Here is a 144179-nt window from a genome sequence, read left to right on the forward strand (position 1 = left end):
GACACTTAGTGCTCTGGATTGAGACAAGTACACATATAGAGGGATATGCTTTGTTCATATTTTATGTCTGAGGTTTACAACCACTTTAAATGCTAAGTCTAGGGTTAGAGGAAGAGGATGTATCACTTACCTAATATCTCACTCTCTCCTCTGCTCTAGGGTATTGGCAGGCGCTCAGCCTCCATCACAAACAAGGCAGAACTATTGGTCCTGCTTTGTAGTTGATGAGACCGCTGGCCAGAGGGCCTTAACGAGGAGGCGGCGAAAGAGCGGTTGCACAGATAGAGACAGCCTGTCTAAATGAAGAGTAAGGCAAGTGTTATACATCATTCTTCTACCCCTAGACTTAACCAGCACTTACCTCTTGCAGTGTGATAGGCCCCACTGCAAGGGTATTTTTTCCTTGTGTCTGAGTTGAGCTTTTACGGTTTTATGGCTGAACTATAAACATAACAAAATGGGTCAAGGTATAGACACCGAGACCCTAAAAGGCTCCTGTGGCTTAAACCATATATCCACTCCAAATAAAAAATCATATATGTCCTTTATTTTACAAAAACCACAAATACAACAATTCTTCACAAATAAAATTGAATCCTAAAACCCTTCACCATTACCAATAATGAGACAATGTCTTGGTCACAAAGATTGTCCGGATGTCACAGTGGTCACTAGGTATGAGAATCACAACCTAGGGCTTTAATTTAATTTGTGATTCATTTTTATATTTGTGCAAAGGACATTTTATAAAAAATAAATAATATTTTGAGCCACAGGAGCCCCTCTAGGCATCTATGCCTTGACTCATTCTTTTTTTATAGGTATATATGACCATAGGGGCTATGCAAGGGGTAAAAAGCACACTTTGTCCCTTCTTTGTAGGAGCTGTAGAAGCTGAGATGTAGTATGTAACAGCAAGCACACCTCAAACTCTGTCCACTGATTTGCAAACAATATTTTAAATCAGAAACAAAGTTTATTGAACAAAACAGAAAATTCACAGGCTTCACACAACAAGCTCTCTTGCAAAGAGAGCATAAGCACTAAGCAGTCAAATATAAGAAACATAACATCCCCAGAAGAATGCATTCCCATCAAAACAGAGCACAGCTATGCACCCAGGCATGGTTACACAATAGAGCATACAATACCCTCCCCACATCCACAATCGAAACACAAAGGGCACTATTGCAATAAGCGATCCATGATGAGATCAGCAGGGGCCAGGCCCGGTTGTGCCAACCACCCAGCCCAGATTTTGTCATACCGTAGCGGGACACCTCTATGCTGATAAATTAGGCGTTCATATCGTAGAGTAGTGCCAACTGCCCTCACCCACATCTCCAGCGAGGGAGGGGACGGAGACGTCCAGTGCTGCAAAATAAGTTTCCGGGCCTGAAAAAAAGACCTTGACAACGCTAATCGCACGTTGACATCAGGCGAGTAGTCCTCCACCATGCCAAGGAGGCACGGCTTCGGATCCACCGGCACAGATAAGGAAAATGCAGCGTTAACAGTCTGGACCACCGCCGTCCAATACCTATGGAGCTTGGGGCAACGCCACAGAAGGTGAATGAGGTCTCCACAATCCCTACTACACCTGGTGCACAAGGAGTCAGTTCTAAGACCCATCCTATAAAGGCGGAGGGGGGTGCGGTGCACCCGGAGGAGTATGTAAAGTTGGGAGAGTCGCTGCGCAACACTAAGGGAGCATGTACGCACCGACTCCAAGGCCTCATCCCACTGATTATCGCTGATATCTCCAACATCCGCCTCCCAATGAGATTTAGCAGGGCTAGGAAATTTCTCCAAGTAGTCAGTCAGCAACATAGAATAGCATTCCGAAATAAACCCTTTAGTCGTAATGCAGCGCCTCATCATAGTAAAAACTGTAGTCGGGGACAGTTCCGGGCACAGCAAGGAAGGCTGAGCTTGGACTGCATGCCTCAGCTGTAAATATGAAAACAGAATGCTCGGAGGTAAGTCATAGTCTGCACTAAGCTGGGCAAAGTCCAGCAAGCGTCCCCGGAGGAACACCTGCACATGGCAGCTTGGCCAGCTCTGGATAGGTCAAGTTGTCCCAAAGTAAACTATATTCAGTAAAGCCAGTAGCCCCCTGCAACTGTTTTGCCTTCGTCCATATTTTGTGCATTAATCTATAGGTGGGAAATAGTTTGTTAGATTTCAGGAAGAGCTGTGACTCTAGGGCTTCCGGAACCCCACGCGCTGCAACCTCATGGAGCACAACCCGAACCGTTAAGTCCCCATCACCTTGGTCCCTCCCACGGAGGGCCCGCACTAAATGCTGCAACTGCGCTGCCAAATAATAGATCCAAGGGTTGGGAAAGGCCAGGCCCCCCCTATCCTTGGGCCTGTACAGTTGTTCAAGGCGTATTCTGGCGACACCCGACCTCCACAACAAGGAGACAACAAGGAGCGGAAGATGAAGTTCACCAAACGGAACAGCCTCAAAGGGATAACTACCGGGGAATTATGGAGGAAATACAAAAGTTGGGGCATTAAGATCATCTTCACCAGATTAGCTCTACCAGCCACCGAAAGCCAGAGTTTGGACCAAATGGCCACCCTGTCCCTGAATCTCGTCAAAAGTGGGAAGAGATTCAGGCGACAATAATCGGTGATGACAGCAGAGATCACCACCCCCAAGTATTTAAACTGCTGCACTACCTGCACCGGACAAAAATTAGGCAACTGGGGATCCACCCCCTGGTCCAGCGGCAACAAGGCCGACTTGGACCAGTTGATGGTCAGACCCGAGAAGCCGCCAAACTCTATAATGATGCGCATCACCGCTCGAAGGGACGGTCCCGTGTCACCCAGGAGCAGCAACATGTCATCAGCATACAAAAGTATCTTTTCCTGCAGATTGTAAGCTCTAACGAGCAGGGCCCTCTGATTCCTTTTGTTCCAAATTGTAGTGTAACTGTAATGTCTGCCCTCATTTTGTTAAGCGCTGCGCAAACTGTTGGCGCTATATAAATCCTGTATAATAATAATAATAATAATGTGTGTGACAGCCAGGGACTGTGGGCGCCTCTGTTTTGTGGACGGGGACGAATGACATCATGTTGACTCAGCACTTCATTGGCTGGAAGCACCTGTCTGTCCTGTGTGAGGCCTGCACAGTGAGTGACAGGCAGTCGATGGAGTCTTGGAGGATCGCGGTGCCGCGATAGCCGCGGCCGCCGCCGTGCCCTGCAAAACATGAATGATCCATCCATCCCGGCCAGCGGGCCGTGTTCAGGACCCTGGCGGGCCGGATGCGGCCCGCGGGCCATAGTTTGAGGACCCCTGCTCTAGAGGAATAGTGCTCGGTATAAAAGCAAACCATCTCTGCCATAACCTGCTCCGAAGAGTTAACCAGGGTGCCCGAAGGCAATTTAAGGGCCCCTATAGCAGGAACCGCAGGACGCACATTTACAAGTTTTGCCAGGAGACGGCCAGTCTGTTCCCCCTCTTCATAAAAAGTGACTTTGGAAAAAATGCTTGCGCTCCGCCCTATGTGAGATAAAACTAGTCAGCGCATCCTGGGCAGACAACCAAGCTGCCCGGGACGCCTCAGTTGGTTGGCCAATATACTCCTCCTCCCGATCCCTCACATGCGCAGTCAGGTGAGCCTCCCATTCTCTAGTAGAAGATTTAACCTTGTTAATGACATCGATAAACACCCCCCTCAGATAGCACTTAAACGCGTCCCATTGAACCAACACATCAGGGTACAGATCATTATCCAAAAGAAGCGGAACATAGCTCTAGGTAAATCACTATCAGGGGGAAAAAGTTTTAACCAGGAGGCATTGAGACGCCAAGGGACCCGAGACAGGGACGACTGAGGTCTCAACTCCAGCCAGCATATCAGGGGGGAATGGTCAGAAACACCCCTATGGGGCATACTGTATTTTAGATACCGTTGCCAAGGACAAAGGAATACCCACACACAAATCAATGCGGGACAAAGACCCATGCGTTTTAGAGTAACATGAAAACTGGGTAGCAGCAGGGTGCCGGATCCGCCACATATCCACCCAAGACATTTCTCCAAGAAAACGGGCCAATGGGGTACCACGGGTACCCGGCCCTACACTAGGAGGTGGGTGTCTATCTTTGGAAGGATCCAGCACCCCATTGAAGTCCCCCAGCACATAAAACGCACGGGGCTTGTCCAAAGTAAATCTCACCAGCTCCCTCAGCACATGAAGCGAAAAGGGAGGCGGGACATAAACCACAGCAATAACACAGGTACGGGAACATAGGGTACAGTACAAGAATATAAATCTACCCTCCGAGTCACACAGTTTGGAGATTTCCTGGTAGTCCACTGATCTATGAACCAAAATACACACCCCCCTAGAAAAGGAGGTATGCATGGAATGGTAGATCTGTTGGGCCCAAGCATACCGTACACAGCCGACCGTGTCCACAGTGAGATGCCTCTCCTGAAGGCCAACAATCGCCGGGTGATACTTGCGCAGAACAGAGCTCACCATAGCCCTCTTGAGGGGATCTCCCAAGCCCCGGACATTCCAGGACACTAGAGGAACACTAGACATATTCCATAGAGTGCATAAGTACAGAGTAAGGAAAACAATAAAAAAAAAAAAAAAGGCAGCAAGCACGGGTGCAGCGGGACCCAGCACCCCGGGTCTCTCGCAGAACAGGAAGCAGTCTCCCTCCAGAAGATGCCAGCAGAAAAACAAAAAGCGAAGCCTGTGTGAAAAATAAGGGTAGAAACTTGTCCCAGAGTCCAGACATCCGGGACCAGAAAAAAAACAAAAGAAAAACAAAACGGTGCCAACATGGCACAGGAGTTATCCACGGAGTAGGCAACGTGCAGACACACTCCGTCAGACGGAGGAGTGGGAGATGGAGTGCCAGCTTGCATGGAACAACACAGGCATGCTCACAGCAGCGCTGTTCCTGCGCTACTCACACGTCCAATCTGTTTATCAGCTGAGAGTGGAAGTAGTGTCAGAACGAGGGCCCTACTTCCAACTGTACGCAGACTGTGGCATGGGGTTTTCATAGGGAATAGTAAGTTAAAATTATTCACAAAAGCCTTGTCCTGACATCTCAATAGTTTCCAGCTTGTAAATCATGGGTGCGCAACCTGTTGCCCTCCAGCTGTTGCAGAACTACAAGTTCCATGAGGCATTGCAAGGCTGACAGTTACAAGCATGATTCCCATAGGCTAAGGCATGATGGGACTTGTAGTTCTGCAACAGCTGGAAGTCCACAGGTTGAGCAAACAGACATGGCATGTGTGAACAGGACAGGACAGAAACAGCCCTGCTGTGTTGTTCAGTAATGGTTCAGTAATGACATACCATTTTTTGGTAGGAAATTGGATGGTGCTTGGGGTGCACAGTCACATACTGGGTCTCAGCTTCTACAGCTCCTAAAAAGATGGGACAAAGTGCTATATGAACTTTTTATCCTAAGGGACTGGGACAACAAATATTGGGGACTGGGACAACAAATAATATATGAAATGATAGTTCTTTAGAATAAACACTGACTTAAGAAATGTAGCAGATCTGTGTGTGATTGGCCACAGCCGATCAGCTGACTTCAGCCAAAATGAATGGCTGAAACCAGCTGCCAAACTTGTGCTGTGTCCAATCACTGCACGGGTTGGCAAGAGGCATGCGCATGTGCGCCCTGAACCTGGAAGAAAGGCTGCAAGGTACAAGTACATTGCCTAGCCTGGAGCTGCCACCTGTTTGCAGTACAACTATTGTGGGCAAGTGCCAATTGGTTAAAGTACTCCAGTTTCAGCTTTTTCTGGGGGGAAAAAAATGACTTTTTGCTATGGATAATGCCTTTCATTTTTCACTGCAGTTTCCAAAGGCAGCTCTAGAATGTAGAGAGACCAAGTGGGGAGGCATTTAAATAGAAAAAGATCACCATTGTAAAAAAAAAAAAAGGTTTTATTTTTTTATAAACTTATATACATTTATATACTTTGTTTCCATATCATTTGTGAAAATATACATTTGAAATAATGTTTTTAAACCAGGTATTTACAATACAGTACATGTAAAACAGTAATGCCTTGTCAAAGTCAGCGGTTTGGTCTAGATCTAGAACATTGTCTCTCAACTTTGTAAATACTAGTGTTTATGAAGAACGCACTGGTGTGGGTCACTTTATCTCAGGTACTCCTGGTACATAGACAATAATGAACAGTACCCCCTATTTATGCATAGATCAGTTCTAAGCAATTTGTTATGTTTTTTTAAAACTAAAATATTGAGAGGGAGGGAAAAAAAAATAAAAAATAAAAACTTCACTTCATGCCCTTACCCTAACCAACCCTTGAATTGGCCCAAACACTTATTGTTTACCCCTAGGCTAAATATTCTGTTCGTTTTGGATCAGGAAGGGTTAGTCCCTCTGTTAAGTCTGTATTTTAGACTGTGTCCCCAATGGGGAGATTTATACCTATACTTATATTGGTGTCCACTGTCACCAAGAAGTAAAGAAAAAAGAACACATTCTGAGAGTTGTCTTCAATTCAAAAGGTAAGGGAAAATCTTTCAATGAGGACACTTGTTTCGGGGACAGGGGAATTCCTCTCACCCTGGGAAATTTCTTCTAATTTCCAGTTTTGTCTCCAGGACAGGAAGAGATGAGAAATCTCCGCAACAGAACACAAACAGCAAAAACAAAAATTGACAGGGGTTTTCGCCCTTCCCCTACTCTATTCAAAGCTAAAAACGTTTTGGCTATGAATGCTTGTCAACCCCCCTCCCCCCTTAACTTTCAATTCCAGTTTTGCTGAAGTTGCCAAGCAAAAACATAAAAAATGGTGGATTCAGTCAGCTTGAAGCAGATAGGTTTGAAATTGCCCTGGTTGAACCTGGCAGAAAAATCTGATTACTTTTTTGCAAAGTTGTTTTCACAACTGCAAAAAAAACACAGGACGATGCGACTTACCATAGACAAATTTTATTTGATCCACATAGACAAATGGATACTCACATGCAAGTTACAACATCAAGCAGCACAGATCTGCTCCAGCTGGAATGCAATACAATTCGTACTGGGAACAAATGGATGGATAGCTGATGCATTTCTGGGGTCATACCCTCTTCTTCAGAGCCCTAGGGGGGCATGACCCCCGAAACGGGTCAGTTGTCCAACCATTTGTTCCAAGGACGAATTGTATTGCGTTCCAGCTGGAGCAGATCTGTGTTGCTTGATGTTTAAACTTGCATGCGAGTATCCATTTGTCTATGTGGATCAAATAAAATTTGTCTATGGTAATGCACGAGGTGGTCGCTCCCTCCTGTGTGTTTTTTTGCAGTTGGTTCTAAGAATTTCCAGGTTGGAGGAGGGCTGCATCCTTGATGGACATTTTGGAAAGAAGTGCGATAGAAGAATATCCCTGGGTTTAGCGCTAAAGTGTTTTTGGACGTTTGGTATTTTTTTCACAATTTCATTCTTTCATAAAAAACTGTATGTGACTGATTTCTGGAGGTTGATCAAACTTGTGAGTTGAAGATTGGTTAGTTTCAGGCGATTTCTTGTGATCAATCCTTTGTGTGATTCCCAGTGGTTGAAATTGATTGAAAATCCCCAATTTTATGTCAGTCTGCCATTTATCTCTTATTGTCAACTAAACCCGGAAAATTAACCCCTAAAAATTAACCTTTAATGTGTAACTGCACTTTTGTGCTTGTACTCCAGATCCCTCCATAGATTAAATGAGAGCACCCGTGTGGGTTTCACTAGGAAGCCATTGTGCGATTAATCACTACCACGGCATCCTCTATATTTCCTTAGTACAGGTTTATTTTTAACCCTAAAAACACTTAAAGTGGAATTATAGGCAAAACTTTTTTTTTATTTTGGATAGAGTAAGGGAGGTTTATAATTCTTGTCAGATTTTTGTTTTCGCCTTCTGTGTCCCATTGCAGAGATTTCCCTTCCTGTCTCATAATGGAACAGGAAGTTAGAGGAAATCCCTGCAAATGGGAATTCCTTTGAGGACCCCCAGGTTACCAGAACTAGTGTCCCCACTGGAAAATTTACTCTCTATTACTTTTCTTGCGACAACCCAAAATTTGGGATTTTCTTTTACATTCACTTTCAGTGATAATGGTAAACAGGACAAATAGAGATGGTGACTCTCCCTAATGAGGGCACAGACAACAATAAAAACTCACAGGGGTTCTAATCCCTCTCCTCTCTACCCAAAATAAAAAAAAAAAATAAAAAAAATGTTGCTTTTAATTATACTGTAACTCCCTAAAAAACTGAACCTTACCCAACTTCTAAAACCTTACTAGTATCAATACTTTGTCAAGCCCAGTGGAACAAAATATATTATACAAATACTTGAGAGGAGCCATCCACTTGTAACCTCATGTAGGGACTCAGCTTCTCCATAAGGGCTTTTGGAGAAAAGGCCAAGCTTGCACAGCATACTGCAGCTGTGTTTTTTTTATCTTTATTTGGCAGCAACTTAATAATAGCATCATCCATTTTGATCAATAGCTTAAAGGCTAACTCCACATTTATATAGTTTGTTCTGGTCAAGCTGGCCCAAACAAACTATTCACTGCATTAACAGGTGCACTTGCTGGATGCAATGTATTATATTAATCTAAAATTAGGAAGGGGCAGATATAATCTCGGACTGTTCTGGTCCAATCCAAAACAACTGTATGTAGCCTCAGCTACATACAGTATACAATACTGTGTCCTGGCAATGGGACAAGGACTTCACGTTCCATTCGCAGAACAAAACAAAGTGGGGCTGATTGCTGCTCAGCCGTTCACTGAAGCTTTGCAGTCTATGAATGAATACAAGCCTTCCTCTAATTGGCTGAGCTGGAGATGTGGGTTGATGACCTCACAATCTCTGCCTCCTCCAGACAGAGGAAGCTTTGTATTCGTTCATAGAATACAAAGCTTCCAGTGAATGGCTGAGCAGCACTCAGCCTGACTCTGCCTTTCTCCGGGAGTGGGAATGGGAAGTTCTCATGCTGCTGCTGGAACACAGCACTGTATAAAGCCAAGGCTACATATAGTTTATACAGCTAGGTCCAAACAAACTATTTAAAAAAGGGACATAAAATGTGGTGTTAGGTTTTAAAAACAAAGGATGAAATATGTGAGGTCAAGTCAGCCATTCTGTGAGGCTAGTACATTTTTCTGTTCACAAAAAACTAAATGACACCATTAGAAAAAGGGGAACCGTGTACTATTACCAATTCTTAATGAACAGATTGTCAGCATTCAAATGAAATATCATCATCCACATTAGTATTCTTCTAGTGCAAGTTAGTAAATAATATAATCTGGTTTTCTGCTATGGTAACACTTTCTTTTCAAACTTATAGGAAGGCCAGTGACCACAAAGACCATTTAAATGTTATAAATCACAATCTTCTTCTGTATGACTCTGCAGTCACCTTTCCTTATAAGAGCAGTGTTCTGTATACTCATAGATGCATATGGTTCCATCTTTTCTTCCAGTCAGCAAGCAGTAAGGAATGTGGCTCCATCGTACAAGACACCAGGGTGCGTCTAAACTGGGGGGAAGTGTAACGCGGCAATGGCTTCTGGGTAAATCCCAGAGTGCTATGCTTCCACAGTTCAATACCGCAGCTGCCTTTTGTCTTTTAACATCCCCTTCAAGATATCTGGATTATTATGAAAAAAAAAAAAAAAACGTAATCAATAGGACTACCAGCTGTAGTAACATATGATACAACAAATAGCATTTTTTATTTGCTTAAGGCCTAACTCCATGTTTATTGTCTCTTTAAATAGTTTCTTTGGGTCAGGCTGGCCCAAACCATTTACTTCACCAACAGGAGTGCTTGCTGGGTGCGCTGCATTAAAGAGGATGTTCAGGCTCCTTCAGAAAAAAATTAAAGTCAGCAGCTACAAATACTGTAGCTGCTGACTTTTAATATTAGGACACTTACCTGTCCAAGAATCCAGTGGTGTCTTCACCCCAGACGATTTTTCCATCGGCTTTCAGGTGCTGCCGCCGCTATTGCTTGTTAGGGAACAGGCACTAAAGCCTTGCGACTTAACAGCCGATTCCCTACTGCATATGCAGGAAGCACGCGGCGCTTTGTGAATTGCCCGGCAGCGGGGGAAGGAGGAGGGGGGCCAAACTTCCGGGTGATCTCGCCACAGTGGGAGCGGGTACCTGTCAAAACAAGGTACCTGCTCCCCCCGCCCCCCGAAAGGTGCCAACTGTGGCACCGGAGGGGGGGAGGAGGCAGATAAGCGGATTGTCCCCTTTTGGGTGGAGCTACGCTTTATTTATACCTAGCCTCACCTATATAGAGTATACAGCGCTGTGTTATGACAATGAGATGGGAACTTCCCATCCCACTCCCAGAACAAAATCAAGAACGGCTGTGCCCTGCTTCGCGATTCACGGGAAGCTTTGTATTCTATGAATGAATACACATCTTCCTCTGATTGGCTGAGGCAGATTTTGTGACATCATCCGGCTATCTCTCAGCCTCAGTCAGAGGAACTTTGTATTCATTCATAGAATACAAAGCTTCCCATGAATAGCTGAGCAGCGCTCGGCCCGACTCCATTTTATTATGGGATTGGGACAGGAAGTTCTGGTCTCGCCGCTAGAACACAGAGCTGCATACTGTACATAGCTGAAGGTACGTACACAGTTAATACAAGCGCCCTCAGCAAGCGCACCTGTTAGAGCAGTGAATAGCTTGCTTGGGCCAGCCTGCCCCAAACAATACATTTAAAAGGGACATTACCCCTTTTGCTGCCAGAGCTATTTTTGCATTTTATAGCATACATGTTTACAAAATTATTTTAGCCCTGAAGGTTATGTAAAACCCCAAAACATTATTATTTTTTAAATAGCAGACATTCTAGAGTATAAAATAGTGGTAGTTCCAATTTTTTATGTTATTAGAGCAAAGGTCTAGGAAATGCAACATTTCAGTAGATAAAGTACACGAAAATGTATCTTTTTTGGTAAAACATAGAATATGAGGTTACACTGAGTACATAGATACCCAACATCTCAAACCTTAAAATTGCATGCGCCTGTGAAACGGTGCAACCCAATATTTTCCATAGGCAATGCTTTAAAATCCCCTACAGGTCATAAGTTTAGCGTTACACAAGAGCTTTGGTGTTAAAATTATTGTTCTCACTCTGGCATTCGTGGGATGTGTATTGCAATCAATGTTTTTTTGCTTAGGTGCTCCTGACACGTGCATTTACGTTCATATGTGTGGGGATGGAGCTCAACATTTTTTTGGGAGGGCATTTTATGTGCTTTGGTGTAACTATATTTTTTTTACAACTTTGATTTTTTTTTTTTTTTACTGTACAAGAAAGTCCTCTTTAATGAGACACTAGGTGTCTAAGAGAACCCTGATGTCTCACCTGTCCTCCAATGATTCTAATACAGTGCAGATCTCAGAGAAAGTGAAAGGGGGACGCGGAAGTGACGTCACATATGTCACTTCCAGGTTAGCAAGGAGAAGGGAAGGAGAGTGGATGTATGTCCGCTTGCCTTCTTCCCCTCTATTAGGTGGATCCCACCATACCGGTCCTGGGCCCTCAGATGGCCAAGCAGAGCCTGAGATACGTGGCGTGGGCACGGGTGCAGGGGGGGGGGGTCTGTTTGGAAGAGACTGGGCGGTTGCCCAGCTGCCGGACTGCTTCCATGTGATTGATACCTGGCAGTTGGCTTGTTAGGTATACACAAACACTCCTGGAGGCTGCAGCTACCCGGAGTGTGTGTAAAACCACCTGCTGTTAGGTCTGTAAGATGTGCGGACTTCGCAGTAAAAGGGTTAAAGTGGAGTTAGGCTTGAACTAGTGCCTATTTATTCTCTTGAAAATAACCCCCTTACCTTCTACTTGGTTTGTCCGGAATTACATAAGACATAATGAGAGTGCTAGCCCCTCCTCGCGGATTGGCGGCAATCAGCTTGAATATACAACCTCCTACATCCTCACAAGGTTTGCTGAACGGACTTGCGACAACCAAAAACAACAAACCCTGACAAAGAAGACGTACACAAAGTCAGCTTCAGAAACAAAGGGCACACGTTGACAGTTGTGTTAAATAATCATTATTGGAGAGAAAAATAGAAAAAAAAGGTGGCTCACAGAATCAGAGGTTGCGCTGAGACAGGTGAGGTCAGAGAAGTGGTCACCCACATAGATCGTACTCAAGAGGTGTCCAGAGACAGCATTCCTACAACACAAAATAGCCAACGCTGAAACATTGAACGACTAAGCAAGTCACCCCTTTTAGTAAAGCAAGAATCGTTCTAGGGTAATGATCTGCAATCATGAAAATATTTAAGTTTCTACAGCATTAAAACAACGAAGGAAGACTCCTGGTTGGTTGTTGCTGGTGGCTGCACGTTGCTCTTAGTCCAAATAAGCAATATAAATGGACTTCAAATGTTCATTATACATGGCGGCATTCTACATCTAAGGACTTACGCTACATCAGCATCCTGATACCCCACTCTCTTCCCCAAAAAATATGGGTTGCTCTATTAACAGCTTGTGCCCTTAATGCTCTCTTACCTCCCTATTGGTCCGTGAAGCTGACCAGCATATTTTGTGGTCAATAGGAAGGCAAGGGGAGTGGGGAGGCACAGGCCACAGCACAACGGATTTATTCTGGCTTTTCTGTTTCAAATTGTTTTTTTTTTATTAATTATTTTGAAAGAGAAAAGATTACTTAGCGGAGCAGCGAACAATCCTTGCATGCTCCATACATGTAAAAAAAGTGATACAGGTTGGGCTTTCCATGATGCCCCATGTAATCTGGCTTTTCTGAACAGCAGGTTTCTTTGCAGATAAACTAACTGTGTATGGGAACCTGAAGTTACTTGTATTACAGTCAAGTATCTGTATACTTATCTTTTTTGAGTCTGGTCCAATCACGTGATCCTTTAGCTCCATCTCCAGAGAGTGTTGAACCCCAACTTGGAATTCTGGGAGCCACGACGTCACCCATATGCCCCCATGGCCCAGCCATTGTTGGCGCAAACCTCCTCTCACCTGCAGCTGCTGCTCACTGACAAGGGGAGATGGAGCTGCAGGATCACATGACTGAACCAGAGTGGAATAAAAAAAGGTAAGCATAAAAAAAAAGTCCTCTTTACATAGAGTATGCAGGATAGGTAGGAGGAAAGGGAAGGAACATTTTTTAAAATAGTGCTAGGATTAAATACCAATAAGGTAAACTCATTTATTAATGCAGGTGGTCTGAGGGCACTGCAGATGTCTTGCTGATATGAAGACTTACCAAAAAGTAAGGGAAACACTATTGTAAGATACCAGTAAAAGAAGAAAGGTTGGGCTTACCAGACAACCACATAAGTATCCATGGTGGATCCAACCAAAGCATCCCTCTCTCCATCCACTTCACAGAAGGCCAGAACACTGTCTCTGGGGGGCACCAATGAAAGGGGTTCCATTGTACTGCAGAAAGACAAGTCCATACAGAATGTATTACAACACAGGAACATGTACTTAAACAGCTAATACATGCTTAAACAGTGCACAAACTGCGTGTGGGGGGGGGGGGGGGGTCTCAGGGATCCAAAGAATATGTTATCAAACTATCAAACCAGAAGTATGTACTGGCAAAACTGTCTTTTCCTCCTCTACAAAATGTGTGAGATTCATTTTAAATTAAAGCAGATCTAAATGCAAAACTTTTATTTTTGTTTTGGATAGAGTAAGTAAGTGAGGGGTATAACTCCTGTCAGTATTTGCATTCTGTGTCCCATTGGGGAAATTTCCCACTCACTTCCTGTCCCATAGCCAAAGCAGGAAGTGAGAGAACACCCCTCAATGTATGAAAATTCCTGGTTGTCACTAGAATTAGTGTCCCCATTGGAATATTTTCCCTCTATTACTGTTCTGGACACAACACAAATTTGGGTTGTGAAGGTTAAATGTTTTTTTTTACCTTAATGAATTCTCTGCATGAAGGTAAAAACCTTTAATGTGCAGCTCCCCCCTCACCCTCTCATATACTTACCTGAGCCCAATGTCAATCCAGTGCTGTGCCTAATTGCAGTGAAGATAAAGTCAATTGCGCTCACCAGATGGATGGGACCCAGATACCATATAGCATAAGGGTCAAACAGGCTAATAGGAATGTTAGTAGAATGTCCCAGCTGGATTCACCGACCTCAATGGATTCCATATGGATCAGCAACGAGTATGGACACCCCAGAGCTCAACTCCAACACGGTTGTAGATAAAACCAAAAAGGGGGACAGACATAGTGTAATACTGCTGGGTGCAATTTATTAAAAATAAAGCCGATACACTTACAAACATCCATAAGTGATATGCATGTCAGGTATACATAGCAGGGCTGACTATGGTCCTCAACGCGTTTCAGCATAGATGCCTCTCTCAAAAGATGCCTTTCTCATCTTTTGAGAAAGGCATCTATGCTAAAACGCGTTAAGAGGACCATAGTCAGCCCTGCTATGTATACCTGACATGCATATCACTTATGGATGTTTGTAAGTGTATCGGCTTTATTTTTAATAAATTGCACCCAGCAGTATTACACTATGTCTGTCCCCCTTTTTGGTTTTATCTACAACCGTGTTGGAGTTGAGCTCTGGGGTGTCCATACTCGTTGCTGATCCATATGGAATCCATTGAGGTCGGTGAATCCAGCTGGGACATTCTACTAACATTCCTAATAGCCTGTTTGACCCTTATGCTATATGGTATCTGGGTCCCATCCATCTGGTGAGCGCAATTCACTTTATCTTCACTGGTGTTGGGATTTGCTGCACATTAAGATCACAATATTCTTTGTTGGACCCATTTCATCATAATCATTCACTTGGGATTTTTTGATGGACTTTTTATGTTTGGACTCTCATGTATTATTTGTTTATACATATTAACCAATATCAGCGCTGCACATTTCTTTCCATTTGTTGTATTATTGGTCACTTTTTTGTCTAGTGATTGGTGCTAGCTGCTTTTTCACTCATTAGTTAGCGCAGTAATCTTTTTGTTTCCTCATTTACTGTGCCTAATTGCAGCAGCGCTGCTCTCGCTGATCACCATTGAGGTATTTGTAAATCACTATCATGTCACCTCTCAGGCATCTCTTCTACAGGGAGAATAAATCAAGAGCTTGCAAACGCTCCTCAAAATTAAGGCCCTCCAATCCCCTAATCAGTTTAGTTGCCCTTCTCTGGACTCTCTCCAGTTCCAACACATCCTTTCTGGGGATTGGCGACCAGAACTGGACAGAATACTCCAGATGTGGCCGGCCCATGGCTTTATAAAGTGGTAGGATTATAGCTTTATCTCTGGAATAAATCCCCTTCCTTATGCATGCTAATATTCTGCCAGCTTTGGCAGCTGCAGCTTGACATTGCATGCTATTGCTTAGTCTATCTTCTACTAAGACTCCCAGATCTTTCTCCATTCTTGATTCCCCAAGAGGTTCGCCCCCTAAAGTGTATTTTGCGTTTATGTTTTTAGTCCCCGAGTGCAATACCTTACATTTCTCCACATTAAACCTCATATGCCATGTAGCTGTCCACTCTGTTATTTTGTTCAGGTCATTCTGTAAGATTTCTATATCATGATGAGAAGTTATTGCTCTGCCTATTTTTGCGCCATCCGCAGAAATTGAGATTGAGCGAATGTTATTTATGAATAAATTGAACAAAACTGGTCCCAAGACTGAGCCTTGGGGACCCCACTTACCACTCCAGACCAGTCTGAGTATGCGTTATTTATCACCACCCTTTGGACACGCCCCTTTAACCAGTTTTCTATCCAAGAACAAACCTTGTGGTCGATGCCTGCAGACCTTAGTTTGTAGATTAAGTGTTTGTGGGAAACTGTATTGAATGCCTTAGCAAAATCCAGATATACCAAATCCACAGGTCTCCCCCTATCTAGCTCACAGCTCACCTCCACGTAAAATGGACAAGAACGTCCTTTTGAAAACCTGTGCTTATTACTACTGATGATACTGTAGTCTTTAGAAAATTCTTGAATGTAGTCCCTTATCATCCCTTCCAGTAATTGACATACTATTGACGCCAGGCTGACCAGCCTATAATTTCCCAGGATATGCCTCTGCCCTTTTTTGAATATTGGTATCACATTGGCTTTCCTCCAGACAGTGGTACAGCTCCTGTCAAAATACTATCTGCAAAGATCAGGAACAGCAGTCTAGATATAACTTTACTGAGTTCTTGGAGTACTCTCGGGTGCACACCATCCGGGCGTGGTGATTTATTTGTGTTAATGTTATCAAGCCTTTCCATGATTTCACCCTCTGTTAGCCATAGCGGCAAGTCCTGTGATGTGCTGCTAACCATACAGTCATGGTCAGTATACCCCTCCTTTTGCTGTGTAAAGACTGAGGAAAAGAAAGCATTTAGCACAGTTGCCTTCTCTGTGTCCTCTGTAACCATCCTCCCATCATCGTTCATTATGTGTGCAACATGCTCTGACCTCGCTTTTTTGCAATTAATATATTTAAAGAATTTCTTAGGGTTCTTTTTAGGCCTCATGTACACTGCACCTTGTAAACGGACGTTTTCGAGCAGTTGGGTGTTTTTTTCAGAAGCCCCTGAACCCACCTCAATGTTATCTTATCTGTCCAGGTACACTGGGTCGTTTACAGTCATTTAGAGGCAGTTGCGTTCAGTGTTGATTTTTGGAAAGCAATTATTTGCGTTCAGAACGTGTGTTTACCGGCGATTCAAACGCAAAAACGCGGCCGAACGCGATCACCCGCGTTTAGCGCTCGCGTTTTTCCATTTTAAAGGGGAATGATTTTTTGACGTCTAGAAACGGTTCTGAGTGCAAACGCCTGCTAAACGCCCGCTAAATGTGGCTGCAAACGTGACAAAACGGACGTTTTAAACGTCCTTTAAATTCCAGCGTTCAAGGGACTTTTTAAAACGTCCCGTGTACATGTAGCTTTCCTCTGCTATTTGCAGACTTGTATAAAGTACTCGAAATTTCTACTTGAGTAAAAGTACAAGTGCTCGATCAAAAAGTGACTTGAGTAGAAGTGGAAGTGCTCGCAGAAAAAGTTACTTAAGTAGAAGTACTAAAGTATTCAACATTTTTTTTACTTAAGTATTGCAAGTATTTTTTTCAAAAAATTTGCTACTTAAGTACTAAAAGTAAAAAGTACCAGTAGTTTTGAAAAAAAATTTCTACTCAAGTACTGAAAGTAGAAGTACAAGTAATGTGTTATGTAGTTATTAAAGAAAGAAGTCAAAAGTTTGAACATCATATTGGTTTTTATTATTTCAAATGATTTATTCAAATGATTAACCTGTGTTTGTTAGTAGTTTCTTGATGCACTTTAAGCGCTGTAGCACCATTTATTTGTTTGTTTCATATTTTCTTTTTATTGGAAAGATTTGGTATAGCAGCTTTTATTATACACAGCCTTTATTTTCGTATGCGCTGATTTACAAATGACATTATACACATTTTTTTGAGCTTTATGCAACCTGCCATCTACTGTTCTGGCAGTGGTAATTTTTTTAAAAGTAACGAGTAACTATGCAGCACAAAAAAAAAATACTTGAGTAGAAGTATCGAAATCATCGAAAAAATGTAGTGAAGTAAAAGTAGAAGTAGGAGAAAAAAATTCTACTCTAGGAAAGTACAGATGCCGCATTTCGGTACTTAAGTATAGTACTTAAGTAGTTCTACTTCGTTACTATACATCTCTGGCTATTTGTCTCTCGAAGTCAATTTTAGCCTTCTTGATTTCGTTTTTACATTTCTTATTAGATTCCTTGTATTTGTGTGGAATGTGTCAGATTTGGCTTTCTGTTTCTCCATTTTGTTGTGTCATACCAATACAAACAAAACAAATAAGAAGGAGAAAGCCTAAACATTTATAACTGCAACAATTTTCTGGGTGAAGGAGTGAATTATCCGACAGAAGAGGTGCCAATATTTTTGGCCATGACTGTACATTTCCATCTACTAACATTAGGTGATTTGTAAAGAGTTATGGACCCCTGCATTTTACATTTGTCCTTACCTTCCGCTCTCTGAAAGCTGCTGCATTTCCACCACTTGGCCATGTTGTCCACTGCCACTGCTGACCAGACGGTGCCTCGACAGACCCTGGGCAGTCTTCATGTGCCCACGTTTGACCAGTTGCTTTTCCCAGCCAAGCTTTTCAGGGGGAGAGAATAGAGCCCTGTGCCAAATGAGAAATCAAGACAACAATGGTACACTAGACAAGAAAGATACAATCTGATAATAAGGAGTATAAATGGACCACTTACTCTAACATTCAGGTAAGGTAGTATAATGGGCAAGGACATGCAGTATAATGTTGTGCAAGGTGCATGCATATCGGCGTAACACCACAGGACAGGCATCCAAATGAATGTAAAACTACTTTCAAAGTTATTTCCAAATCTTTCCAGTCACATCCCACACACACTACCTATAACAACTATTGTTATCTGAAAACATGTAAGAGGTTGTCCTTACCAGATCTCCACGATTTCGAGATTTCCTAAAGCAACACAAACAATATCCTTCTCTTGGGATAACGAAAGTATCTGAATAACAGGTATCTAGAATTAAAAAATATGTAGCCAGATTAGGAAAACAAATAAGCCAGGGAATTCCCCTAATTTTGTAGAGATCTCCTCTCGCTTCCTGTTGCATCTATGGGATAGGAGAATAAAGTCTCCCCTATGGGCCACAGACAGCAACAACAAAAAAATCAGATTGAAGGGGATGGTGACCTTTTCTTTGTCTATCTAAAACTGAAAAAGGGCTCTAGTCATATGATAATATAGCACATACACAATAAAGGAAATGTTTACCTTTACAAAAAAAATAATAAATGCACATTTTTTTTTGCAGGTAAAAAAATATACATTTATTATTATTTTTTTTTTTTGTTAGGAGCCTGTAAAGCATTGCGCCCATGATCAGCATATCGTGGGTGTAATGCAACAGTCCTGCAGACTGTCTGTGTATCTGTCTGCCCGTACCTTCGATATGAGCATGCAGTTACACTGTGACAGCGCCTGAGCAATACAGTGGTATTTCATTAAAGCTGAGTTCTGGCCTCAAAATCGACAAAATCGATTTTGGGCTATCTGCTTGCTGAGTGTCACCTGAAAAACAAATGGATAATTACGATTTTTTTTTTGTTTACTTACCTTGTTAATGAAGAAAAATATACTCATCTTTCTTCCACTTCCTCCCTCTGCGGCCCGCGCCGTCACTTCCTGCTTGCATTGATTCCTGGGAGCTGAACATCATCGCTCCCAGGAATCAATGTGCCTGCATTGGCCCCGCTCGTCAGTTCTGGTGCAGGCGCATCATTCTCTGCTAAACAGCTTCTGGGCATGCCCAGAAGCTTTGGAGGGATGACGCGCCTGCACCGGAAGTGACGAGCGGGGCCGATGCAGGCGCATTCTGGGAGAAGAGGACACGGAAGAGGACGCAGAAGAGGACGCGCTGGCTTCAGCTGCCCACATCCGAGATGGCAGCGCTAGAGAAGAAATTTTCAAGGTAAGTATTTCTTCTAAAATGTAAGTGCGACCCGGGACAGTTCAGAGGCTAGCCATTGTGGAATGTACTAGTCCTGACTGTCCCGGGGGTATTTTTATCTAAATTTCACCCCGAGGCCGGAAATCCGCTTTAAGAACTACAAGCCAACAGCCGCAAAGGCTGTTGGACCTTGTAGATTTCACAGAACACTGTGGATGACAAGGCTGGGTGGAACTCTGCATGGTCGGGTTTTTTTCAGATTAAGACAGCAAGCGGGGGGAGAAGGTCCCCTAGTAGCTGTCAAAACGAGGGATTGGGGGCCAGTGCATTTGTATCATGTTACACCCTGAATATGTGTGTAACATGTTACAAAAGGTGAACTTATCCTTTAAACACCTGGTAAATGAAACGTATGGTTATCAATGACTTACCTCTGTAAAGCTCCAAGTGTGAGCACAGTCCCAATTGCCTTCTGTCTGGGGTCTCCAAAGGCAAACAGAAGATTCACTCGCTGCTACAATGCAGAGTTCTGGCTTTCCAGAGAATTCCCACCAAACAGGGCACAGATCTACTACACAACCACCACTACAGCTGTCCTGAAAACACAACACAGAGCTTTGCATTAAAGCTTGATTCCAAAAACAGCTAAATACGTTTCTTAAATAAATATATGATATGCTTACTGTTTTACCTACTAAAGGATTTGTCTTTTGGCCTGCTATTTAGTATCTATCTTACCAAAAGGAGCAGAAGGCACTCTGCTACTTTCTGGTTGCTACTACATCTTCTAGAGCTCTCTCCTCACTGGACAGAGATGAAGATTCTTATTCTATATCCAATGTATCTGATGAACAGGCTGGAGAAGGAAAGGTAAAAACAGGCAACTGATGTGCAAAACCAGAAAGATGAATTGCTTAATTAGAAGCTACAGGTGTCGCCAATCTGGCTGTGCAGTGTGGAAAATGAGCGCAAAACACAATATCAGCTGCATAGAAAGCCAAATTCTTTGGTGGGTAAAACAGTAAACATACCTCTATTCTAATTGTGTTAGGTTTCAATATAATCTCCATAGTATATTACTTATACTAATAGATACTATACATAAACTGTCCTATTGAACATAATTTAAAGTTAATTCAATTGGTTACTAAGTCACATTTTTTTCTAAAATAATAAACATGTTACACTTACCAGCTCTGTGCAATGGTATTGCACAGGTAATGCAGTTTCTACCAGTTTCAAGAGTGCATTTCACTTTTTGGCCGAAGTTGCCCTTTTAATATAGTCCTAACCAACGGTGTGATCCTGGTGGCTAATAGAATTGGCTGTAATAGGCCAACAAAACTTTTGGTGTGCCAAGCTGGGATAGGATTTCCAGCATACTAACCTTTACTTCTGCAAGCAGATGTAGGTGACCCCCTGATCCAGTCTCTTCTTCTGTATCTTCATTATCAGCTATTTCCAATATAACCTGGGGGGAACACAGAGTAACATCCACCAATAACTAAAGTGGTTACAGTTTCTGACAAGATTTGTAAATCTATTCATATATACAGTGGGTACGGAAAGTATTCAGACCCCCTTAAATTTTTCACTCTTTGTTATATTGCAGCCATTTGCTAAAATCATTTAAGTTCATTCTTCTTCCTCATGAATGTACACATAGCACCCCATACGGACAGAAAAACACAGAATTGTTGACATTGTTGCAGATTTATTAAAAAAGAAAAACTGAAATATCACATGGTCCTAAGTATTCAGACCCTTTGCTCAGTATTTAGTAGAAGCCCTTTTGATCTAATACAGCCAGGAGTCTTTTTGGGAAAGATGCAACAAGTCTTTCACACCTGGATTTGGGGATCCTCTGCCATTCCTCCTTGCAGATCCTCTCCAGTTCTGTCAGGTTGGATGGTAAACGTTGGTGGACAGCCATTTTTAGGTCTCTCCAGAGATGCTCAATTGGGTTTAAGTCAGGGCTCTGGCTGGGCCATTCAAGAACAGTCACGGAGTTGTTGTGAAGCCACTCCTTCGTTATTTTAGCTGTGTGCTTAGGGTCATTGTCTTGTTGGAAGGTAAACCTTCAGCCCAGTCTGAGGTCCAGAGCACTCAGGAGAAGGTTTTTTAAATTTAAAAAAGTTTTGACCTTAGACCTGTGTATACTGATGTACTCCATTATCATCCAGTTCAGATCACAGAAAGCTCATATAAGTATATGATACTTATTGATACCTTTGCTATGATACCTTTGATACTGTTGACCAACCCCCTCCTTCTCAAAAAACTCAGTTTGCTCGGTCTGCGTGGCTGTGCTCTCCATTGGTTCGAATCTTACCCATCTTCCCGCACCTTCAGTGTCACTTACAATTCCACTTACTCCCCTGCAACTCTTACTGTTGGGGTCCCCCAAGGTTCTGTCCTTGGACCGCTACTATTCTCAATCTATACCTCCTCCCTGGGTCAGCTAATAGCCTCCCATAGCTTCCACTACCATTTCTATGCTGATGACACCCAAATCTACCTCTCTACCCCTCAGCTCACCCCATCAGTCTCCTCCCGCATCACTGATCTACTAACAGACATATCCGCCTGGATGTCACACCACTTCCTCAAACTGAATCTAAAACTGAGCTCATATTATTTCCTCCTCCACGTGCACCTTCCCCTGAATTCTCAAGATCAATGGAACAACTATTAGTCCTTCCACACATGCCAGGGTGCTAGGGGTAACCCTGGACTCTGCACTGTCCTTTCAGGCTCACCTCCAATCCCTGTCCAAATCATGCCGCCTCAACCTCCGCAACAACGCTAGAATACGGCCCTTTTTAACCAATAACACCACTAAGCTTTTAATTCACGCCCTGGTTATCTCTCGCCTCGACTACTGCAACTCCCTCCTCATTGGATTACCCTTACATAGATTATCCCCACTTCAATCCATAATGAATGCTGCTGCAAGACTTATCCACCTTACCAACCGTTCAATGTCCTCCACCCCTCTCTGCCAATCCCTTCACTGGCTTCCACTCACCCAACGAATAAAATTCAAAGTGCTAACAATAGTTTACAAAGCCATCCACAACTCTGCCCCCAGCTACATCACTAACCTGATCTCAAAATATCAACCAAGCCGCTCTCTTCGGTCCTCCCAAGACCTCCTGCTCTCTAGCTCCCTTCTCACCTCTTCCCATGCTCGCCTCCAGGATTTCTCCAGAGATTCTCCCATTCTTTGGAACTCTCTACCCCAATCTGTCCAACTGTCCCCTAATCTATCCATCTTTAGACGATCCCTGAAAACCATTCTCTTTAAAGAAGCCTATCCAACTACTAACTAGTACACTGTTTCACTTTCTCCATCAGCTCACCCCCCCCCCCCCCCACAGCTATTACCTTTTGTATCAATTAACCCTCCCTTTTAGATTGTAAGCTCTAACGAGCAGGGCCCTCTGATTCCTCTTGTTCCAAATTGTATTGTAACTGTAATGTCTGCCTTAATTTTGTTAAGGGCTGCGCAAACTGTTGGCGCTATATAAATCCTGTATAATATAATAATAAGGAAGATCACAATCACAAATTCTAGTGAGCTTCTAACTTCCTTTTATTTGTTACCAATACTTCCTCTGTGACACCAAAATCCCACGCAGTATTGTCTCCCCAGTTCTTCCCTGCTAAACTACTAAATTCCTATCCAATATGCCATTTTGTCCCTCTTCACATGCAGAAATGAATTTCTTTCCCAGTGCTGCTGCCTAGATTCCCAAGAATCTGCCCATACAGTGTGTGTAGGGAAAGGGTTCTTGGGAGATGGAGGTAGTTCAGGATTGCGTGTCTATGTAAATTGGAACTTAGGTGGGACGCACTACTGATCCCTCCTGCCCCTAACATTTTCAGATCCAGATTTTCAGTGACCACCCCAACATTTCACTTTATGATAGGTGTACTTTAAATATACAGTACATGTATTCAAAGATATAGATTTGCTATAACACAGGCTCTGCTCTCTGATTAGTAGTTAAAAACTTACTATTAATCTGCCAGGATTAACTAAATACAACAGACACCGAATGAAGTTACTCCACTAGCAAGGATATCGGACTGTTCTGTTAGAAAGACAGCTGCTACAGACAGAATCAACCAATCTGTATTCACCAGCAAGTATGTAAAAGTATTGCTTTAAAATTGTTAGTACATATTACCATATCTAAAAATGTGTACTCACCAAGATTTTACTTGTTTCCCTTAAGGCCCTTTTCACACTTGTAATAGTTGTCCTGAGATTTGGGACTGCAAAGTCGCATGACAAGTCGTACCCCATGATTTCCAATAAATACCATTCATATCTGTGTGATTTCATGTCACAGTGACTTCAAAGTAGTCCTTGCACTACTTTGGTCCGAATTTGATGCGACTTGAGGTCCATAGACCTCAAGATTAGACAAGCATTGCTTCAAGTCGCGTGACTTTCAGGTCGTACAAGTATGAAAGGGGTCTTAAACCCCAAATGAACTTTTATTATAAATCATCGATCATCTTTAAATCATCTAAATAAATAATCTGGGTGTATAGAAACAAAAGGTGTGCAAAGCCTTACCAATGGTATTCTCTACCCTCCCCACCCCCAGCCGATTGTAAAATGATAGCTGAGAGCACTATTATCTCTGGGGGATGTCATACGACCTCCTCCCACTTGCGCGCCTTGTGCACCCCCTAGGAAGCGCACAGAGGCACAATCTGTCACCCGATTTTTCTGCTGGGTCAACTGGGGGGTATTTGTACTGTCCTGGAATTTTAGGACCTCAAGAAATGAGATAAGGAGAAGCCGTCAGTGGATCAGGATAGATCAATTTTCAAATATATACAGTGTCTCACAAAAGGGAGTACACCTCTTAAATATTTGAAAATATTTTATTCTATCTTTTCACGTGACAACACTGAAGAAATGACACTTTGCTACAATGTAAAGTAGTGAGTGTACAGCTTGTATAACAGTGTAAATTTGCTGTCCCCTCAAAATAACTCAACACACAGCCATTTTGCCTTGTGGTCGTACTTCCCATTACAGCGTGCTGTATTGCATGCTAAACAGGTATGATGATGTGTACTACTTTCGCTGCCTCTCTGACATGGACATTGTGTAATATCTGTTTATTACAGATACTATTTCTATACGTTGTGACAGTATATCATAAATCGCATAAGTTATTGTAAACATATGTATGCTGATTTTGTATTGATTTCGTTTTTCCTTTTTTATTTTTTCCATCTTAGTCTGTTACTATATTTCTTTCATGACAAATATACCTATGTGATACCCTCAAAGATACCCCTGAAGAAGCGGCGGCAGTGCCGCGAAACATGTTGGGTTAATTGTTGTGGGCCACCACGTCTCCTGCACAAAGACCATCCATTGTGGATGCAACTGGGTATAAAGCATATACACCATCTACCCTTGTGTTAGGAGAGTATATATGTGGTTATATTTGTATGACACTATATGGCTGTTTACTGTGTATGCTTTTAATACAATTTAGTTTTGTACAGTATATTGTAATTCTTTCAACTACAGTATATTTTTTACTGTTGTTCACAATAAAGTTTGTTCTGCTTTTTTACTCAAAATAAATTTTCTTTATTTTTACTTTATATATCAATTAATATCTAAGCACCCCAATTGAAAAGTCCCCCTTGTGGCACCCCCAAGAAAACCTTTCATATTACACAGCCATTAATGTCTAAACCGTTTTAGGCCCAATTAGTCATTTTCCCCCCTCGGTGTCATGTGACTCGTTAGTGTTACAAGGTCTCAGGTGTGAATGGAGAGCAGGCGTGTTAAATTTGGTGTTATCGCTCTCACTCTCTCATACTGGTTACTGGAAGTTCAACATGGCACTTCATGGCAAAGAACTTTCTGGGGATCTGAAAAAAAGAATTGTTGCTCTACATAAAGATGGCCTAGGCCAGGGGTATTGAATTAAAATTTACGAAGGTCCAGTCAGTAAAATATTCTTCCAGCAGAGGTCCGAATTGCATGTTTGTGCAATGACCGCCCTGTATCCTCGCAACCAATCACCTGCTTGTTAACTTGGATAGCCCTTGCCCTCTGTCTATAGCTGTCCTGCCTCCAGCTGTTGGCTCTGTGAGACTGGCAGTGGTGATGGCTGTGGGCAGAACAACTCTAAAGGGTGGGCCTGCAGGGGTCCGGATGAGACATTAACTGGGTCCGGATCCGGACCGCGGTCCACCATTTAGTGATGCCTGGCCTAGGCTATAAGAAGATTGCCAAGACCCTGAAACGGAGCTGCAGTACATTGGCCAAGGCCATACAGCGGTTTAACAGGTTCCACTCAGAACAGGCCTCGCCATGGTCAACCAAAAAAGCTGAGTGCACATGTGCTCAGTGTCATATCCAGAAGTTGTCTTTGGGAAATAGACGTATGAGTGCTGCCAGCATTGCTGCGAAGGGTGAAGGGGTGGGGGGGTCAGCCTGTCAGTGCTCAGACCTTACGTCAAACACTGCTTTAAACTGGCTGTCATCCCAGAAGGAAGCCTCTTCTACAGAGGATTCACAAGAAAGCCTGCAAACAGTTTACTGAAGACAAGCAGACTAAGGACATGGATTACTGGAACCATGTCCTGTGGTCTGATGAGACCAAGATAAACTTATTTGGTTCAGATGGTGTTAAGCGTGTGTGGCGGCAACCAGGTGAGGAGTACAAAGACAAATGTGTCTTGCCTACAGTCAAGCATGGTGGTGGGAGTGTCATGGTCTGGGGCTGCATGAGTGCTGCCAGCACTGGGGAGCTACAGTTCATTGAGGGAACCATGAATGCCAACATGTACTGTGACATACTGAAGCAGAGCATGATCCCCTCCCTTCGGAGACTGGGCCACAGGGCAATATTCCAGCATGATAACGAACCCAAACACACCTCCAAGACGACCACTGCCTTGCTAAAGAAGCTGAGGGTGAAGGTGATGGACTGACCAAGCATGTCTCCAGACCTAAACCCTATTGAGCATCTGTGGGACATCCTCAAACAGAAAGTGGAGGAGTGCAAGGTCTCTAACATCCACCAGCTCCAAGATGTCGTCATGGAGGAGTGGAAGAGGACTCCAGTGGCAACCTGTGAAGCTCTGGTGAACTCCATGCCAAAGAGGGTCAAAGTAGTGCTGGAAAATAATGGTGGCCACACAAAATATTGGCACTTTGGGCCCAATTTGGACATTTTGTACTTAGTAATGTACTCACTTTTATTGCCAGCGGTTTAGACATTAATGGTGTGTGTTGAGGGGACAGCAAATTTTTAGTTATACAAGCTGTACACTCACTACTTTACATTGTAGCAAAGTGTAATTTCTTCAGTGTTGTCACATGAAAAGATATAATAAAATATTTACAAAAATGTGAGGGGTGTACTTTTTTGAGATACTGTAACTATGTCAAAATTTACCATACCCAGAATTCCTCTAACTGATCTATGGAGAAAAACCTTTACTTAACCACTTACCGACCACAATCAAGTTGACTGTACTGCGGCAAAGTGGCTCGTTATCGTCTGGCGACGTAGACCTACGTCACCAGACATTCCCCTCTCTTGGCGGCGCGCACGCGCCGCCGGAGGCTCGCTCCCGTTGTATTCAGTTACAGGGGGAGTCGGGCCAGGGGAGGAGCGGCAGTGATCGCCGCTGCTCTTCCCCGATCGTTGGGGATCTAGTGTGGAAATCCGCCCGCTTGTGTAAACAAAGCGGGCGGATCTCCTAAGTGACAGGCAGGGTCAGATTGCAGGGTTCAGCATAGCTGAACCTGCAATCTGTGCCTGTGTCACTCAGTCCCCTCCCCCCACACACGTTAGTAAGCACCAGGCATACATTAACCCCTCCCTCTCCAATAAAAATGAACCCCTTCCCTGCCAGTGTCATTTTTACAGTAACAGTGCATATTTATAGCACTGATTACTGTAGTAATGTCACTGGTACCCCCAAAAGTGTCAACAATGTCAGTCAAGGGTCCGATCTGTCCGCCGCAATGTCGCAGTCCCGCAAAAAAAAAAAAAAAAAAAAAAAATCGCAGATCGCCGCCATTAGGCGTTAAAAAAAAAAAAACACAAAAAATGACAGAAATCTTTCTCTTAGTTAGTAAACGCAATAACTTTTGCGCAAACCAATCAAAATATGCTTATTGCGATTTTTTTTACCAAAAATATGGAGCAGAAAAAAAATTGGCCTAAAATGCTAAAAAATTTTCATTTTTACATTTTTTTGGGGGGGAATTTCATATAAAAAATGTGAAAAATATTGTTATTTTTTCAAAATTGTCAATTTTTTTGTTTATAGTGCAAAAAGTAAAAATCGCACAGGTGATCAAATACCACCAAAAGAAAGCTCTATTTGTGGGGAAAAAAATTATATAAATTTAATTTGGGTACAGCGTTGCATGACCGCGCAATTGTCCGTTAAATTAACGCAGGGCCGAATCGCAAAATATGGCCTGGTCAGGAATGGGGTAAAACCTTCCGGTCATAAAGCGGTTAAAAATACGCTCATTGAGAATTTTTTTGTCAAAGACATGTAGCTAAATACATTTTGGCCTAAACATATGACAAAAATTGAATATATTGGATATTTTTTAACTGTCAAAGTAGAAAAATATTGTAATTTTTTCAAACTTTTTGCATATTTTTATTAATATCGCAAAAAATAAAAAGCGCAGAGGTGATCAAATACCACCAAAAGAAAGCTCTGTTTGTGGGAAAAAAAGGACATAAATTTTGTTTGGGTACGGCGTTGCATGACCGTGCAATTGTCAGTTAAAGTCGCAGAGTGCCGAATCGCAAAAAGTAGCCTGGACGTAAGACAGCAAAATCCTCCGGTGGTAAAGTGGTTAATAAAAAAAAAAAACGTAATTTTTCCCCATCTAATGATCGATAATGTTATTGGGGCTCATACAAATGCTTAAAAAGCAGCCAATAACTTGAGTGGAAAGCCTGTCCCCTGCCATCATGCTGCAAAGTGGGACCTATGCTCTCAGTGTGAAAGCAGTGGTCGCTTTGCAGAGGTCCACGTGCCTCCTGCTGAGTCAGAGCTAAAGCTCCCCCATCATTAGGCCACCCACAAACACAAATGGTAAAAACAACTTACATGAACAGTTCTGTCTTTGTCAGTCTGTGATAGTAGGTTGTCCTCTTGATGCTCTGGATATTCACAAGGACCTTCATTCACTGTGTTATTATCTTCTCCCAATACACTGTGACATTGTTTAGTGTCTTCTGTATCTCCAGTAGCACCCATACAACTCAGGGACATAAACTCAGGACCTTCTCCACCACAGATCTCTGGGAGAAGGACTTTCTCTTGTCCCTCATCTGCTGGACTGCAAGCAACAGATGTATTGCTGCCTTGCAGAGAAGAAAAGATTGCTGGAGTTGAACCTAAAAAAGGAAGCCCTGGTGTGCAGGATGAAGCCACAAAATCATTCATACTCTCTTGAGGGACGGAGCATAAAGATGTTGAGAAGAGGACACTACTGTTCAGTTCTTTTGAAGAAGAAAGTTTTCCAGATATCTTTGACTGTGTAGGGGAATTTGTGGGAACATCATCGGATTCTTTACTTCTTTGTGAGTCAAGATTTGTCCATAAACTCTCAGCATCTCCTGAAACTTCAGTAACTGCATTAAGAGCTTGTTCGCCGCCATCACTCAAAAAGCCGGTGGGATTAGGCAAAATGTTTTGGGGTATTTCATCATCAGGAAGGGGTCTTTCCGAAATACAGCTGGTGTGCCTAGCATTGTTATTATCAGAAAATGGGCCTACTGAAAAGTCTTTTTTAGGAGAATGGGATATTCTTTCTTTGGAGTCTAATACCTCCACAACAGGTGGTATAGCATTTGTTTGCTCACTTATAAGAGAGTGTGATGGTTCTGCTGCATCTGCGGATGGCTTTTTATTATTTTCCAAAGTGCTTTCTTTGTTGCAAGGAGGTGCATCAACATTCAAACAGTCTTCATTACTTTCTAATAGATTTAAGGTACTGTCTAATTTTTGAGAACAAGCTTCTAGATTTTCTTCCTGCAGCACTGCTTCGCAACCTGTAGGTGGCAATGTTTTGCTGTCAATCTTAGGGTGTTGGTTGCACTCTCTTCCTTCTCTGGGTGTATGTGGTGTGAATAATTCCAGGTGATTCACTGATTTCAGTTTTTCAAGCTTCAGAATGCCAAAGTCCTCATCTGGCAAATGGAAGTCTGTAATTTTCAAGTAGTGAGACAGAAGATCCAGATTGATCCTGTGATTGAAGACAGGCAATGGCGAGCCTATAGAAAAGACATCACAAACAGAAAAAAAAACAAAAAAAATTATTAGCTTCTAAAAATTTCTTAACACATTTTTTAAATAACCAATACTTCCACTTTGTTCTCCAGACTAATCCCAGTACCCCAACTGATTAAAGAAGAATTCCAGGCAAAACCTTCAGCTTTGAGGCAATGCCTTATAGAAGAACTGTAGGATTAAAGCGTACCTGTATATGAAACATGGGAGCCCATATGGAAACACCTGAATGATAATGTCAATTTTGCCAATAGCAACCAATGAAATTCCTAAGATTATCCAAAACTGGTTCATGAAAACCAAGACCTCATCGGTTTCTAAATAGTAAACTCTGTTATTCACGTTTTTAGGCTTTTCCAAATAAAGTCATCAGCACCAAAACATTTTTTTACATTGCAATCTAAGGATTCCAAACAGATAGCTATAAGACTTGTGCCTCGTTCACACGCAACGATTGTTGGCCGTGAATTTTCGGCCAACGTCCAATCGGCCGATTTTCGGCTTGTTAGTATGATGCTTTCGACAACCGACTCCGACTTTTCGGCCGAACAAAATCTGGTGTGCAGGCTATAAAATTTTTGTTGGCCGTCAACACAACGGCCGATTTTCAGTCAGTCAGTACAGATTTCGGCAGACAAAAATCTGATGAGCAAGACTGGGCATGCTCAGAGGAGAAAAAACACACGGAAAGTAAACCAGCACATGACATCACTTCTGAAGTTGGTTGTTGTTGGCCGAGAAAATTCGTGTGCAGTCTAGAGCACATTTCAACCAACTGGACAAAAGACAGCCGATCGGTCGGCCAACAATTGTTGCGTGTATACGTGGCATAGGTACTCACAGACATGCCAATCAAATACCAGAAACCTATATAATGTTTAGGGTGCTAGCATTTCCTAAGTCTTCCTGAAACATTTACAAATCTTTTTCAGTATACTACACACTTACTGAAAAGTAGGGCTGCACGATATTGAAAAAAATAAATCACATTGCGATATTTTTTTTCCCAACTATATATATATTGCAATATTTTTTTGCGGCGGATCCTCTTCGTCGCACATTTTTAGTAGTGATGAATGTTGTGAATGTTGGCTGTGACTGAGCGGTGAGCGCCATGAGCAGCGGCACAGCAAACCAATCACGTGTGCAGGCACGCGGAACGTGCAGCCTTCTGACCATACAGGGTTAATGTTAATGTAGGGCAGTACTGCAGCCCTTCTGATTGTGTACCATACAGGGTTAATGTTAATGTAGGGAAGTACTGCAGCCCTTCTGATTGTGTACCATACAGGGTTAATGTTAATGTAGGGAAGTACTGCAGCCTTCTGATTGTGTACCATACAGGGTTAATGTTAATGTAGGGAAGTACTGCAGCCTTCTGATTGTGTACCATACAGGGTTAATGTTAATATAGGGAAGTACTGCAGCCTTCTGATTGTGTGCCATACAGGGTTAATGTAGGGATTGGGAAGTATCACAGGTCAAGAAGACAGTGTGGATTCTGTGAAAGGCAGAGAAGTTGGGACTCACAGCGAGTAGAAGACCACAGCCTGACATCCGTCCCCTGACATGATCAGTCTGCCCCGGAGCTAGTTCTCCTGACTGAGCGGTGAGCGCCGTGAGCAGCGGACCAATCACGCGTGCCTGCGCCGTGAGCAGCGGCACAGCGAACCAATCACGCGTGCCTGTTCACTGCGCTTACCGCTAGCTCCAGGGCAGACTGAACATGTCAGGGGAGGGGACGATGTCAGGCTGTGTTCTTCTACTCACGGTGAGTCCCGACTTCTCTGCCTTCCACACTGTTCTTAACCTGTGATACTTCCCTACACCATCGCTGTTCCAGCGATGTGACTATCGCGCACGCTCACAGCGCAATGTCGATGTTAAAATCGAATATCGTTTAGCCCTACTGAAAAGGCAGATCAGTATCTGCCATCTACAGGACTGTGGGGAGTAGATAGCAGTTTATGCAGTTCAAAGTGATAAATACAGTATATACTGTAAATATACACCTGAAAGCAAATCTCATTCCCCTCTACTATGACTGAATACCAGCTGTCCTAAATTGACAAAGCACACACTTCTGGGTAGTGTCAGATCTTATCGGTCCTCTCCAATGCCTCCCAAACATTCCTACTGGTCTACTACTATAAAGGGCTGCCTCCTTGGCCAATGTGTGTAAGGTAGGAAATTATGGACAAGCTCTGTCATTAACAGGAAGCAAACTATATTTGCCATTTCAGAATGGCCTGTTCTGTTCATTAGCATGCCTAGCACCTGAACTGAACCTCCATGAGCACCTAGACGTATTGTACTATATTCCATTAACCTGGAAAGCAACTTCCATCTGTATTTTATTTTACAAGTAATGATCCATCCCCATATATGTACACACAAGATCTTTTATCATTCAAATTACCTGTCAGTTCATTGGCTTCGTTTGATCTCCTGGAATTACAAAGCTTGTCATCTTTATAGCCAGCTGATGTGCTTACATTGAAAACAGTGTCCTGAGATCTAAGACTGTATGCCTTCTTATCAGACAGCAAAGTCATAAATCTGTCCACTTCTTTTATCTGGGAACCATGCGTTATACTAGTATGACACTTGACAGCACGGTGTGACTCCTTGCTATCTGAGACCTCGTCACAGTTTTCTTTCTCACTCTGTGAGCCACTCGGTGTTGGGCTTTCCTCAGCACCAAACTTAAGCTGTACAGATACATCTTTTAGACCTGAGGAGAGTGCAGCAGGACAGGACTTCCGACCCCTTCCACGCCTAGATCGTGTAACCTTTCCACAACTGTTACTTACAGAAGGATGGCTTAGAGGAGTCAGAGAATTAGAATGTTTATCACTGGCGGTAACTGGTGTGGATAAAGATGTGCTGTTTCGCCGTGACCTTCCTCTTGATCCTTTCCTTTCTGTGAGAAGGTGGCTGCTTATTACTGCTTCAAGATCAACTTTCCTCTGGCAGCTGGTCATGCGGCGTGTTGTCCGGACATAATATTCCACTGGGAATAACAGCCCCTCCACCAGGGTGCAGGAACTGAGCGGATTATGGTCCTCCTCGACCACTGTACTTTCAGTGTGGACCTTAAGGTTTGGTGGAGGCTGGTTTTCAGAAGAGAGTGGAGGACTGACCTGTGAAGTTTTCTTTAGATCTGTGTGATTTTCAAATTCAAGAGCTTGTGGTGGTGTGTCCAAAAGGCCACAAGAGGAACTGCATGTCACTTCTACATCTAAAGATTGTGATGTGGGTAGTGGTCGCTCCTCTTTGGTTTTTGACTTAATGAATGCGTTTTCATCAAAATTATGTTCATTAAGTGTAGTGATGTCACAAACTGATTGCAGAGATTCATAATTACTCCTAACTTCACCCGGTGAGTTATCTGCTGTCCCCAGTCGTAACAACCCAGCACCAGAAAGACCAGCAATCTCATGTGAAATGTCTTTAGGCTTTAAATCCTCTGAACAATAGCTAGCAGTAGGATGGTCTGGTCTCGGAGAAGCACCATCTGTAGGATGCTTCTTGAACACTGGCGACAGGCTTTTATCAACAGTACTTTCCTTTCCATCCAGGACATTCACAATACTGCTGACACGACATACACTCGGAGATGGCGATTCAGAAAAACAGACTCTTCTTGCTGATCGGCTTAACCTCAGCCGACTTCTGGAAATTTGGCTAGATTGATGAGCTCTGTTTCCTTCAGCTTCCTGTCCACTGCTCTCACCGCCAGAGCAAGTAGGGGTCCTGCTGTCACTGTTGACAATTTCAGGCTCCAAATGAAAGGAGACACATGATTTTCTCTCCTTGTCTGCTGAGGGGGTTTCAAAAATTTTGTGTGTTTCTCTGAAGTCTCCTGAAGCATTGCTGGTACAGTTTTCTGGGCCTGCAAAATCACGTAAACAGTTAGATGCACAACCTACTACTTTGTTCATTGACTGCATTCTCTAATGCATTTAAACTGTCGCTTGAAAAAAAAAAATGGTACATGGTCAAAGCTGTAGATGGAACTTGGTCATAGTGAATAAAGGCCTACACAGATTCTGTCTAAAAGCACTCCTGCAAAGTGACAGGTTAGCTTTAAAGCCACCCTCCCCAGTAGAACATACTCACCTTTCCTTTGCTCCCCTTCTGTTCTTCTGTGCTCATTAAAATAGGAAATTAAGCCCTTGCATTATTTAGAGCTTACACTGTGCTGAAGACCCTCTCCCTGCCCCTATGTGGAAGCACTGGCAAATCACCAGCACTGTCACATGCAGGAAAGGGGAGTGGGTCTTTTGCTCCTTTATGTCCAGAAGTACCAGGTATTTTCTTCACTCATGGCAGCTGAATGCAGTGGAAAAACAGAGAATAAAATAAACAGCATGTACTGCTGGGGAAAAGGGGGATTAAAAGGATCCTGTTGCTTTATGCTAGAAAGGCAAAGCACACATTTGCTACAAAGTGACCTTCCAAAAGTTATGAACTTAGACAAAAGCATACCTATAAAGGGAAAAAACAAGTACATACTTACCTTTTATGTGGCCCAAGCTGCCAAACGCCACTCCAATCTTTAAAAGCCTTCTTTTTTTAAATCAGATAATTTTTATTTAGAAAACACTTTTCATTACAAACAACAGAAAAACAAAAAGAAAAAGAAACATCCATTACAATGAACTCCGGCCAGGTATCAATAGCACGTAACAGCAGACAGCAAGAGACATTGGAATAATAACAAGCATAAATTCTCCATTCCATAAAAAACATAAATGAATGAAGTAGGAATCATCCCTAAATTGGGGGTCCCCCCTAGGTTCAAGGAGAATGTACCAGTGCACATAACATTGTCGGCACTCTGATTCATGGCCAATCAAGGATCTTTGAAACCGGCCTCACAATATTGGAAAAGCATAATCGGGCATATAGAGAGAAAGAAAAAGATAGAGAGGAAAGATAGAAACACAGAATCAGAAAAAGGACAAAAAGATAGTAGTTTGGTGGTGCAACCTCCAGTCATAAGGGGGAAAATCACAGAGAATTCCCTCCCCTCTCCCCACCGACTTCCCCACCATCCCTCCAGGTAAAAAGGGAGTAAGTAGCCTGACCCTGTCCCCCCCCACCCACAAGACAGTTATCCAGGCCCAATCTAGAATAAGTAATGAAATCCACAACAGGTTCAAGGGGCTGAGGAAACTACCCCCCCCCAGGAATCTATTAGTGACCAGGTGCGGAGGGGCCAATCCTGGCACGTCCAACCATGGTCCCCAGATGCGTTCAAACTTCATGTGGCTGCCCCTATGTAAAAAAGTCAAATGTTCCCTGGATAACAGAGACTTAACCTCAGCCGTCCATTCCGCATGTGTGGGAGCAGATGGAGATATCCATTTCCTCGCTATCAATTTGCGGGCAAGAAATAGGGTCCTGAGGACCGCCTCAAACACCCCTGGGGTATACAATTCCTCGTCTAACCAGCCCAGAATACAAAGCTTCGGGTCCTGAGGGAGCTTCAGCCCCCATATAGTGTTAATGGAGCGAAGTACTTCAGTCCAGTAGCGGTGTAATTTTGGACATCTCCAAAGCATGTGGATTAGTGTTCCCTCCTGAGTCTTGCAGCGTGGACAGAACGGAGAATCCCTCCTGCCCCAGCTGTGCAGTCGCTGCGGAGTCCGGTATGTACGATGCAATATGAATAATTGCGTAAGGCGCTGTGAAGCCGACAGGGACACCTTGAGCACATTGTCAAGTATACCTGTCCACTCTTCCGACGCTAGTGATCCCAGTTCGTCCGCCCAGGCCGATCTGCACCTATATGTCATGGCCCTCGACACGTGTTCCATGAAGGAAGAGTATAAAGGAGGAAATTTGCCCCTTCTTCACTGTAGAGTTTACTAGGCTCATAAGTATAACCGGGTGGCATAGACCCCACTGGGACTCCCCGGTTTGTGCCGCGATGGCATGTCGCAATTGTAAGTATTGGTAGAATAATGTGTTAGGCAGCCCAAATTCAGCCCGAAGTGCCTGGAAGTCTTTGAGAGCATTTCCCCTATACAGTTGGAAAATGAATCGGATGCCATAGCTAGCCCAGTTCAGGGTATCCCGGAGTCTATCCAGCTCTGGGTAGTTGGCATTACGAAGTATGCGGGAAAACCTGGAGAACCCCCTATAAGTAAAGTGATCTCGGGCCCTGCGCCACACCTTGTCCATCAATAGCAGAGTCGGGTGCTGGGGAAACGTACCCAGCTCCCCACTCTCTAACGATTCCACCAGCGACTCCCCCCCCAGATAAGCCACAAGTATCCTGCGGATCGGGTCGCAGTCGTCAACCCGGGACCAGCCCGTGAGATGCTGTAGTTGGGAAGCCAAAAAATAGTACAATGGGTTGGGGACCGCTAGGCCTCCACTATCCTTAGCCTCCTGTAGCGTCCCCAGGCGGATCCTAGGGGACTGTTTTTTCCATATAAGTGCCCGGTAAATAGTGTCAAACTGTTTAAAAATGTGGATCGGTATCCATACGGGGGCATTATGTAGAGCATACAACAGTTGTGGATTCCAAATCATTTTGATAAGATTGCACCTACCAACCACTGACAGCGGTAGTCGGACCCAGCTGGACAGTTTCTCCTTGAACCTTCCTAGTAATGGGGTTACATTAAGTTTGACATACTGTCTCAAATCAGGATGCACAGTAATACCCAAATACCGAAATTCGGACACCACCTGGACCTGAGACGCCAGGGGCGGCAGAGCAGCCCCCAACGGGTCCAACGGTAGCAGCACCGACTTGTCCCAATTGATTCGGAAGCCCGAGAAGGATCCAAACTTAGCTATCATAGTCATCAGTTCTACCAAAGAGCCCGAGGTATCACCAAGGAACAACAAAGCATCATCAGCATATAATGCGATTTTCTCTTCCACCTCTCCCCTTCTGAACCCATGGATGGCGGGGTTGGCCCTAACTGCTGCCGCCAGGGGCTCCACCGCCAGGGCGAACAGCAAGGGCGACAATGGGCAGCCCTGCCGCGTGCCCCTGTGCAGCGGGAACACCGGAGACAGCATATTGTTGACCCTCACACATGCCGTAGGGGCGTTGTACAATAATTTGATCCATGCTATAAACCGAGGCCCAAACCCCAGTCTTTCCAAAACAACCCAGAGATACTGCCACTCAACACTATCAAAGCCCTGTTCCCACAGTTATCTGGAGGAATCTGCATATTCAAGTACAGCCTGCGTATGTTAGTCGCCGTGGAACGCCCTGGGATGAACCCAGATTGGTCCCCATGTACAATTTTAGAGATCACCTTAGAAAGGCGGTTGGCCAGTACCTTAGCAAAAAGTTTGAGATCCGACGTGAGGAGGGAAATGGGTCTATACGAATCAGGGCGCGTCGGATCCTTCCCGGGCTTCAATAGAACCACCACCACCGCCTCATACATAGAGGGGGGAAGCGACCCCAACTCCGATGAGAACTCAAGAGTGCGCAGGAGTTCCGGCAGCAGCACCCCACTAAAGGCCTTGTACAACTCAATAGGGAGCCCGTCCGCACCCGGTGCCCTCGAGTTAGGGTAACCCGCCAGCGCCTCCTGGAGTTCCTCCAACTTAATGGGGGGAGTCCAGGAGAGCCCTATCCGCTGCGGCAAGTTGCGGCAACTGGAGGTCATGTAGGAATGCCAATAAGTCACTCGGGTCGTAAGACACCTGGGAAGCGTAGAGATCCCTAAAGAATGTACTGAAGCCCTGCAGGATAGACGGAGTATCAGAAACCACATCCCCAGAGGGGAGCGTCAATCTGTGAATTATCGGGGGAGGTCTCTGCGCCCGTGAAATGGTTGCAAGCATATGCCCAGTCTTTTCCCCTTCCTCAAAGTATGCCTGTGACATGAAAAAACGTTTGTGTTCAGCTTGTTGCTGCTGGATGGAGCGAAAGAATCTCTGCGCCTCCAGCCAACAACCCTGATTATCCGCTGTGGGAGACGCCAGGAAAGCAGCCTCCGCCCGGAGCACCGCCTCACTGGCATCCCGAGCCCATTGCCTGCTCCGTGACTTAACCGACGAAATTTCTTTGATACAAATACCTCTAAGGAAGGCCTTCATGGTATCCCACACCATTCCCGGAGCTGCAGAGTGTCCGTTATCGGCAAAGAAATTAGTAAGAGGAGTGGCGATTTGAGCATGATCAGGGAAGAGTGGAAGCCAAAAGGGGTTCAGCTTCCACTGCCTAGGCAGACTGGGACCAGGCAACCTGAGACTCACCAACATCGGGGAGTGGTCAGAGAGCCCACGCGCCAGATAGCTCACCACGGGTGCGTAAGAGAACAGTAGGTCAGATCCCAGGGCCAAGTCAATACGGGACAATGTAGAGTGTGACAAGGAATGACAGGAAAAGCCCGCCTCTAAGGGGTGCTTGCTACGCCAGATATCCAGAAGTCCCAGCTCCCCCAGAAACCTAGCAAAGGGAGTGGGAGTCCTGGAACCATCCGGGCAGAACCGTTTAAGTATGTCAAGAGTTGGGTCAAGGACATTATTGAAATCCCCCACAGCCAACACCGGGAGTTGGGGGTGTGCGCCAAGAAACCGGGACAGACACTCCAGCACCTCGAACGCGAATGGGGGAGGAACATATATGTTAGCAATAATACACTTAAGAGTATCCCACACCCCCACAAGAAAAATAAATCTCCCCTGCGGATCAACCAGAGAGGCAAGAGTCTCAAATCTTGTTGAAGCTGATACTAGAATGGATACCCCCCTAGAGTACTGGGTATGAGAGGAATGATACTGCACCGGGTATTTAGAGGTGCTAATACAACCCATAGAGTCAGTAGTCAGATGGGTTTCTTGCAGGCAGACAATAGCAGGACTCTGGTGTGACAAAGAGGTCCATATGGCAGTACGCTTGCGAGGGTCCCCCAGGCCACGGACATTCCAGGATATCAAAGTGCCAAGTGGGCTAGCCACGATGGGTATCTAGCACTAGAGGAGTTGCCTGCGTTACATCAGCAGGCCAGGGGGAGATTTGCCAATAAGGAAATCCGGTGAGGGACAGCGACAAAGTCTCAAGGAGGTCCGTCAGAGACTCGGGTGAGTCGTGCTCAGCATATCCTAACAGTATAGGTCGTGGAGTTGCACCAAAACAGAAAAAAAATGATGAGGATAGGAACAACAAAAAAAAAAGAAGAAGCAAACAAAGTACAGACGATGAGAGAGCACACTTTAGGCGGAGAGCCCGAAGGGCGACTCCCATCCAGACCCCGCAGGGAAACGTCCGTTGGCCCACAGGGCCCAGGGGGGTGAAGTGAAGAGGGCCCAGACTCGCACAGTCCAGAACAGAAGGCCATTCCAAACAAAACTGCAGTCAGAACGGCAAACTTGAGAGTGCAAACTGTTGCAAACAAGGGGGAGACCGTTCAGCTCCCAACAGGGTGAGTATGGACCCCTACGCAAGGTATCGAAGCTCACGCCGTCGTGCATCATCAGGCCGCAGCCTCCCGCAGCTGGCGTTCGTGGCGGTCCAGCCAATTAACCGCCATGGTGGGATTTTCGAAGAAATGGACAGCACCGTTAGCCACTACTCGCAATTTGGCAGGATACAACATGGAGTACACCAACGGTATGGCACGCATTCGTTTTTTAACTTCCGTGAATCGTGCGCGTTGTTTCTGGAGTGCCGCAGAAAAATCAGGGTATATAGAGATCCGCGACCCTTGAATCTCCATACGAGGTTGTTGTCTGGCCAGTCTCAGGATAGTGTCTCTGTCCTTGTAGTGCAGAAGTTTCAGTAGAAATGGGCGGTCAGGGGCCCCTGGTGGTGGAGCCCTGAACGGCACCCTATGTGCCCTCTCCACCGAAAAGAAAGGAGAAAGGCTATCCTTTCCAAAGGTTGTTAGTAGCCATTGCTCTATGAACTCCACTGGCGTTTTGCCCTCTGCCTTTTCTGGTATGCCCACCAAGCGAAGGTTACTGCGGCGCAGCCGGTTTTTCATGTCCTCCAGCCTGGCCATAGCCTCAGAGACCCCAGAGGAGTTCATTCTGACATCTTGCATAAGGGGTTGCATTTCATCCTCCACCACACTAACCCTGCCTTCCAAGGCCGTGGCCCGCTCCCTGATTTTTTGCATATCCTGCCGCATGTGTAACAGTCCCTCTTTCATACTTTTCACCTCCACAGTCAGGTCAGCAAGGGATGCACCATAGGTGTGCACAGCCGTTAGCACATCTTGAATAGTGGGGGCAGGTGGGTCAGAGTCCCCAGGGATATCATCCTCCCTCCGGAGCCCCGCAGGAGTACTCACTGTGCCGGCAGTGGAAGCCATGGCTGCATCATCCCTCCCGGGAGAAGGCAGCTGCGGTGCAGGAGAGTGGCCGGGTTGCTTGCTCGTCGAAGCTGCGGTCTGCTGATGCTGCGCTCTCTGTGATGCCGGGACATGAGCGAACTGCTCCAGTCTAGAGAGCGCCGCAGGCACCTTGTCCTTGCCCGCCCGCTGTGGCAGCGTGGCGCCGCCATGTTGGATTTGTTTGGGCGCCGGCAGGCTCCCCTCCTTCTGCCTCGTCATGGCCACCGATGCGGTCCGGGACGCTGTGGACGGTGCCTCGGAAAGGCAGACACGACTGCGGAGCACTCGGGCGATGTTTCCGGTGGGTGAGGGTCCACTAACAGGATGATACAGTAGCAGGATATCGGAGCCAAGGAGAAACACGTCCTTCTACATGAGCCGGTAAGCCACGCCCCCCTTTAAAAGCCTTCTACTGAAGTCTACAACAAAACTGACACTTCCTGAAGCGCTGATCTCCTGGGTCACCTACCGCTCTCACTAGTTTCTTCCTCTGACCACCATGTCATTAGGGAACAGCCGTAATGTGAAGGTCAGAAATAAGAACTGTACAGTTCTGTGCATAAAAAATAGGTCATATAAAAAAAGACCACACCCCCTCTTGAAAAGGTTAACCAACACCCTATACTCTGCCCACCCCCCCTGGTCCCTGCTGTTCTTACCTCTGTGGGTGATGAGCTGTCTGTACCCATGCAGGTATACCTGTCCAGGGATAGGAAATCCCTGCTCTTTTCCCCCTTCTTTCTACAGTGCTTTCAGGATGGATGAGAGTAGTTCATTGTGCTGGCAATGACCAATCAGAATCTCTCTGATCAGTCCTGGAAGCCCCAAAGAAAAAAAAGAGGGAGTAGAGTGGGGATTTCCAACCCCCGGACTACTACTACTACTACTACTACTACTACTACTACTACTACTACTAGGCTGCACGGAAACTGACAACTCATCGTCCATGAAGGTAAGTATAGCAGGAACTGGGGAGGAACTGGGGTTGGGGGGGGGGGGGGTGGTGGTGGTCTGGCTCGATAGTATGCAAGGTGTTAGTTTACCTTTTAATTTTTTTTCTAAAAAGGTGAACTTACACTCAAGCTGCACATGTTAAAAACTAGAACAACATCCCTCAGTTCAGAATTCTTTACTGAAAATAGTCCTACAATCACTTGAATGGGATTCTAGGACAATATCCCCCCGGACATTATCCCCCCTGGACAACATCCCCCCGGACCATATCCTCCCTCTAACCCTAACCCTATGTCCAGGGGGATGTTTTCCGGGGGGATATTGTCCCGGGGGATATTGCCCGGGAGATGTTGTCCCGGGGGGAATATTCTCCGGAGGGATGCTGTCCAGGGGGGATTATGTCCAGGGGGATGTTTTCCGGGGGGATATTGTCCTGATACCCTTGAATGGGGATAACAGAGATCTGTTCATCAAATATAACATGTCAACTAAAAGTGGGGTTATGTTTTTGAGCTAATTTGCAGCGGGCTGTATTTATATCCATAGGGGTCAATTTACTAAAACTGGAAAATGCAATTTTTGAAACCTGGAAGCCGATTTCTATGCAGAGCTGCACCAGATTTTGCACTATTCAGTTTAAATAAATCAACCCCATAGTGTCAAAACTATGAATTGAACTGTAACCAGAGTGCGAAGGGAGTGTGAGTTTAAATCCAAAACCTTTAGATTAATGTAATGTATTTTGTTGACTAACAGCCAACATTATATAATTTAGTCCAACAAGTAGTGGCCTACCTGCTGACAGCAGCACACTATCCTGTCCGATGTATTCCTGACTCAGCAGTCGGTTCTGTTCTTCAATGGTTCTCTTGACATGAGTCTTCACCCTTTCAGCTCTCTCAGATTTCTGCCATGAGCACATAAATTCCAATTATTCATCTTAATAACAATATAAATTTAGCAAAGCGAGAAAATCTTTATTGGCCTTTAAATACAAATCACAAATTGGTTTGTGCATATGAGACTTGGATAATATTAGTGGATCAATATTTAAATGTTCGACATTATGAGAACTAACGTTTGTGTAAAGCTGAACTCCAGCAAATCAGTTCATAGGTGAAATGCATATGAAAATTATTTTACCTGCCTGAATATTTGCTATTATGTTCAGCCAAATATGTGATCTGAACACCTATGCCAGGCAGTATAAACAGATACCACTATTCAATACTGGATTATGTAACATAATCACAATGCTAAGGTCCTCCCTATGCTCATCATTCATGTTCATCATGCACCCTGAACACTCCCACCTCCAGCTCACAGGGCCTGAAATCATGTTAGCCTGATTAAGTAGATCTATACAATGCTGCCTGGCAGGCTTACAACGATATACCGCATACATCTGATTTCTGATTTCTGCTATACAGAGGATTGGGGAAAGATAAATAAAAAGGGAGATTTCAAGTTATTAAGATACTAGAGCTAAATTAAATATTATAAATCTGAACTCCAGAATTTTTTTTTAACATTTGCTGGTGTAAATATAAAATACTAGTATAAAGGGGGCAGGGTGCTTGTACAAGAGAAAAGTCCAGAGGTTTTCTCACTCTCTCCTTTTCTTTTTTACCCTCTTTGGGCTAAAGAATACAGGCCAAATCCTAGGCCCGCCCCCCCCCCCTTTCTTCCCTTTTCTTCCGTATCCACCCCCTTCCCCCCCCCCATATCTTGTGCCTTCTTTTCCCCTTTCCCCTCCCCTTTTTTTTCAACATCTGACCTAATGACACAGGGACCACGTGTCTTTCTCAGATATCCCCCTGAGGAAGACACGAGGTCCCTGTGTCGTCACGCGTAGGGGAGGGGCAAGGACGGACGGAACGCTGCACTGACTGAGCCTGAGATAGAGTGCCTGCCGGCTTGTGCAGCTCACCCAAGGCTGTTTGTTTCTCACCGCACCACCACGATATTTATCTGCCCATCATTGTCCATTGTAGATTGGTGCACTAAAGCACCTTTTAAATGTGAGTAGTACATTGTTTTTCATTTAATAAATTTGAAAAAAGATTTCAGCACTATCCAGCTTTCTTCCTTTCATACGTTACCAACATTGCACCAGAGGGAGTGATACTCCATAGAGGATCCCCACCCGGGGGGATCGAACAAATCTTATTCCAGCCCAGGGAGGCATTAAGCGCTTCTTGACTGAGCTTAATTGTGAGGTCACACGCATTAGGTGAGTGCCCACTCACAAGGGGTTGCACAGTTCTTTTGGGAGAGATTTTCACTGTGGCACCTTTGAAGCACTCTGTCACTTTGTGTGACTTCATTCCTGCATGTTTACAGCACTATTAGCACCTTTGAAGAATTTATTTTTTAGTGGCAACATTTCATACACTGGGACTTGTTTGCACAGTATGGAATTTTGAACACTATTTATATATTGGGACTTGTTTGCACATCATGGATTTTTGAATATTATTTATTTGTTTAATTTATTTATTTAGTCCATTTATTCTATTATTCACTATTTATGCTATTCATATTTTTGTCACTTTTTTTATATATACAGTCGTATGAGACACACATAATTTATAGTTTTATATAATTTCTTTGGTTATTTCATTATTAATTGCGCAGCATTTTTTGGATTTATAATCAAAGAACAGGTTGACCCTAAAGTGAAAGTAGAGCCTTCTATTGTTTTCAGCCAAGGAAGCTGCCATCTTGCCTCTGTGTAACCTTCAATTGCCATAATGCTGCACATGTGATCAGTTATGACACCAGCCATTGGATGATTTGACAGTTTGGTTGAGAGCGCAACCATTGTGACAGTTAGATATCCGGCAAGTGTCGGGAATGCAATTGTTTGTTTAAAACTGTTAAATCATTAGGTTTACTTGTGCTTTAAGGTGTTCCCTGGCAATCAACATATCAGATGAGGAAAATGTTTTTAATGTTCTGTAGCATCCTCCTAGTGTAGGATACTTGGCACATTTAGTTTTTGGCTCCTTCCGTAGTCAAGAGAGCAGTGATTGATTGTTTTGGGCTGTTCAGAGTTTCGCAGGCTAGAAGTTTGATTGCTTCCCCCTGCCTCTAGTAGAAGCTTCCAGAGCATATGGAGAGAGAAAGAGAGATTCAAATGACCAGCCAGAACATTTATCGTGCTCTGGCCAATCCCTGGGAGGGAGTATCCAGAAAGTGGCTGGGGATGTGATAAATAGTTTGGAGCCCTGTACAGTTTGTTCTTTCCTCGTCAAGGAAGGTCCCAAAGCCTCTGGGGCTGCTGCCCTAGGAGGCAGCCTGTGGACAGTGTTGCTGTTCTTTGAGGTTTTAGCTGTGGCAGAGCTGAGAACCTGAAGTGATCTTCTGAGGAGCTGTAGGACTTCACCATAAGGGATCTGGTCTGGAGAAGGATTGTCTCCCTCACTGGACAGTGTACGGAGGAGGCAGGAAGGTGAGCAGCTGTCCTGGAACTTTTGAGTACTGACCCTGAATTTTGATCCCTGGTGACTGTGCTTTTGGGATATAAGTGCCAGAGGTAGCTATGGACAGAAGGCTCTCATAGGGTCTCCGAGTACTGGCCATTCCCTTGTCCTCAGCAGAATCCTGGAGTGGGAGCTTAGAGAACATTGTCCCGTTACTGTAAGCATTTTGGAGTATCCCATGCCCTAATCCCCTCCTCCTATTAAACATTTTTTAAGCAATAAATATCAATAGGACATCCCCTAGACTGAGTTATTGGAGCCGGTGTGTATAGACTGGTGCTTGTGGGGACAGGCAGTCTCTACTATTTGGGAAGAAACAGCTTTTACCAGCAGCACCTACTGGGGCGGTGCTACACTTTTGTCTAACAGTCAAGCATTCAAAACTCTAGACAGCAATGTCTGATGTAACACTTAATAAACTCTATCAAATTCACTACTGTGACAAGTTTTCAGATGCACACATTAGTACATCACACGTACCTGTAAACGATTAACCGTTCTTTTGTATTCTTTTTTCAGCAAGGCAAGCCTTTCCTTAAGCTGCAACACAAAAATCATAAACTTAGGATTTTATTATAGAAAAAAATATTTAAACATTAAAAAAAATTACCAACCAGCTCCACAGTGGTGACAACATACTTAATTTCCTTCTCAAAATATATTAGTAGGCCATGGTCCCTGTCCAAGCAATCTGAAGAGGATCAGAAGAGCCACCACTGACAACTCCAATATTCTAATGGCTATTCACTTGCAAGATTTACAACCCTTAGACCTCATTCTCATGGGCATACCGATCCGTATGCCTTGTGAAGGGCCGTCTTCAGCCTCTTGGAATGCACAGGTGTTTTGTGCAGGGGTGTGCAGGCAGCCTATTGAAACCAATGATAGATGTCCAGAAGCACAGACCTTTACATGCATTCCAGGGTGCATACCTGTGCAGGTCCAATACACGGATCAGGATTCTAATCTGTTCATTGGGTCCACATGGATGTACCAAATGGGGATGCACATGGAGGTCCCTGCAGCCGGCTGCAAGTCAATGACTTTAACAGGCTGCCTGCACACCTGTACATCCTGGACAGCTGAAGACAGCCCTTCACATACATACAGTATGCCCGTGTGGATAATACCTTAAAGCAAAGGTGTCTTTGGACCAGGCAGGGCAAAGCAACAGGCTTATTTTAATTCCCATGTGTAAAGGCATAAGGTATTAAAACATGTCCAATACATCCTAATCTGGCCAAAAGCAAAAGACTGGAGGACATCTATGAACTTGGGCTGATTTTGTTTGCGATTTCCCATCTAATGTAAAAGCTAAGGCTCTGGGTAGTGTACAGCTTCCTTTACACTCTACACCACAACCTATGTATACTGCTTCAGGAGCAGACAGTAGATGCATTCCATCGAAGGTAATGCATGGCTTCCGATTCTAATACATTTAAAGGGAAAAGTTATCTTTTTTGAACCCCCCTCTCCCCCACAGTAGATTTCCAATGGGTAAATATTTAGCTATAACCAAACTCTGAGATTGCCACTGCGTAGCCCTTCAAGGTGCCATGCAGTATTTTCTTCACAACATTTCCTACCAGGCCCTGTGCCTGCTAAGCATTCACCACAATCCCTATTTAATTCTATGGATGGATCTGTACTCATAATACAAATGGAGTATAATGCCTCTATAAGTATAAGCGGGGGCTATGGGGCACATGCACAGCAGTCACAGGGCTCAGTTGGGACAGTTTTGAAAAAAAATCTGCGTAAGATCCAGTAATGTGCCACATAGACAATCTCAGGAGCAAGGCTGTAGCTATTTACCCATGGGGGGAGGGCTGAAAAGAACAACTTCACTAAAAAGGAAGCTACCCTTTGATGTGAAGCATCCCATCAGTGAATAAAGATGGTGCCACCCATGGATCTAGGCTGCTTTGCTTGCAATAATTATTAATGGATAGGTGTGTTGTAATACCTTTGCTTTGTCTTTCAGCGTGAGGCATTTCTCTTGCATGTTTTCCATCGCTTGCTGAAAACAAAGAGAAGAGGGAATAAGGTGACACAAGCACACAATGACAGGGACCAATTTATGTGCACAACATGAACTGAACATTATTCATATAGCTACACCACTCATTGTTTAGGCTGTCACTACTCACACTAAATCATGTGTGTAAAAGGAGCTGTGCTACATATGGTAAACTCAAAACACATAAATTCAATGTTAACCATGCATTGCCTATTCCACTACTCAATCCAATAAGTGATAAAGATCCTATGGGGTCTTGGTTGTCTGGTGAGTGTGCCTGTATGGTGGTGGGAAGAGCACATCAAAAATGTGGAGTTGTTTGTGAAAGCACAAGCAATAGTGGAACACCACATTATTTATAGACACTTGAAGGCAAGGTTCACACATGTCCGGTGTGAATTTCCCCCTCAGTTTTCACTGCAAATTTACAAAGCAGCTGTTCAACGGTTCAGCTGTGATTTAGATGCGGTTCAGATGCAAATTTTTGAGCCAGCGGCCACCGGCGTCTTAAACGTTAGCTGGTTGTTAAGGTGCGGGCCAGGAAGCTGGCCGTCAAATCCTTAACAACAGATGACACATCAACTGTCAGTGGGGTTTCCCGCTGACAGCTGAATGTAAAAAAATTTTTTTAAAAAAAATTGCAGGCAATAAAATTTTCTTTGGAAAAAAAGGCGTGGAGGGTCCCCATCCCCAATCCCTACAAGGCCCTTTCGGCTCTGGTATGGATTTTAGGAGGAACCTGCTGGGTCGGTGACTTCACAAGGGGGCGTTGCCATCATGTGATGTCGCCAGGTGGCCCCGCCCCTTAGCTATTCAAGAACTGTCAGACGGCGGGAGCCTTCGGCACGAGCAGAGTTTTTTTTTTCCCCAGGTCGGCGGTGGGTGTCGTGATTGACAAAGGATCTACACTGGGGGACATTGTTTTTTTAATAAAATAAATTGTTAAAAACTGTCTGTATTTCTTTTAGACACTTTTTTTGGTGAATGGGTAGGGGTACAGTGTACCTACATACTCATTTGCATTAAAGGAGGGTTTATGATTTCGATAAGCCCCCTGCCTGCATACCCCCACAACCACTGGCCAGGGTTGTGGGCAGGGCTCGCTTCCTTAAACTTTGATCTGAAAAGGATGGCGTTGCCTCATCCCCCCTCCTAAGATAACATCACAGATCCCAAGTAGATTACAGGACCAGTCTCCCTGTCCCATGCGATCTTATGCATGCACAGAGGGAAGCTGACTGTGATTCACTGGGAGGTCACAGCTGGCTCCTAAACCCAAGATGGTAGCAGTGGTGAGAAGAATCAGCACTGGACTCCATGGCCTGGTAGCGGTTTATTAGGGCGGCACAGTGGTGTAGTGGTTAGCACTTTCCCCTAGCAGCAAGAGGGTCGCTGGTTCGAATCCCAACCACTACACTACCTGCCTGGAGTTTGCATGTTCTCCCTGTGCCTGTGTGGGTTTCCTCCGGGTACTCCAGTTTCCTCCCACACTCCAAAGACATGCTGGTAGATTAATTGGATCCTGTAAAAAAAAATTGGCCCTACTGTGTATGTATAAATGTGAGTTAGGGACCTTAGATTGTAAGCTCCTTGAGGGCAGGGACTGATGTGAATGTACAATGTATATGTAAAGCGCTGCGTAAATTGACAGCGCTATACAAGTACCTGAAATAAATAAATAATTAGGGCCTCGTTCACATGGGGCGTACTACAACTTACACCAGTGTGAAGGGCGAGCTTACCTGCATGGGGATGCACAGGTGTTCCATGCATCCTCCTGCAGCCAGTCCCGTTGATGTCAAATTGGGAAACAGTGGCCGCACAGACACAGCTGCTGCTCCAAAGTTTCCATTGGAGGGGGGAGGGGGGTGGTGTCCTGGACACAGACAGTATCAAAGTGGGAGCTGCAGCTGTTTCCTAGGAGACCAGTTCCATGTGATGGAGAAGTGTCAAGTGGCATTCATGTCTTCTTCACAGGTAGGTGCCCTCCTGAAATACATGTGATGACAGGGGGGTCATGAAAGAGACAGGGTCTCTTTAACCTGTTCTGGACCGCCCCACCGGCAGGGTGGCCCTCCTGTGTGAAATTACCTGTACATCTTTTCATGCACTGGATCTGGGGGACGCGCGCACGCCACTGGCGACCTGTGTCCAATCAGCGGGTCCGATGTTCACCAACACCAACACCTATTCATGAGAGAGGCAGAACGGTGGTCTGCCCATCTCATGCAACTGGTCTCCTAGGAAACAGCTGCAGCTCCCACTTTGATATCTCTTTAACACTCTGTCTGTGTCCAGGACACCCCCCCCTTCCCCCTCCAATGGAAACTTTGGAGCAGCAGCTGTGTCTGTGCGGCCACTGTTTCCCAATTTGACATCAACGGGACTGGCTGCAGGAGGATGCATGGAACACCTGTGCATCCCCATGCAGGTAAGCTCGCCCTTCACACTGGTGTAAGTTGTAGTACGCCCCATGTGAACGAGGCCCTAATTATTTATTTATTTTATTATTTCAGGTACTTGTATAGCGCTGTCAATTTACATAGCGCTTTACATATACATTGTACATTCACATCAGTCCCTGCCCTCAAGGAGCTTACAATCTAAAGTCCCTAACTCACATTTATACATACACAGTAGGGCCAATTTTTTTTACAGGATCCAATTAACCTACCAGCATGTCTTTGGGGTGTGGGAGGAAACCGGAGTACCCAGAGGAAACCCACGCAGGCACAGGGAGAACATGCAAACTCCAGGCAGGTAGTGTCGTGGTTGGGATTCGAACTGGTGACCCTCTTGCTGCTAGGGGAAAGTGCTAACCACTACACCACTGTGCCGCCCTAATAAACAGGTACCAGCCCATGGAGTCCAGCGCTGTCTTCCCACAGCTGATTCTTCTCACCACTCATCGCCGTTCTGTGAGAGGGGAAGATGGAGATCTTGTGTTTCTGATAAGCAGGAACACGGATCTCTGTCCTCCCCCAGTCAAAGTATCCCCCACAGTTAGAAAGCACCCCCTAGGGAACACATTTAACCCTTTAATTACCCCTGATGTTACCCCCTTCCCTGCCAGTGTCATTAGTACAGTGATGGTGCATAATTTTTAGCACTGATCACTGTATTAGTGTCACTGGTCCCCAAAAAGTGTCAGGTATCCGATTGGTCCGCCGCAATGTCACAGTCCCGCTAAAAATCGCAGACTGCCGCCATTACTAGTAAAAAAATAAATTAAAAAATTCCATAAATCTATTCCATCATTTGTTGACGCAATAACTTTTGTGCAAACCAATCAATATACGCTTATTGGGATTTTTTTTTTTTTACCAAAAAAATGCAGCTGAATACAAATTGGCCTACATTTTATTTATGCTGAAATTTTATTTTTTACATTTTTTTTTATTTATTTAATATGTTTTATAGCAAAAGGTAAAAAATATTGTTTTTTTTTTCCAAAATTCTCGGTCTTTTGTTTAACCACTTTACGACCGCCAGTCATTATACTGCAGCAGGCAGCCGCTCCTACGCAAACCGCCCTAGATATACGTAGGTTGGGTGCTCGCCTGCAGATAGGGGTAGCTTGCAGCTCGTCAGCGGGGAAGCCGATGCACAGGCAGGTGGCTCTGATTGCCACCTGACACCCGCGATTGTTCCCCGCTGAAAGAGAAGAACGGTCAGCTGTTGTAAACACATCTGACCGTTCTTCTTCCTGGAATGATCACAGAGCACCTGTGATCCTTCTATATAGAATAACATGTCTCTATGATCATTTCACAAGTCACACCCTCCCACAGTTAGAAACACGCCCCTAGGTACACATTTAACCCTTTGATCACCCACACTGTTAACCCCTTCCCTGCCAGTGTCATTATTACAGTAACAGTGCATATTTTATTTTTTTATGTAGTAATGTTACTGGTCTCCCCAGAAGTGTCAAAAATGTCAGTCAGGCGTCCAATCTGTCCACCGCAATGTCGCAGTCCCGGAAAAAAAAAAAAACGCAGATCTCCGCCATTACTAGTGCAAAAAAAAAAAAACAATAAAAATGACATAAATCTTTCCCATAGATAGTAGACGTGGTAACTTTTGCGCAAACCAAAAATCAAAATACGCTTATTGGGATTTTTTTTTTAACAAAAATATGTAGCAAAAAACAATTTGGCCTAAAATGTTAAAAAAAAATTTGATTTTAAATTTTTTTTAGGGAAATATTATATAGCAGAATCTGAAAAATATTATTTTTTTTTTCAGAACTGTCGCTCTTTTTTTGTTTATAGCGCAAAAAAAAAAAACCTCAGAGGTGATCAAATACCACCAAAAGAAAGCTTTATTTGTAGGGTAAAAAGGACATCAATTGTATTTAGGCACATTGTCGCACGACCGCGCAATTGTCCGTTAAAATAACGCAGTGCCGTATCGCACTGGTCATAAAGAGGGGTAAAGTGGTTAAAGAACATCTAAACCCAAAAAGTAAAATCATTATATGGCAGCTTACCCTTTATGGTTGTTGATTGGTCTGCAGGCACGCCTGTCCTTTATTTGTACCTGGTGGTCCTGCCAGGAGACTTCACAGCAACTTGCTGTCCCAGGGTGACAACACTCACAGTGTCTATCCATGCAGGAGCAACGTTGTCACCCAAGGACGTACAATGCGGAGGAGGAGGAGGACCAGGGGCCTTGCTGCCTCCACTATAGAGGGGTCATGTTGAGCCGGCCATAAGAGACCAGAGAGCACAAACCAAAAGCAGAGGCGGCAACCTTCTGTTCTCTATACAGTGTGGAGGGGTGACACACTCTGTCGGGTTTTTATTTCCAGTCTGTGTCCCCGCTGGGGAGATTCATCCCTCTCCATTCATCCTGGTGACCACTGTCACTGGAACATAAACCAATAGTCATTCCAAAACTTTAGAACCGGAACAGGAGGAGAAAGGAAATTCTCTAACGGGGACACTTTGTCCTAAACAGGACACCTCTCACTTCAGGGGGATTTCCAGTCACTTCCTGTTGTGTCTCCAATACAGGAAGTGAAGAGGAATTCCCCCTAATGGGACACAGACACAAAAAGTAACACCTGACAGGGGTTGTAACCTTTTCCCGCTCCTCACACAACTAACAAACATTGGATATACTGTAAGTAATGCACTCATTCTACACACAGACGTCTATAGCAGAGCAGAGAGGCTCAGCTCTGTAGGAAAAAGTGACAGAAGACATTAAAGGTCAGAGAAGAAGATCTGCAGGGCTAACAGAACTTGTTGTACAACAACACAGGCTGCAAGGAGCTGCTGGGACTTGTAGTTCTCCAGCACAGGACACAGTACATACTTTCCAGGCGCCTCTCTCCAGGAGTCACGTGTTCTCGGTCCTCCTGCCCCGCCCACTACTCTCTGGTAGCATTCCGTCTCCGCCCACTTTCCCTCTGGTAGCCTTCGCTTTCCTCCGGACACGCCCACTCCTCCCTAGCAGCAGCTCACGTGACGCCTGGGCACGCCGGATGTGACGTCCCGCCCGGAGGAGCCATGGAGCTGAGTGAGCTGCTGTATAACAAGTCGGAGTATATAGAGACAGTGAGTGTGCTGGGGGCTGTGTGAGGTGTTGAGGGAGGGGCACACATGGAACTGGTACCTATAGGTTGTCTGTGTTTAATGGCCAGCCTTGTCACACCTGCATGCATTCACTGTGTGTGACAGCTCCCTGGCCTATGCAGAGGGCGCCTGTGTCACCCCAAATACTGTATATCCCTATATTCTGGCATGCTCTGCATGTACACATGGTGACCAGAGACCTGCCCCTGCTATAGGGCCTTGCTTGGTCTTTATAATCAGAGACTGATGGCAGCAGATCCATCTCTGTATAGGAAGGGATGATCAGGAATGGACTACAAGTAGGACTGTTATAAAATGCATTATCTCTGCTATCATAAGCCCAAGCCAGTGTAAACATTACATTGTATCACTTCACCGATATGTACCACAGTGTAGATCAGTGGTAGTCTCCTTCCTTGATGGGGTGGGCCTCACATGCAGCCCCCAATATCACCACAGGGCTGCTAATAAAAATCAGTGATTTATCGTTGTCAGAGACTGCAAACACACAACAGGGTATAGTGAAAGTCTAATGGCATGATACATGAGATGGTCAGAGACTGCGGCCATGATACAAGAGATGGTCGGAGACTGCAGACATGATACAAGAGATGGTCGGAGACTGCGGCCATGATACATGAGATGGTCAGAGACTGCAGACATGATACAAGGGATGGCCGGAGACTGCAGACCTGACACAAGGGATGGTTGAAGACTGCAGACATGATACAAGAGATGGTTGGAGACAGTGGGCATGATACAAGAGATGGTCAGAGACTGTGGGCATGATACAAGAGATGATTGGAGACTGTGGGCATAATACAAAAGATGATTGGATACTGTGGGCATGATACAAAAGATGATTGGATACTGTGGGCATGATACAAGAGATGGTCGGAGACTGTGGGCATGATACTAGGGATGGCCAGAGACTGTGGGCATGATACTAGGCATGGTCAGAGACTGTGGGCATGATACAAAAGATGATTGGATACTGTGGGCATGATACAAGAGATGGTCGGAGACTGTGGGCATGATACTAGGCATGGTCAGAGACTGTGGGCATGATACTAAGGATGGTCAGAGATAGGGATCCACCGAAATGAAAATTTTGGGCTGAAACCAAAAATGCAGGATGCCCTTGGCCGAAAACCGAAAATTACTTTTTCCCCCAAAAAATTTTAAAATGGATAGAACAGGGGCATACACCAAAAACAGGTAGTGACGTACACCTGTCGCTGCCACCCTGTCACAGTATATGTACTGTGATGGGTTGGCAAGAGGTTAATTTAATTACCAATGGTATTTGTATTATGAAGCATGAGGGGTTAATGTATTGTCACTGCTGGTCACTCATCTATTAGTGATCGACTAGTGGCAGGTAATTAACCCCTTTGTGCTGCATTAGTGCAATCAGTATCAGTGCAACCAGTGTTAATTAACACTGATACTGGTTGCACTAATGCAGCACAAAAGGGTTAATTACCTGCCACTGGTCGGTCACTAATAGATGAGTGACCAGCAGTGACAATACATTAACCCCTCATGCTTCATAATACTAATACCATTGGTAAGCTGCCTCAGCTCCCCCCACCCCCACTGCCTCAGCGTCCCCCTCCTCGGGTGTACTTCATTCAAAAGTCCCGCCTCTGGCCGGCGGCACCGCCTCTCAATGACGTCCCTACTACGATCTGTGCATTATGAATGGACATACCAGGCGGGGCGAGCGGCCGCTATAGATAGAACTAATGTGATCCTTCACTGTCAGCTCAGCACGACTATGTGTGAATGAGAACAGAACTGAGCTGACACCGGGGGGGGGGGGGGGCGCGGAGCGGCTGCTATTAGCTGTAACTATGTGAGAGCTTCACTTCCCTGTCAGCGGAGATACATGCCTGTCAGGGAAGTGAAGCGCTCACATGGTTACAGCTAATAGTGGCCGCTCCCTTTATTTTCGGCAATGTTAACCCATTATCGGCCGAAATGAGATAGGCTTATTTTCAGCCGATAATTTCGGTGGCCGAAATTTCGGTGCATCCCTAGTCAGAGACTGTGGGGAGGATGCTAGAGATGGTCAGAGACTGTGGGCATGATGCTAGAGATAGTCAGAGACCGTGGGCATGATACTAGAGATGGCCAGAGACTGTGGGCATGATGCTAGAGATGGTCAGAGACTGCAGACATGATACAAGGAATGGTCGAAGACTTCAGACATGATACATGAGATAGTCAGAGACTGCAGACATGATACAAGGGATGGTCGAAGACTATAGACATGATACAAGAGATGGTCGGAGACAGTGGGCATGATACAAGAGATGATTGGAGACTGTGGGCATGATACAAGAGATGATTGGAGACTGTGGGCATGATACAAGAGATGATTGGAGACTGTGGGCATGATACTAGGGATGGTCAGAGACTGTGGACATGATACTAGGGATGGTCAGAGACTGTGGGTATGATACCAGGGATGGTCAGAGACTGTGGGCATGATACTAGGGATGGTCAGAGACTGTGGGGAGGATGCTAGAGATGGTCAGAGACTGTGGGCATGATGCTAGAGATGGTCAGAGACCGTGGGCATGATACTAGAGATGGCCAGAGACTGTGGGCATGATGCTAGAGATGGTCAGAGACTGCAGACATGATACAAGGAATGGCCGAAGACTGCAGACATGATACATGAGATGGTCAGAGACTGCAGACATGATACAAGGGATGGTCGAAGACTATAGACATGATACAAGAGATGGTCCGAGACAGTGGGCTTGATACAAGAGATGATTGGAGACTGTGGGCTTGATACAAGAGATGATTGGAGACTGTGGGCATGATACAAGAGATGGTCGGAGACAGTGGACATGATACAAGAGATGGTCAGAGACTGTGGGCATGATACAAGAGATGGTCGGAGACAGTGGGCATGATATAAGAGAGGATTGGAGACTGTGGGCATGATACAAGAGATGATCGGAGACTGTGGGCATGATACAAGAGATGATTGGAGACTGTGGGCATGATACAAGAGATGATTGGAGACTGTGGGCATGATACTAGGGATGGTCAGAGACTGTGCGCATGATACTAGGGATGGTCAGAGACTGTGGGTATGATACTAAGGATAGTCAGAGACTGTGGGGAGGATGCTAGAGATGGTCAGAGACTGTGGGCATGATGCTAGAGATGGTCACAGACCGTAGGCATGATACTAGAGATGGCCAGAGACTGTGGACATGATACTAGAGATGGCCAGAGACTGTGGGCATGATACTAGAGATGGTCAGAGACTGTGGGCATGATACTAGAGATGGTCAGAGACAGTGGGCATGATACTAGAGATGGCTAGAGACTGTGGGCATAATCAGAGACTGTGAGCATGATACTAGAGATGGTCAGAGACTGTGGGCATGATGCTAGAGATGGTCAGAGACTGTGGGCATGATGCTAGAGATGGTCAGAGACTGTGGGCATGATACTAGAGATGGTCAGAGACTGTGGGCATAATAAGAGATGGTTAGAAACTGCAGGTATGACACCAGAGGTGATCAGAAACTGCAGGTATTACACAAGAGATGGTCAGAGACTGTGGGCATGATGCAAGAGACAGTCAGAGACTGTGGGCATGATTTAAGATACACTCAGAGACTGTGGGCATGATACAAGAGATGATTGGAGACTGTGGGCATGATACAAGAGATGATTGGAGACTGTGGGCATGATACAAGAGATGATTGGAGACTGTGGGCATGATACAAGAGATGATTGGAGACTGTGGGCATGATACTAGGGATGGTCAGAGACTGTGGACATGATACTAGGGATGGTCAGAGACTGTGGGGAGGATGCTAGAGATGGTCAGAGACTGTGGGCATGATGCTAGAGATGGTCAGAGACCGTGGGCATGATACTAGAGATGGCCAGAGACTGTGGGCATGATGCTAGAGATGGTCAGAGACTGCAGATATGATACAAGGAATGGCCGAAGACTGCAGACATGATACATGAGATGGTCAGAGACTGCAGACATGATACAAGGGATGGTCGAAGACTATAGGCATGATACAAGAGATGGTCCGAGACAGTGGGCTTGATACAAGAGATGATTGGAGACTGTGGGCTTGATACAAGAGATGATTGGAGACTGTGGGCATGATACAAGAGATGGTCGGAGACAGTGGGCATGATATAAGAGAGGATTGGAGACTGTGGGCATGATACAAGAGATGATTGGAGACTGTGGGCATGATACAAGAGATGATTGGAGACTGTGGGCATGATACTAGGGATGGTCAGAGACTGTGGGCATGATACCAGGGATGGTCAGAGACTGTGGGCATGATACTAGGGATGGTCAGAGACTGTGGGCATGATACTAGGGATGGTCAGAGACTGTGGGCATGATACTAGGGATGGTCAGAGACTGTGGGTATGATACTAAGGATAGTCAGAGACTGTGGGGAGGATGCTAGAGATGGTCAGAAACCGTGGGCATGATACTAGAGATGGCCAGAGACTGTGGGCATGATACTAGAGATGGCCAGAGACTGTGGGCATGATGCTAGAGATGGTCAGAGACTGTGGGCATGATACTAGAGATGGTCAGAGACTGTGGGCGTGATACTAGAGATGGTCAGAGACTGTGGGCATGATACTAGAGATGGTCAGAGACTGTGGGCATGATACTAGAGATGGTCAGAGACTGTGGGCATGATACTAGAGATGGTCAGAGACTGTGGGCATGATACTAGAGATGGTCAGAGACAGTGGGCATGATACTAGAGATGGCTAGAGACTGTGGGCATAATCAGAGACTGTGAGCATGATACTAGAGATGGTCAGAGACTGTGGGCATGATGCTAGAGATGGTCAGAGACTGTGGGCATGATGCTAGAGATGGTCAGAGACTGTGGGCATGATGCTAGAGATGGTCAGAGACTGTGGGCATGATACTAGAGATGGTCAGAGACTGTGGGCATAATAAGAGATGGTTAGAAACTGCAGGTATGACACCACAGGTGATCAGAAACTGCAGGTATTACACAAGAGATGGTCAGAGACTGTGGGCATGATTGAAGATACACTCAGAGACTGTGGGGGTGACACAAGAAATGGTCAGAGACTGTGGGGGTGACACAAGGAATGGTCAGAGACTGTGGGCGTGACACAAGAAATGGTCAGAGACTGTGGGGGTGACACAAGAAATGGTCAGAGACTGTGGGCCTGACACAAGAGATGGTCAGAGACTGTTGGCATGCTGCTGCAGGAGACTGTAAACATAATACAGGAGTTGTTGGGGACATACTTTATACAAGACTGTTTGAGATTACTGCTACAACAGAGCAATAGGGAAACACAGATTAGTGTCTGTAGGAGACCCAAGGGCCTCACAAAAAGTGCCAGAGGGCTGCATATTGGGCACCAAGGGTGCAGAGAGATGCATGTCTGCAGACAAGGATGACACCTGCTCCACACATGCCTTGCTTTTAGTTGATTTTGTTCTAGTGCTTTTCTCCCTAGGGATGCAAAGCACATGTTGGGGATTAGCACAGGCATGCACATATACTGTGAATACAAAATAAAAACATATACTGTACATGCCCCTTCTATGCAATAGGGGATTATGTCTTGGCCACTTATGATTGGACAAGTAAAGTGACAGCTTCCCAGGAGGATCGCTCTGGTGGGTTTAGACTAGGATTTAATAACGCCTGTGCTTAGGAGGTGAGGCAGCCATCTTCTTCAGTAGAATTTTATACTAGGGTCAGTTTTTTTAGACAAGATCCAGTTAAACATATCAGCATATGTTTGGAGTGTGGGAGGAAACTGGAGTATCTGGAGGAAACCAACACAAGCGAGAGAGAATGTAATCAACATGCAGTTTGGTGCTGGTCAAGGACCCCACTGCTGCATGGCAGAATTTTTAACCATTATGCCACCATGCTGCCCTTGGCTGATTTGTTGTCTTTCGTGCCTGGATTTGTACAGAATCATTCTACACTGCACTGTACCCATGTGATGACTGGAGATACAGATCACAGACTGCTGGAAGAAAGCAGGCTTGGAAATTGAGTTGGTTTCTCTGTGTAACTACATATCACTTATTGTAATTCCTGTTTATAGTCCTTTATAAACCACTTAAGCCCCGGAAGATTTTACTCCCTTCCTGACCAGGGCCTATTTTGCGATTCGGCACTGCGTGACTTTAACGGACAATTGCGCGGTCGTGCGGCACTGTACCTAAACAAATTTGGCGTCCTTTTTTTCCCCACAAACAGAGCTTTCTTTTGGTGGTATTTGATCACCTGTGCGATTTTTTTTTTTGATCATGCGCTATAAACAAAAAAGAGCGTCAATTTTGCAAAAATAACATTATTTTTCACATTTTTTTTATATGAAATTCCCAAAAAAAAAGTAAAAATCAAAATTTTTTAACATTTTAGGCCAATTTTTTTTTTTTACCATATGTTTGGTAAAAAAAAAAAAAAATCGCAAAAGCGTATTTTGATTGGTTTGCGCAAAAGTTATTGCGTTTACTAACTAAGGGAAAGATTTTTGTCATTTTTGTTGTTTTTTTTTTTAACGCGTAATGGCGGCGATCTGCGATTTTTTTTTTTTTTTTTTTTGCGGGACTGCGACATTGCGGCGGACAGATCGGACCCTTGACTGACATTTTTGACACTTTTGGGGTTACCAGTGACATTACTACAGTAATCAATGCTATACATATGCACTGTTACTGTAAAAATTACACTGGCAGGGAAGGGGTTAATTTTTATTGGAGAGGGAGGGGTTAATGTATGCCTGGTGCTTACTAACGTGTGTGGGGGGAGGTGACTGAGTGACACAGGGACAGATCGCAGGTTCAGCCTGACACAAACGGGCGGATTTCCACACTCGATCCCCGATGATCGGGGAAGAGCGGCGGTAATCACGGCCGCTCCTCCCCTGGCCCGACTCCCTCTGTAGCTGAATACAGCGGGAGCGAGCCTCCGGCGGCACGCACGCGCCGCCAAGAGAGGGGAATGTCTGGTGATGTAGGTCTACGTCGCCAGACGATAACAAGCCACTTTGCCGCAGTACAGTCAACGTGACTGGTCGGCAAGTGGTTAACAAACTTTGTTGCAAAAGATTCCTACCCTTTGTTATTCACAGGAAAGCATTGTTTGTTCCTCTGTGCTGAGTGGGTCTTATGGGAGTGGTTACATAATTATCAGCAGCTGATGAGCTCTAATGAAAAAAGCTGATGGGCCTGAATCCCTTTAGATGTGTTCCTATTGGAAGTATCTCACCAAAAATGAAATTTTTGTTGCAGGGGATGCCAGAAATCTGACTTGTATCTTAGGCAGACTTCTGGGAAAATTGTTGAGCCAATCACACAAGCAGGAAATTATGTTTCTGGGGTGTGGTCAGTATACATTCTGTGTACAGAAAAGCTCCAGGTAGCCATATTGCATTGCATTTTCAGAAAATGACAGCAGCTGCAGATTGAAAGGGAAAGGTCATTTTTAATAACATTCAATTACAATATGATTTGTGTTGCAATTGTATACGCTATATTGGTTTTCTTTATTTGCTGATTTTTTTCCCCACAAAAGTGAAGTTACCCTTTAATCTTATTCTTTTTTTCCTCCGGCAGCTGACTCTCTTCTCTCCAATGCTCTGGGTTGTGGGGAGACCTCCACCATCCTCACATACAGTGCAGGACTATTGAGCCTTCATTGTACATGATGATGTAAAGGTGTGGCCCGGAGCCCTGAAAAGTAACAATTTTAACCACTTGCCGACCGCCGCAAGTAGATTTACTGCAGCGGTCAGCCCCTCACAGGCAAAGTGACGTAAATATACGTCACTAGCCTGTGAGGCTCTGGGGAGCTAGCGCGCGCCGCCGGCGGTGCGCTCCCACGCGGTCATGGACCTCCCCGCGCGTGTGACCGGCGGACCCGATGTCCGCCGATCACTCTGCGATCGGCGGGGGAGAGAAAGTCAGGCAGCTTGTGTAAACAAGCTGCCTGTCATTCTCCCCTGTGTAGAGACACCGATCATACGGTTCTACTATGTAGGACCGTTGATCAGTGTAACTACAGCTCAACAGACAGCCAATCACAGTTAGAATCACGCCCCTAGGGACACACACAGCCCCTCCCTCTCAAATAATGTTTACCCCTTCACTGCCAGTGTATTTTTACAGTAACAGTGCATATATATAGCACTGATTACTGTAGAAATGTCACTGGTAACCCCAAAAGTGTCAAAAATGTCAGTCAAGGGTCCGATCTGTCCGCCGCAATGTCGCAGTACTGCAAAAAAAATCGCAGATCGCCGCCATTACGCGTTAAAAAAAAAAACAACAAAAATGACAAAAATCTTTCCCTTTGTTAGTAAACGCAATAACTTTTGCGCAAACCAATCAAAATACGCTTTTTGCGATTTTTTTTTACCAAACATAGGTAGCAGAAAACAAATTGGCCGAAAATGTTAAAAAATTTTGATTTTTACTTTTTTTTTTGAGGAATTTCATATAAAAAAATGTGAAAAATATTATTTTTGCAAAATTGACGCTCTTTTTTTGTTTATAGCGCATGATCAAAAAATAGCACAGGTGATCAAATACCACCAAAAGAAAGCTCTGTTTGTGGAAAAAAAAGGACGTCAAATTCGTTTAGGTACAGCGTCGCACGATCGCGCAATTGTCCGTTAAAGTCACACAGTGCCGAATCGCAAAATACCCCCTGGTCAGGAAGGGGGTAAAATCTTCCGGGGCTTAAGTGGTTAAGGGACTGATCACACAGTATGGAGGATCCCTGCTAGAGGGAGGAGAAAGGTTAGTATTATGGTTTCATCCTCTACCCCTTGACCCAGTGAGCATTTAACCCTTGCAATGCACGGGGGCCCCATAGAAGAGTATTTTTTTTGGTGCCAGAGTAGGGCTTTAAAAAATACAGAGGTCACCTCCCTACCTCAGCCTGCTGTCTGGACAATGAAGGCACCGTGGCGCTCTCCCCTCCTGTAAGCAAGCTTACAATGTTAGGCCCTTTTTACACGGGTGGACCAATCCGGTCCGCCTCTCAGGTTTTCATGCGGACTCGATTGGACCACCCTATGCTCTCTATGGAGCGGTGGATGCATCCGCCGACATCCGATTCTATCCACTAAAAACGGATGGATGGGGATTTGTTCTCCGTCCGTCTGGGAGATCGGATAACAGTTGGATGGAAACGCACAGGTGGTCCATTTCCATCCGACCACCCATAGAGGAAAGTGGTCTGTGTCTGTGCCCGTGCCCTTTTTGCATCAGCGGACACAGACCTGTCATTCATCTTCTCAGCAGAGAGATGGCCTGCTGAGCTGTCGGATCCACTGGCCGATTCTGCCAGGGTGAAAGGGGCCTTAGGCTAACAGTACATTGCAATTAAGAGCTGAAGGTCCCGGGAGCCATACATCAGAGCAAGACCTAATGTGTGTAGACAAGTGGCAGTTTGTCGGGACCCCCGCCACACATTTACTTTGTCCACTGGAGCTTACTCATGGGGATAGCCATGCCTGTGAGTAAGCTCCAGTGAGCGGAGTGAAATGCGTTTGGAGCGTGGCCTGGCGGGGATCCAGGCTGAGACTGCCACTTGTCTACACACAGCGGGTGGGTGTTTTGTCCTGATGTGCAGGTCCCAGGATCTTCTGCTCTTACCTGTCATTGTCTGGAGTGTGGGCGGCTCTATTCCAGCCAGCACTCCCAGCAGCAGGCACAGGACTACACTTCCTAGCAGCCTGAGCGCTCACACACATACAATGAGTACCTTGCATCTGCAAGAGAACTTTCAAAGGCTGATCCTGGTGGCCCTTTCTTTCAAGCTGAGTTTTGCTATTCTGTGGATTACAGGGAGCTAAAATAAAGACAGATTTGACATACTTATTCTGTCTACATACATAATGAGATTTATTAATTTTCCTTCGCTTTAGCTAAGAAAAATGTATGGCCATTAGTCTCAGACTAAAACTCAGTAATGTGTGTGTTTTTTTTTATTACTAGGCATCTGGAAACAAAGTCAGCAGGCAGTCTGTATTATGTGGAAGCCAGAACATTGTACTCAATGGCAAGGTTAGTAACATGACACATGTATATCGTGAGTATGGGGAACAGAAGCAAGCTTCATGAAAACAAAAGAGTACTTAGTGACATTTAGTGATTCTTTCATACCTTTTATATGGTTTTCATAACTTCTATATGGTTGTATTTCTCACTGTGTTTCTGTTAGAGATTTCTCCTCACTTCCTATCTTGAAAAAAAAAAACGTTGTCAGCAGAACAGGAAGTGAGTAGAAATCACCCACAGAGTCCCAGATATTAGTAAGGAGTTCTAACATTTCTCCACTCAATCAGGCCCCCCCCCCTTAAAAAAAATTACATACTTTTTAAATCAACTATTTTTCCAAGATGAGAAACCCTTATACAGTGTAAAATATCTCACGTAACTTTATCTCAAGGAAAACTTTATAAATGCATATGTTGAAAGATTAACATCTGATATGCGTCTGGGTGTTTCAGATGCGCAATCCTCTGCTTTGCGGGCTCTTCCACTGACCCTTACATCGCTAGTATGTCCTGTAGTGATCAGGGATGAGCTCAAGCGTGTTTAGATACTTGTCCGAACCCACCTGAACTATCCTTCCAGGAAGCTGTCACTGCGGACCGCTGACTGTAAGTGGCAGAGGCATTCCCCTCTACATGTATACAGGCCCTTTGTATGCATGGGGGAGGGGGGGGATGCATCTAGGGCTTATGATTGACTGAAGTGCCAGCTTCCCAAGAGGATAGTTCAGGCAGGTTTAGGCCAGTATCCAAACATGCCTAAGCTTATCCCCAGTAGTGATGAAGGCGAGGGTGGATGAAACTACAGAGCACAGTTGGGGACACTGGCATTTGAATCTCCTGGTATTGTCAGAACCACAACATCTTTTAAAAAGCTTCTGTTTTTATTTTTTTCTCAAATAAGTTTTATTGAGTTTTTACAAAAGAAAAATTAACATTTGCTACAGAAAGAGTTATGTAACAGTAAAAAGTGTGTGTGATAGAGTTAACAACAATCATATCAGATAAGTAGCGCCTGTTGCAAAATATTCTACCAAACAGTGGGGTGATATAGAGATTTTTGGAGATAGGTATATATATATATATATATATATATATATATATATACCTATCATGGTGATGACATTGTATTGCTGATTTGATCTAGTAAATCAATTAACAAGTACTTGTCATATAAGGTTTAGGAAGGGAACAACGTAGCTTTATAAGTGTGTATGACACAGAGAAAGAGTTGAGTATACATATTTAGATGAAAAAGGGGTGCTATACAAGAAAAAATTAACACAGCAATAACCGTTTTTGTCCCCACCTGTCCACAGCCTCTGCAGCACAGGTTGGAGTTGGTAGTAGAGAATTTTGCGACTGTAAGGAGTAAAATGCCATCTTAACATGAGTTTTTGTGCTAGTTCCCAGTAATTGGAGCATCAGGGAAAATTATAGTTATTTCCAATCGCTTTGAACCACTGTTGGTCAATAGAATGTTTTGCCAAGTTCGACTTCCCTAATAATTAGGGGTGTTGATTTGAAAAATGTAGTTTAAGAATGGAGTTTAGTGTTAATCAGTGATATTCCTTTTTTTGATTTAGTATCAATGGAATGCCAAAAATTCTAGATTTCTTTGATCGTTATATGGGTGTTCTTTGTGTGCCTGCAAAACGAGATATCTGATTATACGTTAAGGCCTCTTTTGGTGAGAGATGGAACTTATAGACTAATTCTGAGAATGTTAATATTTTGTTTTCCACTATAAGGTCACTGAGATTTAGAACGCCTTTCTCCAACCATTCGTCTATGGAGATGTTTGGAATTGCCCATTTAAGGGATTCCAAAGGGATGGGGATATCAAGAGTTTGAGATGTGTGTTTTCCAATTGTTCTCAAGTGCCTTCATGCTTGTATGGTTGCCTAGATAGTGGGGTGTTCTGCTAATGTTCGTTTAGGGATTAAGTCAGTTGCCATGAGAAAAGAAAGAGGAGTGCAACCAAGCCGATTCTAGTTGACTCCATGGTTTTTGGCTAGGACCTCTAAGCCAGTCCTTAAGTTGGTCCAATATTGCTGTCATGTAGTAGTCTTTCAATACAGGAATTCCCTTGCCTCCCACCATTTTGTTTCAATTGTATCTGATAGGAGCATCTTGCTTTACTGCCTGCCCATATGAAATGGGACATTTGTTTTTGCATATTTGTGAAGAAGGTGGAGGGCAAGGGAATTGGGAATGCCCTGAAGTATTATAGTATTTTCGGTAATATCAACCAGGAAAGTTAACATTTTTGGATTCTAGGCATCTCCTGTTGCATGCTAGACATACGTGGGGTAAAGTTAGTTTTTATATAGGTCGGCAAGTGGGGAGGTTAGTTGAATTCCTAGATAGTCTATTGAACCTGATGTCCAGGGATAAGGTAATTTATTTTTTAAGAAGGATTTAAGATTTTTGTTAATAGCTATACCTAAGGGTCCTTTCACACGGGCGGTCCATATGTCCGTTTTTCCTCCCATGCGTTTGCGGATGAAAAACAGACATAATGTATGTCTATGGGATTGCGGACATCAGCGGATGACTATCCGCTGACATCCGTATTGCATCCATTCCAGTTCAGTTTTTTGAGACGGAAGAGAACCCTTTTTTTCTTGCGCTTAAAAAGCAGAACGGACGCAAAAACGGATGTCAGCGGATGTCATCCGCTAACGTCCGCAATCCCATAGACATACCCGTGTTTCCCAGAAAATAAGACAGGGTCTTATATTAATTTTGGCTACAAAAATCATACTAGGGCTTATTTTTAGGGGATGTCTTATTTATTTACGGTATGTACAATGACGATCTTAAAGTGATTGCAACCCTAAAATAAATAAATATTATGATCCTTTAAAGCATGGTAGACAGCACAGTGCTTGTGCTGTGTCATTTAGCCCTCTCTATGTTCTAAAAACCCTGTAATAAAAAATTAAAATGTTAAAAAAAAATTCTCTCCCCATCTCAGCTCAGAAGTCAGCAATTATGACATTCTGTAATCCCTGAAATTAACCTTGAATAAAGTCATTGTAAAATTTTGTAATCGATTTTGTAAAAAGATTATGTAATGTGCAGTTTGTCTCCTTTTGTAATTTTATTGTGGAAAATACCTTATTTACAGCACTGCTGGGCACTCATGTGACCCTCCGAAGCTCTACTTTCCCTCTCAGAATTCTGCAGACGGAGGGGCTGAGATCAAGGTTTTTAATAGGGCTTATTTTCAGGGTAGGGCTTATATTGCAGCCATCTCTGAAAATCCTGCTAGGTCTTATTTTCGGTGTAGGGCTTATTTTCAGGGAAACAGGGTACATTATGTCCATTTTTCATCTGCAAACAGATGGATGAAAAACGGACATAACAAAACGGACCCTACTGAAGTGTCATCTGTGTCCGTTTAAAAAAAAAAAAGTCACTGAGCGGAACAAAAAACGTAGCTGACCATGTGAAAGGACCCTAAGGCTACATTCACACCTGAGCGTAGCGTTTTTTGCGCGTTTTTTACCGCGATTTTTGCGGCGTTTTTTACCGCGATTTTACCGCGATTTTTACCGCGATTTTTGTGCAGGCGTTTTTAGATTGAATAGAGATCAATGGAAAACGCCTGTAATCTGCCCAAAAAGAAGCTCATGTACTTTTTTGAGCGTTGGGCGTTTTGTATACAGCTTCAAAACGCTCAGATGTGAACAGGGGCCATTGAAATGAATAGGATTTGTCTTGTTGGGCGTTTTGAGAGCTGATCCTAGAGCAGAAAAACGCCCCAAAAACGCCCCAAAACGCCTAGATGTGAACGGAGCCTAAGATGTTAGATTTAGAAGTGTTGACCTTATAGTATGCTACTTTGTAAATTAAAGCAGTATCTCAGGGGCCTCTGGGAGAAAGCTGGCTGGGTCTGTTAAAGTTAAAATGACATCATCGGCAAATAGAGAGATCGTGTGTCGGTGGCCCTGTGAGGGTATGCTCTTGATGTTTGGATGAGATTGAATCCTCTCCGCTAATGGTTCCATAATTAGGGCAAAAATCAGAGGAGATAGGGGACAGCCCTGTCTCATCCCATTCGTGTTTTTGAAATTCTTGGAGAACATGCCTTCTGTGTGTGCAAAGGCTGAAGGGGATGAGTATAAGACTAGAATGGCTTTTTGTATTGTATCAAACCAAATTTTCCAGTACTCTATTTGGATATCCCCAGTGAACTCTATCAAAGGCCTTCTCCGCATCCAGTGTAAGGAGCAGAGAAGGCACTTTTAGATTTTTCGGTTAGGTGTATAAGGTTGACCATTCTAGTTGGGTCTGTAGGCTGGCAGCCTAGCACAAATCCCACTTGGTCATAGTTTATCAGGTTTGGTAAGATCTTTGCTAGTCGATTGGTAAGGATTTTGGCATACAGCCTAACATTGACTTTCAGTAGCAAGATTGGTCTAACGTTTTGAGGTGCATTCGGTTCTTTACCTGGTTTAGGAAGTGTTTTAATTGTAGCTGTGAGCATTTCTGACAGAAAACTAGCATTGAATATTGCGGCGTCAAAGACCTTTAAGAGGTATGGTGATAATGTGGAGGTAAATAATTGATAGTATTCTGGCGAGTAGCCATCAGGGCCAGGAGATTTATTGTGGGGTAAGTTTTTAATAGATTTCTCTATTTATGAAATCCTTGGTTCAGCAGAGACAGCTCTATTGTGAAGGTGTGGGTAGGGTTACTGATGTCAGAAATGTTGAAATTATTTCTTCTGAAGGTTGTTGGGTAGCAGGATCGTTTTTTAGATTATATAGTGATTCGTAGTAGTCACTGAAAGCATCCGCTATTTCTTTTGGGTTGGTGACTTTATTTCCGGTTTTGGGATTGTGTATATATGGGATTTTTTGTTTAGTGTTTTTTTTATTCTAGTTGAGTAGCTAATCGTTTCCCTGCTTTGTTCCCATAACGGTATGATTGGGCTTTCAGTGATTGTATATGGTTATCGTGTTGTGATATTAGGAGGGCACGAAAGTCCTGTCTAGGGAGGAAAAGTTGCCTGTGGGTTGATTGAGTAGTGGATTGTTTAATACTTTCCAAGCGTTTTATGTGTGACAACAGGTCGTTGAGCCGCTTTGCCCGCTGCTTTTTTTATTTTTGCAGTCAGTTGAATGAGTAAGCCCCTAATATATACCTTATGGCTATTTCATGGTGTGAAGGGATCACTGGCTGTAGGGGCATTGATTTAAAAGAATTCTTTAAGATCCCCTTAGATTTGTTTTGTGTTTCTTCCTGGCTGATGTTGTATAAGCATCAATGCGCCATCTATTTGCCTTGGTTTCACAGCGGATCTCCCCCATGCTAATGGAAATTGGGACGTGGTCAGACCACGTAATACAATGAATATCTGATTTAGTAATCTTTTGTAATGAAAACAATAAATCGATGTGAGAGTACGTGTGGTATGCATTTGAAAAAAAAGGTAGAATTCTGTTCTGGTGAGTGATGGCATCCCCAGATGTCAAACAATCCCGAGGTGGAAATAAAATGGGCTAATATTGCTCTATGTTGTTGTTTCTTGGGTGCACTAGAAAGGTCCAAATCTTTATCGGGTATAGCATTAAAGTCACCACAAAGAATTCTATGCCCCTGACATATAGAAGTGACTTTTTCCAGATTTTCTTTAGGAAAGACAGCTGCTTTGTATTTGGGAGATATAAATTGACCAAAGTGTATTTGGTCTTGTTGGTTTCGCAGATAAGAATGATAAATCTACCTGATGTATCCAGGTGAACTCCCAGTTGGGTAAATTGGATAGAGTTCTTGATGGCAATTGCTACTCTTTTTTTGAAGGGGCCATTGGCCAAAAAAACATGTGGAAAGTTACGATGATGAAGGGGAGGAGATTTGTGAGAGGCGAAGTGTGTCTCCTGGAAACAGATGACATCACATTTAAGTCGATCCACTTCCTTCCAGGCCATCTGTCTCTTATAAGGACTATTCAGGCCTTTAACATTCATAGATGAAATTTGGAAGGGCATTGTGTTTCAGATGTAGTGTGGGTGTTGTATTCAATGGCATTTTGATGAATAAACAACAGCTGTAGTAGTGCATTAGCTGGCAGAAGAGAAACCACTGGTGGAGATGGTGAGCAAAAAGGTGAATATTGTGGTTGGAAATGAACGTAGTCGGATGAGTGTCCGTGAAGCCGATGATCTGTAAATGAAAAACTGTGCAGGAATTATGTGAAAATGTTCAGGAACTAAAACAAAAATAGAAGAAGAATTAGAGCTGGTTCACACTACCACTACCAGAAAGTCGCCCCGTGACTTGAAGAGACTTGTTTAGAGACTTGTTTAGAGACTTGTTTAGAGACTTGTTTAGAGACTTGTTTAGAGACTTGTTTAGAGACTTGTTTAGAGACTTGTTTAGAGACTTGTTTAGAGACTTGTTTAGAGACTTGTTTAGAGACTTGTTTAGAGACTTGTTTAGAGACTTGTTTAGAGACTTGGAAGAGACTTGGAAGAGACTTGGAAGAGACTTGTGCACTACTTTGAAGAGACAGGCGACTTTGTCTGTGGGGAATGCCTGGCTAATCTCTTTCTTCTTCCTGGAAAGTCTGATAACAAGTCGTGTCAATTAAGATAAGGAGGCAACTCCCATTGAAGTATATGGGACAGTCGGATCACAGGTCGCTTCAAAGTAGTACAGGACCCTTTTCTGAAGTCGGAGCAACTTCAGTAGTGCCAATTAAGACGGCACTGATTGATTAACATTGCTTTTGTTATGTCAAGCTACCTGGGGCAACACAAGTTGCCTCACAAGTCGCGCTAGTGTGAATGGGCTCTTAAGATAAAAAGTAATCAATTCTACACAGAATCTGTGCGGTTAAGGTTCCGCTAGAACTAATGGGGGTCAAAGAAGAAAGAACAATGTGGCAATCTCCTGGGCCATCAGAAAAAAGATTTAACTTTGTATGGAATAGTTCTCTGGATTCATCATGCCTCTACATCTGAGCTATCTCGGGTTTACAGAGGCGAGTGGGGTGATCCCCTTTCTCCCGTGTCATGCGGTTCTAGAATTTGCCATTCTCGCAGTAGGCGAAGGCCCTCTTTCAAGGTAGTGATCTCATGTGTGGATCCATCTTTTGTGACTAGGATTTTAGTGGGGTAAATCCAACGGTAGGTTATGTGGTGAGTATTTAAAGCTTTTGTGATAGTGCCGAGCTGTCTTCTCCGTTGTAGAGTGTAAGCTGATAGGTCATCATCGAAGGATAGATCTTGTAGATTTTGAGACAAGTGTCTCGGTTTCTAGTGTCCTACATGAATCGCTCCTTTGTGTGAAAGAAAGGGATTCTTACTATCATATCCCTGGGTAGGTGGGAGGGTATGTTCGGGTCTCAGAAGCCTGTGTATTCGATCTATAAGGTTTTCGGAAGGTGCATCAGGGAGAGCTTCTTTCAGGAGGTTGGTGAAGTAAGCTTTAAGGTCTGGATGCTAAATGTGGATACAAATGTGACCCTTTTAAGTTAGACAAAACTGTACTACTTGGAATCTTTGATACATTAGGATGCAGTTGCTTTTTTAAACCAGTTGATAAGGAGGCACTGTTGCCACAGTCATAGATCACTTTTGAAAGGCCAACAAACCTAAAACCTCTTAGTGAACTGAGAACTGTCTGTGTTTTCCATCACAGCTGGCCACATTATCATTTTCAGGCTGCACTAGAGAAAGAAAGAGAAGATCAGAACGATGATTTATGTCTGATTTATAGGGCTGCAACTAACGATTATTTTAATAATCGATTAGTTGCCGATTATTTTTTTGATTAATCGGATAAAATCATAAAAAAACTCAATATGCCTTTTTTTCATTTATTTAAAATAATAATGAACAAACAGAGTGTAAGTGCCGGTTCACACTTGTGCGTTGCGGCAAGGCTGCAAATTTGCAGCCTGTTCCCGCATCGCATCCGCACAAAAGGGAGTTCACACTGCCATATGCGATACGCAGGGGGTGTCAATTAAATGTTAACGACACCCCCAGTTTGATTGCATATCGCAGTGCGATCTGACAGTTCGCACAGAATCAGATCGCACAAGTGTGAACCACTGTGCGATCCGATCCTGATGCGGCTGAAAAAAAGCCTCATGTGCGACTTTTGTGCGGGTGCATTGCGAATTTCAGCCATACAAAGTGTATGGTTGAATTCGCATCCGCACAAGAGATCACATGTAATTTAGGAGCAGTGCACTCTGCATTACATGCGATCAGCGCACCCGCAGTAGTGTGAACCGGCACTTAGTGTCGGTTCACACTTGTGCGGTTTGTGAGATCGCATGTAATTTGGAGCGCACTGCTCCTAAATTACATGCGATCTGATATGCGGATGCGAGTTCAGCCATACACTTTGTATGGCTGAATTTGCAGAGCATCCGCAGCAAACTCGCACATGAGGCTTTTTTTCAGCCGCATCAGGATCGGATCGCACAGTGGTTCACACTTGTGCGATCTGATCCTGTGCGAACTGTCAGATCGCAATGCGATATGCAATCAAACTGGGGGTGTCGTTAACATTTAATTGACACCCCCTGCGTATCGCATATGGCAGTGTGAACTGCCAGATGTGCGGATGCGATGCGGGAACACGCTGCATATTCGCAGCCTTCCCGCATTGCACAAATGTGAACCGAGCCTTATACCAAAACTTTTTTTTTTTTTTTTAATTAAGCTGCTATATACTGTAAATAATATAATAAATGCTTATCTAGATAAAAGAGTTAATATTCCTTATAAGGTGCAATATTATAATAGAAAAATAAGTGAATAAAAACATCCCTGTCAGCCATAGATATGAAATAGGCAGCATAGAAAGACCACCTATATGTGTTATATGGACGTTTTTAATCACTTATTTTTCTATTATAATATTGCACTTTATAAGGAATATTAACTCTTTTATCTGGATAAGCTTTTATTATATTTTTTGGCGGGCTGCATTGCATTGACAGGACACTGTAACAGTAAGCTTGGCACTCACGTTCTGTTGCTGCTTCTGTCCTCTCTTTTCTCCCTTACTGTGATCTGACTCACTCCCTCCCTCACTGACGTCACAAAGAAGGCGGAGAGGAAAGGAGGAGGGAGGGGGGAGGTCACGGAAGTGCAGAGCTGTGAGAGAGACAGTGAATGCAGCCGACGGCTTCACAGAGTAGACGGAGCTCGCTGACAAGCGGGGAAAGAGCACAACTAATCGACGGAGCAACTAATCGATAATGACAATCGTTGACAACGATTGTAATTATCGATTATCGATTTAGTCGATAAGTTGTTTCAGCCCTACTGATTTATAATGTTTAACGTACTCTGGAAATCAAACTATGAGACCCAGATTTTCTTTATTAAAGGAGAAGTACAGCCAAAGCTTGTTTGGCTGTACTTCCCCTGTGAATCACAGTACTGTAGTACAGTTCGTTCTGCACTCCTGTGACCTGTTTTTGCAGACAGCGGGCTGAAGTCACAGAGCCAGTCGGGATCTGCCCACATGCCTGGATCGGCACCCAGGCTCAGCCTTTCGGCGAGCTGGCTGCTCCTGCCCCTCCACAGCCCCGAATTGATAGGATTCAAAATTATAACTTAAAATACCTCCAGGAATACAGCCAGGTGTATGTTTCTGTCCAGACTGGTCAGAATAATTTCAAATAAATTGATAATTTTTGCTAAAAAATTATAATGACACCATGTGTCTTTTCGATGATTTACAGTTCCAATAATATCCAGTTTTATGAAGAATTATTTGATCAGATTGTTGCTTGTATGGCCACCATTAGGGGTGAGGTCAGTACTGGAGGGAGTGGTTGAGGACTCCTGTAAGTCTGTAAGTGATTGTAGGCTGTGGACCATAGAGTGGGGATGGTATTCCAATGTCCCATGGTCAGTTAGTACATATGAACAGGGGATGTAGAGGACAGTGGTAGCATAAGGTGAAGGCACTGGGGCATATTATATTTTTTATAATATTTTTAATTATAATTTTAATAATATATATATTTTTTTATAATACTTATTATACACTTTATTATACTTTTGGGATGGTGTCTCGCGGTTGTGCTGAAAAATCTGTCTATACACAACGCAATCCAATTATACAATTACCTTTTAGATCTACCATCAACTATGGCCTTTCAGATTTAATATAAATTGAATGTGTTGTTTAGGTTTTGTCTCATAATGCATAGTTTTGGTAAATCTAAGAGAGATTGTACCACCGGTTTGTATAGTGTATGGCCAGCCTAACCTCTTGCTGTCCATGTATTGCATATGTGAGATGGCAAAGAGGGTGGAGTTTTTTTTTTTTTTTTTCTTTCAAATTCTTTATATATATCAACAGGGTAACATAAATATGAGACATGAATATACAAGGAAAATTCCACATTGCCAAGTTGCCTACATATTACATAGTATCTATTCATGTTGATTTTATTGGTTTCAGTGGAATCCAGATAAGTAGACATAAAGACCATGCTGCCAAAACCTGGTTCGTAATGAAGTATACCAGTTAAAGCCCACCCTCTTAACACCAACATGCCACACCTATGCCTCCATTGGTGGCAGAAGTTTCTGTGCTGACAGAGACCGAGCTGTCAGGCAGCTCCTAGTCTCTATTAATGATTGGGAGGTGGTGTGCCCGGCTTCTGATCATGTGACCACTGTGACATGATCACAGTCAACAGCAGGGTTGGCCCAAGACATTGTGCTGAAAAGAAAGAATGCAGAGGGCGCACCAGCCTAGCGCATTACCTTTTAAGAGTCGGTTCACACTGGGGCGACACGACTCCTTACTACTTCGGGAGGTGACTTGTCAGTCCCGTGCACCACGACTTTGGAGTGACTTGCAGGGACTTCACATAATGGAAGTCTATGCAAGTGGCTCCGAGGTTGCCCCGAAATAGTACAGGACCCTTTTTCTAAGTCGGAGCGACTTGTGTCGCTCCTATTAGAACGGGTCCTGTAGCGGTCAATGGACCACGAGGGAGCGCGACTTGTCAGACTGACAAGTCGCCTGACAAGTCGCGCTAATGTGAACCGACTCGAAGACTATTTATTGTTTAAAAACATTGTACATCATCCTCACAAACATTGATAAAAAGTAGGCACAAAATATAATCCACCAAGAAAGTCCACTGGGCGTAGTTCGCTGGTACAGACCCTAGTAAGATGTAGACCTCTAAATCCAGCTTACACGTTTCAGGGGTTTCCCCCCCTTCCTCAGAGATCTGCGAACTACGCTCAGTGGACTTTCTTGGTGGATTTATTATCATACTTTGTGCCTACTTTTTATCAATGTTTGTGAGTATGATGTATAACGTTTTTGAACAATAAATAGTTTTAAAGGTAATGAGCTGGGCTGGTGCGCCCTCTGCAATCTTTCTTTTCAGTTTTCTTTGGGTTTCCCCGACCCTCTAAGAGTGGCGGCACAGCAGGACGATGACAACACCAGCTAAGGTTAGTTCCCAGCTATACACATAAACAACCCCTCAAGCGCAAGAATGAAATACTGCTCCCCCCACCCCCCCAAAAATAAATCACACCCACCAAAAGGCCCCCACATCTACTATATTATGGATCTTCTAGGGCTGTGTCTTCCCCGCTCACAGCCCTAGAAGATCCAGCCTGCCCTGCGTGAGATGGAGTGTGCTGATGTCTGACGTCATTGCGCACATCGCAATCATGTGAGGGACGTTCCCCAGAGGAGACGCTCCACCTCCTCATAATCATCAGTTTGCTCTATGGGCAGCATAATGAGATGGGGAAATGCTGCCTGTAACGCGCCTGCAAACTGATAACACACAAAACTGCTGGAAAAACAATCTTGGGAGTCATCCTCGCCCCTCTCTAATTGCTGCCTGGGTCCAATGGACCCAGCGGGACCCATGGAAGGGCCGGCCCTGGTCAACAGACAATCACAGTGATCACATGAATGGGAAGAACATACTGCCCCTAGGGCGTAATAACCCGTTTAAAGGGACACCGGGGCTGGGAAGGATGGATCAAGACTGTCCGTTTTTTAGACAAGTTTCACTCAATTCAAGGAGCTAGTTTTTTTTTTTTTATTTTTATTTTTTTTTTACTCCCTTCATGACCAGGACATTTTTTGCTTTTCAGCACTGCACAATTTTAACCCCTAATTGTGTAGTCATGCAACACTGTACGCAAACAAAATTTATATGATTTTTTTTTTAACATAAACAGAGCTTTCTTTTGGAGGCATTTGATCACCACTTGGAAGAAGGCTATCGTATTCCTGTACATGATTGTACCTGCCGCCTGCTTGTAGTATATTTACTGTGAGCGGTTGGCAGGTAGTTCTGAAACTTTTGACAGCTTTCTTTACTTGATATATTACCAACTTGGCTGCTGATTGTGCTATAGCAAAATTATGGCTACAGCGCGGTCGACCAGTTCCGGGAGAGCATCATATGACATCCTCCTGTGATCGCAGCCACTGAGGCGTGCAGGCTGTGTGCTCCATGATCACTGCATCTTTTGCACACAGCTGATCACAGATTGAGGTAAAGAGCCAATCACAGCAGCTCTTTACCATGTGATCAGCTGTGTCCAATCACAGCTGATCACGATGTAAACCCTAACGGTTATCAGCATTCCTTTCATGAGGTGAGGAGAGTTAATAAGCAGCTAGTGTGAAAAGGAACATCTGCACTTATAATCAGTGTCCTATCAGTGCAGCCCCAACAGTGCCCATCAGTGCTGCCAAAAAGTTCCACCTATCAGTGCCCATCAGTGTAACCTCATTCGCGAACATCGGTGAAGGAGAAAAATGACCTGTTTGCAAAAGTTTATAACAAAGACTTAAAAAATTATTTCGTTTTTTTTCTAATTTTTTTTTTTTTTTTTTGTTTAGCAAATAATAAGAAACCCAGCAATGATTTAATACCACCAAAAGAAAGCTCTATTTGTATGAAACAAATGATAAAAATGTCATATGGGTAAAGTGCTGCATGACTGCGTTATTGTCATTCAAAGTGCGACAGTGCTGAAAGCTGAAAAATGGCTTGCGCAGGAAGGGGGTAAAAGTGCCCGGTAGGCAAATGGTTAAGTAGAGAATTGGAATAAGATTAGCCTGCTCCCTTTGCTCCTAAACTCCTGTTTGTCTTCCTCGTAATCCCAGGTATTTGCAGCATGTTCAAGGTATCTGTGTAATCTGATTTTTACTTTGTTGTTGTAAATACCCTGAAGCCTGCCTAAAACCTTCTGAACTGTGGAGGTGTAGCAGGGTTGCCAGCCCTAAGTGTTTTTTTTTTTTTGTAGACAGCTGTATGGAAAACTATAGACGGCTCAACCTGTTTATGTACACGATGGGTTGGAGTTAATAAGGGACTTAAGGGAGTTCTCTTTACTCGCCTTTAAGGAGAGTTCACACCATAGAAACGCAGTCCGGATGGCTTCCAGATGCTTTTCTGCATGCGCGTTTTGTACGCATTTTTGATTCTTTTTCAGTACGTTTTTGATGCAGTCAAGTGCATCCCCCCCCCCCCCCCTCTTTTTTCTTAACCTTAAATAAAGACGTGTTTTTTGGTGCCTTTCGGTGTATTTTTGATGCGTTTTACAGCATTCCAGTGCAAAAAAAAGCACCGGACTGCATGTTGTGTGGACTGGCCCTTACTAAGCTTGCTAAGTGAACATATGACTTTTACTGCTTTAGTAAATCATCCCAATTGTGTTGACAGTCTTAACCACTTGCCGACTGCCTAACGCAGATCTACGTCGGCAGTCAGCCTCTCACAGGCAAAGCGACGTAGGTCTACGTCGCTAGCATGTGAGGGTCTAGGGAGCGAGCGCACGCCGCCGGAGGCGCGCTCCCGCGCGGTCACGCACCCCCCCCGCGCGTGTGACCGGCGGACATCGGGCCTGAGATTGTCGGGGGAGAGGGAGAAAGTCAGGCGGCTTGTGTAAACAAGCTGCCTGTCATTCTCCCCTGTGTATGAAGGATGATCATACGGTTCTACTATGTAGAACCGTTGATCACTGTTCATACATCTGAAGCCACAGCCAATCACAGTAGAAAGCACGCCCCTAGGGACACACATAGCCCCTCCCTTTCAAAAAAAGTTAACCCCTTCACTGCCAGTGTATTTTTACTGTAACAGTGCATATGTATAGCACTGATTACTGTAGAAATGTCACTGGTAACCCCAAAAATGTCAGTCAAGGGTCCGATCTGTCCGCCGCAATGTCGCAGTACCGCAAAAAAAATCGCAGATCGCCGCCATTACGTGTTAAAAAAAAAGACAAAAATCTTTCCCTTTGTTAGTAAATGCAATAACTTTTGCGCAAACCAATCAAGATACTCTTTTTGCGATTTTTTTTACCAAACATATGTAGCATAAAACAAATTGGCCGAAAATGTTAAAAATTTTTGATTTTTACATTTTTTTGGGGGGGAATTTCATATAAAAAAATGTGAAAAATATTGCTATTTTTGCAAAATTTACGCTCTTTTTTTGTTTATAGCGCATGATCAAAAAATCGCACAGGTGATCAAATACCACCAAAAGAAAGCTCTGTTTGGGGGAAAAAAAGGACGCCAAATTCGTTTAGATACAGCGTCGCACGACCGCGCAATTGTCCGTTAAAGTCACGCAGTGCCGAATCGCAAAATACCCCCTGGTCAGGAAGGGGGTAAAATCTTCCGGGGCTTAAGTGGTTAAACTGCCTAAAATGATGCAAATAGAATAAAAGTCTGCGCTAAAGTACTCAAGGCAGCTAGCAGTAGGTCTGTATACAAAAACCCAAAAAGTCATATCAATATATGTGCAGGGCCTATAGAATAAATAATATTGATCGAATAAAAAACATAAAATAAAAATAAAGAAAATAACACACTTGTCCACTATGTGAACATACATATCAATATAAATCAAATGAAAAGCCAAAGGCTACAATAATGAAAATAAAGTCCCAAGGAATATGTTAGTGTCCACGAACAATTCAAGAAAAAACTCCCAACTTTATCCAAATCATACCACCGCTTGTGCACAGCGCTATTGCCACATTCACCAGCTCCCATGCTGCCAAGTATAAGCAGCAAATAGTGCATAAATGACAAAAGGCTTCCCAGCCTCTCACACACAACCATCCAGCTCCACAGGTGCCTCATGATACCGGTATCCATCACTGGAAGATATTCCACTACACATTTAAACGGCTGTATGGAAGGTAAGTGCTCGCCTCATGAAGCCACACTAAGATGGCCCAAAACTCCAAGAACCAGTAGTGGCAGTGACGTAAGTGCGTAACCCCGCCCTAACACGTTTCGTGCAAGGGCGCGTCTTCACAGGGCACGAGTACAAACTTGTACTAGCGCCCCCTAAAATGATGGCATGGTCCAAGGTGTGCGTTAGTCAATTTTGTCCTGTGAGATCTCCATGCCATAGTTCCTGACTGTTCCTGTCCATCTAGGAGGCTGTATGTTTCAGCTCCTTCTTTCTCATCCTCCATAGCATACAATATCTAGTAGAGGGTGTGGGAACCCCTCATGAAACAGGTGTGCAGATTCAGGGACTTTGCGAAAATGTCACCTATAGAGTTCTCAAATGATATCAAAAATTGTCAGGTAGTTAAAGCTGAACTCCAGCCTTCCCTCCAGTCTTGCACAGTTGTACAGGGTCCTCTCTTGTACTGAAATTGCTTACTTCAATTTCACTGCACACTCTGTGCTTCTCATAGACGTTGCAGCAAGTCCAATAGAGCATACCTCATTTCTTGGTTGGAGGACATCCAGCTTCAGTTAGCTCTTTCCTTCCCAGCCTTCCTGTCCCTGGCCCACCGCTTCAGTGCATTGGATTTGAAATCTTTGTTTCACGGAGGCTCATGATCACAGGTACCTAGGCTGTATTTACACGCAGACCATCCTATCTAGGAAGCCCACTCCTCCAGACTGACATCCACCCATCAAGGGATTTTGATACTTGCCTAACTACTCCCAAGAGCCAGCCCACTGCTTGCATTAGGCTGAGGGTTCTTGAGAGGAGCAATGAGACCGGGTGCTGTGATGTTTTCAGCAAGCTATGTACAGCACCCTTCCACTAGCCATGATCTGCCTGCAATGCATAGATAAGCACAAAGACCCAGTGATGACATCACTGGGACTAAAATAAGGAAATGAAAATAGGTTTTATTAAAAAAATTCCATTAACATGTTCAGGAGGGGAATAGGGAGGAACCAGGCAAGACAAAATATTAGTAGATTAAAGTGGTTGTAAACCCTTACATATACCTAGTGAAGAGACTATACTTCGGTGATACACAGAGATGAAACAAATGGTCCTACGTAAGTTCTACCTGTTTATCTATATAATCCAAGTTGTGTTTAAAATATGAAAAGCAACAATGACAGTCCAAAGAGTGATAACACAAAAGTCCATCCAATCACAAAGTGCACTTTTCATCACCCGAATGATGTGTGATCCCACTTGAAAAAGGCCTGCACCTCAAAGATTGGCCGCTTACCAAATGGTGTTGACCTCCTATCACGGAAGGTCTCTCTCACTTGTGGCAAAAGCCCAGCCCAGGCCTCTGTTCAATCAAGGGGACTTAGGTTGAAGAGAACGATGCCCGCCATTCTTGGGGATACTCGATCACAGATAATCCCAAAAGAAATAAGCTTTCGTAGCATAAAATCCTTATACCGTTTAATAGGTAAATTAAAGTCTACACTTGCGCAAACGCTGTGACGTCAGCACATCGCTCTTTCCGATGCATTTCATCACACTCTGCTGTCATCCTGGGGCATGGCCCCCTTGATTGAACAGAGGCCACAAGTGAGAGAGACCTTCCGTAATAGGTGTTTAACGCCATTTGGTAAGCAGCAAATCAATGAGGTGGAGGCCTATTTCACGTGGGATCACACATCATTCGGGTGATGAAAAGTGCGCTTTGCGATTGGATGGACTTTGTGTTCTCACTCTTTGGACTGTCTTTGTTTCTTTTTATATTTTAAGCGCAACTCTATTTTGAATATATTTGCTGTGTGTGTCTCACAGAAGAGGTGCTGCTGTTGTATTCACATAATTTTTCTTATTTCAAATAGCGCAGTTTTGCTTTTTACTATGTACTTGTTTATGTGCAGTCCTCTGTCCCTTATATCCGTTCAAAGTGCAGAATTTGTAAGCTTTTCTGAAAGTTAAAAAAAAAAAAAAAGGGGGGGGGATAGAGAGCTGAAGTTACACTCTGAAGAGCTCAGTGAGGAGAGCTCTGGCATCTGACTGGAGGGAAGAGACCCCCCCCCCTTTCACACAGGAACAGAGCTGAGGCTGTCAATCAGCTGGAGTTCCCTCCCCTGTCACCATTTTTCTCAATGTCAGGAAAATATTCAGAAGTGATTAATGCTAATATCAGAGGAACAAAGCAGCAGAGAGAAATGACACGTAATGCTCTTATATGAGACAAGTGCACACTATAGAGCAGGGATCCTCAAACTACGGCCCTCCAGCTGTTGTGGAACTACACATCCCATGAGGCATTGTAAAACTCTGACATTCACAGACAGGACTAGGCATGATGGGAATTGTAGTTCCTGAACAACTGGAGGGCCATAGTTTGAAGACCCCTGCTATAGAGGGATATGTTTTGTTCATATTTCATGTTTGACGTTTAAAACCACTTACAACTCTCTGGAACCTCTCTGCTGTTCTGAGCCACCCAGGCATGAATAAATTCTGTGCAACGATTTACTTGCAACTGGATATGACGTATGTAGTCAAATTCAAAGTCGAATGACCCAACAACTTCATGGATTGTGAACTGCGAATTGAGATATTCAGTGGGTCTATTGCGAACATCACTCATTCATGAAACTGAAAGACATGCATACCAGTTTAGGTCTGGATATTTCTATGATCAGCGTTCAAGAGCTCCCAAGTGTCTGCAGTTCTTCGAGCCCCTATTGCAACCAGTGGAGTGCAGCTTGTGATTGCGATAGCATATTCCTGAGAAGAACAATGTTGCTATTTATAGCTTGCAAGATTTTTGTTCTGAAGAAATATAATATAGGGGCAACAGTCAGAATACATGGTTGTCTGACAATGTTTTTCCTTGTTAAAAAGGTCCTAACAAAAATGTACCTTCTATGTGGGCCAGACAAACCCCAGGAGACAGCCAAGTGTTTCAATAATCACTGCTGGTGCTTTAACTTTTTATGAGCCACTTCTGTTGTTCACAATCCAAAGTTCCTGCTGGTATCCAGAATAGGCAGAATGACTTTCATATCATACATGAGATTGTCCACCATCATGCCTGCACTCTAATCACGGAACCTTTTTCTGTGGCTCCATGTTTTTGAAATGCATGTGAGTGCTGTATTAGCCACAGAGCATTACCAGGGTCTGCCGTTAGGGTTTTTAGACTCACACATACTAGAGCCAATTAAGTAAGGAGGGAATTAACCTACCAGTATGTCTTTGAAGTTTGGGAGGATGCATGCACTGGGAGAACATGCAAACTCCATGTAGATGGTGTCCCTGGGCAGGACTCTAACTGAAGACCCCAGTGCTGTGAGGCATAAGTGCTAAACCACTATGCTGCCCCATTTGTCCATCTCTAAAACTAGTTGGCAGCAGACATGGGTTAACAGCCAGACAATGCAGGTATCAAGTATGACTCCCTTGGCCCTACAAATGATACACATTATTCTCTTCCAAGCCAATCTGTTTGCTCTTCTTCATCGAAGCTTCAAGAACATCTGCTAGTGCCAGCAGGTTGTTGAATGTTGTTATAAACAGATGGAATTTTTCCAAGGAGTATTGTAAACCATAAAATGTTAATTTCTGTTCCAGAGTGGTTTTCTGGGTTAAGACTGCCTTTATCAGAACCCACACCTAGTGCTTAATATTTGTTTAACCACTTCAATACTGGCAACGTTCATCCCCTTCCTGCCCAAGCCAATTTCCAGCTTTTAGTGCTGATGCACTTTGACAATTGCTGCAACACTGTATCCATATGAATTTTTTATAATTTCTTTTTCACACAAATAGAGCTTTATTTTGCTGCTTTTTAATCACCACTGAGTTTCTTTATTTTTTGCTAAACAAACCAGACCAAAAGTTTTGAAAAGAAAAACATTTTTCTTAGTTTCTGTTATAAAATTTAGCAAAAAAGTAATTTTTCTTCACTGATGTGCACTGATGAGGCTGCACTGATGGGCACAGGTGAGGCTGTGCTTATAGGCACTGACAAGGTGGTACTGTTGAGGCTGCACTGATGATCAGTGTAAATGTCTCCCATCACACTTTACGGTTACCAGCTCTCCTTTCTTCACACTGTGACTGTGCGTGAGGAAAGGAATGCCGATAACCGGAATGTTTGTTTACATGTGGTCAACTGTGATTGGACACAGCTGATCACATGGTAAAGAGCCACTGAGGTCGGCCCTCTACCTCAATCTGTGATCAAAGGACACAGCAATCACAGAGCGCACCTGATGCATGCCCCAAGGGGTGCATGGGAGGCATGTTCTGGGAGGAAGTCCATGGGTGCCCTCCCAGAACAACAGAGCTGCGCTGGAACTGTCTTTTGGCTATGGCATGGTAATAAAGTTGTGTATGTGAACCTTAACAATGAACGGCTCTCATTTGTTCACTTTTGGTCTGTTATAAGTATAAATATACTGATGGGAGCAAATAACTGTTCAACAAGTGGAAAAGAATACTTATTGATCCAACCTGGAACCCATTTTCATCCTATGCACACTGCAGTGTTCTCAGACCTGCCCAATTATCTTTGTGAACTACAGAACAACTCCCCCAATGGTATGGAAATAAACAGCGGGGCAGGTGTTCCCTGTTTAAAGCTAAGTACACACGGACCAAAAATTCGTCAAATAGTTGGTTTGGCAGGGACCGGCTGATTTTCTCCTGTCTGTTCTACAGAAGCCAGTCCCGTGACCGATCTCTTTTGAACGGCCTTGCTGGGAAACCAGCATCAGTCCCGCGTCTGATCAGCCATTGGCTGCCAGGGCTGATCCGTGTGTTTTGGCGGAGTGCAGTGCCCCTGTCAAAATACAATAGTACAGCGGGGGAGATCGCCACACTTACATTTTTTTCATTCAGCCCCCTGGTACAACTTATGGTGTGTACCTAGCTTAACGCACCTTCCATCCCACGGTGTCAGCGCTACTCATCCATAGATCTATTACATGAGGGTTGTCGGAAGAGAATGGAGAGACTGTTCAGGTCCGCAGATTCGATTGGATAGCCTTGTGGGACTAAGGACCGGTAAACTGCAATATCATACATTTTTTTTTTCTTGTTTAGACACACTTTAGGTGGAACCTCTCTCAGCTTACCTACTGTGTACACAAATGATTGATGTGTTTTGAAGTTCTAGTCACTGATATTGGCATGCATTCAGTTTACACAGCAGGTGTGCTTCCAGGAGGCTTCTGTGGAACCTTTAAAGTGCGTCAGTGCAGCTCCGCTTCAGTTATATTTCACAGAGGGGGATCCTGACTTCATCCGGAGCTCCCAGACTGCATACGTATACAGGCTTTCCTAAAGGAAACAGGTAGCCTAACGTTGCTGACTTCTCATCTTGGCTGTCATGCTAAGTCTCCAATTTTGAGGGCTCCTTCACACTTGCAATGGAGTGCGGTGCCCCCTGAAGAGTGATACCCGTTCAGAACGCTTTTAAAAAGGCGTTGGCAGGTGGTGAGGCCTTGTATTACCTCCTCACTGCCTAATTTAACAACTATAATGCCACTCTATTGCAGCCAGCCCCTTTTGAGTAAGTTTGACAAGTGACGTTGCTTGTCAAACTTTGTATCCCGAGTTAAAAATGCAGTGACGCAAAGTATCATGGCCACGGCATGTGAAAAGAACATGCATATAAGGAGTCCAGACTATACTTTCATACTTGCTCTTGGTCTCGTGACTTGAAAAGTATTACAACTCTGCAGTCATCGTAATAGCCAGCTGATTATGCTGCCTCTACTATACCGAAATCCCCAATCAGTAATGGCTCCCCTGCTGGACTTCAGAACACATCCCTCCTTTCTCATCACAATAGTTTGAATAGATGTGTTCTGTAGTCTACAAGGAAAGAACTCTGGCAGGGCTGAGAACACTGCTTGGGATTACAGTGCAGCAGAGTCGGTGTTCAGGAAGTTAGGAGCCCATTGGATTTCCGGCAGGATTAACAGGTACTTTTCCTGTACTTTCAGCTTTTTTTAGAGACACATGCGGAAATTTTAATGTATTGCAGAGATACTTTGAAGCCTTTATGACAGAATGAACTGTGTTATGTCTCTTCTGTTAAAAAAATACTCCTACCTGCCTCTCAGCGGTTTTCCTTTTTGAATGTACACTAAGCCACGCATGTGCAGCTCGGTGTACAGCAGTCTCAACACAATACTGTGCTAGGACAAAGTAACTCACAGCGCCAGTTACATCAGCCAGGCCCAGCCAATCAAGATGGACAAAGACTTAGAACATCTGGTGAAGATAAAAGCATTGACGATGAACGGCAGCGTGGCTTTTCTAGGTAAGTATGCCAGTATAACTAAAGGCACAACTTTTTTTTTTTTTTTAGTTTTGGATAGAGTAGGGAGGGATTAGAACCCTCCTCCAACCACCTTCCATGGCTCTGCCCGGCTCTCCCATCCCACCGGGAGACCTGAGCAACTAGGCGGCGTACGTACGGATTCGGCTTCGATCGGGTCTCCAATCGTGTAACCCAGAAGCGACGCCACTTCTGGTTTACTCGGCTGCTAATGGCACCGATTTAAAAAAAAAAAAAAAAAAAATGTCAGTATTCAAAATTGCAGATTTTGGCATTTTGAATATTGTAAAGTGCAGTGGAGGGATTTGGGGTCTTTTAGACCCCTGATTCCTCCATAAAGAGTACTTGCACTGTCTATTACTGTTACAAGAGATGTTTACATTTCTTGTGACAGCAATAAAATGATCAGATTTTTTTTTGTAAATAAAAAATTAAATAAAATAGGAAAAAAAACTTTTTAAAGCTTCCCCGTGAAAGAAAACGCATATGTAAATTGCGCCCGCAAATGAAAACGTTGTTCAAATCCCACATGTGAGGTATCGCTGCCATTGCCAGAGTGAGAGCAATAGTTCTAGAAAAAGACCACTTCAGTAACTCTAAACTAGTAACCGTTAAAAAATTTTAATGCGTCGCTTTTGGAGATTTTTAAGTACTGTAGTTTGTTGCCATTCCAAGAGTGTGCACAGTTTTAAACCGTTACATGTTAGGTATATATTTACTCGGCGTAACATAATCTTTCACATAAAAAAATTGGGCTAACTTTACTGTTTCGTTTTTTTCAAAATGCAGTAAAATGTATTTTTTCCCAAAAAATTGCGTTTGAAAGATCGCTGTGCAAATACTGCATAACAAAAAATATTGCAATGACAGCCATTTTATTCTCCAGACTCTTTGCTAAAAAAAAATATACGGTATATAATGTTTGGGGGTTTTATGTAACTTTCTATCAAAAACTACTGATTTTACCTCGGAAATAGGCCTGGTGCTTAAGTGGTTAAGAATCAGTGTTCTTGTTGAAAAAATGCTGCAAAAAATGTATCTGCATGTTCATAGATATCATAATTTCCTAAATTTTGCTTTTCATTTTTCTCTTGCAGACAATAGTTATGAATGATTGCATTATTCGGGGGGACCTGGCCAATGTTCGAGTTGGCAGACACTGTGTCATCAAAAGTCGAAGTGTGATTAGACCGCCATTCAAAAAATTCAGCAAAGGGTGAGTCCCAGCATTTGATTTTTTGGATACTCCCCATGGAACCTCCTCAAACATTACATTTTTAGTCAGTTTAGGATCAGTATACATAGACACAATATTTTATAGTTTAAAGGTCTGAAAATCACTGAATACAATCGGATAACAATTCTTCTCCATTCCCATCAGTATGACATCAATTAACCACTTCCAGCATCCCTTTACCAGTGTCTGTATACCCGGGGTTGTGGGAAGGATCGGCAATCGTGACCACTGTGATTGTGATCCAGTCCTGCTGGCTACCGATTGTTTGTGGGGACCAAGAGCTGTCTTTGAAAGCTTGGTCTCTGTGCTGGGAGCATGCAAAGAGCGCACTCGCAGCACAGAAACCTTGGCTGCTCTATTTGTGCCATGTGGACCTTAAAGCTCCTCCTTTTGCTGCACATATGAGTTATGTTTTGGCGGCAAGAGGTTAAAAAGTGCCCTCTCACCTTATAAATCACAAGAGCCCAAAAGCTAGCTTTTTATCTGCAAAGCAGTTTTTTTCCTGGTTCAGACCTACTCTGTTGTAATAAGCATAGTAGAAGTGATCAGGTACGGAAAATAGATTCAAAAGTCTCTGTGTTTCCTGACAGCTGGAGGCATAAGAACACTATAGCACATAAACTACTATCACAGGTGTTTTTTTTCACCCTAATATTAATGGAGTTTTGCCATGTGGCTATTTTAGGTAAGACGCACTAAAGCTGGCCATACACGGTGTGTCCAGAAAGTAATGAGAATGATATTTAAAAAAAATCTTTTATTGAAAAATGTTACAATTGAACGTTGTCAGCTTAAAAGTATGCACCTTGTAAGTGCACACATCGCTCCCAGCGACTTTCCATTCTTTGTAGCATCCCTGTAAGTCTTCAGATGGGATGGCGTTCAGAGCTTGCGTAGTGGCTTTTTTGGACGTTATCAACACTACCAAAACGTTGTCCTTTCAAACCCTTCTTCATCTTTGGGAATATGAAAAAGTCGCAAGAAGCCAAGTCGGGGCTGTAGGGTGGATGTGTTTTGCAGCCAGAAAGTCTCTGACAGCCAAAGCACTGTGACTCCGTGCATTATTATGATGAAGGATCCAAGTTGAGCCAATCTCAGGACGCACACTAAAAACTTTGTCTCAAGCGGCCAAGAAATTCCAGGTAAAAGCTTTAATTCACAGTTTGACCAGTAGATTACATTTCTTAATGGACTATTCCACTTAAATCAAAAAATACAATGACCATTGATTTGACTTTTGTCCTGGGACAAGGTGACATGGGTGTGTGCTATTTTGAACTTGTATTTAAACACCCAGGATTCATCTCCCGTGATCACTTGACTCAAAAAATCAAGCTCTCTTTTCAAATGGGCCAACAGGTCTTGGGAAACGAGTTGATGGTGTTCCTTTTGATCAGATGACAAGTTCTTTGGAACAAGTTTTGCACAAACAATTGACTTGGTATTTCCCGTTTCTTCTGCAATCATTCTGATAGTGATCTGTCGGTCACGGTTGAAAACAGACCTCATTGCATCAACATTTTGTTCTGTTTTTGACGAAGAGGGGCTTCCTGATCGTTGTTTGTCTTTAACACCTTCTTGTCCTTCCTTGAATGTCTTGTGCCATGGCATACTTGTGCAGATGACAGCGCAAATTACCTATAAGCTTTCCTCATCATTTCCAAAGTTTGATGCACTTTTACCAAATTTCACACAAACTATTTCAAACTTCCTTGCATTTTTCTTAATACGAGGCACTTGAACCAGGGTATCACAAAAAAAAAGAATGTCTCGAATCTGACAGGGCTGGAATGCAACTGATCAGTGTTCACCTGGCACCCTACCCGAAGTGACCTTGGCCATCTTTTCACTTCACAGAGCCCTTCTTGAGCATACAAACTTTATTCTCATTAAATCCTGGACATACCTCATTTTGTAGATGGATCAAAATCTAATCTAACCTATGTCAGGTTTTTTTTTGCCCAATCACTGCCATCGGCTATAGCTGCCAGCAGTGATCATTGTCCTGGTGAGGAAACATAATGGCGCTGCGGTAGGGATTAACCCATCAACGCTGAGTGTGTTGATGGGGGGAATCGAGCAATCAAGCAATTTTCTTTCCTTCAACCCCTGGTTGAAAATTTTTTAATGTATGGTATGCCTTAGTAGATCGTTTTTTCGATATGTGTGAAGAAAGCAACTGTTGCCACTAATGTAATGCTCACAGTGCATTGTGGGTTAATGGAAGGAAATATCTAGTAGTGCAGGTAGAAAGGGCAGCTCTCACTTTGCTGAATATATCTGATTTGTATTCCCTTATAAAAACCAGGAAATGTGTCTGTGTACTCAAAGCAACCAGTCAGAATTAAAATTAAATAAATAGTGCAGCGCCTAATAATGATGATAAAAACTAATAAATAGATGCACATAGATAATATGAAAGGATATGTAACGACAATCCAATACAAAATCATAAATGATCATGGCTAGTGTGCATATAAATAATGAAACATGACAGTCCTGATGATAGACAGTCTCTGTATCTGGTGAAAGGAGAAGTGATGATAGGAAGCCGCTCCCACAGTAGAGCAATAATCCACCACCGTGATGCAAACAACCGGGGTACTCTTACCAGACGAGGTGGACCTTCAAATTAATGAAGGGTCAATCGGGCAAAGATTGAGTATCTGGTGTCAGCTTAGCAGATAACCGGTCATCAACCTCCTTAAACTCTTAAGCCGGAATGGATATATACTTATCAGATGTGAACATCCCCAACTCCTCCACAAGTACCGTTAGTAGACCGGTAACGGTGTTTCTACGAACCTTCCAGGACGGCCAACGCCGTCACACTATATGCACACTAGCCATGATCATTCATGATTTTGTATTGGATTGTCGTTACATATCCTTTCATATTATCTATGTGCATCTATTTATTAGTTTTTATCATCATTATTAGGCGCTGCACTATTTATTTATTTTGCATCTTTTGGATATGGTTTTCCTTTTGTGCTGGCTGCCGTCATTTCCTTTTAATTTATCTGTAATTTGCTGAGCACTCATATGCTCAGAACTGGTCAGTGTTTCTGTCCATTTGTTTATTTTGGGACTAGCGTGGCTTTTTCTCTTTTTATTTTGTTAACCAGTCAGAATTAACCACCCCTTTCCCAAGCCTATTCTGACACTTCTCTCCTACATGTATAAGCACCGGTTCACATTACCGCAACGCTACTTGCAGGGGCGACCTCCAAGATTGCGGTGCGAGCAGCGCGCCGCGACCTCGGAGCGGCCGCCACGGACTTCATAACATTGAAGTCTATGGCGGTCGCCTCCTGGTCGCCCCAAAGAAGCTCCGGACCCTTTTTCTAAGTCGGAGCGACTTGTGTCGCTCCTATTAGAACGGGTCCGCAGCTTCCCTATGGGAGGCGACCTGCGGCGACCTGTGAGGCGACCAGGTTGCCTCACAGGTCGCCCCAGTGTGAACCGGCACTAAATCTACTTTTTGCTAGAAAATTACTTAGAACCCCCAAACATTATATATTTTTTTAGCAAAGAATCTATAGAATAAAATTGTGTGTTGCAATTTTTTATGTCACATGGTATTTGCACAGCGGTTTTTCAAATGCTTTTTTTTGGGGGGGGGGGGGACACATATATAAATAAAAAAAAAAAAACTGTAAGGTTAGCCCATTTTTTTTTATATAGTGAGAAAGATGATGTTACGTAGAGTAAATTGATACCTACCATTTCACGCTTTAAAATTGCGTCTGCCAGTGGAATGGCGGCAAACTACAGTGCTTAAAATTCTCCTTAGGCGGCGCTTTAAACATTTTTACAGGTTACCAGTTTAGAGTGGCACAGGAGGTCTGGTGCTAGAATTATTGCTCTCTTTCGGACGTGCACGACAATAACTCACGTGTTGTGCGATCATCATTTACATGTGTGTGCGGGAGTAACGTTTGCTTTCGCGTTTGCGCATAAGCACGGTGGGAAGGTGGCGCCTAAAATTTTTTTTTATTTATTTTATACAAATTTTTATTTTATTTTTTGTACATTTTCTTTTTTTGTTCAAACTTTTTATTGCTATCACAAGGGATGAACAACATTCCTTGTGATAGCATGGGCCTTGACAGGTCCTCTTTATGGAGAGATTTGGGATCTATCAGACCCCAAATCTCTCTTCTGGCCCCCCATGCAGCCGATCGGACTGAGATTGGTCCGATCTGCTGCCTCTCTGGCCGCTGGTGTCCAGGTAAACAAAGGGGCCGAACCAGAAGTAACAAATACTCGTCGCTCCAGGGTTACAGATAGAGGGGAATGGCTTCAGTTCCTCTCTCTCTGTACCAGGCAGCCATCGCCGCCGGCCGCATCACTCCCGGCCTCCGCGATGGGACCGGAGAGCCCAGGAGGGGGGGCGGGACCCCCTTCTGCCACCCGCTGAATTGATTGAGTGGCTAATTAGCCATTCGGATCACTTCTGCCTTCTACAGAATCGCTGGCTGAAAATAATGATACTGGGATGATGGCTGTAGGTGCAGTCATCATCCCAATATAACCACTGAAACCCAAGGATGTACGTGTACGTCCTTGGATGGGAAAGGGTTAAAAGATATAAATCCAAGGAAAAAAAAGTAATATATTGCAGCTTCCCAGTCCTGATACAATAGAGCATTGAGAATAGCCACCCAGGGACAGGACGTGTATGGGGGGAAAAAAAGCAAGAAAAACAATTAAAGCGAATGCAGCCACCACGTCTAAGGACTGGCAAGCTTGCAATATATTACATTTTTGGGGGGTTTAGATACACTTTAATTCTAAAGCTATTTTTCTGGGTTATAAGATTTAAGCTTGCCCGTGATTGGTTTCTGTAGTCAATGCAGACACTGCCTCTTTACCTGTTTATAAACCATGCTCTATATTTTTATAAAACCTGTAGAAAAGAAAAGTATCCCAAAAATGTTTTTCCTTTGCACAAAAAAAGGATTCTTTAATTCTAGAATCAAGGTCTTTTTAATTATATGAAATTAGGCTTTACTATGTGGTAATGATTTATGTTACCATGCACCCATTTACCTGTGCAGTCCTAGTCACGTTACACAATGGTATTATTAGTTCCTAAATTATCCTTAATTGGAAATATTGATGTCTGCTATTCAGCATGTTCCATTTATGTAATAACTGTAAATGCGGTGCAGGGCTTGGGTTCCCCCGTGTCACTTAGAGACCCGCCACGCTCTGACTGTAATTAACACAAACACATAAAACAATTAAAGAAACACGTTTCTTTTTTTGTCTTTATAAAATAGAGAGAGCTATTGTGAAAGATAAACAATTATACAGGTGGACTAAACTAGGCCGGGAGGGTACACGTGCCAGCTGTGACTTTGTGCCAGTTCCATGTGACCAAGTCGCATCTAGCAGCCTATCCTTTGTCATCCTGAACCAAAGTGACATAGCGATGAAGATCCACACTGATTTTTGCAGTACCAATAATTTCTTTAAAGACTAAACTACAGAACTGATGCACGGTTCCATATGCATTGAAGTGATGAACACTTAGAATGAAGGATACGTTCATTTTAAATGGAAACTTTTATGGTTTTAAGCCAAATGTATTTATTTTAGTTTTTAAATCGGAACTCCAATTAGCCACATGTTTGTCAAATGGGTGTAGAGACAGTGCTCAGCGGAAATCAATAGCCGCTAGCACTAAAGGTCAATATGCCCAACCCTTCTTGGTGAATAATCATATAACAGTACAGTGCTCAAAGACATAACAAATGTGCAAATAAACCAAGAAAAAACATGAAACTTTGCTTATGGATATGACAAAAAATAAATATGTGTAAAAAGAAAAAGTGACTTCAGTAGATCAATATAGAAGTATTTTGCCTTTAAATGGCAAAGTAAACTTATGAGAAAAATATGAGATTCCCCCATAAATATGACATATTATAAAACTTTAAAAAAAGAAGTGCTTTAAAGCGTTCAAGAAGTGGGTGCTTCTTCTTTAAATGACATCCAGATGGTTCAAGTACTCTTTACACCTCCACTGTGATAATCCCCACACCAGAAATTATGGCTGTGTAAACTATGGGCAGCACATAGGCATTATAGGGTCTCCCAAATAAGCATGGCCACATGTTCTCAGGAGTGGTCCCTTTAAAAAAACAACATTCTGGTATTAATTGGACTTTTGCTTCCCAGGGCCAGCAGGTAAGTAGTGCATACATATGGCCGCCACATACAGACCATGCGACGGTGTGACATCAGCACTCTTAGCTCCGCCCAACGCATTTCAAGCTCTAGCACATCTTCAGAGGTCAAAGAGAGCCATATATTTGTAGTTTGTGCCCTGATCCCACCCCCACTACTCAGATAGCATGCCTTTAAAGCCTGTTTAGTCTAGTGGAGGTTTCAAGTAGAGAAATTCTTACATTATTTTCTGCTCCTCCAATAGCTGGCTCCAAACTCCCAAAATGTGGGTAGGCCATCTGTCATTGTATACAGTGTACAACTGCTCCTGTATTTACATTAGGGACAGGAATTGCTTCATGAGACAGGTCTAAGGCTCGGTTCACACTGCCATGACTTGGGATCCGACTTGTGAGAGCCCAAGTCACGTGACATGTAAAATCCCATGTCAGTCAATGAAAGCTGTCTTAATTAACCCTACTGAAGTCGCTCCGATGGGTGGTAATGTGTTCCAATGGCCATAATAACTTAAAGTGTGACTAAACCCACAACAGTAAAATCAGTCTGTATATGCAGTAAAGCATGTTTGTTATACTCACTGTGGAACCTAAGGGGATAATCCTCTGCATTGTGTAAAAGGGCTGTTTGATCCTGTTTTCTCTGATCCTTCCTTTCTTTCACAGTCTTCAATCTTATCTGCTGATAGTACAGAGGCTAGGGGACAAGCTGCACATGCTCAGTTTGGTGTGTATTGCTAGAGAGTTTTTTTTTCTTGGGAGAGTGCATGTGATCAGCACAGGGCCAATCAGCACTGTCCAGACAAAGGGGTCAGGGCTCCTGCAGCCTCATAGGACAATCAGGTGAGAATGAAAACTTCTATGAGCTTTAACCAGACACTGATAGAAGTCACAAGACTGCTATATACTGCTTATGAGAAAAGGTATTTCTGCAGTTTATATTTACTAAAACTATTGCATTTCCATGTTCTGTGTACTGTGGGAAACCAGATATAGTGAATGCAGAGTGCTGGGGAGACCAGATATAGTGAATGCAGGCTCCTGGGTTTAGTAACATTTAAAAAAAAAATAAAAGGTGCTGGTACCAAATGTTCCTAAAACAAAATTAGTGTGTCAGTTTGTTTTGCTATACAACCGTATTCGTATCAGGCTTCATGTTATCGTTTTTACTCTGCCACTGCAATGACTTTCTTTTGCTTACGACAGAGTGGCGTTTTTCCCATTACACATTGGGGACCATGTCTTCATAGAAGAGGACTGTGTGGTGAATGCAGCCCAGATCGGATCCTACGTACATATAGGGAAGAATTGTGTCATTGTAAGTGTTAAATGTTGGAGACGAAGCCCAAACCACTGTTGTTTTGAGTGTTCTTTCTTTCCTTCCTTCATAGCAGCTTTGTAAATGTTTGCTTTGTTATAGGGCCGAAGATGCGTCTTAAAGGATTGCTGCAAGATTTTGGATAACACTGTTCTCCCCCCTGAAACTGTGGTACCTCCATTTACAGTGTTTTCCGGCTGCCCTGGTGAGTCCAGTTGGTGAAGTTGTATAGTCTAGCTTGCCATAAACAGAAGAGTGCAATGTGGCATGATCCAACTGTTCTGTGTGTGGCTTAAGCCGGCCATACATGAAATCCAAAATCAGCCGGTTCAGCAGGGATCAGCCAAATTTGAATCCACATATGGGTACAGAAGTTAATCTATCGATTGCTTTCTGTACAATCACCCTGTCAAGTTTTTCCCGAGCGATCAGTGCTACTGGCTATAGCCGGTAACACTGATCATTGTGTTCTCACAAGGTGGAAGTCACTTGCCTGATGAAGAGGCCCTGCGTGGCTCCGAAACGTTGCTACATATTTATCATTTGACCATGGAATAAGCCCCCGTTCACACTGGGGCGACCTGTCAGGCGACCTGGTCGCCTCACAGATCGCCGTAGGTTGCCTTCCATAGAGAAGCTGCGGACCCGTTCTAATAGGAGCGACACAAGTCGCTCCGACTTAGAAAAAGGGTCCGGAGCTTCTTTGGGGCGACCCGGAGCGACCTGCATAGACTTCAATGTTATGAAGTCCGTGCCGGCCGCTCCGAGGTCACGGGGCGAGCAGCGCGCCGCGACCTATGAGGTCGCCCGGCAAAGTAGCGTCGCCCCAGTGTGAACGGGGCCTAAAGCTTTGGACCCTTTCGAGGAATCCTTGGTGTACTGATGACATTTCTTCACTTTGAGAGTCCACGGTTTCCAACCTTTGGTCATTACAGCACCCAGCATCCCTGAACAGCTGGTTATCTTGAATGTGTGCATAGGGAATATTGCGTTTGGATCTCACAGTGTGGAAGGCTTCTTGTTTTGACAATACTGTAGCACAGCGGGGCTGATTCCACCTAAAATGTGTTAATAGGGGAATCAGCAAATTTTTTATTTTTTTTTCGTTCAACCCGCTGGTTTAATGAAAACAAATGCATGATGTATGGCCTGCCTTAGATCCTAAATGTGAACATTTGCCCAGGCAACTGTTTCAGAGGGAAAAATAGCAATGACCATTTTCCTGATGAGCCTCAGCCAGCAGGTTCTGTAAGTGCCTCATAGACATTAGATTGTTAGCTGGATCGGTGGACTGCTCCTATGTGACCGTTTAAACAGGTTCAGTTACTATATGATGCACAATCCTCATAAAGTTAAAAAAAAGCTTCCTTTACCTTCTCTGAATGATCCAAGTCCTTTATTTGTGTCTCACACTCCCCCTCCCAGGCACAGCAACTCAAAGTGAGAGGTTTCAGAAACGGAAGCCGTGTTGTCAGTCCTGATAGCAGCAGGCAGGACTAGGCAGGGTCAGGTGCTAATTGACATCAGCGGTGACAATGCTGATAGCTACACCCCCTGCCTCTTCTGAAGTGCAGGCAGGCACAGCCTACATGAGAGTGGTAACTCTGCTCTGAACCAGGAGCGGTGCAGCATCGTTATCACAGTAAGTTGCATTAGGTGGGCTTTGTTGGCAGGATTACCATGCGTTTGTGAGTCTTTGCAGAAGGATACATGCAGATGTACCTACCATTACATAATATTAAAGTCTTTTTTTTTTTTTGGGCTAAAAATAACAAACATTTTACTTGCTTGCTCTGTGCATTGGTTTTGCACAGTGCAACCCCGATCCTCCTCGGGTCCCTCACCGGTGCTTTTGGTCCCTCCCTCCTGCCAATTGCCCCCATAGCAAGCAGCTTGCTTTGGGGGCATCCAAGCCGAGCCGCTGTTCTGTGTATCTATTCAGACACAGAGTCACAGCCGGCCCCATCTCTCTCCTCATTGGCTCACTGACTTTGAGCCAATGAGAAGAAAGAGTCCCCGTAGGAGATTCTTGTGCAACATCGCTGGATCTAGATGGGGCTCAGATATTAGGGGGGGGGCTGCTGCACATAGAACATTTTTTTTTTTTTTATCATAATGCATTAAGATAAAAAGAAAAAAAACTTTTGCCTTTAGAACTACTTTAAATGCTGCAGCACATATTTTTAATCGGAAGCTGTACTGTAGTTCTACTTTTAAAGTGTTACTACAGCACCCAGCATCACTGAACAGCTGGTTATCTTGATTGTGTGCATGGGGAATATTGCGTTTGGATCTCATGGTGTGGAAGGCTTCCTGTTTTGACAATACAGTAGCACAGCAGGACTGATTGGTGGAATCAATGTGGAATCAAATGTGAGAATCGGCACATGTTTTTTTTTTTTTTCGTTCAACCCGCTTGTTTAACGAAAACAAATGCATGATGAATGGCCTGCCTTACATCCTAAATGTGAACATTTGCCCCAGGCAACTGTTGTAGAGGGAAAAATAGCAATGACCATTTTCCTGATGAGCCTCAGCCAGCAGGTTCTGTAAGTGCCTCATAGACATTAGACTGTGACCTGGATCGGTGGACTGCACCTATGTGACTGTCTAAACAGGTTTCAAGTCCAGTTACTATATGATACATAAAATCCTCATAAAGTAGAAAAGCTTCCTTTACCTTCCCTGAATGAGCCAAGTCCTTCTTTGTGTCTCACCCCCCCCCCCCCCCCTCCCAGGCACAGCAACTCAAAGTGAGAGGTTCCAGAAACAGAAGCGGTGCGGTCAGTCCTGATAGCAGCAGGCAGGACTATGTGGGGTCAGGTGCTGATTGACAGGCTACAGGCCTGTGAATCAGCTGTGATAATGCTTTAAATGCATTAACATAAGAAAAACCTTCTGCCTTTACAAATCCTTTAAATCTCAGAATGTTTGTGACTTATGGCATAATTCAAACAGTTTGTGGACTGTTGTGTTCTGCAAAGCTCAGGTTTATAAGTATAACCAAGTGGAGACTTCTTCCAAATCGCAGGAGGAAATGTTCCATTTAACCTTTTTAAACAACTTTCTATTTCCTGCTGACATTTTCTACAGCAGATTTGAGATAGAAAGGAAGCATCTGATTACTCACTATGGGTCAAAAGAGACAGATCTAACTATTTTGGAGTTTGTTAAATGAGTGTCTGTTATCTGATGTTCTCTGTGTTTAACCCTCCAGGTCTGTTCTCGGGTGAGCTCCCAGAATGTACGCAGGAATTGATGATTGACGTGACTAAGAGCTACTATCAAAAATTCTTACCTCTCACGCAGATATAAACAGGAAATCTTCCTTTTCCACAAGCTGTTTACGTCAATTTTTGTTTTTATATATGTACATAAATTAACATTTCCTGCATTCCACTGGTCTGAAGCCCTAATGCCCATGTAACACTATATACAGTATTTATTTATATCCCGAGTCCTGCTCTCCTAGTTTGGTGCTGTTTATGACAGTGTCCGGATGACAGAATTCAGCATCCTCACTGCCACAGTCCCTATGTTTGCATTACCTTGCTGGGCATGAAGTGCAATAGATTAGCACTTGTCATCTGAATAAATATTTGCTTTCCGTATGTAGAACTATTCAATTGTGTTGTTGTTAATGGGAAATTCAGCCCATGCCCATGCAGCTTTTAGCCAAACATTGTCCTCACACTGACATTTTGTAATATATGTAATGCATAGAGCAGGTGTGTCCAACCTTTTGACTTTCTTGGGCTACATTGGAAGAAGAGGAATTGTCTTGGGCCGCACATAAAATACACTAACAATAAGGGCAGCTGATGAGCAGAAAAAGTTGGACAGAACAGAAATGAACAATCGCTGATCTTGATAATGTACCTCATGCTAAAAGGAAGAAGGCTGGTGCTATAAAAACATGATTAAAGTGATTGTAAAGTCTCGTTTTGTTTTTTTTAAAGAAAAACAAACCTGTTAGTGTCCTTTCATATGAACAATCCAATCAGATCGGCCTGTCAGTTTTTTAGGTGGATCTGATCGGATCCTCCATGCATCCCTATGGGGCAGTGGGTGTCAACGGAGACATGTCCACTGACACCCGCTGCCATTCGCATCCGATCCTGTCTGTGAAATCCGGACAGATGGAAACCCTATTTTCCATCCATCCAGGGGATCGGATGAGCGCGGACAAGCGGTCCGCTTTCATCCGATTCCCTATAGAGAGCAGCAGGGCTCTGACACCTCCCTCTCCGCACACGGAGCGGAGAGGGAGCTGTCACCTGCCTGCTCAGCGGGGATCAGTGTATTGATCCCCCGCTGAGCAGCACGGAGTCCGCCGACGGAGGCCGACCGTGTGAAAGGAGCCTTATACTTAACCTCCTCTGTGCAGTTGCTTTTGCACAGAGCAGCCTGGATCCTCCTCTTCTCTGGTCCCTCATTCCTGCTCCTGGCCCCTCCCTCCTTGTCGAGCGCCCCCACAGCAAACAGCTTGCTATGGGTGCACCTGAGCCCAGCTGCAGCTCCGTGTGTCCATTCAGACACAGAGCTGGTGTTCGGCCCTGCCCTCTATCTCTTCTAAATGGCTCATTGACTTTGATTGACAGCCGTGGGAGCCAGTGGCGCCGCAGGTGTATCTCAGCCAATCAGGAGGGAGAGTCCCAGGTCGGCCGAGGGGCATGTGGACATCGCTCAACAAAAAACGGGCACAGGTAAATATTAGGGGGGGCTGGGGCGGCTGCTACATACTGAAGGCTTTTTAATGCATAGAATGCATTAAGATATAAAACCTTCCTGACTTTACAACTCTTTTAAGGCCTGATGGTCGAAAGGCATTTGCTTTTTTTGACTGTTCACATGCTACAATAAAATAATGTTTTACCTGACTTCCATGACACCAGCCTTTCTCGCTTTTTGCGTGGATTACATGGAGGTTCACAGAGACTTCACAGGAAAAAGTGCTGTGTTCTTGAGGCTCACCAGGCATTGCACATGAGGTAGTAGCTTGGATGCACCTTTTCTAGATAATGTACCTAACTGAGTAATAAAACTCTTTTTTTTTGTAATAATTTTTATTATAAAAGTAAAAGAGGGCAACATGAAACTGGTGTGATATTTGACACTGTTTTTGATAAATTATCTGGAATATCTGGTTTGATGTACGATCGTAGCAATTCTGAGGATACTCATCAGATATTTTGGTTCTTTGTGTGCTTCATCCTTGAAAATAGTTGCTCACCAATATTGGTGCTGCCGCAAACTGATGACAGGAATAAGCTGTGAATGATTGTGAAGATTGGGAGATTTTTCTTTGGTGAGATAAAACCTGTAAAAGTCCAGTATAGAGATACTGTCACATTTTTAACCACTTGCCTACTGGGCACCTAAACCCCCTTCCTGCCCAGGCCAATTCTCAGCTTTCAGCATTGTCACAATTTGAATTACAATTGCGCAGTCATGCAACACTGTGCCCAAATTAAATTTTTATCATTTTTTTTTTCAAACAAATAGAGCTTTCTTTTGGTGGTATTTAATCACTACCGGGGGTTTTTATTTTTTTGCTGAAGAAACAAAAAAAAAAAGACTGATTTTTTTGAAAAAAAAAAAAACTGTTTCTATAGTTTGTTCTAAAATTTTGCAAACAGGCGATTTTTCTCCTTCATTGATAGGCACTACTGAAAGGCTGCACTGATGGGCACTGATAAGGCGGCACTGATGAATGGCACTTATGGGCATTAATAGGTGGGACTGATGGGTAATGATAGGAGGCACTGGTAGGCACAGTTGCTTTTCCTCTTCGGGACCGATGTCCCTCTGACAGCAGCTGGCAATCGCCTTTTATTTTCTCCTTACATCACGTAATCAGCTGTCATTGGCAGACAGCTGATCACGTGGTAAGGGGCTGGGATCCCTTACCATGGGGATCGGTTTCCGATCTGCCTGGCAGATCGGCTGACAGCTAGATGGAAACAGACAAGTGGTTAGTTTCCATCCTACAGTCCATAGAGGACAGCGCGGGCCTAAGGGAGAAGGTTTTTGGAAGCATGCGCTAAAGCTGAGGAGGGCCACAACCTGTGCAGGGGATACATAAATATTTCAGAGTGGTGGAAAGGGACCCATTTGTGGTGAAAGATCAGTGTCAGCTTTTTTTTTATAAAATCATTGCACAATTCATTACATTCAGCCCTCTAGGCAACTTACTATTGGGTTAGTAGAAGTTTACTTATGAAGCTGGTGCTGTATAACTTCTAAGGACCCTCCACCCGATCCGCATGTGACAGCACTTGGTCCAGGCAATTCGCTATTTAGGCACCCAGCCCTAAATGTCATGGGACAAAGTGTGTAGAGACACATTCTCTACCATGCCTGGACATACTGGCTATTTTATGCGGCTCCAGCATGTGAATAAAGCAGCGGCGGAGTGTGAGGAAGCAAAATATCAACTGCATATCTGCATATATGTAGGGGGGGGGTTAGGCTATCAGGTGGACCTGACACTTTTAAATGGGCAAAGTACAAGTTTGCTTTAAGGGAACACATCAGATTGGTAAATTTGAAGTTGCTATAATTTAAAAAAAGAAAGTTCCACCCAGCAAAACATTTGTGACACATTTCCTTTAGCCCCACAACATGGGACTCAAATATACAAATGAAGAATTTTCTCATCACACTAAATTAATCAGAATTGATGCAATGTGTATAGTCGCCTTCAGCAAAACAGAAAATGTCCAGTCACCTTTGCCTGGAAGGCAAAATTAAGAACTGGAATTTTGGGAAAAGCAATGTAGGGTCAGGCCAGTAATTAAATCTTTGTAATCCTGTTAGTGCAGGATGTGCTTATTAGTGCTTAATAGGCTCAGCCAGCCTGGACCAGGTGTATTTATTTGTCCAATGTGGCTAACTTCATACTACAATAAAGCCTCAGAATATCCTACAAAAAAATACCGCTTTAGAAGCAATCGTAATTGAATCGTTAGTACACAGCTTTAGTCCGAAATTATCCGAAAGGAAAAACGCAACAATTTTTCTAGTATGATACCAGATTGTACTGTTTGCATCTGAAAATATTATACAAATACATTACATCACTTCCAAATTTTTATTCTGTTATATGAGAATTTTCGTACTTTAGTGAACTATTCGTTTTCAATATGGAGACTAGCATGCAAAAAAAAAAAGACGATCATTCATCTAATAATATCATTGTGTGTACTAGGTTTTAGGAACCTTTTACACACTGCACTGCCTTTTCTCCACAGCAAGGGTGCAGTTCAGTGTACCTGTGGTTTTCGTGCAGGTTATTTGCACTTTCCCATAGACTTACAGTATATCGGGAACTTTGGTGCGTTTTCTGAAAGGTCCTGCATGCTGCATCTTTGGTGCTTTTTTCAGAAAACTCACCAAAAACGATCTGATCTAATGGAAGTCTTTGGGAAAATATAGGTAACCTGCACAAAAACCACAGATACACTGCGCTGAAAGGGGCATTGAGGTGGACTTTGCAGTCCAAAGCAATTAGGAGCAATATAGTGGCCAAAACAAAGGACCAAAAAAAGCAATATTTCTTTGGACTTTGGTTTTCTGCCTCTTGCCTAAGTGCTGGTGATGTCACTCAGTCTTCATATGGGATCCTGGGAAAGCTGAGGATCTCAATTCCAGTCTAAAGCCCCGTACACACGGACTGAAGTCAGGTGTAGATACCTGCTGACATTCGGCCCGTATGTATGGATCCTTGTTTGATATAAGCCGATCTCACAGATTAATTCTGTGGAATGAGCTTGCTGTAAAACCAGCAGCTGATCGGCATGTGATCAGCGCTGTGAGCCAATGACTGAGAGTGTTAACCGGTGTGTTCTGGCGGGGGGGATGTTCACGACCGTGTCCCCCAGTCAGAACACAATAGCTCAGTGGGTAGATCACTGTACTAAAATTGCATCATTACCGTATTTTCTGGCGTGTAAGACGACTGGGCGTATAAGACGACCCCCCCTATTACATGATCTACTGGTAATACTTGTACTTAGGTTACCTGGGAGATATTATACTCGGCGTATAAGACGACCTCCCATTTTTGGGGGATTTTTTTGAGGTTCAAAAGTAGTCTTATACGCCAGAAAATACAGTAATTTGTGTCTTCAGCTTTTTTCATTCAGCCCACTTACTATGTGTACCAAGCTTTAGAATTTGAAGCTCCACAAGGTTAGGAGAGCCATGGGTTGCTGGATGAGATGTTTGGTCTAGGGCAGTGATTGGGAACCATGGCTCTCAAATGTTTTGGAACAACATTTCCCATGATGCTTAACATCACTGCAGAGTGCATGAGCATCATGGGAAATGTAGTTCTAAAACATCTGGGGTGCCAGGGTTCACCTTCACTGGTCTAGGTCTGTGTTTTCTTTTTTATGTGTTGGACTCCTCTGTTCTGTCCAGTGTCTTATGAAGGCCCCATACATAGGCGACAGTATAGAGTAGACCAAAGTTCTGAGCCAGCAGGTCACCATAGAGAAAGGGATGGAATGGGTTATCTCTAATCTGTCTTGTTCCTGCGAAAGGTGCTGCTTACTCAAACAAAGTTTACTCATCCAACCTGTTGTATTATTTTATACACTGAGCAATCATGCAAATATTGAAAAGAAAATATTTGCTGTATAACATTCTGAAGAAAGAATTAGAAATTTGATAAGTAAATTACATTTTCAATGATGTTATTGGAAGCCACCTAAAGTAATCCTGTTATAAGCCTGGGCAATTCAAACTGACAATATGAAAACATAAAAAAAGTTACCTCTGGGGAAAATGTCAACCCCTTCACTATCCTCAGATGTACAGTATATTTCTTTGGAGCCATCTCCTGATTCAGCAGCCATTAAGAAGATGTTTTTTGGTTCTACTGTGTGGCTGCGGCCACAGGAGATTTTGGCAAGGGGCATTGAAGATTCCTGAAGACCAAGGTCATAAAGGCCTGTGTTGACAGGTTTTGTTTACATCAGATGCATTCTTATAAAATCTATTAAAAAAAAAATGCAATATCCGCTTAAAATGGAATTTAACTGGATCAGCACCACAAAAAACGCTCCCCCAAAATTTTTGGACGTGACCATCTTGAGTAAGGGGCAAATGATTCAGGCATGCAGGCAGGTGGGTGGTGTGCTTAGCTTAGAAAGCGCCCCTTCCCCTTCTCCAGATGAAAGAAAAGAAATGTCAATATAGACATGGGATGTATATCATCATTTTGACCTAGGACAGAAACCAGGAAGTAATTGACGAAATGTAAAAAAAACGGTGTTTATAACAAGTAATCATAATATACTTTCCTATCTATTTACTAAAGCTAGTAGCATAAGGATTAAAAATAGTTAATGTTGATTTAAAGAATATAGTTCTGCTTTAAAACAACTCAAATTAAGCTTACAATTTGTTCCTGTTTCCCAGGGACAGTCCAGTGTGAGGTGTCTCTCCCTGGGAAACATGCATCCCCAGGTGCCAGGCACCATAGTGTATTGCAGTGCACAAGCTACAACTCAAGTCACACTGTACAAGCATTAGTTCAAAAATGCCACTAGCGCTACCAGCATGTGCGTGGAGATCCATGTTGCTGTGAAGGCCCTAGCATTCTGGATTGACCCCTAGCAGTACATTTTTTTTTTGGTCCGAACGTCACTTCCATTGCAAAATCTGAAGGGTAGCAGCATTCTGATGGAACACTGGTACTAACAAGGAAGAGCTGGAAGAATGACTTGTCTTCCGGATTAAAGAGGTTAGGGACCTTCCGGCTTGTTATCAGTGCTCAGTTCAAAAGCATGCATTTCTGATGGTATGGGGGTGCATTAGTGTGTATGGAATGGGAAGCTTGCACAACTGGAAAGGCACCATTAATGCTGAAAAATATATCCAGGTTTTTGAGCAGTGTATGCTAACATACAGATGGCATCTTTTTTTCAGGGAAGGCCTTGCAAATTTCAGCAGGACAATGCTAAACCACATACTGCATCTATGACAACAACTTGGCTTTGTAGTAGAAGAGTCTGGGTGCTTAACTGGCCTGCCTGCAGTCCAGACCTTTCACCAATCGAAAATATTTGGTGCATCTTGAATTGACAAATATATGACAAAGAAGACCTAGGACTGTTGGGCAGTTAGAATCCTATATCAGGCAAGAATGGGCAGCATTCCTCTCCCAAAACTTCACCAAGTGGTCTCCGTTCCCAGACGTTTATAGAGTGTTGTTAAAAGAAGAGGGGATTCTACACTGGGAAACATGGCCCTGTCCCAACTTTTTTGAGACGTGTTGCTGCTATCAATTTCAAAATGACTTTCTTTTTTCCTAAAATGGTACATTTTTAAACATTTGATATGTTTTCTATTTTCTTTTGTGATTAAATATGGGTTTATGAGATTTGCAAATTAATGCTTTCTGTTTTTATGTAGATTTTACACAGCGTTCAAACTTTTTTGGAATTGGGGTTGTACTTAATCCTGACCCTAACCCTGTGTGTTACTTACTCCTGACCCCTGAATTATCTGCATTAGTTAATCCTGAACTCTCTGGGTTAGTTAATCCTGACCCCTGAACTTTGTGTGTTACATTAACCTTATCTCTGTATCACCTAATTCAGACATCTAACCCAGGGATAGAGATGGTCTCGGGCATTTTCGAGTTCCCACGTATTCCGCCAGGAAGCCGACACTGCACTCCGCTAATCAGGCAGTGAGACATTTCCTGATCTGTGCAGCTGCAGATCGCTTAATGTCTCACTGCCTGTGATTAGCAGAGTGCAGTATCTGCTTCCTGGCAGGATCGGGCATGGGGGAACTTGAACTCACCCGAGCCCATCTCTATCCAGGAATGACGGAAGTGTCACTCATGTCAAAAGGAGCAGGGGCCTTGATAGCTGCTGGAGGGATGAATCTGCTCTCTCCTCTCTCCAAAAGCAGCCCACTGTGGGTGGAAGAGAGGATGGTGTCCACTGAGAACACACCTTCTCTCTCTCTCAGCTGCTATGCCTCTCTCTCTCTTAAAGCTGCTATGCCTCTCTCTCTCTCTCTCTCTTAAAGCTGCTATGCCTCTCACATTGCAACACAGGCATGGCACAGTGTAACACTACCAACCCGCAACTTTCGCTGGTCCGTCTCTTTCACTGGTGCAGCATTTGAACCTGGCCAGGAGAGGACTTTCAGTGGTAGGCTGCATGGGGTTAGTGCTGTAGGGAAGCTGTCTAGGCTTTGGGTGGATCAGCAGACAAGGCTAAAGGAGGCAGATGGTATGCAGGAACCTTTTTTCCCTGCAGTGACACCACCAAAGTAGGGACATTTTTCCTTTCAGTGAAACCACTAATGCAGGGGCATTTGTTTTCCTTCCAGTGACACTGATGCAGGTAGGGTTGCCGCCTCATCCCTTTAAAACCAAACACATGTTAATTACGCAGGTTCTGTGGTTGATTAGGGTGGTAATCAAACTCACTTGGTGCCTTATGTGCATTATATTAGCCTCAGAACCTGTGTAATTATTATGTGTTCAGGTTTAGGGCCTGCTTCCCACCTATGCATTTTTTAGTGCATTTTTGTTTGCAGAAACACACTACAGTCCATTTAACATGGTTTCCTATGGGTCACATTCACATCTGTGCATTTTATGGAAAGGGCCAAGGATTTTCAGGCTTTTTCGTTCCACAGACTTCAATGGATCAAAAACGTGCATTGAAAAACAGAAAATGAACCTGGAATATTCAGGTTCATATAATATTATACAAACTGCAACCTGCATTGGTGTGAATCAGGCCTAAAGGGGTGAGGTGCCACCCCTAGATGCAGAGGATTTTTTTTCCTTCAAGTGACACCACAATTGCATGGTATTTTTTTACCTATTGTGACTCAGCTGACACAGGAGAAATTTGTTTCCTTCCAGTGACAGCAACCTGGAGTTGTTCTGTACATTGTGTACACAGAATGTATACTGACCACACCCCAGAAACATCATTTCCTGCTTTTGTGATTGGCTCACCAATTTTCCCAGAAGTCTGCCTAAGTTACGAGTCAGATTTCTGGCATCCCCTGCAACAAAAATGTCATTTTTGGTGAGATACTTCCAAAAGGAACACATCTAAAGGGATGCAGGCCCAGCAGCTTTCCTCATTATTGCTCTGCAGCGGCACAGCTGATTGATAATTATGAAACCACTCCCATTAGATCCACTCAGCACAGAGGAACAAACAATGATTTCTTCAGAATAACAAAAGGAAGGAATCTGCAACAAATGTTGTTAAAATCCTTGCAATGTACAGAGATCACCCAGAGGGGATTGTTTTTTTCTTTAAAAAAAAGTGGAGTTAGGGCTCTTTCACACGGTCCGCCTCCATAGGCGGATCCATGCTGCTCAGCAGGGGATCGTAAACACAGATCCCCGCTGAGCAGGAAGGTGACATCTCCCTCTCCGCTCTGTGTGCGGAGAGGGAGATGTCAGAGCCCCATGCATCTCTATGGGGGAATCGAATGAGAGCAGACCACCTGTCCGTTCTCATCCGAACCCATCCAATCCCCTGGACGGATGGAAAATAGGGTTTCCATCCGTCCAGATTTCATGGACAGGATTGGATGCGGATGGCAGCGGGTGTCAGCGGACATGTCCGCTGACATCCGCTGCCCCATAGGGATGCATAGGGGATCCGATCAGATCCGCCTAAAAAACTGACTGCGGATCTGATGGGATCACTCGTGTGAAAGGGGCCTTACACTTTAAAGTAAACACACCTGTAAATGATCCCAGAGACATCTAAAACTGATTTAAAATTGTTGCCCTCTATTCAACCTCAAAGTTCATCAACACAGACTTTGTAGGTGAGGGGGTTTAGTTGTGGTGGGGAGTGGCGGAAAAGCAGTTATCCTTTTGATTTGCAGGAGCCCCAATACCATTATCGAACATTAGATGGGGAAAAATTATGTTTTTTTTTTTTTTTAATTAAAGGTTTTTCTACATAGATGAGTTAAAGAGGAATTCTGGGTATGGTATATATTGACATAGTTATATTGGTCCAGCTTGGAGAACTAACAAGGAGAGTATCAACACAGCAGAGGATTGGCTGCTATAGCGTAGGCAATAGGGACGGACATGGATCTACCAGCTATTTATTAATAATAAATATGCATGATGGAAAGCTTCTGCAACCAGGTAGAGAACATTAACATAACGCAGAAAAAAAAAATTAGAGTTACTGAAACTTTAATGCTTGTTGGGAGTCAAAGTCACGAATTAGGAGGATGGGCTTATGTAATACTGCAGGTATTAAAAATGGACCCCTAAGGCCGACTTTGGAGTGCAACTTGGATACGACTTTGGCTTTGACCAGTTTTAACCACTTAAGCCCCGGAAGATTTTACCCCCATTCCGACCAGGGTTTTTTTTGCGATTCGGCACTGCGTGACTTTAACGGACAATTGCGCGGTCGTGCGACGCTGTACCTAAACGAATTTGACGTCCTTTTTTTCCCACAAACAGAGCTTTCTTTTGGTGGTATTTGATCACCTGTGCGATTTTTTGATCATGCGCTATAAACAAAAAAACAGCGTCAATTTTGCAAAAATAACAATATTTTTCACATTTTTTTATATGAAATTCCCCCCAAAAAATGTAAAAATCAAAATTTTTTAACATTTTCGGCCAATTTGTTTTATGCTACATACGTTTGGTAAAAAAAATCGCAAAAAGCATATTTTGATTGGTTTGCGCAAAAGTTATCGCATTTACTAACAAAGAAAAAGATTTTTGTCATTTTTGTTGTTTTTTTTTTTTAACCCGTAATGGCGGCGATCTGCAATTTTTTTTGCAGTACTGCGACATTGCGGCGGACAGATCGGACCCTTGACTGACATTTTTGACACTTTTGGGGTTACCAGTGACATTTCTACAGTAATCAGTGCTATACATATGCATTGTTACTTTAAAATTACACTGGCAGTGAAGGGGTTAACTTTTTTGAGAGGGAGGGGTTATGTGTGTCCCTAGGGGCGGGATTCTAACTGTGATTGGCTGTGGCTTGAGGTGTAGGAACAGTGATCAACGGTCCTACATAGTAGAACCGTATAATCACTATTCCTACACAGGGGAGAATGACAGGCGGCTTGTTTACATCAGCCGCCTGCCTTTCTCCCTCTGCACCGCCGATCGCCGAGTGACCGGCAGACATCGGGTCCGCCAGTCACACGCGCGGGGGGGGGGGTCCGTGACCACGCGGGAGCAGTACCAAGTCGCAGGACAAGTCGCACAAGTGTGAAAGGGGCCTAAGTGCCAGTTCACATCTATGCGGCTTCTGCTTAACAGCTGACATCCTACATGGCTTCTACTTAACAGCTGACATCCTGCATGACTTCATTAACGGAAGTCAATGCAATTCATGATGAAGTCGTCACAAAGTAGTGCAGGAACCTTTTTCTAAGTCGCTGAGACGCATCTATTAGAACTGTTCCATTGCTGTTAATGGTCTGCGACTTGTCATGCAACTTTAAACTCTCAAGTTGCATGACAAGTCGCAGCAGTGTGGACCGAGCCTTAGAACAGAGGTATATGCCTTTCCTTTGAACCGATCGGTCATACTTTCCTGCATTCCTTCTCAAAACCCTGGCCTCCCTTGCTAACCTATAAGACTGTGTAGTTATGGATTAACCATTCACCCAGCCTGTTTGTTTCTTTGAAGTGCCCATGCTCAGTGGGGGATAGTGTCCTGTGCCAGTTCGGGGAGGTAGGTCAAGGAATTGGAGCATGGTGCTCCATGATATCTGTGCACCTGCTTGGTAGGCTCAGGACTGATACAAATAACAGGTGATTAGTACTGTGATAATTGATGGCTTCCGAGTAATGACTTCCCTGTGTGGGAGGATTTAGATATAGTGTTCTTATTGTTTTATCGCTAAATGTCAACCGTGTGTTTTGCTTTCCCGGATGCAGATAGATTTATAACATACAAATGTATTCATGCACAACCACAGTGCAAGAGCACTGCCAGACATTGCAAGAGGGAGACACGTAGAGTCTTAACATTTTTCTGATTTAATTTTTATTGGAAGAATTTGGGAGTTAAAACAGAAAAGTCCTAACCAGGTTTCAACCCATGCAATCTAACCTAATGTAGGGGATAGGGAACTTTAAAAGGGATTGAGCCTGCCCAATTGTAAAGGACCCCATGGCAAGCTGACCAGATTTTGAAAAGTAAATTAGTGAACAACTTACTGACCAATGACCATGCCTACTTTTAATAGGTGGGGTGGGGCTAATAGTGGCATGCAAAGCGTGCTGCCTGAATAATGCATATGGAAAAATAGTGCTTAAAGTGGCATAATTTACACAGTGCAAGGGGTCAAAAGTGGGTAATTCACAGAATTCTGAGGTCAGGCATGTGTAATGCACAGGAGTAAATAGTGCACAGCGTGCAAAGGTCAGGAGTAAGTAATGCACAGAGTGAAGAGGACAAAAGTAAAGCTTGCCTCTCAAGCAAAATGTTGCCAGGCAGATTATACCACAGCCAACAGGCCATGGACGCCATTGGAGTACTGGGGATGCATCCAGGGACCCTTTTTTTTGGGGGACAACCACCTGAAATCTGGAACTGTCGCCAGAAACCAGGGACATCAGGTCGCCCTACTCCATGAAAGACCACTCCAAAATAAAAGTACTGCTCATTATCTTTCCCCCGATTCTTACAGATTTTCCTTTTTTTTTGTTGTTGTTGTAGAGCAGGAACCTTTTGTGACAGGTATCCACTCCCACTTCCTTAATCCTCACCTAGAGAAGGGTACAGTTACCTTGGGCTGCAAAGCAGCTTCCTTGGAAAGCGTCACACATGCTAGGGGGCTGCAGGAAGAGTCTTTCTGCACCACACGTTTTTGCACATTCGCAGTGTGAAACTAGTTGTGAATCATCAGGATTCACAGCCCTAAGAATAATCAACACAGCTGGACTCCATGGGCTGGTAAGTATCTTTTTTTCTAAAGTCAGCAGCTGTGGTATTTGTATCTCATGACTTTTCTGTTTCAATAGATTTAATGGTTTTACGACTCAGTGTAGAAGATCCAAAGCAAGCATGTATATCGCCCATGCAGGGGCTAAGAAATGGCCAGGTATTACAGAAGAATCCATAAGAGTTATGAACATAGCAACCATTGATAAACAACTCTATACTATTAAAATAGCATTGAAGAATAATAAATGCTAACTAAAAAAGGCCTATTTTTACAGGCCTATTCACAGTAATCCCGGGGTAGCCCAACTCCTGCAACTAAACCCAGAGGATGGCATTTGTTTATACTAAAAGGAAGAGAAGCCAGAAAGTGGAAGAGAGAAAGGGAAAGAAAAGATAATAACTCAGACTCAGAAGTTCTGCCAGCGGCAATAAGATAAGGCCCGAGCAAGCCATTTGGAGAAAGGGAAACTCATAGGAGATCCATGGATCCCAGATCTTGAGAAATATAAAATGTGGGTCAATCACAATACTAGACATCAGCTTATGGAGCATTAAAGCGTTCATACATGACTTCACTCACCCCTTTGAAGGCAACGTGCGAGGTCTTCCAGGCCTGTGCTATGGTCTGTTTGGCAGAGGTTAAAAGGTAAATGGCCAGCTTCTGCTGGGACACATATAAGCCAGGTATCAGGCAATGCAATAGGACATCCCTACAGACCAATCAAAATATACCGTATATATTCAAAAGAATATATTATTCGTGCCTAGGATCGCCTAATTGAGCAGATAAACAAACTATTAAATATATTAAAAAATAGCAGCTGCTATAGTAAAAGGAGGAAATGGATAAAAAAAAAACCCAAAGTGGATGGGATTATATAGCGCTTGCTGGCAGGATCATATAGAAATATAAATTACGGTTAAAAAATATATTATATAAAATCTAGACCCATAAATTAAACACACAGTATAAATGTATTAATAAATAACAATAGTGTCATAAAGGTGTATAATAGTGCCAAGTGAAGTCCATAAAATGTTCAAAAGTGACTTAGTGACAAATAATCCACTTGAGTGCAAAGAAAAGTGTGAGTGCTCAATGGTCCAAAAATCAAATCATGAGAAGTGACTTCAGGGAAAGGTAAGATGTAAACTCACCAGATATGGTGGGTCCCAATTGCCTTACGGCAGAGAGACCAATAGCGCTTTATGACCTTCCAGGTCAAAGGAATGGCAATTGCTGGGCTGTATTCCCCATAGACCGAAATCCCCCTCCTAGCAGACAAGGTCCTCCAAGTGCGGTTAGGGAAAAAACATAGGCTCCAAATGGTGCAGTACCGTTTGAAAGGTATTTATTGGAGTTGCTGATCAAACAATTGCAAACATAAAGATAAAACACGTTAATTCCTTGCCCGCTGCTGTGCTGTCTGTAGCGTGGAGAGCGGTAACTACCGGATTGCGTTCCACGTGACTTCCGGGCTGGCGGCATGCGTTCCACCTGACGCGCGTTTCGTCAGAGCGTATGACGTCTTCAGACCTCTGATTATTTGTCACTAAGTCACTTTTGAACATTTTATGGACTTCACTTGGCACTATTAATTTATGGGTCTAGATTTTATATAATATTTTTTATAATATATTTTTTAACCGTAATTTATATTTCTATATGATCCTGCCAGCAAGCGCTATATAATCCCATCCATCTTGGGGTTTTTTTATCCCTACAGACCGTTAGATGGGACAGAGTCTGGAGCAGGCCGAAGCCCTGGGACCAAAACCCCACCAGTCTGACACAGGACCACCAGGTATGCAGGACATCCTCCCTTTGCCCACAGTTTCGAAAGCATCTGTTACTACTTTCTAGAAGGCTTGAGCCATTTGGGCAGGAACCCAGTACTACCTGAAAAGGATCTTGTACGCAGCTTCATTTTTGTTTTAAAGGAGCATTTTGCAACTGTTTTCCAAGCCTTGCTCCAGTCCTCCACAACTATTGGGGACTGTAGGTTCCACTCCCATTGAGACATATAGGAAAGGGTTGCTGATGATGGGCATCCATTCAAAGATGCGTAAATGGCCGAGATGAGGCCAGGGGCCCCCGAGGCATGCTGACACGCATGTTCAAAAAAGGTTTTCTGATAGGGGTAGGTGGATGTACAGAGCAGCGCAACTATCCAGTTGCAAAAGTGCTCCCTAGCTGGGGCCTCATGTGTTTCTCAGATGGCCTCCCAGGATTGAAAGGAGCGGGAGAAAATAAATCTTGGACCCGCGTAAAGCCACCAGGAGAAAGCCCGAGGCTCTGACAAGCCCGGGAAAGAGGTGATTTTTAATGATAAAAAGTAACTGCAAAAAAGAGGACATCAAATTGTAGCAGACAGAATCCCACACCCTCAGACTATGTAACATCATGGGGCTCAAAGAGGGGGGCATAACTTGGGAGCCAGACCAAGGCCTGTACTGAAGATGAATCACAGTTGGGAAATTCAAGCAACACCCAAAGAAGAAGATGTCAATTTGATCCCTAAATAGTCAATCAAATGGGGTGCCCATTTCAATTACTATTGAAGATGTTCGACGACATCTGTAGGGAGGGTAACATTAATTGCTGTCGATTTGGAAGGGTTGATCCAGGGACCCAAGAAGGCTGAGAAGCAATTGAGTGTAAGCTGTAGATTGGGGAGAGAGATGAGCGGATTGGCCAGGACCAGGAGAGCATATTCTGCAAAGAAATTAGCCTTATGCTGAAACCCAGCATAGGCCACTCCTGAGATATGCTTATAGGCCCTGATTGCCGCCACCAGCAGTTCTAACATCAAAATAAAAAGCATCGGGGACAGGGGGGGCAACCCTGGCGGATACCCCGGTAGATATGAAACAGATTGAAAAGAAAACCCACATACTTCACAGAGGCCAACGGAGACAAAAAAAAAAGCCAGGATAGAAAGTGAGTTCCAAAGCCCCAATGGGATAGAGAAAAATGGAGGTAAACCCATGAAACAAAATCGAAGGCTTTATAGATATCCAGAGAAAGCAGAAAACCTTGGATTTTACATTGGCCAAGGATGTAAATAAAGTGATTTACTTTACGCACATTATCCCCCTGATATACAACTCAGTACAAAGCTCCCCTGGTCCCTGTGGTGAGGACCTGAAGGTGTTTATTGATACGAAAGCTCAAGATTTTCCCTAAGACCTTCAGGTCCGCATTCAACTAAGATGAGGCAAAAGAATTGTGGGTCGAAAGCCTTCATAGTGGATTTCGGGATCATGCTGATGTGGGCTTTGAGAGAATCCAGGGCAGGTTTCTTACCCCCTCGCAGAAAGTTAAAGTAAGAAGTTAAATGTGAGGCGAGTAAAGCTTCAAACGTTTTATAATAATGTCCAGTGAAACCGTCCAGCCCTTGAGCCTTTGAAGTCTTCAGAGACTTTATAGCTCGCACAACTTTAAACTCGGTAATAGGTGCATTCAAGGTATCCCGAACTGTTGATGACAGTGAAGGGAGATTCAGTGACCAGAAGAAGCTCTCGGCTTTGTCCAAGTCGAAAGGAGGCGGTGAGGGCTCCATGCTGGGGGCCAGGACTTTTGGCAGGGTGGCCAGCAGGAAGACCTCAGCGCCTGAAGAATCCAGGGGCTTTAACGTTGAAAGCCTGTGTCGCACAGTTTTGCGCCCCATTGGGACTGTGGAGGGTGTGGGAGAACAGATGCCCACAGGAAAAGGGGTTCAGGACTCTCGAGGCTGTATATTTCTTGCCATAGGTGGAAAAGCGGGATCACTGCGTGATTATCTTGGTATGCTGCTTGCAAGGGCCCCGTTGCTGATGACTTTTAATTTGTTTAGTAAAATTCCTCTTAAGATCTACCCTCGGCCCCCCAACATATCTCTGTTTGTAACTAACTTGTCTTATGCTTGGACATGAAATGGGTGGAGGCCCCCCATACATACAGAAACACAAGTCCAAAAATGTTTTGGGGTTTGAGAAACTTTCATTCAGACCTGGCCTGCTGATACCCAACAACCTGTAGTACAATGTTTTCAATACACTCAATGTTATCAAACCAGACTAATGATTGATGACCAGATTGATGATCCTCCGATTAACCTATCCACCCACCTACTGTATATCTTATTAGCAGAGGCCTTCACTCTTTCCTCCAGTTGCTAGATCTAGACAAACTGCCATTCATCCAAGTAGTGCTCAGTGCCTAACCTTTGACCTAGTACTGCTAATCCAGCTTTAAACTATGCTAATAAAAGGAACACTGTTATTCTTATGTCGTTCTGTTGGCCAGTTGTTGCGGCCATTGTCAACTGCACCAAGATTTATAGTGACAATGTAAACTCCGGGGCTGTGTGTTGGGACTAGTTATAAGAAATGACATGTTGCTGGCCTGACAGGTAAAAACCTTGAAGCATTTTGCTCATTTATGCCGCTCTCTATGCGGCTTTTCTATATCTCTGAAATTCTAGAACGGTTCACCTTTCCAGCAAGAAGCTGCTTCTGCCTGCTATAAATATTTAAAGCTGAACTCCAGGAAAATGCTGAAATACATATAAACAGCAGGAGCTGTTTTACCTGCCAAATGATTTGCATTTATGGCTATCCAGCCTTAAGATTTACACAGCCCCACCAATTAGCAGGGTCAGGTTGGTGACCAGACTTATCTCTTAAGGCCCGTACACACGTACCGATTGTCGGCCGAAAAGATTCGGCCGACGACCGATCGGCCGATTTTCGGCTTGTTAGTATGATGCTTCCGACAGCCGACAGCGCACTTTCGGCCGAACAGAATCTGTCGTGCAAGCATTAAAATTTTTGTATGCCGACACCAGAACGGCCGATTGTTCGTCAGTCAGTACAGATTTCGGCCGACAGACAGCAGATTTGCAAGACTGGGCATGCTCAGAAAAGAAAAAACACAGGGAAAGTTAACCATCACATGACATCACTTCTGCAGTCAGTGGACAAAATTCGTGTGCAGTCTTTTGCACTTTTCAGCGGACAGGACAGCCCGGGGACAAAAGACGGCCGATCGGTATGTGTGTACGGGGCTTTAGCCCTGGTTCACACCGCCACAACTTGTCATGTGACTTGAGAGTTCAAAGTCGCACGACAAATCGTGCCCTATTAGCGGCAATGGAACCGTTCAAAAAGGACCAACTTGAGTCGCTCCTACTTAGAAAAAGGTTACACTGCACTACTTTTGGTCTGACTTCAATATGACTTGCATTGAATTTGGTTAAAGAAGTCATATGCAAGCTGCGATGAAGTCACACTGGCATGTCAGATTCAAAGTTGTGTGAAAGTTGCCGGACTTTGAAATTGCGGCAGTGTGAACTGGGGCTGAATCAGTCAGGTCACCTCCCTGCCCCTAGGCTATTCCTGGATAATGAAGAAGCAACAATACACTGATTAGTATCTCCATTCTGTTCACTTTGCTCTCTCTTGCTGCCAGCATGCTTCTCGTCAGCACTGTACAATGCAATAAAACCTGATTGGTTCCTCGACCTGCCCCCTCCTTCTTCCAGCCATAGTCCTTCTATTTAGAAGGCTGTTATCAAGATAACTTCAGGTACTGGCAGTGGTTGTATTTAAACCAGAATTGAGCTTAAAAAACAAATAGGTAGGGTTTTTATGACAGAAGAGATCCTATTGGAGCTCAGCATACAGCACAGCTATCAATTACTTACCCACACCCACTTCCCTGAAGCTCCGCCCATTCCACATAATTAATCTCCGCCTACTTATCATCAGATTATAGGGTCTACTCAATAAAGAGAGAATTACAGGAAATTAAAAAGGGAATTTTAAACTTGAGGCCAAAGCAGCAGAGTTGGAATAATTCTCCCATTCAGCTGCACTACTTCTGCCTAAAGTGCAAAATTCTCATCACAATTCTCTGCAATTCTAAAGTGTCAAATGTGCTCAGGTGTGACCATACAAAAAATGTAATATGTAAATATAAATAAAGTGCAAAGTGTAAATAAGTACATTAAGTAAGTGCAAAGTGTAAATAAGTACATTCCCGGGACAATGTAAATAACCCGGGACAGGCTCCTATTTGCCAGGACTGTCCCGGGAAAAAATGGGACAGTTGGCAAGTATGGAGCGACATCATTGCAACATGGCCAATCAAGCGGTCAAAGAGTCCACACCCAACAGGAAGACCAGCAGAAGATTGAAGCATATGTGATGAACGTGAGTGCTCATTTGGCAGGTAAATCTGCCATGATGTGCTAATATGCTGTGCATACCATCACAATTAGGCGAACACATCCTGGGGGGCCATTTTTTTTTAATTGTGGAGATGAACTCCACTTTAAAAACTGTATGCTAAAAAAAACGTATAAATCAAAAGCATGTAAAGTGCCATAAAATGCATTGTTCCACTCCTTAAACTGTGCAGCCATACAGCACAGGAGATTGTGAAGGACGGGTTCCAGTATATGAATTTCAGCTGTGTTATTCTCCTTTTGCTTTCCCAGGAGTTTCCTTTCACTGGAAAAGTATAGTGTACTGTCAGTGAGAACATACTTTTATTTATTAGTATAGTATTAGAGCTTGAAAAACGTGGCTTCTCCAGGCGTTGAGCATTTTTTTTTCAGGCCTGTAAAAGAACATCGATGTTAGCCTATATATCCATGTACACATAGGCGTTTACAGGCGTATTGGAAGAGAGGAATTTACAGGCTGACCGCCAAACTTCCGGTGCGGGCGCGTCATCCCTCCACAGCTTCTGGGCATGTCCAGAAGCTGTTTAGCAGGGAATGAGGCTCCCGCACCGGAAGTGACGGCGCGGGCCGCGGCCACAGAGGGAGAAAGTGGAAGAAAGGTGAGTATATTTTTCTTCAATAACAAGGTAAGTAAACAAAAAAAAAAATCTTAACTATCCATTTGTTTTTCAGGTGACCAAGAGCAAGCGGATTGCCCAAAATGGATTATGTCGATTTTGTGGCCGAAACTCCGCTTTAAGCAACATTTTCCTGCCAGGAGTTATGGCGTTCAGAGGAACTTAAACAGATGACCCATGTGCACGAGGCCTAAGTCTTTTTAATAATATTTTCACATTTTTTATTGCATGCTCATCCATATGCATGCATGCTCATTGCCCTATGTGAGCTATTATTTTCACATGTACTACCCCTGATGCAATTGGAATCTCCTGTGGGTCTGCCACAAGAATTGATCTGATTGAGACTGATCGAGGGCCGTTTGTCCTGGGAAATTCCTGTGGATATCGTTTTCTGAGCCTGAGATAGGCTGGCATTACAAGTCCTTGTATGACCAGATTTCTGGTGAGTGTCTCTCATTAGGGGGAGCACGTTGGTGCGGTGGAGGGTCCAGTGCAATATATCCATTCACGGTTTCTGGGCACATTGCATGATTATATGAACATATGGACATTATCCCAGTGGACTGCACTTCATTTATCATTTATGAATTTTAGCGCTGCTAGTGTGTTTTAGTACTTCCTATTTTGATTGTCACTATCATGCACCTTCATTTTATGTGGTCAGATTTATAGCAGCAGCTTTTAGATATATTATTTGTTTTAGCTTTTTATATATCACTCTATATACATATAGGTACTTGGTAATAGCGCCGGTTGAGTAAGTATTTATAGTCCCCACTTGTGTCCGTTTCACTTGCTCCTTTTGGATATTTTTGTGTTTTAAAACCTGGCTGCTATGGATGTCATATCCTTTTTGAAGAATAGGAACCTCATAGAGGAAACTATTTTTTCTGCTGAGTTTATAGAGGAACCATCACATGATCTTACCTTAAATCTCACCTTGTTAGGCAACCTACTTGAGAAACAAGTGAGAACATGGTGGGATATCTGTACCTTTAATCAATATATCAAAGAGGGCATCATAATGAGGAGTTTGAGGTGGGATGTCAGTCCCCAGGATGCCCTCGATGATGAGGTATCAACTAAGGAATGGTTAGATTTTTTCAACAAAGCAGGTACTGACTTACAACAATTAGTACTGAAAAGGAAAAAACGTAAAATGGCTCTACTTGAAAAGAGGATTGCCGAATTACAATTAATCCTGGAGCCGGATAAAGATCTAGCTCAGGTTATTAAGTTTAATACAGATGTAAAGAAGAAATTAGATAAAATAGATAAGGACACACATAAAAAGAAAATTAAGAAATATAAGAGGGACACGTTAGACTTCAGGACCAGCAATATATATGCTTGGCAAAATCTGCCGGGACAGTCTATTGCACGGCCCATGGAGTCGGCTCCCAATACCCCGCTCCCATCCACCTCCAGTGGTATGGGTGCTAATTACTATGTCAATTCGGCACCACCGATGCCAAATAAAAAGGGAAAGAAAAAGGGAAAGACTAAATCCAATGACAATAACTATCCATCCAACCACGACCAATGGCAACATGTTCCTTTTAGGAATAGTGGGCAAGATGGATCTATATATAGAGGAGGTCTTAATTCACCTAAACCCCTCCCAACCTCTAACAGGTATGATTCATTGGGTGACGCAAATGCGCCATCCACGCCTGTACCCCCACCTCGCCCTTTTTTATGGAGGGGCGGTCGGGGCAGGGGAGGGAGACGGGGTGGCAGACCCTGGAGGGGGAGACCCATGGAATGGGGTCCCCCGAGTTATCCACCGAGGGCCGGCCCATCCTCCCAATATCCTATCCAAGCACAACACGCAGGCGAGGATGTCGAGCAGGGAGGAAGTACCAACAAAAAAAGAAGGCTAGTGGATTAACGGGTGTGTACAATTTGGCTGGCATTGTTCTCACGCAAAAAGAGACTAACATCTTAAATGCTGGTTTAAAATGTGCCAAGCATAGACCCCTCAATAAATTTGATGTGTACGTAGATGTGCACAAGTATGTGAGAAAAATTAATTTAAAGAGACATTTTCTTAATCCAAATCGAGCTATTAACAACAGTCGATCTTACAGTGTGGCTACCACTGTGGGGGTGGATAGTGGTTTAAAAAACCGCTCCCTGTTTAATCCTCCACAGTCCTCCAACCACTGTGTGGATGTGTTTAAAAATCTGGTGCTGCAGGATGTGGCAGCTCTGCAGCCCAGAAAAGGGGTGAACCCTAGACACATACAACAGGGTTTGGAGGCCTTGGAAGAAAGAAAAAAATGTCATAATTAGACCTGCTGATAAGGGGGGAGGGGTAGTGATCCTAAAGAAAGATTTCTATCTGAACCAACTCAGCAATATGCTTTCAGATACAGAGACCTATGAGGAGCTGAGAAGGGATCCAACCCTAGAGTATAGGAGGATCTTGAAAGACCTGATACAGTCGGGCTATTATCATCGGGTTCTTTCGGATAAAGAGCAGAGATACCTTATGCCCAGTTTTAATAGAGTACCAACGATATATACTCTGCCTAAAATACATAAGGACGCACATAATCCTCCAGCCAGACCCATCGTCAATGGGATCAATTCAGTTACCGCTAGACTGGGTGAATACCTGGACTTCTTTTTACAGGCCAGTGTGGTAAGTCTGAGGTCGTACCTTAAGGACACCAAAGATTTCCTCCGGGCCTTGAAGGAAGTCCAGATATCCCCAGATAAAGAAGTTTTTCTAGTAACAGCGGATGTGTCCTCGCTATATACTATAATTCAGCACGAGGATGCATTACTAGCTCTGAATTGGGCCTTCTGTAGTCGTACCGACCTCCCGGACCCCCAAAAGAGATTCTTGAAATGCGCACTGGAGTTCTGCTTAGCGCACAACTATTTCTGGTTTAATGGAACATTCTATAACCAGAAACGTGGCGTGGCAATGGGAGCTAAATTTGCTCCCAGCCTCGCCAATCTCTTTATGGGGGAGTGGGAGGATCGGTATATTTATGCGCTTGCTAAGAACGAGCTGAAGATCTACAGAAGGTATATCGATGACCTGTTTTTCATATGGGAAGGTCCAGAAAGTACTCTGCGAGAATTTGCTGACTCGCTCAACTCCAATAATAACGGTGTCAAATTGGAGTTTAGTTGGAGTCAGGAGTCCATCCATTTTTTGGATGTAGAAGTGATGGTAAAAAATCACACACTGGAGACTCGCGTGTACTTTAAACCCACTGACCGTAATGGGTATTTACCCATTTATAGTGGTCACCACCCACGTTGGTTACAAAATATCCCTAAGGGGCAGTTCCTCCAGGTGAGGAGGAACTGCTCCTCAGATACGGACTTTCTGACACAGGCTCAGGTTCTCCGACATCGTTTCCGTGAGAAGGGTTATGATGAACGGAAACTTGATAGTACCATCATGGAAGTCCTAGGCATTTCTCAGCAGGAATGCCTGGTGGATACTGTTAGACCAACTGACAACAAACAGGAGTGGAGTTTCCTCACACAATACAATTCCCAATATAGAGAGGTAGAGGACATTATTAGAAAACATTGGGGTGTATTGAGTGTGGATAGGATTTTGGGGAGCCTTATTCCATCTACACCCTCCTTTGTATATAAAAAAGCACGCACTTTTGGGGATCAATTGGTGTGCAAGGTCCTTGACCCCCCCACCAAGCCCTCTATGTTTTGGGACGACAGGACGGGTTTTTATGCCTGTCGTCGTTGCAAGACATGTAGACAGGTGCGGACTCATTTGCGGGGGTTTTCCTCTTTTAGTTCTTCCGCGAATGGTGAGACCTTCGACATTAAGGATCTCATCACTTGCCACACCACTCATGTGGTATACGGCTTGGAGTGCCCTTGTGGCTTAATTTATATTGGAAGAACGAAGAGAACTATTGCAATACGTGTTTCAGAGCACATTGCAAATATTCGAAATGGTTATAAGGACCATAATGTCTCTTTACATTTTAAAAAGTATCACAATCAAGATCCGAGTGAGTTGAAATTTTGGGGAATTGAAAATGTCAAACAGGTCTGGAGGGGCTCAAACAGAGTAAGAGAGCTGTCCAAGCGTGAAACGTATTGGATATTTTTGACCAACTCTCTACATCCCAAAGGGCTAAACGTTGATTTAGACATCAACTGTTTTATCAGTGATTATTAACCTCCCCTTTCTCATGTGATGCTTTTGTCTCTTTGGATTTGGTCGTTTAACCCTTGTTTCTTGCTTTAATAAGTTCAATTTTAAATATAGAATGATGCCTTTTATGTATTTTCTTAAGATAATTTTATCTAATTTTTACAATGTGTATGTGATTATCGTTATGTTTATTGAATGGTAATCACCTTTTTATTTGGATATTTTTGTTGTAATAAGTCTTATTTATTGTAACATATCGATTATGTATATATAGGCTATATGATCTGCCTGTGATCCGACGAGTGCCAGTTCCCTTTTGTCCCTAGGGGCGCTGTGGAAAATGGATAGTCTTGATCGGAGATGGCAGTGATTCGCTGTGTGGGCGGAAGCCAATGTTACATGATATGACTTCCGGTAAGGGCGGAAGTGATGACGAGCGGGAAGGTCCTGCGTCATCCGGCTGATTGGTGCCTCCGCCCCGTCGGTATAGTCAAATAGCGGTGACCGTACACGCGTGACCACGCCCTCAGTTAAAGTTACTTGCTAACGAAACGCGTCAGGGCGTGGTCACGCGGTCACGAGGTAGGACCTAGCGTCTGATGCTGAACCCGAGGCTCGCTACAGCCTGGTACCGGCGGCGAACTGGCACTACGGGGATCGGCCTCCACACGCAGGTTTATGCCTCATCCTTTATATGACAAGCTTGCTTTGTTTTTCATGTTGTAAGTGCATCAGCTACTGGGGATCCTTTTGTGGGTAATAAAGTCTGATTTTAGCCATGCAATATTGCCCTATGTGAGCTATTATTTTCACACGTACTACCCCTGATGCAATTGGAATCTCCTGTGGGTCTGCCACAAGAATTGATCTGATTGAGACTGATCGAGGGCCGTTTGTCCTGGGAAATTCCTGTGGATATCGTTTTCTGAGCCTGAGATAGGCTGGCATTACAAGTCCTTGTATGACCAGATTTCTGGTGAGTGTCTCTCATTAGGGGGAGCACGTTGGTGCGGTGGAGGGTCCAGTGCAATATATCCATTCACGGTTTCTGGGCACATTGCATGATTATATGAACATATGGACATTATCCCAGTGGACTGCACTTCATTTATCATTTATGAATTTTAGCGCTGCTAGTGTGTTTTAGTACTTCCTATTTTGATTGTCACTATCATGCACCTTCATTTTATGCTCATCCATATATTTGGTATTGTATTACATGTACCGATTTGTAGATTAGCCACCACAAACCCCATGCATAACAAATGTTGAGATGAGACATCAGCCATGCAGGGAAAGCATTGTTTTTAATAAAATGAAGCAGATTCCGAATATACAGTGGGTATAGAAAAGAATCACTCCCCTTTAAAATAATCACATTTTTTTGTTTTGCAGCCTGAAATGATGACAGATTCAATTTTAACCTAGTGCAACTTATAACATCCAAGTGAAAGATATAACATCAACATGTCAGAAAAGAAAAAAAAATCAAAAACACATTTACTGAGTTGGAAAAAGGATCACCCCCTTCTAAAAATTACTTGTAAACTCAATCACCTTCTCAATGGCACACAAAGCCATTTGACTTTCAACTGTGTTTAGCTATTGTCATTTTGATTAGCTCAGCTTGAAAAGAGCTTTCCTGGGGCATTTTAGACCCTGGTAGTGCAGCTGAAGAAAACAATCCACAATGGGTAGCAAGGCACTGTCAAAAGATCTCCAGGATAAAGCTGTGGACAGGCACAAGTCAGAAGATAAACACAGTCCCATACTGTGAGCCCAGGCTGCATAATGATGTACTCCAGAGGTCTTGTCCTCTGACTGCCTGGGCCCAAAGGAAGTGGGTTGGATGCCAATGGCTGTCATTCATCCCAAAAGAAGACCAGTGACCCAGAGTGGTAAACCTGCATGGGACAGCACTGGAGATAACATGAGTATTGCAGTGGAAACTGCTTTTCAAGGTAAGATTGGCATATCAGCATATTAAAAAAAGAAGAGAATAAAAAATAAAATACATACCGGTCCAAAGCATTTGGTGGAGGGGGGATTATGGTGTGGGGTTGTTTTTCAGGGGTTGGGCTTGGCCTCTTAGTCCAGCAAAGGGAACTCTTAAGGCATCAACATACCAAGACATTTTGGACAATTTCATGCTCCCAACTTTGTGGGAACAGTTTGGGGATAACCCTTCCTGTTCCAACATGACGGCACATGAGTGCATAAAGCAAGGTCCATAAAGACATAAATGAGCGAGTTTGGGGTGGAGGAACTTGACTGGCCTCAACCCAACAGAACACCTTTGGGATGAACTAAAGCGGAGACTGCGACCCAGGCCTTCTTGTCCAACATCAGTGCCTGACCTCAAAAATGTGCTTCTGGAAGAATGGTCAAACATTCCCATAGACACACTCCTAAACCTTGTGGACAGCCTTCCCAGAGAATGTAAGCTGTTATAGCTGCAAAGGGTGGGACAACTCAATATTGAACCCTACGGACTAAGACTGGGATGCCATTAAAGTTCATCTGCGTGTAAAGGCAGGTGTCCCAATACTTTTGACGATATAGTGTATATACATTTTTCTAGCTTATCTTTTTTACACATATACCTAAAAATACTGTAAATGGCTATGTGATTCCTTTATTTCTGTACATATATCACTGATTATCAGATTTATGGTCAGTAAATTGTCTGTTTTTTTCCATGGTGAAAGAAGTATAATTTTTACCCATAAGTCTGGGGCAGTAACATGTTCTATCCCATATGTCCTTGTACTTGTGCTAAGCTTCTGTCCTCTCCTACTACCTCTGTATCTTATATCTCATTGCTAGATTAGTGCTGCTGAGAAATCCTCATATGAATAATAATGTCTTCATGAGCTATGAATAACCAATGGCCTATAAATAGCAGTGCTCCCTGGTCACCCTTCCCGTAAGCTCTGTGTTACCTTTCCTATCTGGAAATTGCTTTTTTTGTTCCAAATTTTCTATACTACAAAGTCATCTGGGATTTGTATTACGAGGGCTTTATAGTGCCATAGGTAGCTTTCCTCTGGCCTGGCTGGCACCCCATAACAGAGCAGCCGATGCTGTCATGTATTATTTATTTCAATACATGTTCACAACACAGTAGAAAAGTAAATGTGGCGTTTAAAGGGCAAATTTGAGCCCCTTCATTCCCGTTATATTGAGAACATCCCACTGTAAGGAGCAATCAGCACAACTGCCCTATGTGCTCATCTCACTCTTAGCAACTAAAAAAGGGTTTTTTCACCCAAAAGTAAAAATTTTAGTTATTGAATTGAATCAGCACTGGTTTCTTTTGTCTTGGATACTCCAGCAATATACTTGCCATACTGTAAATCCTAGTCTCGGGTATTCCCAACCTACAGTGCATTCGGAAAGTATTCACAGCGCTTCACTTTTTTCCAGATTTTGTTATGTTACGGCCTTATTCCAAAATTGATTATTCATTATTTTCCTCAAAATTCTACACACAATACCCCATAACGACAACGTGAAAGAAGTTTGTTTGAAGCCTTTGCAAATTTATTAAATCTAAAAAACAAAACAAAAATCCCATGTACATAAGTATTCACAGCCTTTTCTCAATACTTTGTTGAAGCACATTTGGCACCAATTACAGCCTCAAATCTTTTTGAGTATGATGCTACAAGCTTGGCACACATATTTTTGGGCAGTTTCTCCCATTCTTCTTTGCAGGACCTCTCAAGCTCCATCAGGTTGGATGGGGAGCATCGATGCACAACCATTTTCAGATCTCTCCAGAGTTGTTCAATCGGGTTCAAGTCTGGGCTCTGGCTGGGCCACCCAAGGACATTCACAGAGTTGTCCTGTAGACACTCCTTTGTTATCTTGGCTGTGTGCTTAGGGTCGTTGTCCTGTTGGAAGATGAACTTTCGCCGACCACACTCCAGGTGGGCTGATATGTGCATTTTACTGAGGAATGGCTTCCGTCTGGCCACTCTACCATACAGGTCTGATTGGTGGAGTGCTGAAGAGATGTTTTCTCTCTCCACAGAGAATTGCTGGAGCTCTGTCAGAGTTACCATGGGGTTCTTGGTCACCTCCCTGACTAAGGCCCTTGTTCCCCGATTGCTCACTTTGGCCGGGCAGCCCGCTCTAGGAAGAGTCCTGGTGGTTCCATACTTCTTCCATTTACGGATGATGAAGGCCACTGTGCTCTTTGGGACCTTCAGTGCTGCAGAAATGTTTCTGTACCCTTCCCCAGATCTGTGTCTCAAAACAATCCTGTCTCAGAGGTCTACAGATGATTTCTTGGACTTCATGGCTTGATTTGTGCTCTGACATGTACTGTTAACTATGGGACGTTATATTGACAGGTGTGTGCCTTTCCAAATAGTGTCCAATAAACTGAGAATGCTCTGATTGGCAGAGTGAGACGCGTCAAGCCGTTACTCTCACCTACCACGTCACTTCCGGTTTGAGCAGGTGGAACGCAAAGGAATGTTTGGCGTCCCGAGCTAGGAGCTTATACCGCACGTTTGATATACAATGCTGTAAGTGCAATTTTATTTGATCTTTAATAAAGTCAATAATACTGCACGATGAGGTCTCTTTCTATTTGAACTTTTATATGGTGGATCTGTTCCTGGATGATATTAATTGGAGACTGCTGCGATCTGAGTAAGAGGAAATAGTGATCTGGGGTGCTGTATACCTGGTGCTTTCCTGTGATCCTGACCGTTGAGAATAATATAAAGGCTTGATTCCATTAACAGTCCGGTGAGTAGGGGACTGAGAGGGGAGCACCCGGACGCACAAGCACTGAGCACTTTGATTATCTCCATATTGGTTTAAGACAGCAGACAAGCACTTTTTATATGAAGAGGAGAGTTTATTTACTGTCACCAAGCACTGGACACTTTGAATAATATTTATTTGGATTTATTTATATATTTATGCAAATGAGTTTAAAAGTAATATCACATAGCACTTTATAATTATTTCTGGATATTTTGTATATTATTTACCTGGTTTTATCTATGTACTTATGGTATTAAGATAATATCACTTAGCACTTTATAATATACTTCATTTATATGGTATATTTCACATGGTATGGTATGGTAATGGTATTTTATTTAATTTAAAATAATTTTTGCACATATTTAAGCACAATATTTGCACATATTAATAGCACAATATTTATTACTGAGCAGCGCTGATACTTACCTATTTACCTTATGTAAAAAGTCTCTTCCTTTTTTTATCAGCAGCAGCTTATTCCAATTTTTAATATATATTATTTTAATATATATTATTTCTTAAGATATTTATTACCTAAGCGCAGGCACTTTCCAATAAAATAAGTTTACCACAGATGGAATGCAATCAAGTTGTACAAACATCTCAAGGATGATCATGGAAACAAGATACACCTAAGGTCAATTTTGAGTGTCATGGCACATACTGTAAATACTTACAAATATGTACATGTGATTTTATTCTTTTTTATTTATTTATTTTTTTCAATACTTTATTTTAAGACAAGTCACAGAAAATACAGAAATCAATGATGCCCATGTCAAAATATTTCACTGGTTGAAAAAAATAAAAAAGCACATCACTGAGAAACAAGTGAGATCATAAAAAATACACGGGTCAGGAAAAGAACATTCTAGAAGGCCCGACTCTAAAGAATCTCTGTACCCTGCGAGGATTTTACTTTTTTTTTTATGTAATCCAGGAAGAAAATAAAAAGTTATAAACTGTATTGGAAGAAGAGAGAAGGGGGGAAAAAAGGGGGGGGGGGGAATCTAGTCAAACCATCACCTCGGCAGATCCAGAATGCTCTTCGGTACAATCTCCATTTAGGCAAATTTTATTCAGCAAGGCCTTGTACACATCAGCATATACAAATTCTTGCCAATAGAACCACTTCTTGAGGAATGTATCCCAGAGGCCCTTCTCAGTGGCCACCAAGTCCTCCGTCTCATTATTTCAACCCCTCTTTTCAACCAAACGGCTATGGGTGGAGCCTGTGCCTGTTTCTAAAAGAGCCAGATGCAACTTTTTGCCGCTGTGATCAAGAGGGGCAAGATGGAACGCCTATAAGTCTTACCAGAGAAGCTATGATGGTGCAGAAGGAAAAGCGCAGGGTCCCTTGGTAGAATACGATCCATACATTTTTGGATTATCCGATGAAATAAAAGATTGCAATGAGCAGCAAGACCAGAAAATGTGAAGAAGGGAACCTAACTCCTCTCCACATCTACAACAGAGATCTGGAAATTGAGGAAACATTTTATGAATCTTAACAGGTGTGGGATGCCACCGGGTCAGCAACTTAAGGCCCGATTCTTGGTGCTTCGCGCAAATAGATGTTTTTTAGGAGAACAGAAGAATCCTCTTCACCTGTTTATCTGTAAGGCTAAGCCCCAAGTCTCATTCCCATTTGGAAATATATGGAAGCCGAAAGGATGGAAGTGGAGACACCAGCAGTCTATAAGTCAAGGACACAGCAGCATGGCACAGGGGAGATTGCTCTACGCATTACCAACATTACAAACAATTACATACATTTCTACTTCTTTACAAAAAATATGCCTACAACATGCACAAGCTAATTATCTTAAGCATGTACAAAGTGTATGCAATAAAAAAACTTCTTAAAGCCTTTTCCAGGAAAGGGCAAAAATAAACCCCCCGTTCAATGGGAGGAAAAAATTCCCTTTCGACCCCCGTATCATCTGAGCGGTCAGACTAAATCCCTGGCAGCTACATTACTTTAAATAGGGCTAGCAATGTCCTTGGCAGTCTGTGGAAAGAAAATCCCAAATGATGAAAGTTCCTTGTCCTCCTCCTGGTAAATGCTCAGATGTAAGTCCACTCCAATTAAGCCACCATCAGGAAATCATCTGCATCTCTGCCTGGTCCACCTCTCGATGAAACAAAACTGGTGTTCTGCTCAGATGTAAGTCCACTCCAATTAAGCCACCATCAGGAAATCATCTGCATCTTCCTCAGGCTCTCATACGATCTTCTGGTCTGTCCCATCCCATCCGGTTTGGTCATTTGCTCTGCCTGGTCCATCTCTCGATGCTCGGTACCTTAACCACTTAAGCCCCGGAGGATTTGGCTGCTAAAGGACCAGGGGTTTTTTTGCGATTTTTTACTGCGTGACTTTAACGGACAATTGCGCGGTCGTGCGACGCTGTACCTAAATGAATTTGACGTCCTTTTTTTCCCACAAACAGAGCTTTCTTTTGGTGGTATTTGATCACCTGTGCGATTTTTCGATCACGCGCTATAAACAAAAAAAGAGCGTAAATTTTGCAAAAATAACAATATTTTTCACATTTTTTTATATGAAATTCCCCAAAAAAAAAAGTAAAAATCAAAATTTTTTAACATTTTTCGGCCAATTTGTTTTATTCTACCTATGTTTGGTAAAAAAAAATCGCAAAAAGCGTATTTTGATTGGTTTGCGCAAAAGTTATCGCGTTTACTAACAAAGGGAAAGATTTTTGTCATTTTTGGTGTTTTTTTTTTTAACGCGTAATGGCAGCGATCTGCGATTTTTTTTTCGGTACTGCGACATTGCGGCGGACAGATCGGACCCTTGACTGACATTTTTGACACTTTTGGGGGTACCAGTGACATTACTACAGTAATCAGTGCTATACATATGCACTGTTACTGCAAAAATGACACTGGCAGGGAAGGGGTTAACTTTATTGGACAGGGAGGGGTTAAGTGTGTCCTAGGGGCGTGATTCTAACTGTGCAGGGACATTCCTTTTGGTGTAAAAGCAAAGATCAACCGTTCTACATAGTAGAACGGACAGATCTTCACTTTTACACAGGGAGAACTGACAGGCAGCTTGTTTACACAAGCCGCTCTGTCTTTCTCCCTTCACAGGAGCGATCGCAGTGTGACTGGCGGACATCGAGTCCGCCGGTCACACGCACTGACTTGTCTGTGAACGAGCCGCGGCGGGCGCGCGCCCGCCCGCGATAGGCTCGCAAGTCAGTGACAGGCGAGTGACGTACCGATACGTCACTCTGCCTGGCCGGGGCTGACCGCCGCAGTATATAGTCGTGCGGCGGTCGGCAACCAGTTAAAGAGGTTGTAAACTCAGTTAAAATTTTTTTTTTTTTTTTTTTACAAAAATTTATAATTCAGGTTTAACTGGACAGCCACTGAAATATCTCGTGAATATTTAAAATGAAAACAGACACCAAGAGCAGTTTTGATAAAAAAAGCATAAAACAAAACTTTACTGGACTTCAAAATACATAAATCTTCCTTACACATCTTAAAAGTTACCATAACTGGACATCATAATACATAAAGCTTCCTTATACATAAAAGTTACCATAAACAAATACACCTTAAACATACATCCCTTGTCCCAAGAATATTGAATAAATACTTAGCTCTGGTGGTGGATTCAGCAGCTTCCAATGGATCTCTGCAACAACAGGACAAAGGTCTTGGCCGCATGTTTCTCCCACTCTAACGAACAAACAAGCAAGGCTACATCATGGATGTTTTCTGTGTGACTCTCAGAGGAGAGAGAGAGGGAAAGGCAAAAAGGGACTTTCTCATGTTAATTACTCCTTTTATAGTCCTGTATACAAAAGACCACCCACAGGATGTGGTCATTCTTCTTGACCACTCCTTTTGCATCAACACATGGCTGCACATCCCCCACAACCACATGGCTCATTAAGTATGCAGCAGCCATTTTAAAAGAGACTTTTACCACCTGTGGGAGAGAGAAATTATTACACATGTATGGGAACATTCCATGAAAAATCCACAACTGATACATATGGGTACCACAAGGAAAGCAAAAAAACTATAATTTTATAAATAGATTAAATCTAATACTATAAGAAAAACAAACTCTGCAGAGATCACTACTTCTTTACAGAGAGTAAGAGTCCTTTCCTACAGAAAGCTGGCAAGAGGCAGTTTTGTTTACTCAGGATATGACTGCTTTCTAAAGAAAACCTACATTGTGCACCTTTTTGTTTTATACCTGGGATGAATTTAGCTGATTTAAACTGAAAATTAACTTGTGTTGGATTCCTACACAGGCTTTATAACGGATGTTTTTCATTATTTACCTACTGGATCCGACAGATGGAGAAATGGAACAATGTAATTTTAATGAATACAACAGACGCCTTAGCCAATAACCAACAGCTGGCTACTCTATGTCGAAGCCATTTTGTAATTACACTTGTCCGTCTTCATGGTGCTAAGGGAAATAGTATACAAGTGTCTCTTATGGTAAATGGAATATGTATTAATTCATGTGAGCTGTTTTTCTAGGAGCGTAGTCTGTCCTTGACTCATTGGACACAACATGCATAGGAAACTGTGACATCACTGGACAGCGTGCGCAGAGAGTGACCCTGCTGATGCAGATTCATAGGCTGGATCCATTGCGCTGGCTGCCTGTAAGTCAAGCAGTATTGGGTTTCATGTGCAGCTGGAGCTGACGTCAGTTCCGAGCCTAGCCTGAGTATCTCGCTTCAATCTATCGTGTCATTTCCAGAAGGGGACTATTTAAGGACTATTTACCTATCCTGATCATCCCTGTGATCTTCCTTTTGACTAATACTAATTTGAAAGCACAAGGACACAATAGAGGATACTGTTTATTACAGAACTGAGACACTTGTAGGATACTTTCACCTCAAAGTGACCCATATAAGAGCAGATTAAAAGCAGAACTAAAGGAAAAACTGTTTTTTTTAATTTTGCATAGAGTAAGGGAAGGTTGTAACCCCAGTCTGTTTTTGCCATCTGTGATCCCACTAGGGAGATTTCCCTTCACTTCCCGTCCCATAGCTAAAACAGGAAGTGAGAGAAAATCACTCAAATTGAGGGAATCCCTGGTTGTCAACAAGGTCATCCGAACTAGTGTACCCATTAGAAGACTCCCCCTCCAAGCCAGACAAAAGCCTTCAATAGCATAAAGTAGCCCTATTTGTGGGCCACTGTGACCCAATTTGGCTTCAGGGAAGTCTTTTCAGTTGACACATGGCACAAGACAGGGCTGCCCCCTGTCACCTCCCCCCCCCTTATTGTTCGCTTTAGAAATTGAACCACTAGTAGCTCTAATTAGGGCAAATCCTGCCATCACGGGCTTTCGGTGTGGAGGCCTAAATGAAAAGGTCATGCTATATGTGGACAACACCATGCTAATGCTGGGTGATGTGTGGACCTCTCTTATTGCAGCCATAGACACCATCTGCACATTTGGTAGGTACTCTGGCTCATCTATAAATTGGTCTAAGTCTGCCCTAATGTTTCTTGACACAGCCTAGCCACACTTGCTGCTGCCAGGCTTATCTATAACAATAGTTTGTAAATATCTTGTCATTATGGTTACCCCAGAACCAACAGATTTTAGTAGATTGAATCTTTCCCCTTTACTAGCTCGTTTAAGGGACAAGGTTCAAATCTGGAACAGGCTGTGGCTGTCACTGCTGTGCAAAATCAATCTTATTAAGGTTATTTTTATGCCCCAATTATCATATTTCCCTATAATTCGCCAGTTATTATCCTCCTCAAAATTTTCCGCACTGTTAATTCAAGTTTTTCTTCCCTTCAATGGAACCGTAAACCCCCTAGAATATGCTTAGAGTATCTACAAAAGCCCAAAATGAATGGAGGCTTGGCCTTGCCAAACCCTTGGCTGTATTACATGCCTACTCACCTGCAGCATTTAGTTCAACACCTAGCAAAACCACCTGCAACTGCTATGGTTCTAGCTGACTCCATGGCTTTAATCATTCAGCATGCCCTAAGAATTGATAATGTCCCTGCATCCTTGGAGGTGCAAACATTTTGTAAATCTAATAGACTTTTTCCTACATATGTCCAGATGCAAAAAATTAGGAAAAAAGCCAGGTATCTTCAGTCAGTTACTGGCTTTTCCTGCTCCAGCTCTATTTTAGACAATGCCTCTAACCCTCGATTGGCAAAAATCCAGCCCGGCCAATTGTGGAAGATCCATGGCTTAAAGGAGAAGTACAGCTAAAGCTCATTTGATTGTACTTCTCCTGTGGATCACAGGAGTGCAGTTCATTCTGCACTCCTGTGACCCATTTCCAGCTAACAGTGGGCTGAAGCCTGCTTTCGGCTGACGTCACAAAGCCGGTCCAAGCTCAGGAGAGATCGCGATCATATGCTTGGGATCTGTCCACATGCCTGGATCAGCACCAGGCTCAGCCTCTCAGCGAGTGGCTGATCCAACCATTCCCGCCCCCTTCACAGCCAAACGCTCCAGTGAGCACAAAGGAGGAGGGAGTCAGACCAGAGAGCCGGTGATGGGCAGACACCAGTTCTCTGCTCTAGAAGTTCTGTGAATCGAGCGATTGGTGGTGTTTGATCGCTTGGTTCTAAGTGTTTGAGCCGGGGACAGATGCAGCATCAGATTGATGCTGCATCTACCTATGTAAGCAAGATTCCATTAAAATATCCCATACCTCTCTTTTATTGCCCCTATTCCAGGTCTTTGAGAATGGGGCTTTGAAGCCCTTTGCTGCCCTACAGTCTAAATTTGCCTTACCCCACTCTATGCTTTTCCACTACTACCGATTGCAACATGCTGTTCTGGCCCAAGGTGATGCTGCTATCTGATTAATCTCCCACAACAATTTTTAAAATGATGCAGAACACTACTTCTTCCATGGGTTTTATATCTTATTGTTATGCTATGTTCCTGCCTAATTTTTTGATTGGTACCCCTTAAAGGTATATGCTCCCTGGGCTAAAGATGTTGGTGCCTTTGCGGAAGAGCAGTGGGAAGAGGCCTTGCAAGTTGTTCAGGAGCATTCCCTTAATGTGAATCAGAAGCATATGCAATTGTTAATTATCCTCAGAGTGTACTACACCCCGCTAAACTGTTTAAAATGGGTGTTCAGTAGGACCCCTTTTGTACCAAATGCCACAGAAACCATGGAGACTTAGTTCACCTATAATGGCAATGCCCAAAACGTCACCTGTACTGTTCAGAGGTCATTTACCTGCTTAATACTGTATTCCATGTGTCCATCCAGCCTGACCCTAAACAATGGGTCTTGGGCATCCCAGACAATCTGCAATTGCAGAATTTCTCCAAGGAAGCTAATGCAAGGGCATTGTTTCAGGCACGTAGATTACTCATAGTCCCTTGGAGATCTGATAATTCACCCACTTGCAAGAAATGGATAGCCTACATGGGGGATATGCTTTGCTTAGAAAAATATATTTATCAACATAGGGGTTGCAGTAACACGTTTGAAAAAATATAGACCACGCGGTTAGACACATCATTAATCGTTAGTCTTAGGTACCAATAGACTTCAGCTGGTTTATGTTGATTGGCGGGGGGGGGGGGGGGGTTGGGGGGGTCATGAGAGAGTACATAATACTCTTATGATGAGTTTTGTCCCCTTATGCAGTATTGTGCAGTGTTGCTGCTTTTTCAATTTTCTCATACATGATGTGTTGCACTTTGTATATTAGTGCACTGTATGTCCTGGAAATGTATTTTATTGTTGTACAATTCTTTTACTGTATGCTTGGTGACAAGCCAAAATTTGGGCATTTCGGATACTTTTACTCACGGTAAACAGATCGAAAAGACAGCAATAAAATACCAGCAGGTGTTCTAATTCCTCTCCACTCTTTAAGAAAAAAAAAAAAAAAAAAAAGAATTTGCCTTTAGTTATACTTTAAGGCTTCCCTGAAACTGACACATGGACATGGTTGACTGCTGTGGGGTAAAATTGGGTGCAATTTGGTCTTATTTGCATAATTTCAGGCTCAGCATCACATCGATCTGGAAAGAAAAGAGTCAATGATCTAAGGGTTAATTCCTCAAATAGGATCTTCTAGTTATAAGAAGAGACAGGTTGGCACTGGAATTGACTGAAGTGACCTGCTCTCCAGCTTCCTACATATCTCAGTACCTAGAGTGGTGAGACTTTCGCGCTGTACATCCTCGCTCCTATTCTGTGCACCATGGATAGTTGAGGAATGTGGAAAAATAGAGCTGGATTGTTATCTATTTGGCATTGCTATCTTAAAGTGGAACTTTACCCAAATAGGGACGTTTCTCTTATCCTCCTCCTCCCCCTCCTCTCTTATTATTGTAAACCCTTTTTTTGAGGGAAGTGGGTACCCAGTTCTGACAGGTACCTCCCACTACCACTAGGATTTCCTTGGCGATTTGGGCAGAAGTTGGCCCACAGCTGCCCAAAAGCTCCTGGGACCTGTGACACGTGCAGGTCCATTCCCAGAGCAAAGCATGGCTCCAGTGTGTGCAGTAGCTGACAGAGCTGTGCAGAGCTGGCTGTGAAGCCGCATGGAGTCAACATGGCAGCAGGAGGGACCTAAAGACCAGCAAAGAACCGAGGCCCGGGTGAAGACATGGCTGGAGCCCTGGGCTAATTAGTACTTTTAATTAAAAGTCTCCAGCTAGAGTATTTGTAGCTGCTGACCTTTAATTTTATTAAACTTGATTAAAGCACCCCTTTAAAGTATTGCTGTTGATGTAAATACCTTGTTCCCGGGCAGGGGGCTTTTACACCCCAGAGGATCTCCACAGTCTCCTTCGCTTGTAGTGTAATGTAACAAAAATGTAAATTGAAGCACCACACCACTGTTAAAAGGTCCAGATACAACTTTATTTACCAAAAAAGGTCAGGGGACAATCCAAAGAGTATCCAATGTATTTTGGGGCGGGGGGGATGCCCCCTATATCAAGACTTGATTGAAAACAATGTGAATGGACTAGAAGTAGCCTGGACCTTTAGTGGTTCTTTAAAGGTACAGTTCATTTTTGGTCAAATAGAAGGGTGACTCTCCCCAGTGGGGACACAGATCGCAATAAAAAAAAACAGAAGGTCTAACTTTTACCAGCTCTATCCAAAACTAAAAAAAAAAATTTCATTTACATGCACTTTAAACATCCTCATTAAACAAGCTATATCCATAAATTGAGGTAGCATTTACTGCAGGCTGTTTTTTAGATAAATTGATTTAGGACACAAAAAAACACTTAATCCAAATATCTACTATATTTCAGTGGAATTGGGTCATTCTCAGTTATGTTTTCAAGCCCTGCAATCCTGTTGTTGACCCAAATAATGTGCATAATTCTTACACTTATATCTCTCTGTGTATCTAAAAAGATCCAGAGCCAGGGACTAAACCCTAAGCAAGTAATTTAATTTGTGACCTGAGTTGCTGCTGCAACCGTCATCCGCCAATAAACAAAATATAGGTCAGTGAATAAATGGAAGCATCATAACAGGATCTTGACTAAACAATTGATGATAGATCTTGATATAAGGTTGTTGCATTTATTATAAACTGACATAAGTTTTGCTGGTAATTATTCTATTGCCACAACTTTCCACATAATGATGACCAAAAAACAATGAGCATATATTAGTCAAGAAATCGGTAGATTTTGGCACATGTATGCATTGGCATAGGAAGGGTAGGCTTCAGTGCAGACGGTCCTGGTGCAGGAGAGGTGAGTGTGCAAACAAGAATTAAAGTTTGCAGCGCTCCCTAACAGCAGTTGATAAGCCTGTTCCTGTGCCAGGGGCCTACTGCAGACCCTAAAATGAAAGTTCAGGCTACCATCTGGTTGAGGTACTTGTAGTCATGTTGCCTACTGTGTGTATTCAGTTAGCAACTGCCTTCCCAGTTTAAGGGGAAAGTGTTAATATTTTGTTGCCTTTTTCCCATTATGTTTGTGGGCTTTCACTGGGTTCCAGCCTCCATTCTGTGTGATATAAAAGGGACGAGGTCCAGATCCCAGGACCCCTAGAAGATTCCCGGAGAAGCCCTGCAGGAGGCCCAGAAGGGCTTTCGGGGGAACACTTAATAGTAGACAAGAAAATGAAGGGGGACCCCCTATGTTCGACTGTATCGGGTAATCACTCATAAATGTATAAAAAATTATACATTTTATTTCAAAATACAAGTAGAAAATATATAGTTGACATACATATTCAAATACAAAAATTGACTTTTAAAATATGAATAATGGCGACTGAGCAAAAACTGTAGTGTGACTGACATAACATGGAGGAACCTTGAATAGGTCCTGGAGACCCTACGCGTTTCGATATAGCATATAAAGTCTCTTCCTCAGGGGTCTTAGACCATAGTTCCACTACAGAGAATCATGTAATCATCACAATTGTAAGCATAGGAGGAGAGCATATTTAAAAGAAGAAAAACTACCACAAGAGGACACAGTTTTAAATTAGAGGGGCAAAGGTTTAAAAGTAATATGAGAGAGTAGTGGATGCATGGAATAACCTTCCTGCAGAAGTGGTAGCTGCAAATACAGTGAAGGAGTTTAAGCATGCATGGGATAGGCATAAGGCTATCCTTCATATAAGATAGGGCCAGGGACTATTCATAGGATTCAGATATATTGGGCAGACTAGATGGGCCAAATGGTTCTTATCTGCCGACACATTCTATGTTTCTATAGTTACCTGAATAAAAGGGTGAAGGTATGGGTGTTCCGAACGTGGACCGTGAGTGTAGAGAGAAGGAGGGAGGCCGCACGCTAAGACTTCACATGGGGTCCATAATTGGTGACACAGAGGTATCCGGGCCAAAACTTGCAGTTCTTAAAACTTTTAAGCAGCAAGTAATTGTTTGTGAGTTAATGGACCTGCACTTCAAGCTTAAATGTCTGGCGGAGGAGATATCCAATGCATATCCTCTCGGTAGAGCATTGAGATAATGACCATCTGCTCTCCTTCAGACAGCAAGCTTCACAGTGTGCGTATGGTCCTCCTAGCTGGAGTGTCAGGGGGAACACTTGGGAAATGCATTGGGGAACTATGCTAAAGACTCGCTGGGACCCATGGTCTGCTCAGGAACGCTGATCTGCCAGAGGACACCTGGAGATGGACTTCTCTGTTAGAGTACCACCAAGTTTGGACTTTTCTCAAAGAGAATTCTCCTGTGCATGTAACCTGGGGCAGCCACAGATAGGTTTAGTTAGGGACAGAGATGTATAGTAACTAAGTAGAACTACTTCACTACTGTACTTAAGTACCGAAAGGCGGTATCTGTACTTTCCTAGAGTAGAATTTTTTTCTCCTACTTCCACTTTTACTTCACTACATGTTTTCAATGATTTCAATACTTCTACTCCGATATTTTTTTTTTGTGCTGCATAGTTACTCGTTACAATTATAAAAATGACCACTGCCAGAACAGTAGATGGCAGGTTTCATGAAGCACAAAACATGTGTATTATCAGCGCATACGAAAATAAATGCTACTGTATGTATAAATAAAAGCTGCATTTGAAATAATAAAAAACAATATGATGTTCAAATTTTTGACTTCTTTCTTTTATAACTACATAACACAGTACTTGTACTTTTACTTTCAGTACTTGAGTAGCAATTTTTTTTTCAAAACTACTGCTTCATTTTTTCTTTCAGTACTTGAGTAGCAAATTTTTTTAAAAAACTACTTGCAATACCTAAGTACAAAAAATGTTGAATACTTTAGTACTTCTACTCAAGTCACTTTTTGATCGAGCACTTCCACTTCTACTCAAGTCACTTTTTGATTGAGCACTTGTACTTTTACTCAAGTATGGGTTTCGAGTACTTTATACAACTCTGCTTACCATGCCTAGTTCTGCACTGTGTCTCTCTGTATGGAGGCACCCATCCTACTAAAGGCAGGGTATAACTTCCTCATGTCAGAGCCTTCAGCAAGGAGAACAATGATCGCACAGTAGCAACATCCCCAAATCTCACTCCAAATCTCTTAAAGCTTAACTCCAGAAATTAAAAAAAAAATCCACCCATGCAGTGAGGCCCCATACCCTGCAAAGGTTAGGGTCCAGCCACGATCTCCACAAATAACCGCTGGCTGTGTGAACAGTCACAAACAGCTGCAGCCACCAACAGCCTGTCATTGCATTTTAGGGGCTCAGTGGTTGCAGGTATTCACACACAGCTGCCAGCCTGCCAATTGGAGCCGCAGGTAGGAGAAGTCCCCTATCATTTACCTGTCTCCTCACTCCAGTAAGCTTCGGTGTTCTGTCGAATAGTGCATCTCATCGGATAATGCCTCTGATAATCTGCGCATATGCAGGACGTAACATCACTCCAGCTGATTTCTTGATTAGCTGGCGTGACATGAACACTGCGCATGCGCAGATAGTCGAAGGCATTATCCGACGATCAGCAAAGTGCGGTGTTCTGTCAAATAGTGCAGAACATCTTCCGCCTGTGAGGTTATCGGTCATGTCTCGCGCATGCGCAGAGAGGGCGAGGCAGAATGTGACAATTAGATTCTTCCTCCACTTTTTGCTGATCATCAGATAATACCTACGACAATGTGCACATGTTGACATCTACCAAACAGCTGGAGTGACGCTACGTACTGCGCCTGCGCAGATTGTCAGGGGCATTATCCGACGAACTGCACTATTCAATAGAACACCGGTGCTCTCCTCCTCTGCTTGAAGCTGCAGTCTGTGGGAAGAGTTTTGGCATCATAACATACAATACGGGGATATTATCTCTGTATTGTATGCTGAGGTAATTGGAGTGCGACCGGAGGCTCACAGTTTACAGAGCAGGTTGCAGGGGACTGTTCACAGTGCTGGAGGGACCCCGCTGGAATGAATAATAGGAATAAGGTAAGCATTTACACCTTAATGCACATAAAGTACAAGAACTTCTTTTGGACAACAGGCGTCATGCGATTCTGTTTGCGTGATTTTATCTCGATTCGTCGAGTGACAATCGTGGCAAAATCCCGCCGCGTTTGGGGTGCTATTGCAAGTCACAGGAATCGCACGGTTGTCCCACGATTGGCAATGATTCAGGATCGCGGGCATAATCTTGGCGATAGTATATAGCAGTCATGTGACTTCTATCAGTGTCTGGTTAAAGCTTGTAGAAGGAGTTTTCATTCTCCACTGAGGCTGCAGGACTCCTGACCCTCTGTCTGGACAGTGCTGATTGGCCCTGTGCTGATCACATGCACTCTCCAAAAAAAAAAAAAAAAAGACAACTCTCTAGCAATACACATCAAACTGAGCATGTGCAGAGTGAATCCAAGGCTCTGTGCTACCAGGAGTTGGATTGGGGACAGTAAAAGAAGGGGAAGATCAGAGAAGACAGGATACAAGAGCCTTTTTGCACAATGCAGAGGATTAATCTCTTACAAGCATATAGATACTGATTTTATTGTTGCGGGTTTAGTAACAATTTAAGAATAAGAGATGATATTTCCTGTTTATGTTTTTTCATCCAGCAGGCAAAGTTTTTGGGCTTACTCACTGCTAAAAAAAAGCCTGTTCTTTACAGAGCTCAAAAACCAAAGCTCAGATTACACACTCGGCTGAAAGGTGACTTACTTCCCCTATTCCAGCCTTTCAGTCAAAACAAAAGAAGTTTTGTTATTCCCACACTTTACATATCCTCATTAAGCAAGCCATGTCCATAAATAAATTGACACATACAGTATACTACATTTATACTGAAATATTTTTTTTTATTAAATTCATTTCGGACACAAAAAAAAGCACTGGATCACATAACTATATCATATTTCAGTGGAATTGGGTCATTCTCAATTATGTTTTCTAGCCCTACAATTCTGTTGACCGAGAAATTTTACACCACGATCATCATCCTGGCACAACCTGCACACCGTCTACGTGAATGAAAGAAGTTATCTGTATTTCTTACAGTATCTAAATGGATCCAAAGCCAGGGATTAAAACCCTAAGTAAGTAATATATATGTAGCAGGTTTTCCAGGCCTGTGGCCTGATGTGGGTCTGCCACTGTTACCGGTTACCTCTCCAGCCCATGTGAGCTGCGACCCTGGGTGTGAGCACTAAGACATTGACAACTCCAGCATCTTGGTTTTGTGATTTTTATTGTAGTAAAGGTGATGGGAGAACAGAATGAGTGGGATACTCCTTTAGGCGTAACTAATTACACTTGGAACTTAATCCTTGAAAAATGCCGTTGGCGCTTCCTTGACACGAGCCGGCGCCAGCCAACGCTCACTAACACTGAGAACACACTGAAGCTTGATAGAAGTGCTGGATCCTCGACAATAAGTCCAGAAGACCCAAAACTGTAAAGTGTAGAATCACTGACACTGCTGTACTGCAAAGTCACTGAATACTCCCCTCCTGCCTTGCAGTGGCTTGAGGTAGTACGTAGTAGGATTCTGTAAAGCTGTAACTGTTAACTGACACACTCTGTACAATTCAGGACCCAACTGCAGGTGCCCCATTTAACCTTGAATTCTTCGGGGTTCACTGACTATGTACCCCCTTCTGTACCTTCAGGGTCCTCAACCTAGGTACCCCCTTTCAGCTAGCTGGCACTGGATCCCAGAACCTCTTCCGGAGTGGTCCCCTCTGACTCTGGCAGACCCCCCAGGGGCAATCTGCAGTACTCACGACCTGCATAGGCTTTCCTGGGACTGGACCCCTCTCTCGCTCCTCAGGCTCTCGGCACACCGGATCCCCTCAGCTCAGCTCAGCGCTCTCTGGATTCTCAGGCGACACACCGCGACATCCACCTTCCTCAGACAGGAGGAGAGACAGCCATACTCTCCCTCCTGGGACTCTGCTCCCGCCAAAGACACCATGCCACGCACTTCCCCCCAAACGTATACCCACTCCCAGAATCCTTTGTGGCATAATCTGCCTTCTGGGGTAGTTACAAGCAGGGCCGGTGCTTCCACTAGGCAAACTAGGCAGCCGCCTAGGGCGCATTGAAACCTAGGGGCGCAGCCATGAGTTGGCACTCTCTGTCCATCATGAATGATCCTTGTGAGCTGAGGGGAGGGGGCGGCAGTGGGGGAGGAAGAATGGACAGAGGAAGATGCCAGGTGTCTGGGGAAGTGGCTGAACTACCAGGCCCTGGCTTTCCACCACTGTTGGGGGGGGGCAAGAGGCAGGAAGGGAGCCCACAGGAGTGCTGCCTGCATGATGATCCTCTTTGGCTGGAGCTGAATGGTGTAAACCCTGGGCAGGAAGTGACTCTCTGCACTGAGCTGGTGGGCAGTCGTTCATTTCCCTGGGTAGGTATTAAGCAGGGAGCGGGGGAGAGCTGAACCTGACCCCAAGCTTGGCACTGGAGGGTGGCACCTTTACATGGAGCACAAACGACATGGCACCGGAATGGTCTGAGGAGGTTTGGGATTAGGGACGTGCGGAGTTTTCGGACTGCTGCTTCTCCCTTCACCAGGAGCCGGTTGGAGCTGTGGTGAGCACTGTGGTCCAGAAGAGGAGCATCCTAGAAAAAGGAATCAGCAGGATCACGGTGAAGGAGGGCAGAGTGCGGGCCACTCTCTTCATACCGCCCAGTGAGTGTCCCCAGAACAGGGTATCAGGGTCCCTGGGTGTGACATGGAGGTTCCCTGGTGTGAAAGGGAATCAGGGTGACCACGTGTGCCATGGCTGATAGAGGTCACCGGGTGTGACAGGCTTTCGGGGTCACCAGGTGTGCAATGAGGAATTGGGGTCCCTGGGTGTGCCATGGGGGACTGAGGTCCCCAGGTATGACATGGAGGAACATCAGGGTCCCCAGGTGTGACATGGAAAAACATCAGGGTCTCTGGGTATGACATGGAGGAACATCAGGTGCCCCTGGTGTGACATGGAGGATCATTGGGGTCCCTTGGTGTGGCATAGAGGGACATTAGTGTCCCCAGGTGTGACATGGAGGAATATGGGGGTCACTGGGTATGACAGCATAACATAGAGGAGCCATCAGATCAGGGTCACTGGGTATGACATAGAGGAGTTTTTAACCCCTTCCCTTTTTATTTTTTTGGGGGCGGGGCACAAGTAGCAGGTCTTGCCTAGGGCGTAAAATAGTCTAGCACCGGCCCTGGTTACAAGCTGGGATGTGTCCTCTTATTGGGCTTCCCACACTGCCCTATGAGAGCCTCTCACAGGAGCCAGTGGGGATACTTCTCCCCTCAGCAGGCTCATCTGGAAGCCCTGACACCCTAACTAAATAAATCACAGCCCTGCTGTTAGGCAGACAAGGCTCACTATGCATTTACCTAGCACCTACCTGTAGGGTGCTACATATACATTGTGACCTCGCTGCTACAGTCGTTGTCTGTCAATAAACAAAAATAGGTCAGTAAATAAATGGGGTAATCAAAACAGGATCTTGATTAAACTCTTGAGGATAAATCTTGAAATGAGGGTGGCCCAATTGTAACAAACTGATATCAGCTTCACTGGTTAACTTTTCCATTAACAAAACTAGCCACATGATGAAGGCCAAGAGAGGGTAGGTCTTCAGTGAAAAGGATCTCAATGCAGGAGAACTAGTATCCAATCAAGGACTAAAGGTTACATAAGGGAGAGTTAAGCCTGCCATAGATGGATCGGAATTAGGCAGGTTCAGAAGGAACCGCCTGAATTTTGATCCATCTATAGGCAGGCTGGTTGTACTGATCAATTGACACAACCACCCTGCCATAGCTGGATTGGAATTTGGCAGGTTCAGCAGGAACCGCCTGAATTTTCGATCCATCTATAGGCAGGCTGGTTGTACTGATCGACTGACACAACCAGCCTGTCGGGATTTTTTTGGTACGATAGCCGGCAGCAATGATTATTGTATTCTGACTGCGGGAAAACCTGTCAGAATACAGCAGTGCGGTGGGAGGGATTCCCCCATCATCAGTGATGCTGGCTACACATTATACAATCTTCTTGTACAATTTTCCTTTAGAGATTTACCAAAAACATATACTATGAGGTCAAACCTAAAAGCTTTCAAATTGTATGCAATCAGGCAGGCCCTTGCACTACATAGTTGAAGGAAAATCTAAAGGAAATTGAACAAAACTTTTGTATAATGTGTAGCCAGCTTTACAGTGTTGATAGCTATTTTCTTTCCTTCAATCCATGTTTGAAGGAAAGAAAATTGCAAAATATATGGCTGCATAATATATGACTGACCATTGAGCCAGAGGAATGACTGAGACTGGATGTCTGGCTGCTAAAGCACCTATTGGGGAAAGAACCTTGGGACCAATAAGTTGGCCCTTTAGGGGTGAGCACTACATTTGCAAAGCTCAAAAATGAAAGCTCAAATTAGAACACACAGCTTAATAGAGAATTGTAATTAGAGAGAGACAGTCTCAAAGCAAACGTTCATTGGTGTGCTCTGTCTGTAGAATACCAATAGTTCTCTGTGAACGATTAAATCATGTGGACATTTTGTAAAAAATGTTTATTTGTTTAGCGCACCCCCTAAGGAGCCACAAATAGAATGGGGTTCCCAACCCTGCACAGCCAGGCACACTTGAGTCAAAGAACAGTCTGTGACTTTTTTGTTTTTGTTTTATTGAGGGTTTATAACTTGGATAGGGATGGGAGATTATGAGATGCCCACTTGACTTCAGAACAAACTTCAGGGATAACTCTTCCTATTTACACTCTCTATATACAACTCCTCTTCTTTATCCAGCAATCACTTGCTTACAGAACCCTTAGATGTGTGGCAGAATTTCAGTGTCCAGCATGTAACACTCCTGTGGTTACTGATCCTTGCACACCTCTTCTGCTACTGCCAACCCACCTGTTGCAGTTGCCCCTTTCACTAGCCCTTTCACTACAGGCTAACTTCTCCCCGCAGTCCTCCAGACTGACACTCACCAGCCTACCTGGCTGACCCTCAGGAGATCTCCCAGATGTGCTAACCTGCTCCTGCTGTCCTCTCCTTCCTCCCGTGCTTCCAGGAAGGGCTTCTTTTGTGTGTTTTGGCAGGATCCTTTCAGCACCTGAGCCCCAGGCCTGAGGTCACCCCCTTCAGACTAGGGGCACCCTCAAGGGCCACTGACAGCCTCCTCAGCATTCCATCTCCATCTTCCACCCAACTGCCCCTGCTGGCATGACTCATGTCTATTTATGAGGTAGCCTGCCCCCTTCCAGCCCCTTTTTGCTGGGAATTGGTCGAGGACTTCATAAATATGCATGGCAGCCCCTCCATACATTTCTACCAACTTCCAGACCAGAGGGAAGTACCAGAGAGAGCTGCCTGATGAGTCATTCAGCCCCTAAGTCACTGAACCCTGACCCAAATTCACAGCCCAAGCTTGTCCCTCAACCAAGCCAACATTTTCCTACACTAATCCTGGCCATACACTATATAAAAGATTGTTCATTTTTGAAAATTGAACACTCGTTGTGAGAGCAGAAGATCGTACCTACTTGACCTACTGATTACCAACAATACAGACCTGCTAACGGATATAGAAATACGGGACAACTTAGGGAACAGTGACCATAGGTCAATTGGTTTCAGTATTAATTACAGTAATAGGAAACACAAGGGTAATATAAGGACACTGCATTTCAAAAGAGCCAATTTCCCTAAACTGCGCTCGCTGCTAGAAAATATCAAATGGGATAGAACCCTGGGAACAAAGAACACAGAGGAAAAATGGGAGTGCTTCAAGAGCATACTTAACAAGGGGATTGGCCAGTGCATTCCAAAGGGAAATAAATTTAAAAGAGCAAAACTAAACCCTGGGTGGCTAAACTCCAACATAAAAATGTATATTAGTGCTAAAGGAAAGGCCTTCAAAAAATACAAGACTGAGGGGTCATTGGCAGCATTTAAGCATTACAAAGAGTGTAATAAGAAATGTAAAGATGAAATCAGGGCGGCTAAAATAGAACAAGAGAGACATATAGCGGAGGAGAGTAAAAAGAACCCCAAGAAGTTCTTTAAGTATATAAACAGTAGGAAAGCGAGGCCAGAACACATTGGCCCCATAAAAGATGATAAAGGAAAAATGGCCACTGAGGACAGAGAAAAGGCAGAAGTGTTAAATAATTACTTCTCTTCAGTCTTCACAAAGGAATCGGGGGGCTACACGAACCTTGTAAGGCCGAACTAAATAATACACCTCAGGAAGTGCCGCCATGGCTAACAGAGGATAGACTTAGAGCTAAACTAGAGAAACTTAACATAAATAAATTCCCGGGACCGGATGGCTTGCACCCGAGGGTTCTTAATGAGCTCAGCCAGGTGATTGCCAGACCATTATTCTTGATCTTTAAGGATAGTTTACAGACGGGTATGGTGCCAGCTGATTGGAAAAAAGCCAACGTGGTACCAATATTTAAAAAGGGGCCGAGATATATCCCGGGTAACTATAGGCCGGTCAGCCTAACATCAGTAGTCTGCAAAATTTTGGAGGGGATGTTAAGGGACCATATACAAGACTTTAGTAATGTAAACGGTATTATAAGTAGTAATTAGCACGGATTCATGAAAAATCGTTCGTGCCAAACCAATCTATTAACCTTCTACGATGAAGTGAGCTGCCACCTAGATAAAGGAAAGCCTGTGGATGTGGTGTATCTGGACTTTGCAAAGGCCTTTGACACCGTTCCCCACAAACGCTTACTGTACAAACTAAGGAAGGTAGGTATGGACCATAAGGTGAGTACTTGGATAGAGAACTGGCTCCAGGGGAGAGTACAGAGGGTGGTGATTAATGGGGAGTACTCAGATTGGGCGGCTGTGGAAAGTGGGGTCCCCCAGGGTTCTGTCCTGGGACCAATCCTGTTTAATTTATTCATAAATGATCT

The 144179-nt window shown here is 43.6% G+C and overlaps 2 protein-coding genes across 2 annotated transcripts; one reads left to right on the forward strand and one right to left on the reverse strand.

Moving 5' to 3' along the window:
* Positions 1-9434: 9434 nt before the first annotated feature.
* PALB2 (partner and localizer of BRCA2) lies at positions 9435-52035 on the reverse strand. The gene is made up of 14 exons (XM_082261852.1): positions 51972-52035; positions 46596-46649; positions 45110-45169; positions 41940-42051; positions 32288-33763; positions 28684-29852; positions 20936-21019; positions 19980-20144; positions 18532-18617; positions 18071-18232; positions 13363-13479; positions 12148-12235; positions 11889-12037; positions 9435-9671 (listed from the first exon to the last, which is right to left on the reverse strand). The coding sequence occupies exons 2-14, from the start codon at positions 46641-46643 to the stop codon at positions 9437-9439; spliced, it is 3951 nt and encodes a 1316-aa protein (XP_082117978.1). The 5' UTR covers positions 46644-46649; positions 51972-52035; the 3' UTR covers positions 9435-9436.
* Positions 52036-52088: 53 nt separating this feature from the next.
* Positions 52089-96217, forward strand: DCTN5 (dynactin subunit 5). The gene is made up of 6 exons (XM_082261371.1): positions 52089-52213; positions 62259-62327; positions 84945-85063; positions 92485-92596; positions 92699-92801; positions 95814-96217. Exons 1-6 carry the CDS (start codon positions 52166-52168, stop codon positions 95909-95911), a joined length of 549 nt encoding a protein of 182 aa, XP_082117497.1. The 5' UTR covers positions 52089-52165; the 3' UTR covers positions 95912-96217.
* The last annotated feature ends 47962 nt before the right edge of the window (positions 96218-144179 follow it).

Source organism: Pelophylax lessonae (assembly GCF_965119305.1).
Source record: "Pelophylax lessonae genome assembly, chromosome: 6".
Lineage (NCBI taxonomy): Eukaryota > Metazoa > Chordata > Amphibia > Anura > Ranidae > Pelophylax > Pelophylax lessonae.

Coding starts and splice junctions, on each gene's coding strand:
- PALB2 (XM_082261852.1), bottom strand. CDS start 46,643: ATGGAAAACATGCAAGAGAAATGCCTCACGCTGAAAGACAAAGCAAAG. Junction 21,020..28,683: donor ACAAAGACAGAACTGTTCAT/GTAAGTTGTTTT, acceptor TGTTCCCCCCAG/GTTATATTGGAAATAGCTGA. Junction 12,038..12,147: donor TCAGCGCAACCTCTGATTCT/GTGAGCCACCTT, acceptor CTTCTTTGTCAG/GGTTTGTTGTTTTTGGTTGT.
- DCTN5 (XM_082261371.1), top strand. CDS start 52,166: ATGGAGCTGAGTGAGCTGCTGTATAACAAGTCGGAGTATATAGAGACA. Junction 92,597..92,698: donor TAGGGAAGAATTGTGTCATT/GTAAGTGTTAAA, acceptor GCTTTGTTATAG/GGCCGAAGATGCGTCTTAAA. Junction 92,802..95,813: donor AGTGTTTTCCGGCTGCCCTG/GTGAGTCCAGTT, acceptor TTAACCCTCCAG/GTCTGTTCTCGGGTGAGCTC.